Raw genomic sequence first — 102,566 nt, 5'->3', positions numbered from 1 at the left:
GGATCAGCCTGAGTTGCCTGATGATGATGATGAAGCTGTGAGCTTCAGCAGGTGAGGCGTTGGCTTCCTGGTTTCTGAGGATGATGAAGGTGTGAAACCAGCAGATCTTTACGTACATCAGAGCTCTTCGTCGCGTTTGCCCCGATCAGTTTACGATGAAAGATCGGCACGAGCAGATGGTGGCGCTGACCTCTGTGTGGACGCGAGGACGCCTCAGCCTGACTTTGGACCAGCTCGAGTCTGGGCTGCTAACGCTCTGAGCATGCTCAGACGACAGGCTTCAGACTGACTGATGAAGACGAAGTGAAGTTGCTCAGGTAAACTCTGCAGGTGCAGAAGCAGATTGTTGAAGATCATGAAAAATGGATGAAGAGCGCCCCCCAGAGGCAACTCCTGACTCTCAGGGCAGGTCAGGTGGTCAGAAAATCCGGTGTGTTCTCATGTTCACACTCAGCACAGGGTTGCTCTGACCTGCCAGCCAATCAGAGGGGAGCAGGTGCAGTTTGTCTTCCATCACCTTTAAAGCCAACCCTCTCATGATGTCATAGCGCACCTTACCTGCCTAAGGTGGATCTCAGAGCTGCAGATCACCACAAACTCCCCAAAACATGAGAGCATCGAAGAAGAAGAGCCGCATGAACGAGCTCATTCTCTCATGATTATGGAGGAAAAATTACCCCAGGTCAAAGGTCATCGGGCACTCCCTGAGCTGTGATCAGGTTTTCTTTAAGCTGCTTTCAAGCAGCAGCTCTGCTTTGCTCTGTTTCATTCTGGTGCTCCCCACCTGTCCGTCCCCACCTGTCAGTCCCCACCTGTCTGTCATCACCTGTCCGTCCCCACCTGTCTGTCATCAGCTGTCCGTCCCCGCCTGTCCGTCCCCGCCTGTCCGTCTCCGCCTGTCCGTCCCCACCTGTCAGTCCCCACCTGTCCGTCCCCACCTGTCCGTCATCAGCTGTCCGTCCCCACCTGTCCGTCCCCGCCTGTCCGTCCCCGCCTGTCCGTCTCCGCCTGTCCGTCCCCACCTGTCAGTCCCCACCTGTCTGTCATCATCTGTCTGTCATCACCTGTCCTCCTCCTGCTTTTAAGTTGGAACCTCCAAACATTTCACCTTTTTACATGAAACAGTGAGTGAAATTATGTTTCCTGTGTGAAACCGAAACACAGGAAATATTACCAGATATCATCAGTGGTCATCAGTTTTTTGTAATTGAAGTCTTTATTTGTTTTCAACATTTAACCAAACAAAAACAAAACAACAACAAAAACAACAACAACAACAAAAAGACAGCTTCCAATCCCATGGTTAAGTCACCTTTGCATTTTGGGTCTATTTTCAATAGTTACTATCGGTACACACACAAAAAAAGGGACAATAAAATCAAATTATTACGTTATTCCGTTACTGAGTGCCTAAACAAACATACAGCACAGCAAGATAATTGCCCTGACAAAATAAAATCCAACAATCTCAGCCAAAAACACGTCCCCATGATTTGTCAGAACCCTCCATCATCATTAATCCTACCCAAGAATTTTTCATACGACACCATTTTCAGCAGATTTTCTTCCCACCTATTATATTCTGGAGGAGATGGCTCCTTCCACACACTGAGAATAACTCGGGCCGCTGTGATCACCCCCACCTTTATAACCACAAAGTCATATTTTGAAACCCCAGGTAACACAGACCGATCCCCTAATAAGCGCAGTCTTGGTGACAAGGGTATTATCAAACCAATCCACCTTCTTATTCTGTCCAATACTTCTTGCCAAAAGGGACAAACCTTCCCACATTCCCAAATAGCATGCATGTCCCTGGATCTGAGCTACATTTCCAGCATATATTATTGGGACTGATTCCAATTCTATAAAGTTTAGAAGGAGTGAAATACCATCTGTGTATTAATTTGTACTGAGTAAATTTAGCCCTGGCCTCTCTTATATATTTATCAGAGAATGACAAAATTCTACACCAGTCTTCTTTAGAAAGTACACACCTCCAATCTCTCTGCCATATAATCCTCAAGTTTTCACAGATCTCTTTTTTAGGTTGTTAAACAGTTTGTAGAAAACAGCTGCTCTGTGTGCTGTACTGGACAATTCTAAAAACTCCACCGTATTTGTGCTTTGAGTAAATTTTCCTTTGGTAATGCAATCCCTTATTTGTAAATATTTCCAAAAATTATTTTCTCTTATCAAACCATATTTTTGGGTTATTTCAGCGAATGACATAAACACTCCCCCTGAGTAAAGAGCACTTATCCTGTGTTTGCCTTTGACAAGCCATTCCTTTCCCCCAATCTGTACAGCAGTGTTGTTCCATAGCGAGGCGTAAGGTTGTCTTAAATGAGATGCCATTTAAGATGCAATTTATCTTATAACCTGACAACCTTGCAAATGACTCAACGCATGTGAGTAGCGCTGGCAGAGACTGCATGGGATCCGTTAATACTGCTAAGATGTCGTCAGCATATAGAAATAACTTGTGCTCCGTACCCCCTGCATGAACACCTCTGATATCCCTGTTAGCTCGAATAGCTAAAGGCCAGTGGTTCCAGAAATATTGTGAAGAGCAGCGGGGACAAAGAACACCCCTGCCAGGTCCCGCGAGTGAGGTGGAAAAACTCTGACACCAATCCATTTGTCAAAACTGGACTTGAATATACAGTTTTGACCCAGTTACAAAATCCAGGCCCAAACCCGAACCTTGCAAGTTGTCATAAGGAAGCCTTCTCGGCATCAAGCAAGAAGGCCACAACCGGGGCTAGACTAGATTTGCTTTTGTGCATGAGATGAAGAAGTCTTCTAATGTTATCACCTGAAGACCTATTCTTAATAAAACCAACCTGATCACCACTGATGATATCTGGTAATATGTGATCTAAGCGGAAGGCCAAAACCTTTGTCAAAGTTTTGCGATCGACTCCTAAGAGGCTTACTGCCGGTAATTTGCCAGGTCATTAAATGTACTCGGTAAGGAGCCTATTTCTAGTGCCTCAAGATAAACTTTATGCAAGACTGGAGCTAAAATATCAATATATTTCTTATAATACTCAATCAGGAAGCCATCCAAGCCTGGCGATTTCCCATTTTTCATTGATGAGATCGCAGCTCTGACCTCTTCTTCAGTTATAGGCGCATCCAGTCTTGTTTTTTGTTCCTCAGGAAGAGTAGGTCATTGTAGACCTGAAGAAAATGTCCTCACCTCCTCCTCATTAAGTGCACCAGCAGAAGTATACAAATCTTGATAAAATGATTTGAAAATTGAATTTATTTCTTTTGATGAGTAACCACTTGGCTGTCTTTCTTAATCATAGATATATTATTTAAATTTTCTTGCTGCTTTGCCTTGCTAATAGTCTATCATTCTTTGTTTTAAGCCTAAATAAGGCATATTCCACCTTTTTGTTATAAATGTCATTCAGCTGGTGTTTATCATTTGAGTATTGTCTCACTAAATCCTTCTCCAGTTCGCGTATTTCTTTATCTAAAGTTTTTTCCCGTTCTAGATCACTTTTCAACTTTTGTCGCATAGCAATTATCTTTCCTCTTATATATGCTTTAGACGCTTCCCAAACTGTGGCTACTTTGTCTGCGGAGCCCATATTGATTTCAAAGAAACTCCTCACTAAAACCTTTGTTTTGCAACAACATCGTGTTAAGCCTCCAGCGACCCGTCTTTGTTCTATCTGTGTTTAAATCCATTTGCACCTCTACCGTGGCATGATCACTAATGGCAATGGCACCAATCTCACAGTCTACAACTGAATCTACCAAAGACTTTGATATTAAGGCGAAATCTATCCTTGAATACTTTTTATGACAATTGGAGTAAAATGTATATTCCCTTGAACTAAGATTAACTAACCTCCAAATGTCTACTAGGCAAAGATCCTCCGTCAGTAATTGAATAGCCTCTCTGTCCCTGGGTGTAGACCTACCCCTGGGTTTGTTCTTATTGATTATCCCATCCATCACCTGGTTGAAATCTCCGGCCAATATTACCTGCCCCTCACGATCACCTATCTTGTTAATTCTGTGAAAAAAATCTGGCTCTTCTTTATTAGGTGCATAGATATTACACAAACCCATTCAAACCCCACTGATTAAAGCTTCCAAGCATATAATGCTCCCTTCTTTATCATTATATTTTTTCAGCAACACGAAGCTTAATTTTGTATTAATAAGGATCAAAACACCATTTTGTTTACTTGAGTATGAACTATGAAAAACGGAAATATTCTGATGTTATTTTATTTTGAACATACTTTTGAATTTTTAGAGTATTATTATATAAGTATATTTATAAAGCCTTGAGATAGATATGTTTACCTGGTTAATCGGGCGGGGGGTGTCTCACAGGAAGAAGGTCCTGTCTGTGTCGAGTCTGCGTGGGTTCTCGCCCACGGGTGTGAAAGTGATGGGTTGTCTCTCTGTGTTAGCACCTGTCCAGGTGCTCTGTGGTAGCTTTAATATATAAAAACATTAAACCATATCAAATGTAACGATTGTGTTAATTAATATGAATTTTGTTGTTGTGGTTGAGGGCCATTTTAAATGATTTTATTTTGAAGGGGTTTACCGGAAGCTGTCGGCACTGTTGCCGCTGATTGGCTGCTCGCCTGCTGCGGCTCCTCGGAGCAGACGGACAAACATGGACGTCACATGTGAGAGAATGACCTGATCATGGTCCGTAGAGCCCGCCGCGGGAACAACCAGCACCGACACACAGGTACCGGGGGACCGAAGGGGCCGGGGAGACCGGGCCGTGTTTCACGCGCGACTCGGAGCGACCGCCGCGCTAGCTGCGGGTGGAACTAGCTTAACGGAACCGCGTTTAATGTCAACATCTGCTTCTTCAGCTGCCCGGTGTGCGAACCGGGAGGAACGGAACCGTGCTCCAGCGGGCCTCGGTGGGCTCGCCATGGTCCCGCTGTCCGCGAAAGCGGGTCGCGTTGCGGTAAACGCGCAGAACGGGACTCGAAAACGAGCGCACCCAGGCGGGCATTCTGCGTCCGATAATGGAACCCGTGTCCTGCTGGGGCCGCTCGGCGCTCCGGCGGCGGCCAGCGACGGTCCGCGGGCTCAGAGAAGGCCTAACCCGGAGCAGTGTGGTGGTTTCACCGTGGTTCGGTTTTCGGACGTTCTTCAGTCTCGAACCTGTCTATTGAACCGTGGAAATGACGCGTGCAGAGCCCTGTCCGATAATGGAACCCCGTTGGGGATGCTGTGGAGGAGGTTTTGGATGTCCCGCAGCTGATGCCCCCCCCCCCCCCCCCCAGCACCTGTCTGCACACCTGTCTGTCTCCTTGTTGCACCTGCGAGTCCAGCGGGGGACAAATTAAAGGAAAAGCCTGCATGAAGGAAGCTGCTGCTGCTTTCTCTCATCATTTCTCCAGCTCTGAGCTCCGGCTCTCCACCATCGTCCTCAAACTCCTGAAGGTAGACAGGGCCCTCTAACCTGCAGCCACACAGCCTGAGCTCAGGTGAAATCCACAGAGGCTCCTTCCTCCTCCTCAGTCAGAGCCAAGCTCACCTTCCCGGTTTTTTTCCTTTAATTTGTCCCTGTCTGTGTGTGTTGTAGGTTTGCTCTCATGGAGAACGAAATCATCAGATTATTAAAGTAAAAACTGACAAATCAGAAATCAGCACGGTGAGCTCGATCATCTGAAAACTGATCAATACCGATCGATCAGTTTGCTGCTGATACAAGCAGCAATCAATAGATTCATATTTTCATTGTACGGCATGTCGGCGATTAACAAAGGAGGAAAAGTGAACACATGAGCAGCAACAATCGAGGAAATAACAATAAATATATTTAAAAATAAATTCAATAATATTTAAAAAGTGCAAGAACTCAAAATAAATCAAACTGAAAATGAAATGTTAATAATTCTGATGTGAAACTAGCTTCATGCAGGTCACATGGCTTCCTTCCTGAGGCCTGGCTTGGATGTGATTGGTCCGTGTGACTAGAACAGGTAAACACAGCAAAGCTGAGCCTGCAGCTGGCGTTTGTGTTGGCAGACGCGGCGGCGAGGAAACCTGAGACGCCTGCGGGACGTGTCGCTTCTTGTAAAGAATTTGTAGCTGCAGAGCGACGCCGCGGTCATGTGGTGGATCACAAAGAACGCACCCAGGAGCGTGTCAGACGCTGATAACATACCTGCTGCACACCTGAAGGCTGAAAACAGCGCAGACTGTATGATGTCATCAGAGGGCGTGGCCTTGTAGCAGTTATTTAAATAAGGCTCCTGATTGGACGTCTGTGGTGTTGTGGTTTTTTTGGCGGGGTCGCTCCTGTTCAGACCTTTGATACGTGAAGGTGACCTTTAACCTTTAGTCTGACTGAGCTCAAACGGAGCTGGTTACATATGAGGAGGTTATTATTAATGTAACCATAAAGGGGGCGTGGTCACGTTTTCAAAACAGAGACTGAGACGCTCCACCTGAACCCAGAACTTCATAATCTGACCTCCGGTGTAACACCTGGATGACCTTTGACCTGTGATGGACTGAATCTGTGGGGCAGCAGGTAGTTGGTGGGTCAACTCTGAGACCGGGTCAGGAGCTGGTTTAGTTTTAGTGGTTTGTGGATGAGGACTGGTTCGTGCTGGTTTTAGCACTGGGTGGTTTTAGGGGTGCAGAATGTGGTGGAATGGGACCATTACGAGTCGACTGGAGTATAAACTGGAACGCCTCGTCTGCAGACTCGCGGCTCAGCATTCTTCCTGTGATGCGTTCACTGCCTCCGCACTGAACTGGGACGCATGAGCGACTCTGTTTCCAGGAGATTACGCAACGATTCAGCCTCCAACATTTGGACGGTTTCATGTCCCGAACGTTGCTGCGGGGCGTGAGCTGACAGTTATGTAACGGGACTGGTCGGGCTGACCTCTGACCTCTGTCTGCGGGTCCTCCTGTGATGGAAGTGTTTTTGAACGGTCGCCACACGTCCGCGTTTTTAAAAAGGCCTCGGAGGTTTCCTGGAGCTGAAATCTGCAGGGACTATTTTCAGCAGTGGATCGATCCACAGTCAGTGCAGGATGACTTCCTGTGACTGAAGCGGACTCAGAAGGAGGAAGCTGAACTTTGACCTCTGACCCGTTAGCTGTGCGTGGTGTCATGGATTCAGCGGTCTGAGCGTGCTCCGTGGCCGCAGCCATGTTGGCCGACGTCCAGAGAGTTTTTTCCTTCAGAATAACACGAGTGAACTTTAGATCCATTTAGTGTTTGTTGTTTGTTGGTTTGCTAAAACGTTTCCTAAACCTGACCTTGATCCCTGACCCCTGACCTTGATCCCTGACCTCTGACCTTGACACAGTGATTAAACAGTTAAATTTTACACTGAAACTGAGTTAAAGACAAAAGGTCAACATGGAATCCAAAGTAATGTGGAAACAAAATGCTCCGCAGACTGAGCGCGCTGTGTGACAGTGGGCGGAGCTAATCCTGGTGACTTTAAGCAGAGCGGGAAGTAAAATGTGACGACACTGTGATGATGATGATGAGGTTAAACGTCATCGGTTGAGGGAACAGCGTGAACCTGAGCCGGCGAAGGCCTGCTTAGTTTGGTTTTAGAGCAGAGTCTGAAAAAGGACCTCTGACCTCCTCGACCTCGGTGGGGAGGTGGGCATCAGCCATTTTGGAACAACAACATGCAGAAGACACAGCATGCGTGTTGTCGAGGAAAACGGCTGATTGTGTGTCGCTCTACACGGCGCAGTTCCTGCCCAACGCGCACACTGCACGCTCCCGTGGATGCATCACAGAGTAACTTGGGGTTAGTTTGCTGCCCTACTGAGCTACAGCCACACCAAACAGAGGTCAAAGGTCATTTTTAGTCTGTTGAACCATGCAGGAGTCGCTCAGTCAGGACGATCACACCGCACACTCGGTGTTTGCCTGCAGCTGTCGTGTTTTGAATCTGTGGTTTTATTTTGAAAGGGTAGCATATTTGTTTTGGGTTGGTATAACTTCCTGTTTTAGAGCAGACAGGAAGTCTGCTGCTGGAGGCTCCAAAGGAAGTGCAGGTTTGCTGCTTGGAGACGGTCAGCTGTTTGTCTCAGTGCTCTTCAGTTTTTATTCTAACGGCTCACCTGTGCACAGGTGCGTCAGCCGCTCTCCTGTTTGTCCTTCAGTTTATTGCTGAGCCTCCACACACACACACACACACACACACACACACACACACACACACAGGGATCCTGTTTCAGGATGTCCTCTGTAATCCATTCCTGCCTCCTGCTGCTCTCTCGTGTCCTCCAGTTCAGGTGCTCACCTGGACTCACTTGGACTCACCTGACATCAGTCAGGTTAATATGACACTAACAATAATAATAATAACATGATGACGGTTTGTAAGCAGCAGACACTGTGACGAATAGCGTTTTATTTCCTGTGCTGTCATTGGTTTTTCCTGATGTCATCACTGTGATGACATCATCGTCCTATATGGGAACAGGAGCTGTGAGGTGTGAATGAAGCAGACAGCTGAAGCTTCGTCCTGCTGCCTGTTTGTGTGTCTCGGTTGTTCTTCTTCGTCACGGTTGCTGCATCATCATCATGTGACTTAATTTTGGAAGCTGGCAGTGTGTTCTCGGAGCTCCGGCGCTCTGTGGACAGACTAAATTTAGACTCGTGTATCTGGATCTCCTTCCGTGCTGTCTGTGTGAGGAATATTCCGGCTGCCGGTCAGAGTTTAAGGAGCAGCCGGAGCGTTGCTGACCGCCCCGGGCCTTTGTGACGATGCTTTAAATAGCTCGGCTCGCTGGGGGATTCTAAGCTCCGAGGGCCGCAGCCGAGGACGGGCTGTGATACGAGAGCAGAGCTTCAGTCAGACGGACTGAAGGCGACTCGGGTATTCCTCGAAAAGGAATAATGCACTTCCAGACAGAGTTATGGGAAATTTCAGCTCCCTGCTGTCATCAGATTGAAGAATTCATTTAATTATGGACTAAATAACTTTGCTGCTGTGGATTCTGAGCTCAGGTGAGCACAGACCCGTCTCACCTGTAACTGGGTGACATCACATGTACATGTGTCACAGGTGACACACGCACCTGTCCAGGCAGACTCCGCCTCCTTCCTGTGCTTGGAGCTGGACTGATGAGCGCCTTCAGTGAGAGTTCACCTGTTCCCCTTTAATACACGTGAACGTGGTTAGCGACACTGCGCGGTTTCGTGAGGAGACTCGGTGACAAACTCATCGAGTCTCCGGCAGCTGCGCTGTGGGGCTCTGAAGGAGGTGAGAACTGCTGAGCTCAGCATGGCGGTCGTAATGAAGAGTTTTAGTGTTTGTTTTAAAGAGACCACAGAAGAAGAAGGCCGGTGCAGTTGGAGTGACAGGGACTCAGTGACATCACGATGATGATGATGCCGGTCTGCTTCACTGAGGTTGTTCTTCAGAAAGCTGCACGTTCCTAAAGCTCCAGAAGTCTGGAGCTTGTTTGCTGGAGCAGGATCAGAAGTGCGTCCTTCACTGTTTCCCCGTAAAACCACCTGATGACCCGATGACCTCACCTGTGCCTCAGCGAATCTCACGCACACATCAGAGGTTGTGGGTCGTTCTGAGGGTGGTTCCAGCAAGCTGCTCAGGCAGAGCGCGTGCTCGCTAACCTCTGATGCACACTCGGTGGTTTTGTTCTGGTCCCTTAGCGAGCTGCACGCCGCTGAGTAATCACCTGACGTTTTTCGAGGGTGCAGAAAGCATCCAAGTAAAACTTGAGTGGGTGTGGTTCAGGACTGAGAGGTGCACATCAGCCCAGCTGATCACCGACCGTCAGGGTTAAAGGTCGGGGTTTTATCCGGGTTAAATATGTGTTTACGGTGTGGAGGTGAACTACTGAGCATGCTCGTACGGTTCCCCCCGTCTGCTCGCTGCGCCGTTCAGTATGACTAACGTTAGGTAACAGGCGCCGCGGCCTCGGAGGGGCGGACGGGGGGAAGTTTAATGGTCTGACAGGAAATAAAAAATAAAATCTCAGACTGGGACTGGACGCTTCCTGATTGGACACAGGGTCACATGCTCGTCCTAACAGACCAATAACAATAGTGTTCTCATCACCAACGCTCACACAAACACACGACTCTTTCTGGGCTCACGCCCTTTTCCTGAGATCTGATTGGTCAGCAGGCGATGGTTTCTTACCTGTCGATCTCTAATCTCGAACGGTGAGGTGTGCGGCATTGGTTACCATGGTGATGTACCTGGTAAGAAGTGAAGCACCTTCGTAACACCCAGAGCCTGATGGTACCATCAGGCTGATGGGAAAATGTGAGCGAGTGACCGCAGCTGCAGGCAGTCATGTGACAGTGATGTCACTGAGGCTGCCGATGCCAGTGAGTGACTGCAGCGTGACGCCCCGGGAGACACAGAGGCGCTGTGATTCAACAAACCCCGCCCCCAGCGGCCAGTACCAGTTAACAGACACACACACACAACCCCGTTCAGCTATCTTAGTGAGGACCTTCATTGACATAATGCTTTCCCTAAACCTAACCATAACCTAATTGTAACCCTGACACTAAAACCACATTTTGAGCCTCAAAAATGCCTTTAAATGTCTTCAAACTTGTGAGGACCGGGTTGTGTGTCCTCACAAGTGACTGCTGGTTCTCACAAGTATAGTAGAATGCAGATTTCGGTCCTCACAAAGATAGCTAGACAGGAACACACAGACAAACACAGACACACACACACACACAGACACACACACACAGACAGACACACACAAACACAGACAGACACACACACACACAAACACAGACACACACACACACACACACAGACACACACACACAGACAGACACACACACACACACACAGACAAACACAGACACACCCACTTCCTGTTTGCTGTCACCTCTTCTTCAGGGGAAATAGAGCGCTGCTTTCACACCTTCCTGCCTCATCGCTCGCGCTCACACTGGAAATGAAAGCTCTATTTTTCTCCCTCGCTGCACCGCTCACTTCCTGTGGCAGCTGCTCGCTCTAACGTGCTGCAGCGAGCGAGGCGTGTGACTGACAGCTCGTCAGCCTGGACGCCCGGACCGATCCGCGATCACAGTAAGAGCCCGTTTGTGTTTGTTCGTGTGTTAGGCTTCGTCACGTTCGTGGTCAGTAAAACCTCGCCGTCTTCTTAGCTCGGCACCTCGGCATGGTCCCGCCGGAGCTGCCAGATTGGTCGGTTTGGTGATCGATGCGTCGCTCGGCAGGAAGTGAAGCGTGGAGTCTGTGAAAGTTAGAGACCCGACCAGAGCTCAGACACTCCTCTCACACACTCACGCTCACACACATGCAGTAAGGGTCCTGACTGTGTGAGCTGAAACCGTCCTCTGGGTCCTAACAGAACAGCAGGCACACCTGAGCCTCACCTGGGCTGAGTCAGGCACCTACAGCTCAGGTGTTTGGCCCAAACAACACACCTGACATGTGGCTCGCATCACCTGAGTCAGAGCCAGGTGTGATGTTTGGTTTGCACAGGTGCAGATGTCTGTGTGACACAGGAGGATGCTGGGATAGGAGCAGATGGAGGCAGATGATTGGCTGTACCTGTAGGTCAGATCTGATCTTCTTCAGGTGTGACCTCCTGCTCGTGGTTCCACACTTGTAGTACATAGTTTCATGTATTTTGGTGACCTCATTACACACCTGTGTTACTTTCCCTCACGTCGTATCATCGCAGCGTTGACCTCTAACCAGCGTCAGGGAGCACCAAGGCAGCGTGAGAAAACCAGGCGCTTCTTCAGGTATGCGAGAGAAGTCGCAGCGGAGGAGAGGTTCCGGTTTCAGCTGCGATTGGGATTATTATTAACCGTTTCACTTCCTCTTAGGTGCTTCACTTCCTGCTGCGCTCGAACAGTTTGTTGAAATGTTTGAGTGACTCTGTTTAAAGGGTCAGAGGTTAGACTGCTGCAGAGAGGGAGGGACACCGACATCCCTACTGTGTTTGTGCTGTTTGGAGCGTTTTAATGACGCCAGGTTAGGCGAGCTTACTGTCCAGAGAGGCGGAGCTCTGGTTTGATGAGAGGAGTTTGCTCCACCCTTTTGTCCAAACTGCTGGAGACAAAAAGCTAAAATGTAAAATCCAGACCTCAGAAGTGACTTAAACCAGCGGGTGATGTCTGTGTTCCGGAGGTCAGAGGTCAGTGTGGTTGTGCTGAAATGCCCCTCACGCTTGGCAACGGCGGGGTTTTAAAGGTTTGAGTGTTTGATGCTGGTCTGTGAGGAAATCTGCTGCGTCTCTGGGATTTCCAGTGTGTGTGTGTTTCCACTGTTGCATATTAAAAAGGGAACTGACTGATGAAAGCAGCTGTTTCAGCTGAAATTTCTGTGATAACTTCGCAGCTCAGCAAACACAGGCTGGTGCGTTTGATTTCAAGACCAGGGCGCCATCTGATGTCACATTTATTTAACCAGGTCAGACCCCTCAGGTGTGTTCAGACAGCAGGTGACACGCTGTGTTTACGTGAACACGAGCAGATTCTACTCTGTGAATCAGCTGCTGCTCGAGCTCCGCACCCGAGCCCGTGTTCACCTGGTTCAGACTGGGTTTAGGAGCTGGGATTAGGAGCTGGGATTAGGAGCTGGGATTAGGAGCTGGGTTCAGACTGGGTTTAGGAGCTGGGTTCAGACTGGGTTTACGAGCGTGGTTTATGAACTGGGTTCAGACTGGGTTTACGAGTGTGGTTTAGGAGCTGGGTTCAGACTGGGTTTACGACTGTGGTTTATGAACTGGGTTCAGACTGGGTTTATGAGCGTGGTTTATGAACTGGGTTCAGACTGGGTTTACGAGCGTGGTTTATGAACTGGGTTCAGACTGGGTTTACGAGCGTGGTTTATGAACTGGGTTCAGACTGGGTTTATGAGCGTGGTTTATGAACTGGGTTCAGACTGGGTTTACGAGCGTGGTTTATGAACTGGGTTCAGACTGGGTTTATGAGCTGGGTTCAGACTGGGTTTAGGAACTGGTTCAGACTGGGTTTATGAGCGTGGTTTATGAACTGGGTTCAGACTGGGTCAGTGTTGGTTTGGACTTTCAGCCCATGCGTGTTCCTGCGTCACGGACATGGATGGGTTTGTTTCTGGCTCATGTTTGACTTTAAACTCGTGTTTCAGGCTTCATAGCGTGGACCCGGTCTGGTTCTGGTCTTGGTCTAAAGGTGTCAGGTAACAGTGTTACCAGGGGTTTTCCTTTCCTAGTGAACGGTTATTTTGTCACCGGGGGAAGTTGTGTCGTATCTGCACAGGATGAAGTATTTTAGTGTTTACCAGAGCAGCTGACTGTGACTCACTACAGCTCAGTTTCTCCTTTTCTTATTCGAGGTGCTGCCCAGAGTCCCGTCCCTCCCCCGGCGTCCCGTAGTTTAGATATTTCATGTGTGGATGCGTGCTCGATCATACAGGTAAGATATATCATAGAAAGCTTCCACTGAAACATGAAGACCAACTTGGGGATTTTGTGTTTTCAGTCTCAGATGCTGAGCTTTATTCTGGTTTTAGATCAGCTCAGGTCAAACTGAGGCTTTTCTGACTCTTACACAGAACCTGGTGACAAATATGAATGAGAAGCTTTGCAGCATGTCAGGTTATGTTGAAAGGTTTTAACTGGGATTCTGCTCATGGAGACTGGTTTAGTTTTACTCTGGGCTCGTTTGGGGTCTGATTCATCTTGGACCTTGGTTTTGGACCAGTTTCAGGCCGGTTTAAACTGGTCTGGCAGAGCTCCTGTAGGTGGGTCCATCTCTTCAGGCGGCCCTGTGATGCTGGGATGGAAACTCCTCGGTGGGCGGTGTTGTGTGTGGATGTGCAAACTGCTGAGGGGGTGGAGGTGTGTTTGTGCTCGGTGACGATGGACAGCAGGTTTGTGTTAAAGAGATAACGCCGTGTTTTATCACCTCGCTCGTCACGCTGTGTGACGTCATCGATGAACAGGAAGCAGGTCGCCTGTCCGCTTCCTGTTTGCCAGCTAACCTCTGACCCTCCGATTGCTGCACTTCCTCCTCTCCTTCCTCTTCAACTGGTCCCTCTCACTTTCACCCTGCGATGACAGCGACGAGCGCGGCGCCGCCCTGCACGACTGAATATCTCCTCCTCGCAGAACAGGAAGGAAAGCAGCTGTTTGGACGCGTCTGCTGACATCAGCTGTAAAAGTTTAAATTTAGTTTGAGCTGAAGAAGCGACCGTGTCATTAATAAACCATAAAGATGAGTCGCTCTGATATTCTCAGGTGAAACAGACGCTGAGCGTTTATGCTGAGGTGGAGCCGCGTCTGAAAAATGCTCGTTTTAAACTTAAAGCTGTGATCGGAGTTTGTCCGAACGCCGTCGCTCAGGCTGAAGTTAGCCGGGTTTCCCCAACACAAGGCTCAGCTGGTCTGTAGTTCATGTTTAATGTTAATATTAAATGATTTTTTACCTGCGCACGGCTCTGTGTGGCGTGCTGTGGTCATGTGATCATGTGCTTTTTAAATCCATACTAACCAAACTCGGCACACGGCTGTGCCCGCTGATGGAGATGTCTTCATGTTGCCTAGCAACCAGCTAATCACAGAGCCCAGTGCTGTAACGTGAACATTAGTGACATCAGCAGAATCAGTAAAAAGTTTTTATTTCACGTTTTCATTTGTTTGTTTTTTCTTCTTTGCAGATTAATTTTCTGATTTTTGTTTATTTGGATTTGATGGTCCGTTCACTTCCTGTCCGTTCACTTCCTGTCCGTTCACTTCCTGTCCGTTCACTTCCTGTCTGATCTGAATGAGCAGTGATGTGTCGAGTTTTTAAATCGGGTTCTTCGCTGTGACGTCACGTGATGGCGTGAAAACGTCAGTGAGAGGCTCCACAGCCAATCAGAGAGGAGAGAGAGTTTACAGTTAGAGAAGAATGACTTTAAAACAAACACACACACACACACACACTCTTCAGTTTAATCACACGTTGTAGCAGAATTGGCGTCGGTGTTTACCGTCACGCTCCGTCAGGGCAGATCTGAATCCACACAGCAGCCTCTCTGCTGCTCTCTGATTGGTTGATTCGGGGCTGCGAGTCATTGTCCCGACCTCCAGCACGTCGTGTGTGTGTGTTTGTGTGTTGATAATATGTCAGATTTACGGTCCAGTAATAATCTCATCTAACTAATTTGAAAAAGTAATCTATTACCCTGGAGCGTATCAGATTACTGTCGAGTTGGTGTAAATAACGGCGTTGGGCCACGCCTGCTGGTGATGTCACGTTTGCAGTGTGACTGACTGTGTTTTCTGTTGATGTTCATCTGCAAGCTGCTTTGCAGCCCGCCTGCTGGCCCCGCTGTGGTGACCTGTGCTCTCTGTGTCCTGCAGTGGAGGATCGACAGGAGGCATGACAGAGGAGAAATGTCCCCAGCTGGTGGACTACTTTGTAGTGGCTGGCCTGGACCCCGCGGGGCCATGGAGGCCCCTGGACGAGGATGGGAAATCCGCCGCCGCCTCCTCGACGACGTCCTCGTCTTCGTCCTCGACGGGCCGGGCGGTGGAGCCCGTGACGGACCTGGTGGTGATCGCCCGAGGGCTCGGGGAGGACGTTCCCGAGGGCTTCACCTGCATCGAGAAGACGCTGGGCGGACACTCGGCCGAGCTGAGCGCCGGCCTCATCAACAACCCGCACCTGTACCTGTGTTACCGCCGAGGGCGGGACAAGCCGCCCATCCTGGACCTGGGGTGAGACGCACACACGTTTGTGGTTATGAGCTGTGATTGTGTTTAAATCCTCAGACTGGTGCCGGCACGATTTCCACCTGAGATCCGACTGATGGTAGATTTTATCCTGTTTGTTCGATTCAGAGTTGAAGCTGCATGAAAAAACGTTTCCTTCATTTTTGTGAGAATTTAACATTAAAAACATTCGACGTGTTTTATTTTGCATCAGCTGTTTATCAATAAGAATTGTCTTTATTCTTTACAGTGTGAAGATTTTCCTAAACACGAGACTTTTTTCATGCAGCGCTCGTTTCGTGTATCTGAGTGTCTGTAACAGCTGGAGCGTGCGAGGCTCTGATGCAGCTGCAGGGTTTTTGGCTCATGCGGTGCTTATTAAAGCCGAGGTTATGTCATCCACAGGATTATGTAATGCAGTGGGCAGGCAGTCGTGCTCTCTCATGTTCACCTCGTTAGTTTACACTCAGTGTTGGGAAATAACGAGCTTAGTCCTTTCAGATTATGTGTTTAATCTCTGACTTCACGGAGTGTATCAGCAGGTGGAGCTGCAGGTTTGCAGAGACCTCCAACCTCAGAGGGAACCCAACCTTGTCCGCTTCCTGTTAGCAGGATAGGTGACAGTGGGGAGGAAGAACTCTGTTTAAACAGGAAGGACAGTCGTCTGAGGGACTGGTTGGGGGTGAGGGAGGGAGAGGGTGAGAAAAGGTGTGAGCAGCGTTCCTCCCTGCGGCGGTTCAGGCTCTGTGGTTAGCGATCATCGCACTGATGGTGCGACCGATGGAGGCGCTCTGATGCTCTGCCCTCTCTGCAGGGTTCTGTACGAGGGGAAGGAGCAGCTGAAGCAGGGCTGGTACGTTATTGAAACCACGCCGTACAGCCGCTCAGCGAGCCTGAGCGCGGGCGGCGCCCCCACGGCTCATCGGGTCTTCCTGACGTACCGCCGGGCTCTGGACTCGCAGGGCCTCCACACGCTGGGCGTCACCGACATCGCCCTGCTGCTGCCCAGCAAGGGCGAGGTGGCGCCGCACACCTTCTGCAGAGTCGACAAGAACCTGAACACGGGCATGGTGAGTGCGGGGAGGCGGGGGTGTTTCAGGGGTTTGAGCCCCCCTGTGAGTGCTGCGTCACTGACCCTGTCGCTGTGCTGCTGTTTGTGTGTCTGCAGTGGGGTCCAGCACTGCACGTGTGCTACAAGAGAGCCGTGGCTACAGCCAACGCCCTGGTGTTCGAGGCCGGTGAGTACCCACGTGACCCCGTGTGTTTTCAGCCTCCTGCAGGAGGGCGAGAGTTAGAAAAGCTGCTGGTGCAGAGACACGGGGAGGTTTCCCCAGTCTGTGCAGCACAGCTGCCAGCTGCTCACATAGGTGATGGTTTTCATCATATGGAGCTCCCAGTACGCAGGGAGAACGTGTAAAACCAGAACAGAGGGTCAGGATCTGTGCTGGAGTAATCAGAGTATCGCTGCCCCGCAGATCTGATCAGCCGGTACCCGGAGGAGGACCTGGACTTGTTTCCTCTGCCCGAGTCGGTGCCGGTCTTCTGCCTGCCGATGGGCGTCACCGTGGAGAGCTGGCCTCAGAACACCAAGTACCAGCTGCCCGTCTTCTCCACCTTCGTCCTCACCTCCGCCTCCGGGGACAAGGTGGGTTAACTGTAGTTAACTGTTGTTTACTGTTTGTGATTGAAATGTTTGGCAGTTACAACTTTGATGCTTTAAAAACCATCAGATCAGATAAAAACCATTATTACAAAAAAGAGCAGCGAGGTCGTCTTTCAGTCCGACCTCTGAACCATAAACGGGCTCCTAACTCGAGCATGAACCGCTGTTACGTCTCCATCTTTGCTTCGTCCCTGCAGGTTTACGGCGCCGCCATCCAGTTTTACGAGTCGTTCTGCAGAGAGCTGCTGTCGGAGCGGCAGAGCATCCGCCTCGGTCTGCTGAGCGTCGTCGACCGGCGGCCCATCACCAACCGCAGCCTGCAGGTGAAGAAGAGCATCTGCGTCCTCTCTCACTGGCCCTTCTTCACCGTCTTCCAGAAGTTCCTCACCTTCGTCTACAGATACTCCATCTCCGGGCCCCACGTGCTGCCGATCGAGAAGTCCGTGAACCGTCTTGTCTCTCGGTCAGAGGCCTTCACACCGGCCTCTGACTGATAAACGTCTGCCAGCTGATTAAAAACACGTTATCACGCTATGATCTGTGCACAGAAGCGATGCGTACTGATGTCCGTTTCCTGTTTTTTTTTGTTCCCCTCCTGCAGACACATCTCCAGCTTCATGCACAACGTCCCGTTTCCTTCCCCTCAGCGTCCTCGAATCCTCGTTCAGGTAAGACCCAACGAACCGACCGTGCGAATGTTTCGTCTTCTGAAACGTTCACAGCGCAGTAATGTTGTTCCACACTGATAAAATAAACCTGACGCAGGTTTGTGTGAACTGGAACAGGAAGTGTTTGAGAACCTGTCCTCCAGGTCACAACTTCAGGATTTGCATTGGACTTCCTCCTGCAGAGCGCCGTGACGCAGCACGGTGGACAAATGTGTTATTTGTGTGACTGCTTCCTCTTAAAGGCAGCTCTTCCTTCCCACAGTTGCCAAGTTTTCCCTCTGATGGACGGTGTCAATAAAACCGAGATCAAACGTGACTGAAGTTGTGTAATTATCCTCATTTTGTAGATCGGATCGTGTTTTTCTGATGGAAAAACGCGTAGATGGACGAAAACGCTGTGACTTTATTCTTTCCTCCCTCCTGACAGGACGTAGGAGGCGATCTGTTTGCAGAACAAACCGGGTAACGGCGCCCACTCAGAGCCTCTCCATGAATCACTCTCATCCTGAAATCATGATTTTTAACAAGAAAAACAAACTGGGTGATGATCAGTGAGGGCTTCACGTGTGATTTTACTTGATTCGGATTAATCACGTCACAGTCGCTCGGTTTATTCCTGGACTTTACCAGAGCGGCTTTGCATGAGTCACAGTTCAGAATAATCCTTCTTTGTCTGGTACTCGGTTCAAAGATCCTTTCAGTTCTTGAGAAGATGGTGTGTGTGCGTGCTTGTGTGCGCGCGTGTGTGTACTGATGCCAGCTGTGTGTGTTCGCAGCTCTCACCGTACGACAACCTGCTGCTCTGCCAGCCTGTCTCCTCGCCGCTCCCGCTCAGGTGAGTGCCAGCTTTATCCAGATGAACCAAATTACCTTTACCGTCACGCCTGTGTTTGACCTTTGACCTCTGTGTGTTTACGATAGCGGCGCGAGCTTCCTGAAGCTGCTGCAGAACCTCGGCCCAGAAAACGCCTGCACGCTGCTGCTCGCCGTCCTCACCGAACACAAGCTGCTGCTGCACTCGCTCCGACCCGACGTCCTCACCTCCGTCAGCGAGGCCCTCGTCTCCGTAAGACGCGCACGCGCCCTCATTCCAAATGACAAAAGTCCCAATGCTTCTTTATTCTCGTGGGCCCCCGCTGGCCCCCGAGCCACAGTTTGAAAACACTGAATCCAAAGCAAATATGAAGTTTGTTCCAGGCGGGAGGATAAATCTTTCCTTGTGATCCCGTCAGCAGGTTCATGGTTTGCAGACAGATTGAAAGGCCTGAATCTGTCCTGGAAGTTTGTAACTCCCGTTTTTGTGTCCAGATGACGTTCCCGCTCCGCTGGCTCTGTCCCTACATCCCTCTGTGCCCGCTGCAGATGGCAGACGTGTTGCTGGCACCGATGCCCTTCATCGTGGGCGTCCACTCCAGCTACTTCGACCTGCACGACCCCCCCACCGATGTGGTGTGTGTCGACCTGGACGCCAACACCATCTTCCAGTGAGTCTGACACCACCTGTGCACCAAGCCCAGGATAGATGGTTAAAAAACAGATCTCTCTTTATTCGTATCTTCAGCAGTCTTCTTCCTGCATCTGCTCTGATAATCTGTGATTATCCACAGGAACCAAACAGTTTGTGTATCCGGCTGTGAACATGTTTATTTCTGCTGCAAAGTTTGAACATGGGAGTCTATGGGACTGACTCTCTGCTGCCTCTGCTGGACGTCAGAGGAACTGCAGCATTTGATGTTTCAACATTATCTTCATTGGACAAAACTTTCCTCCTCCTTTTCCTCGTTTCAGGTCAGATGACAAGAAGCCACTGTCATGGCGTTCGTTACCCAGGAAACACGGCAAGATGCTGTTCAACGTCCTCACCAACCTCCACAAGACGCTGGAGAAGAGTGAGCGACTGCTGAACACATAAACCAGTGTGTAAACAGGGTTGCGTCATTTAGTGACTCTCACTTCTTGTGGCTGCAGTTTGCACTCCCGGCCAGGAGGAGGCGACGCTGGAGTTCCTGCTGACCGACTACGACCAGATCTACAGGCGTCAGAAGCAGCTGGAGCTGGAGATCCAGGAGGCCTTCCTGCGCTTCATGAGCTGCCTGCTGCGAGGGTACAGAGCCTTCCTGCTGCCCATCACGCAGGCGCCGTCCGACACCACCACCGACTGCAGCTCCCTGTTCAATCTGCAGGGTGCGCCCTTCTTAACGCTGGTGGCTTTTGTGTGCAGAGCTGGTAATCGGGCGTGTGATGCACACGCAGCCCTGTGAGTGAAGCTGCTCCTCTTCCTCTTTGTGCCGCAGGTTTCCTGAAGTCTCGGGATCGAACGCAGCAGAAGTTTTACACCCAGCTGACCAAGACGCAGATGTTCACCCAGTTCATTGAGGAGTGCTCGTTCGTCAGCGACCGCCACGCCTGCCTCGAGTTCTTCGACGAGTGCGTGCAGAAGGTCAGAGCGGCGATGCTTTCTCGCGTTGCTTGGCTAGCACGAAGCAAAGGTTTTGATTGGTGTTCTCTGGCTGAGCAGGTGGACGTGGAGAAGCCAGAGGAGGTGAGGCTGATCGATCTGGACGAGACGCACAGCGGCGAGCACACCGTCTTCATCATGCCTCCCGAGGAACCGCAGGAACCTGATGGGTCTGAGTGCCCCGCCCTCTACAGGTACAGCTCCGCCCTCAGGGGCCGTGGAAATGGGTGGGGTGGCTTGTTTGCTGTGGAGGCGGGAGGATGGTCAGGATGTGTTCAGCTTTTCCTCAAAGCTAACCCAGGTGACCCGTTTACTTCTGTATGTTAGCCAATGAGCTTCCATCCTTCTACCATCATGGAGCGTCTCGATGTGAACATTCAACACTTTCATTAAACACGTTTTTATTTGCTGCGTGCAAACAGACTGAACGGCGTCCTCTCGGGGAGGAGGAGCCATGTTAGCCGTACCACCTGCTCACACTTGTTTCCCTCTCACCTGTCCAGTTATGAGACCTTCCCCACCCTCAAACTAGAGCTCTTCGACCAACCCCAGGACCAACTCCGCGTCCCAGCCAAGGGCAGCGCCCCCAGTAGCCCCGCCCCCCGCCGCACCAAACAGGTAAGACAAAGATGCTGAGCAGAAATGATCTGGTCCCGTGTTGTGTTAATTCGTGTGTACAGAGCACGCTCCGACGGGAGCAGCGATGCGTTCAGGAGAGCGCTGAGCTGTGACCCAGTTTCCCTCTGAGTGGAGGCGAGAGGAGGAGCTTTAGCAGGCGTCCATTCATCATTGTAATTTAATGAACTGGTATCAATATTTCAGCACTCATTAAACATGCAGAGGCCACAGACGGCGTGACTGAGAGCGGCACAGACGGTGTTTTCTGATCTGAGGAGCAGGAGGAGAGCATGCTGGGAGGATTTAATCATGTACACATCGCAGCAGTGCTGTTAAAGCTCCTCCTGGAGGAGACCTGCAGTTTCATCAGTGGGAGCGAATGATCTCGTTTCTACTGCTCGCTGAAAACCGTCACAGCCTGCAGTTCCTCCCATGTCCACTCGAGGCTCCACGCCTAGCCCCGCCCGCACTCTGCTGACCTCGAGCTAACTCACTGGACGCTCTGCAAACACAGACGATGGGCGTCCTGATCAAACTAATAGTTATAATATCAGAGCTGTGATTGGTTCCTGTGAGCGATGCTCCAGGAAGTGCTGAAACTCTGTGCGCAAAGAGCTGAATAAAAGCAGCGTGCCGCTGTGACGCCGGTCCGGCTGCAGCTCACCAGTCAGCTGTTAGACCACTAACATTCAATAATGAGTCCGATCCTCAGTTGGACTCTGAGTCCTGTGAGTTTAAAGTCTGAGTTTATGACTCAGGTCAAACTGTCACAGGTTTGTAGGCTGGCGTTGGTGCTGGCAGCAGAGGAAGGTAACACGACCTGATGATCCTGATTCTGCTGGTCGGAGACCTGTGTAGGCTTCCACTGTTTAAACCCCGTGACAGACTCGGGACCGTGTCCTGATCTGGAGCTCCACAGGGTTCTGTCTCGGGACCCCGTCCTGTTTTCTTTGCACGTGCTCTCTCCGGGTCGATCACCAACATTTACAGCTGTATTTAGCTTCCAGTCCTAGAAGTCGCTCTTAGATTAGACGGCTTGCTGCGTGCTGGGTGTAGAAACTTGGACCTTCCTCAGTTTTTTACAGCTAAACGATCCAAACTGGAGGTGACTCTGCGCTGTTCACTGAGAGGTTGAAGATGAGCTTTAGAGCCTTTCATTAAAACACAAGTTAAAAACTTTGCAATAATCTTGCCAGAATAATCTCAGGGCTAAATGTGTAAGCATGACTTTGTTTAGGCTGTAATGCAGCGTGCAGTCAGTGCTCAGTTTATCCTCTAAAGTGTGACTCAGACGTGATGCTGTGATATTCACATTTCTGTGTTTAACCTCCTAGGACCTGGCGTCCACATATGTGGACGTCACATTTTGGGTTATTTAGACCAAAATACTCAATTTTAAGATAAGATAAGATAAGATAACCTTTATTAGTCCCACACGTGGGAAATTTGTTTTGCTCTACAAGGGCCTGATATCCACTTACGAGGACATTATACTGCTACTGTTCTATCAAAATTTTTAACGAATATCCTCATATGTGGCTCTAATTTTTCTTAAAAACAAAAATAAGGTAAAAAAAAAAATCTGGTAATTCTTTGTTTTTACATTCATCGGGCCCTAATATGCCCAAATATCAAAGAGAAATTAAAAATACATGCCATGGAAGAGTTCGGGTCTTAGGAGGTTAAATCTAAAACGCTGATTTTAAAGTCATGATTCAGACACTGAACGCCTGCAGGATCTGCTCTGACCTCCCCCCTCCCCCCCCCTCCTCCTCCCCCCCCTCCTCCTCCTCCTCCTCCTCCCTCTAGGAGATCAAGTTGGCTCAGAAGCGGGCCCAGAAGTACTCAGCAGTGCCGGACATGTGGTCCAAGTGTCTGCTGGGTCACTGCTACGGCCTCTGGTTCATCTACCTGCCCACCTTCGTCCGTGCAGAGACCGCCAAGGTCCGCGCCCTGCACACAGCCTACGACGTCCTCAAACACATGGAGAACCGCAAGGTGGTGCTGCCGGACGAGGTGAGGCTCAGACGGGGTCAAAGGTCGCTGCTGTGAAATGTTTACTTGGCTTGTCGCCCTGAGACGTTTAGAGAAATCTGTCCGAGTGTCGTTGGAGCCCCGAGTGCTGACACGTAGGATGGACTCGAATATGATAATGTGAGCACCAGCTTATACTGAGTGTGTGTGTGTGTGTGTGTGCGTGTGTGTGTGCGTGTGCGTGTGTGTGTGCGTGTGCGTGCGTGTGTGCAGGTGTGTTACCGGATCCTGATGCAGCTGTGTGGTCAGTTTGGGCAGCCAGTCCTCGCCGTCCGAGTCCTGCTGGAGATGAAGAAGGCGGGAATCACACCGAACACCATCACCTACGGATACTACAACAAGGTCACACACACAGACACACACACAGACACACACACACACACACACGCACAGACACACGCACACACGCACAGACACACACACAGACACGCACAGACACACACGCACACACAAACACACACAGACACACACGCATAGACAGACACACGCACACACACGCACACACACACAGACACGCACAGACACACGCACACGCACAGACACACGCACACACGCACACGCACAGACACACACACAGACACGCACAGACACACACGCACACACAAACACACACAGACACACACGCATAGACAGACACACGCACACACACACAGACACGCACAGACACACACGCATAGACAGACACAGACGCACACACACACACAGACACAGACGCACACACACGCACAGACACGCACAGACACACGCACAGACACGCACACACACACACGCACACACACACACACACACGCACACACACACACGCACAGACACGCACACACACACGCACAGACACACACACACAGACACGCACAGACACACACACACACACGCACAGACACGCACAGACACACACACACACGCACAGACACGCACAGACACACGCACAGACACACACACGCACAGACACACACACAGACACACACACACGCACAGACACACACGCACAGACACACACGCACAGACACGCACACACGCACACAGACACGCACACACGCACACAGACACACACACGCACAGACACACATGCACAGACGCGCGCACACGCACGCACAGACGCACACACACGCACGCACAGACGCACACACGCACGCACAGACGCACACAGACACGCACAGACGCACACACACACACACAGACACACACACACACATGCACACACGCACACACACACACAGACACGCACACACACACACGCACAGACACACGCACACACACAAACACACACACACACACGCACAGACACACAGACAGGCACACGCACACACACAAACACACACACACACACGCACAGACACACACACACATGCAGACACACACACAGACACACACACACGCACAGACACACGCACAGACACACACACACATGCAGACACACGCACAGACACACACACACATGCAGACACACGCACAGACACACACACACACGCACAGACACACATACACACATGCACACACACACGCACAAACACACACAGACTCACACACAGACACACACACAGACACACACTGACTGCTCAGTGACGTGGCGAGGACGGTGCGCGTCACCTGCGTCACCTGTTCAGGTGTTGTCCTGATGTTACGGCGTGAACTCTGAACGTCCTCACTGACGCCGTTCTCTCTCCTCAGGCGGTGCTGGAGAGCAAGTGGCCGTCGACCAATCAGGGCGGGCGTCTCCGCTGGGCCAAGCTGAGGAACGTCCTGCTGGCTGTGGCCCAGTTCAGACAGCCAATCAAACGGCGGCAGAAGAGCGGCTCCGTGGGTTCGCGAGGAGGTCAGACATCTTTAAGTTTATGATTTTAATTTTCAGACGATGGGGAACGTTGATGGTTGACCCCACCATTACGCAGGAAGTAGCCCTGAACTTTCATTTATACGTTTGGTTACAGAAACGGCGGCGGAGTTTGACCGAAGGCCCCGCCCCCACTCCACTCTGATTCGTCAGTCTAGTTGGAGCGGTCTGAGTGAAAGCTCGAGTCACGAGTCTCTGACTGGCCCGCTGGTGAAGAGCAACAGTCTGAGCAGCATGAAGATGGCGAGCGACAGTAAGAGGCGGCCTGCTCGGCTTCACCGCGTCCTCCTCTTCCTCTGTGACATCATCGTCTCACTAACTCTCCTTTCTGCCCCACAGAGGTCAAACCGGGTAAGAAGTCCGTCCTCCGTGAGGCAGGGGCCAATGGCTGCGCAGACGCCGTCTCCCGTAAACCCCCGCTGGGACGGCGGGACACCTCCACGCCGCCTCCAGCGCCCTCTGGTGGAGTTCTGGTTCAGCGGAGTCAGGTCTGCCTCTCCAGCTTCTACAAAGAGTGCGTGGAGTTGGCCGACTCGGAGCTGGACTTCAGCTGCCAGCCCGCTGAGGCAGACAGACGGTCAGTTTCACCTTCACCTGTCTGACATCGATTCTGGCCTCTGATTGGACGTTTCTTCACCCGTGTGCGTGTTTGATCCTCAGACCTGCGGACGCGCAGGGCTCGGCCGGCAGGAGCAAAGCTGTAGATGAGAACTACAACAACGTCTCCTCCCCGAGCCGAGGACTGGCGGGCAAACTGCAGCAACTCCTCACGCCGACCAAACACCGAGTGTCCGTGCGACGAGCCGCCAGCGTGGGCGACCGGCGCCCGGGAGGAGGGGGAGGAGCGGGAGGAGGAGGAGGAGTGATTGGACGAAGAGTGTCGGACCAGAGGCCGTCTAGGAAAGGTCAAGTGGCCGAAAGTCTCCTGAAAGCAAAGGAGAAGCTGGTCAACGCCACATCAGAGGTAACGGCGTCGTCGTCACGTTTGAACGTGCGCTCCGACTCTTTATGGAGAAAATACTTTTTAGTGTCAGATGCTTGTTCTGAGGTGTGTAATGTGACCCTACAGCTGTTAGCTGTGTCGGGTGTTGGTTCGTGAGCATCGTCTGCATGCATTCCAATATTAAAGTGTGTGCCTTGTTTTTGCTCCTCGCAGGTGTTAACAGAGTCTCTCTGTCACTAATCTACTTCCTGTCTTCTCAGAGCTCGCTGTCTGTAGGAAGCGACCTCGACTTGATGGATGTGCCGAGTCCCGCGTATCCTCTACGCCGGTCCTGGGACGCCAATCAGGAGGGGGTGGGAATAGAGGTAAATGGAGTGTTTTTAGGAACGCTGCAGCAACTGCACTGGTCCTGTTGGTTAACCTGAGCCCCTCCCCCCCGTGTGTCCAGGTGTTGATGTCCAGCTGCTCGCTTTGTCGTAGCTGCAACTCGCTGGTTTACGACGAGGAGATCATGGCGGGCTGGACATCGGACGACTCCAACCTGAACTCCTCCTGTCCGTTCTGCGGCTCCTCCTTTGTTCCCTTCCTGAACGCCGAGATCTGTGACCTTGGACCCGTCAGCAGGTACAAGCCCAGTTGGGCAGGTTTAGCGTGTTGCTGTGGCCTAACGTAACCGGAGGTGTTCCTGCAGGACAGACGTTATCTGCTGGTGGTCAAACTCCAGAAACATAGATCGTTTATGCCGTATGTGACAGGTGTTTCTTTTCCAGAGCTGACTTTTCTTTGCCTTGTCAGTGCGGACCGCTGCAACTGGAACCTGGAGGACGAGGTGGAGAGTGCCGTGAGACCCCCCAGTGGTCACGAGGCGTCCCTGCGACCCCAGTGTAACGGGCTGAGCGAGGACTCCAGCTCCGAGACCAGCAGCTACTCCGAGACCAGCAGGACCACCACGGTAACGCTCCGCAAAGCCGTTTCTCTCACACATCGTCCTCACCGGACATCTCACTCACAGACTCCACCTCCTCCATCAGGGTTCGTCAGTGGGCGGAGTTCCCCAGGTGACCGTGGCCTACCTGAGCCCTCTGGTTCTGAGGAAGGAGCTGGAGAGTCTGCTGGAGAACGAAGGCGAGGCGGTCCTGGCCCAGCCTCAGTTCCTGGACAACCACTCCATCATCTTCTGGAACCTGGTGTGGTACTTCCAGCGCCTCGGCCTGCCCAACAACCTGCTGCAGCTGGTCCGAGCCTCACCGCTGGTCAGCCAGTTCACACAGGTAACACGCAGTTAGGTGAAGTTATGGCAGCCAGGTGGGCGTGTCCAAGAGGAGAGAAAAACAAAAAGGGCAAAATGGGAAAGAAACGAGGTCGACTTTGGTGAATGTGGGGTCGGCTCGGTGCTGTGGGAATGTGCCGGCTGGGGTTCCATGTTGAATTTGAAGCCTCCATCATGTCCGCCACCTGGGTGGCTTTTTTGTCTGCATCGACAGACTGTACAGGAGCTTCACAAAGACACCTGCTAATCAGTAACATCCCAATAAAACCTGAGCTCATGCCGCGGTGACCTCACAGCAGCCATGTTATCGGTTAGATTATGTCATTAAAAAGGCTCCAACAGCACAGCGAATCCTGGCTGACTCTTGTCGTTTGTGTTTCCCAGTCGGAGAACTCGGCAGTGAGAGTGAGACTCCTGTGGGACACCCTGACCCCCGACACAGACCAGTGGCCCCCCCTCTACGTCCTCTGGAGGATCCACAGTGAGATGAACACATGTTTATTGTTGAGTTGTTGACTTTTTAACATTTAAGCATTTAAGCCGTCATCCTTCTTTCCTTCCAACAGGTGGCGTCCTGATGAGAAGCTACAGCTGGCGGAGGCACAACCACCCGTTCACCCTGTCCTTCCTGGAGGAGGTGCTACGGTGGGTGGGCATGAACGAGGTGCACAAGGCCGTCACGCTCTTCCTGGACACGCTGGCCAAACAGCCGGGAACCCCCAGGATCCAGAGGTGAGCCGGCAGGCGCAGATGTTTGTGAAACGGAGGCAGGCAGCAGCGAGACGACCTGATAAACGTTCAGCTGAGGTTTTACTTTGATGCGGTGAGATATGTTGTTAATTTTGTGTTTTCTGTGTCTGACAGGAGTCTGTACAGAGAGTTCCTCTTCCTCACGCTGGCAGCTATGGGCAAAGATCACGTCGGTAAGACGCTCCATAAGAACACACCACAGGCTAGCAGCTAGCATTATTATTATTAGTATGTTCTGCATTCGTGTTTGTGGGCGTTTCCTGTGAAGCTGACACCTGTAAATAAATTACAGACATGGACCAAAGGAAGAAATGTTTAGATTTTGGAGGTCAAAGGTCGAGGCTGTCCGCCCGTCCATCCACCCAATCCATTCATCCATCCACCAATACATGCATCCATCCACCCATGCATCCACCCATCCTGTCATCCATCCATACATCTAATGTTCCATCCACCCATCCATCACTAAATTGATGGTGCTACCTCTTGGAGTCCACCATTTAATCTCCTAACACGTCATCAGGAGGTGTAGCCTGGTTTCAGATGATCTCCACACAATCAATTTAATTCAGTTTTATTTATACAGCGCCAAATCACAACAACAGTCGCCTCAAGGCGCTTTATATTGTACAGTAGATACAGAGAAAAACCCAACAAGAGTACAATAACCTCAGTTTGATCTGAATTAAGAAGCAGAAAGTTAGCGGCCATCCAGGTCTTTATGTCTTTAAGACATTCCTGGTACATAGCCGATTATTAGAGATAGGTTGATCATATTTAAGATTGAAGCATTAATTAATGGCAGGACTTCTTTGAGCAGTTTTGTAGGAATGGGGTCTAAAAGACACGTTGATGGTTTGGAGGAAGTAATTATTGAAGTTAACTCAGAAAGATCGATTGGAGAAAAAGAGTCTAAATGAATATCAATGGTACTGAAAGTAGCTGTAGATAATATTACATCTGTGGGATGATTATTGGTCATTTTTTCTCTAATGGTTAAAATTTTATTTGTGAAGAAGTTCATGAAGTCATTACTAGTTAACGTTAAAGGGATGGTTGGCTCAACAGAGCTCTGACTGTTTGTCAGCCTGGCTACAGTGCTGAAGAGAAACCTGGGGTTGTTCTTATTTTCTTCAATCAGTGACGAATAGTAAGATGTTCTGGCTTTGTGGAGGGCTTTCTTATAAAGCAACAAACTATTTCTCCAGGCTAAATGATGATCCTCTAAATATGTGACACGCCATTTCCTCTCCAGCTTACGAGTTATCTGCTTTAGGCTACGTGTTTGAGAATTATACCACGGAGTCAGGGACTTCTGATTTGAGGCCTTAGTTTTCACAGGAGCTACAGTATCCAGAGTCGTACGTAGTGAGGAGGTAAAATTATTAACCAGATGATCGACCTCTGTTGGAGTAGCGCTCAGATAGCTGCCCTGCTCTATGTTGGTACAGGGCATTGAAGATGATAACAGTGGGTGGATTATATTCTTAAACTTAGTTACAGCACTTTCAGAAAGACATCTACTGTGATAAAGTCTACTCTCCACTGCTGTGTAATCAATTATTGTAAATGTAAATGTTATCAGGAAATGATCAGACAGCAGAGGGTTTTCAGGAAACACTGTTAAATGTTCAGTTTCTATGCCATATGTTAAAACAAGATCTAGAGTGTGATTAAAGTGGTGGGTGGGTTCTTTTACATTTTGAGAGAAGCCAATTGAGTCTAATAACAGATTAAATGCCATGTTGAGGCTGTCATTTTTAGCATCTACATGGATGTTAAAATCACCCACAATAATTATTTTATCTGAGCTGAGCACTAAATCAGATAAAAAGTCTGAGAAATCAGAGAGAAACTCTGTGTAAGGCCCAGGTGGACGATAGATAATAACAAGTAAGACTGGTTTGTGAGTTTTACAGCTGGGGTGGACAAGGCTAAGCATCAGGCTTTCAAATGAATTAAAAGTCTGTCTGGGTCTTTGGTTAATTAATAGACTGGTGTGAAAAATTGCTGCCACACCGCCCCCTCGGCCTGTGCTTCCAGGTTTCTGGTAGTTAGAATGATTCGGGGGTGTTGATTCATTTAAACTAACATAATCATCCTGCTGCAACCAGGTTTCTGTAAGGCAGAGTAAATCGATTGATCAATTATTAAGTCATGTACTAACAGAGACTTGGAGGAGAGAGACCTAATATTTAATAATCCACATTTCACTGTTTTACTCTTTGGTTCAGATGTGGATTCTGTATTGTTCTTTCTTTGTGATTTTTTTATGTTTAAGTTGTTTGTTGGTGGTTTTTGGTTTGTTTTTTGTCTGTTTGGGAGCTGACACAGTCTCAATGGAGATGGGTTTTTGGGGGGGTAGCAGGAGGAGAGAAGCTGCAGAGAGGCGTGTAAGACTGCAACTCTGCTTCCTGGTCCCAACTCTGGATAGTCAGATTTTGGGGGGTTTAATAAATTGGTCCATATTTCTAGAAATGAGAGCTGCTCCATCCAAAGTGGGATGGATGCCGTCTCTCCTAACAAGACCAGGTTTCCTCCAGAAGGTTTGCCAATTATCTATGAAGCCCACATCGTTTCTGGGACACCACTCAGACAGCCAGCAATTTAAGGAGAACATGCGGCTAAACATGTCACTCCTGGTCTGATTGGGGAGGGGACCAGAGAAAACTACAGAGTCCGACATTGTTTTGGCAAAGTTACACACCGATTCAATATTGATTTTAGTGACCTCCGATTGGCGTAACCGGGTGTCATTACTGCCGACGTGAATTATGATCTTACTGTATTTACGTTTACCCTTAGCCAGCAGTTTTAAATTTCCTTCAATGTCGCCTGCTCTGGCCCCTGGAAGACAGTTGACTATGGGACACATGTGTTACACGTGTCCTGTGGAAGGTAAAGACAGGATATCAGGGAGTAAGAGCCAAACCGTGAGGCCCTGCAGGGCTTGAAGATCGCTCCTGCTCAGGTCCATCCTCCTGTCGTGTCGCTCTGCAGCACGACTGAGGCCGATTCTTAGGAGTTCCTCGAGGCACCGTCAGCAGACATGTTCATGCTGATGTGTGGAGACTGCTCCCAGTAGAACAGAGTAACTGGTTAAACAGTGTTAAATCAGAGGAAGCACACGACTTTGAGGGCTGGTCCTTTACATAGGTGTGGTCTGTAGTTCAATCACAGACTTGCAGATTTTAACCTTCGTCATCTCTGAGGCCAGCTGTTCGATGGTAACTCCTCCTCTCTCTCTCTCTCTCTCTCTCTCTCTCGTACAGCGGCGTTCGATAAGAAGTACAAGGCGGCGTACTCTCGACTCAGCGGTACTCTGGGTCGGGAGGAGCTGCGGAAGAAGCGAGCACAGCCTCCCAGCCCGAAGGCCATCGACTGCAGACGCAGCTTCCACCCGCCTCTCGAATGCTGAAACGGGTCCTGGTGACTTCCCGCTCGTTCATCCCTGTGAAGGGAAAACGGCGAGCCTTCGGATCCCCGCTGCCTTCACCTGCTCGTGTTCTTCACCTCTCTGCTGCCTCCAGGTGGAGGTCGGAGTGTCGCGCTCCTTCCTGTCCTGTCCTTCTTTTGCCTCATCGGTGTGAATCCAGACGCTCTACGGCTCCATCAACGATCCTGAAAGTAGATCCGGCAGCAGGAGACAAAAGGAACGCACTTCTCTCAGCAGCATTCTGAGCCGTGATTGGTGCAGCGTCGAAGGCGAGGGCTCGTTAGAAGCTCGGGCTGGGCTGCCTGATTTAAAGATGCACTGCATGGTCACGGGCGAGCCTCACGGTTTGTTTTTAAAGCGTGGTCGAGAAGGACGTTTTTTATTAGTGTTTTTGCACGACTCATGGTGCTGGGAGTCTTCCAGAAGATGGTCATCCCGTCACAATGAAGCTGCAGTTTGAGTCTTTCCATGTGACCACAGAGGCCAAAGTGAGGACACAGGAAATGGCAAAAAACCCCAAACCTCTCAGATCCTCCAGTCACCGCTGGATTCCCTCTGTAGCTTTGTGGTGCTGGTGCACATCAGCGAAGCCGACCCAGAGAAGTGCGACTGAAGCAGGTGACCTGACACGAGCTTCCACGGAGGCGGAGCGAAAGTCTCGGAGAGCGAGTTAGCAAACTAAGTACAACAGCGGTCACCTGTAAAACCCGACCAGCGACAAAGATCACCGATCATAAAGAGTAGAATAACCTCCCACACTCATCCACCGCCCGCTGCCTGACCTCCACGATGAAGCTTGAACTATTTCCTGTTAGAATCCAGATGGCAGTACAGGAAGTTCCCCTCATCATCTCTGTTTGGACCTGGAGACTCACCTGGAGGCCCGACGCACTCATTCGGGAAGTGCTGTGTGATGTGAAATCTGTATTATAACAAAGTGTAGATATTTATGGCTCTAATAAAGCAGAGGGTGTAATAAACAGGTTGTGTTTCAGCGGCAGAATGCAGAGCAGAGCTTTTTGATGGAGCTCAGCGACTCAGCATTAAGGCTGAAGAGGAAAGAGGAGGGATTTAATGCTCGAAAGCTTCGCTGGTTTCAGCTCAGAGCGTCTGGTTTGGGACGAGCGAGGTCAGAGTTAATAAACGATCCAATTTACAGACAAGTTCCCCTTGAAGGCGTCGCCTTCTCCTTCCTGTCTGCCCCGCGAGCACCAGCAGCTACCCTAGACAGGTCAGGCCTGACCGAGGAATCCGCAGATCCAGATGATTAGAATCCTGAATCGCTCCGTCACGTCTCTGATGGTCTTCAAGTTGTACCAGGAGCATTTAGCCTGCATGGGGTCTTTTATCTTGAAATGTGGCTTGTTTCTGACTTCCTGTTCTCCTTGTCTGCTCTGAGTAGCTTGGTGTGGTTTCTGTCAAAAATAGCACCCCTGCTTATTTTGAGCAGCAGGAGTCAGGAGTGTCGCATCACTGTGGCCACAGCGTTCTGAGTAAGACACCTGACCTGATCTGAGAGCTCATTGGTTGTTCAGATAAGCAGTGGGTGGAGCCTCTGCAGATCTTTTGTTTGGTTTTTTAAATATTAAAAACCAAAAAACTTCACATTTCCTTTTGAGGCCATGATCGCTGCACGGCTGATGTTTTTGTTGGGTTGTGTGTGATTGTCCTGAACCAGATGCTCAGCGGTGCAATGGAGCATGCTCAGTTTGTGACCTGATGCACATTCATGTCTGGTCTGTCAGCTGACCCACAAAGCTAACAGTTTGCTCTAGGGCGTCTCAGCAGCAGCAGGAATCAAACCGGCGACTTCTCGCCCTCTGTTGAAACCTGGTGGAGGTCATGTGGGACCTTCTGTTATTTCCAGCTTCATATTTTTAGTGTCATGGAGCGGCTTTGCATGATTCACAGTTCAAAATAATCCTCCTGTGTCAGGGCTCAGCCCCTCAATCACCCTCTGCTTTGGCTACTGTCTCTTAAGATGCCACCTTTCCTCTGATTGGACAGCTTGCAGAAGCACGCGGAGGGGCAGATGGCTGAATAAATGTGAGTTTCTGGTTTACGGGGGCGCACTGTAACGTGTTATGAGACTAAAGCACGCTCACGCTGACAACTGCTTCATCAGTGAAATTGTACCTGCTGCAGCCGAGCGCCCCGGAGCCAGGCGTGAACTTCAAACTGTGGTTAAACTCGTTTGACATGATGAGTCTTTAACCAGCCAGCTGACCGCCTGTGGTTAGAGCCGGCTCAGGCGGGCGTATTTAAACTGATATTGTGTTTGCTGTTGTAATTTATAAATGCTCGTGATTTCAGTTGTAAATGTTTTTTTAAGAAAACAAATAAAAGTGAGCAGAGTTTGCAAATACATTAAATTTATGGATTTATGTTTGATATTTCACAGCTGGACGCGGGCTGGACTTCGACCGTTGTGAAACTTCCACGTTAGCATTTTAGCGAATCTCTCTTTGAACTGGAGCTTCCGTAACCTCACAGCATGGTCACATGACGTTATTAAAAATAGTCAAAAGCTCAGACGTCCAATTCAGGTGAAGCTAGCAGGTGGAGCCGCTGCCTGTCAGTCAAACAGGCCACGCCCCAAATGAGAACTTTAAGCCTTAATACAATTTAAGAGTAGAACAGAATAGAATTTATTTTATTTTTATTGTCATTTTGCTCCACGCCAACTGTGCAGGAATAAATAACACACGAGAGAGAAAATAAAGGCACACAATGGAGGGCAAAGAGCAAATTAATGCAGTTCATTTAATCCGCAACGGAACTGTACCCTACAAAATAAAAGCATAGTTGGGTTTCGAAATTTCCAGTAAAGGACAAAACTTTTCAAACAAAGATAAATGTGTTTAAATTGCGTTACATGAAGCAGATATCCATTAAAAAGCCTCCAGTGTACGCTCGCTCTCTGTTCATTTCCCCTGACATGGTGCTGATATAACGGTTTCATTTCAAACGCTAGCATTTGTAGGGTTTATTTTGAAAGGTGTGACCGGATGTGTATGCTTGTGATTTTCTCGAACTCGACGGCGCTCGTGCTTTCTCAGCATGACAGTGTGAGCAGGTAAATCTTTGTGTTTGAACCCCCACCGCTGAGTCCAGTATGAGGCCCGCGGGGCTGACGGGGTCCGGCCGGGAGGAGCACTGAGGAGCCGAGAGGCCTGCTGGGAGGCCTGGAGCGCCGGCAGGAGTGAGGTGCGTTACATCCAGGTTAATAATAACCCGCGCGCCGTTTGCGGGTTCCATAATAAAAACCCGCAAACGGCGCGAGGACGGTGTAATCGGTAAACGGGCGAACACTGTGACGTCTGCTTTTGTCTCGGAGCGGTAAAATGTTAAAAACAGCGACATTTGACGGCAGGTGTTGGATTCTCATCGTAATCTGCGCTGTTAGCCTTCATCGTGCAGAACTACATTTAAAAATCCGCAAAATTATAGATTTTTATTCAGTAGATACAAATAAATCAGATGACTAACGTGAATTCAGTTTTCTTTCACTACGTGCAGCGATTCGGCTCGTTTATAAGTGGTGGTGCTTTTTTCCTGCCTCGTCCTGTTTATCAGGTTTCCCTCAAACTGCCTCACAGAGTTTGATTTTTTAGCGCAAGGTTTCGGGTTTACTGGCCTAAACCTATGCCGAATTAAAGAATGACTAATCTGGGTGCTTCAATTTTCATGAATAAAGCTTCATCTTTTATCAATATTTACTTATAAATAATGAAACATAAACTAGTAATTTTCTGAATGGTACCCTGAGGAGCGTGGAACAGCCAGAGCGGTGCCCGGGATGTGATTTTTGTGCTTTTAGCTCCTGATAAACAAGCCTGTGTTTGCTTCATGGGGAGATTTTTTTTAAATCAAATCAGGTTTTTTGGCCTCACGGGCCGAAGCTGCGTTTGTTTTCAGTGACAGCGTGGCGTCTTCGTGCTGCTGGGCGGGGCTCCAGGTGGCGCTGTCCACCGTGACGGTGCTGAAACCGTGCAGGGAGGACTACGTCACTGCTGACGGTTCGTTTTAAGGTGTGTGAGGAGCAGCGATGATTTTTAACCCGCTGTGATCGATCGTTTCAGGCTGAAGGACCAACCATGTGGGACAACATGCTTCTGCTACTGATCCACGCGGTGGAAGGTAAAACCATTTAGAAACCTGCAAATGTGGACGTGTTAAAAATGTCAGCATGGATTAAAACGTGTCATACCCAGGACTGTTTAACCAGTGTTGGGAAGGTTACTTTTAAAATGTATCCCACTACAGATTACAGATTACATGCCCCAAAAGGTATTTTGTAACGTATTCCGTGACGTTACTCAATGACAGTAACGTATTCTGAATACTTTGGATTACTTAATATATTATCATGCCTTTTACAACTACATGAATGTACTATTGCTGTGTGATTTATTACTATTACTGAAGGTTACTCTCCATACCAATACCAACCAGATGTTTAAATCTTAATATAAATGAGTAACAGTAGGTGGACATTAGGTAAGGCTGCACTTTTTGCAGCGATCTATTCCGCGCGTATATAAAACAGGTCCGCGGCTCCGAACCGTAGTAAAGGGACCTCTGGCTAATACGTCGGGTTCGTGTCGGGCTCGTAGCTGAAAACTAGCTTTACTTTGTTGTCTGGGTCAACTTTGCTAGCAGAGACAGAGAGAGGCGTTGAAAGGCTGCTCCAACAGAACTTATTGTTTCAGAGGAAAACACGAACACAGCGTACAGTCGAGTCTTAATAGCTTACTTACAACTGGGCTCGTCAGGCACTCTTCTTGGCTGCAGTGGTTATTATTATATTTACATGCTTCCAGCTCCCGTTTCTGCTCGGTGACAGCTCGTACTTTTCCTTTCTCTCCCTCCCTCGCTCACAGACACATAACGTGTATGGCAGTCCATTCTCCCTGCAGCACGGACTACACTGCCCATGAGGCTACATGCTTTAGGGCCATGCCTGTAACACTCTGCCTATTGCCTTCATATTAAATCATTTTTTTGAACAATCATTTTAAAAAATATTTCTTCCCGTCATTATGCGGCCGCATGTAGAGGTGACATGGGCCGTTAGATTGTGACACAGACATTAGAGCCTCTTAATGCGTGTTTGGTTTGGGTTTCCACCGGCGTGGAAACTAAAAATAGAGAGAGCATAGCCTAACATATGAAACAGGAAGATACCGCCGTGTAATCCATTTATTTCAACAAAGTAACTGTATTCTGAATACCACCTTTTTAAACGGTAACTGTAACAGAATACAGTTACTCATATTTGTATTTTAAATGCATAACGACGGCACATGTATTCCGTTACTCCCCAGCACTGTGTTTAACACACTTTAATTCATGTATTTAAACTAAAATTTTGAACTTGCCAGCCTGTAATCTTATTCTGGTGATGGGAGAAAACTAAAGGATCAATTATAAGTGTGCAGCAAAGACACAAAGAGAAGGACAGCAGGCTCCGTGGTGTTTCCCCTCAGACGATCAGACTTGTAAAAAGCTGACTTCATCTTAATCTGTGAGGGCGGAGCATCATTTATGGTAGGGTATGCAGTGCAGTGAAGCTGAGCTGCCTTTATACTGCCCCTTGCAGTATAAAGCTCAGACGTCTGCAGGCTGCAGGTGTGTCTGCAGGCTGCAGGTGTGTCTGCAGGCTGCAGGTGTGTCTGCAGGCTGCAGGTGTGTCTGCAGGCTGCAGGTGTGTCTGCAGGCTGCAGGTGTGTCTGCAGCGAGCGGACGCCCGCAGTTCATCAGGAAAAATGTAAAGCTGTCTCTCTTCGCATGCATCTTATTAAACCTGTTTCTCTTGCAGCTGCAGTGGCATCTCAGTGCTGGCAGGGGGCGACCTTCTCCGAGGCCGTGGTGTCTCCCGTGGTCGAGAGCAGCGGTATTCTGCGGGTGCCTGGCGTGTCGTCCCTGCCGCAGTGTGTGGCAGCGTGCTGCGACCTGCCCGGCTACGACCTGGCGTGGCTGTTCGAGGGCCGCTGCTACGTGCTGAGCTGCCAGCAGAGGGAGAACTGCCAGCCCCGGCAGACGCCTGGCGCTGACTCGTTCCTCGCCTTCCTGCGACGTCCATCCCCGCAGACGCTGGTGCTTCAGTCCCTGGTGAGGGGGGAGCCGTACGGCGGGCGCTGGAGGCCCCTCTCACGCTCGTCTGAGGCGCCCGGCGACTTGGAGGCCCTGAAAGATCTCTCCCTGTTCGACACACCACATCGAGGCTTCCCAGACCCCGGGATGCTGGATGTCGAGTACTCAGAGGACAGCCAGGAGGAGAGGGGCGGAGCCAGCCCAGAACAAGAGACCAATCAGCCGCCTTTGAAAGGGGGGGCCAGCTTCAATCAATCAGAAGCTGAGGATGGTCCAGAGAGGAGGCCGACAAAGAGCAGCGCGGCCCTGAACGTGAGCCGGGGAGAGGAGGGTGGGGCCAAGAGACCGACGGAGGTGACACCACAGGAATCGGTGAGTTCAGAGCGTGAGCTCATGTGATAACTGTCTCCATGGAGACCAGTATGCAGCCTGTCATTGTTCTCCCTACAGACGGAGAGCAGCTCCACCTCTCCACCCCTGAGACCCGAGACCAGCTTAGCTCCAGCCCACACCCCCAGCAGCACCACAGCAAACCCAGGTAAGCACCTCCGTCAGGTCAGGTCAGGTCAGGTCAGGTCACACCTCTGTCAGGTCGCAGGTTCACTCCAGTTCATTGTTTTAAAGATAAACTTTAGCAAACGTGTCTGAGGAGCGTCAGAGGTCCTGTCCCTCTGACCGGTGGAGCAGTAACTTGTCCTCCACATGCAGCTCCACCCCTGCTGGTGTCTCTTGGAAACCCCGTAGAAGCGACCACAGTGAAACCCGCCATTCCAGCTGCTCCTGAACCTACCAGCAGACCCACGTCAGGTGAGTTTATGACTAAAAAAATTTTGTTCAACATTTGATCTTTTTTTTGATATTTTTATTTAGTAATTTTTAAGGAAAAACATTTTATTGAGTTCATGTGAGCCAGAGGAGTCGCCCCCTGCTGGTCACTGTAGATAGTTCACGTTAAACCACAGACTGTCGCAGGGCTTCTGAGATGTAGGAGTGTAGTTACTGCTCAGGAGAAACTTTGTGGATGTGGTGGTTGGAGGTGACTCATTTTAATAAGTGGGTGGTGTTCACCTGAGACAGTGTGAAGGTCAAAGTTCAGTTTAAAGACAAACAGGTGACCTCAGAGAGACCAGGTGAGAAAGCAGGTAAATGAAAGGAAGAATTTAACCTTCAGTTTCTCGCACAGACGCTGTGAAGGTGCTTCAGTCTGCAGCCGGAACTCCACCTTCCACCACCCACCTGACTGTGACCTCTGACCTTACTACCTCAACCTTGTCAGCAGCCAGCTTTAACCCTACGACGGCAGCGACTGAGTCAGCAGGTAAACTCAACGGGTTTAATGCTTCTGTGGCTTCACACCGATTTCACACCGTCTCTTTAAACCTCCTCTCACTTTTCCAGCTTCAGCGTCGGTGTCACAGGTTGGAGGGTCAAACCGCGGTCCAGTGGCCGTCGTGGGCCCCGACAGGAGCCTGTCTCTCCCGGTGAGCAGCTTGCTGCTCAACGGCAGCGGCAGCAGTGACGACAGCGGCATCGTCAGCTACCGCTGGGAGGCGGTCAGGTAAGTCTGGAGGCTTTTTTCATGTTTCTGTGACTGAAAGATCAAATTTGTTCGGTCGGGTTTCGTGTTTTCCAGCGGGCCTTCCGGGCTGAGGCTGGACGACGCAGATCAGCCCGTCGCCACAGCCTCAGGGGTTCGGGCGGGGCGCTACACCTTCAGACTGACCGTCTCTGACCAGGAGGGGGCGACAGACAGCGCCTCGCTGACCGTCAAAGTCCCAGAAGGTGAGCAACTCGGTGTTATTCAGGGAAGGCGGAGCTCTTCCTGTCAGACTCGTTTAAATCACAAACGCGTTAATCTAAGGTCGTCTGCTTCCTCCTGCAGCCAGTAGTTTTCTTCCGGTCGCCCACGCCAGCGGTAGCCACTCACTCACTCTGCCCAACAACTCTCTGGTCCTCAGAGGCTCGGTCACCAACGCCGATCAGACCACGGTCCACTTCCTGTGGACCCGAGACAGCCAGAGTCCTGCTGCTGGGGTGAGTTCCGACCGGCGCTGTGGCGGTTTACGTAAGAATGAGTGTGACGCTTCAAATCAAACTTTATTAACGAGCGCAGGTGACCCGCGGGAAAAACATCTTAATCTAACTGCAGTGATTAAACTTTAGTTTAAATCAGTGACGGCTGATCGACCTCGCACTGGGGGAAACACTGTGTGTGTGTGACCTTTGACCTTTGCTGGTTCCAGGACGTCCTGTACGGCTCGGATACTCAGCCCTCGCTCTACCTCGCCAACCTGGTCGAAGGCACCTACCTGTTCCAGCTGAAGGTGACCAACGCGCAGGGGCGCTCCGGCTCCGCCACGGCCACCGTGGAGGTGCGACCAGGTGAGGCTGAAAGCTCGCCGTTCGTCCCGTTTTGTTTTACCCGGGTTTGTGCCGACGCAGGCGTGTTGTCCCACGTGTCCGCAGAGCCCGGCGGCGGCGAGCAGGTGGAGCTGGAGATGCTGGTGTCGGTGTCTCAGGTGAGCGTGGCTCAGAGAGACACGGTGGTCCGACAGCTCGCCGCTCTGATCCACGTCCTCGACAGCGACCTCCACGTGCGAGCGCTGCAGGGACACTCCCACATCAGGTACCCGCACGCGCCGCGGACTTGCCACTCCACGTGCCGGCTCGCCATAACCTGTGATGTTTTCTCTGCTTGCAGCACTGTGTTGCGGTTCTCCGTGCGCGGCGCCTCGGGGCCCCTCTCCGCCTCCCGATTGGTCGGCGTGCTGCGCAGCCAGCTGCTCTTCGAGAAGAGCGACTACCTGCTGTTCAGAGTCCTGAGGGTGGACACCGTCTGTGAGTCCAGCCGGGGCACGGCTCACCTGTAACACCTGTGCACTCAGAGAGGGGCAGGGCGTTTGTCTGGGTTTAACACGCTCGTTTTTCCCTCAGTGTGTCTGCTCAGCTGTTCGGGGCGTGGTCAGTGCGATCCAATCACCAAGCAGTGTGCCTGCGACCCCTTCTGGACCGAGAACCTGATTCGTCGTTACCTTGGCGACGGAGAGAGCAACTGCGGTAAAGTCTGATTTGTAGTCTTCACGTGGGCGGGTCTATCGTGCATTGTTTACAGCGGTGCTGAAACCCAGGACTGGGGCGTGACAGACCCGCCCAGGTGTTCGCACTTTTCACGACACTTCTTTATTGCGGCCGTCGACTTACACACGCAGCTGCAGCTTTGCAGCGGATGCGCATATTATTAATGTAACTGCAGCGAATTTCTTTGTTCCGCTGTGAAAGTGATTCTGATGTTAAACATGACTGTTCTGCCCGGTAACTGTGCGCCACACCCTGAGTTAGTGTCGTCACTCATTCATCATCATCATCACCTTTATTTATAAAACACTTTAAAACAACCACAGCTGACACAAAGTGCTGTACATTGGAACTATATAATAAAATTACATAAGATATAAATAAAAGCCAAATAAAAGAAAAAGTAAATTAATTAAATAACTAATTTACTTAGAAGAGAAACTAAATCTCACTGAGGTTAGAAGCCATTTCAGACTCAGTGTGAAAACTCTGATCGTTTATCAGCACATATCCATGTTTCATATCTATAAACCAAAGCTGACACTGTGAGCCTTCATCAGAGGTCTGAGCATCACAGCAGACGTCTTTGTGTCAAAGTCACTGAGGATAAAACATGAAGCAGCTTTTCCTGTTCTGGCTTTTTATAGCAGAGAACCTTCAAAATATTCTGCAGTCGATCAAAAACTGAAGCAAACCACGAATCAACACGTGAACCTGATGCTGCTGAAGTGAAGCAGAGCCACAGAGGTTTGATTACAGACACAGCTGAGCAATCATTGAAGTCTAAATGTCTTCAGTTTGAACAGCAGAGATGAGGCTTTGCTGTCAGAGGCCGACAGACCGAGCACAGCAGCAGAGCAGCAGAGAATAATGCAGAAGACAGAGATTTGATGGTAAACTGGTCTCTGAGTGCACTGAGGGAGAGAGCTCTTTTTATTCAAACTAAAATTGAGTTGAATTAAAGCTGGCCTCCAAACGAGCAGTGAAGCCTGTGCGCACACCTGTAAATGCACCTGTACGCGTCACACAGCACAGCAAACATTCAGGTGAAGTTCCACACGAGCCACTGACCCTGTTGGCTGTGCTCCTCTGACAGAGTGGAGGGTCCTGTACGTCATCCTGACCAGCTTCGTGCTCGTCGTCCTCATCCTGTCGCTCGGCTGGACGTTCATCTGCTGCTGTAAGAGGTGAGGACGCCGCTGCAGGTGATAGACTGATCCCAGGTGTGTTTCTGTGTGTGAACTGGTCTCTGCTGCTTTCAGGAGACGACAGACCAAAGCGAGGAAGAAAACCAAATACACCATCTTGGACAACATGGACGAGCAGGAGAGGGTGGAGCTCCGCCCCAAATTCAGTGAGTCACATTGCTACAGTCCGCCTGCGGAGGCTGTCCAGGTCGGCCTGCGGCGGCGTTCTTCTTGGTTCATGAAGTCGTTTCATCTTCGGTTCTCAAACCTGATTGCGACTCAGTCGTCACCTTGGAGGCGGTCCTGCGGGGTCGCTGATTCGCTCTGCAGCTGTCACGTGACCAGGGTGTGGTCCTTACCCAGGTGACCCATGCGTTCTCCTAAAGAATTCCCACCTTGGATCATGTGACTGAGTTCAGCTCAGCGACCCTCGGGACCTCAGGTAAGAGGAGAGTCGTCTTCATGAACCAAAACGAAGCCGCCTCCTTCTTTTAAAGCGCCTGACTGTTCCCACGTTCCTGGGAATGTCCGCTGTTCTTTAGAGCAGACGTTTCCCCGGAGCGGCGGGAGGTCGTCCTCCATCTTTATTCAATAATTGAGACTTAAACCGGTGACCCCCGCTGACCTTTCCCCTGTGCAGGTATCAAGCACCGCAGCACGGAGCACAACTCCAGCCTCATGATGTCTGAGTCGGAGCTGGACAGCGACCAGGACACCATCTTCAGCCGCGACCGGCCGGTCCGCAGCAGGAACCGCATCAGCGCCATGGCCGCCCGCAACGGCGACGCCTTCGGATGAGGGGACGGCCGACCTCTCGCAGACGCAGAATGGTGCATTCTGGGACGTGTATGAGAGACCACATTACCCAGAATTCCAGAGAATGCTAACATGTCCCATTTCAAAGGACGCGAGGAACTCGAGACCTGGAGGACGGACGCGTGTCTGCTCGGACAGATAAGAGGAAGAGCAAGAGGGCGGGACACATCAGGCATCGCATCACACCACCGCCAGATTCACAGCTGTGAGCTCGTTAGCTAACAGAGCGCTCACCAGGAAACACGGCAGAGTCAGCTGACGACGGCGATGGGAAAGAAAACTTGAGCCCGGGTCACAGACGCCGTCCGCCAGGTTAAACTTCATCAGCGTTTGTTGGCTAACGAGGAGCAGCGTGTGAATCAGACAGTTTTTAATGTGAAACTGTGACGAAGGACGTGAGCCGACACCTCCGACATAAAAACACCCACACAGCTCGAAGTAACACAGACTCGTCTTTAATGTAGTCCCACATACAAAATGTACACATGAACTTTGACCCCATCAGCTAAAGTTACAGAGACAAACATCCAGTTATTAAACTGCTACAGATTTCATTAAAATGTTACGAGAACGTTTCACACGAGTCGACAGGTTTGCACCCATTCATGTTCTCATGGCTCCATGCGGCGCCCGGCTGTCGCTCTGTCGGCTTCGTTTCCAAAGAATCAGGCGCGTCGCTCATCACGTACATCATTTCTTTAGGAATGAATCAAGTATTCTGATTCAGGAGCTTTATGGACACTCGCTGCGCCACGGGTGAAGCAGAAAATAATTTTTAAAAACAAGTTTCATCACATTTATTCATTAATTTTCAATGGTCCAATGTGGCGGTTTGTTAGCCCCTCCCCTTCAGGTTACAATCCCTTAACACTGATAGCAAAACCAGCCAATCACAGCAGACAGGGCAGATAAACGGACTGAGTAGCGCCTCCTACTGGTGTAAGTTTAGGTAGTTCAACCAGTCTGAGAGACGGGTTCAGATAGGTTTAAACACCCGTGTGGCGAGCGACTGACCAACCCGTTTCTGGTTCGTGTGCTGCAGGGAGGCCGGCGCTCTGACGGCGAGGCTGAAATACTTTGTAATGGTGAACTTTTGTGCTTTTCACGTAACTTTGTTTCGTGTTTAGTTTGGTGGGCGGGACCATCGTGTAATATGACAAGCATAAGCAGCCAATCAGAAAAGCTTTGCGCTGATGCCGATTGTGTGAGCATAGAAGCGAGGAGCGACAGCTGATTCAAAATGTGATTTACAAAGTCCTGGGTTGGACGTTTTTGATCCTGCATGAATTCAAACTTTATTGAAAGAGTTATCACGTGTTAATAAAAGAGTCCGACCACCTCCACTGAGTCACAGCTTTTGTACCGCCTCCTCTTCCTCCTCATGGTTTGAGGCCTCCAAAGCACACGTACTTCACTTCCAGGTACTCGTCGATGCCGTACTTGGAGCCCTCGCGGCCCAAACCGGATTCCTTCACCCCGCCAAACGCGGCCTCTGCCGTGGACAGCAGCCCCTCATTGACGCCGACCATCCCCACCTCCAGCGCCTCCGCCACCCGCCAGATCTGACTCACATCCTGTGAGTAAAAGTAACCTGAGAACAAAGGAGGAGGTTAGAGCTATGAGGCACCGCCACGTGAACCTTTCTTCTACAGGGTCAGACGTTAAAGTTAAAGTCGGCCAAGCTGGAATCCAGATGAGACGTCGCTAAACTAACCGCAAATATTCACGGTGAAATTGATTTCCTGTCACATTTCCTCATTTGTCCACACGGGGCGAGAAAAAAAACATAATGAGGCTAATTTACAGTTCTGAGTCCTGCTCTCAGAAACCGACACGTTTGTGACGATGCATGAACAGCCCGCGATCTGCAGTGTAGGAACCAATCGGCTGCATGCACGCAGGTGGACTCACCTGCCAGCCCGACGCTGGTCGCGTTAGCAACAGCCAGAGCCTCCTCCTCCGTGTTAAACCTGCAGATCAGACACAGGTGAGCTCAGACGGCTTCACAATAAACAAGAATCTGCGTCTAGCCGGGATTAAGCCCGTCTCGATCATCTGTCTGGACTCGCCTGATGACGGGCACGAGCGGCCCAAAGGTTTCCTCCTTCGTGCACAGCATGTTGGCGGTGACGTCGGCCAGCAGAGTCGGCTCCATGAAGGAGCCGTCGAGGCGCTTCCCGCCTTTTACCACCTTCGCTCCGCGGGACACGGCGTCCGAAATCTGATGTAGCACCTGGGGGGCAGAGACGGCGTTCAGCGGCGTGCTGGTGCGGTCTTTAAATAAACTTCAGTCATTTATCGTCGGCAGTAACGTGGAAACGGTGTTTACCTTCTCTGCGGCGCGGGCGTTGATGAGCGGCCCCTGCGTGGTGTCGGGCTCCGAGCCGTGACCCAGACGCAGCTCGGCATCCATCGCTTGCCCCAACTTTTCCACGAAGCGATCGTAGACGGCGCTCTGGACCAGAAACCGGTTCGAGCACACGCACGTCTGCAGGAAGAAGAAGCGTTAGCGTGCACAATGGTGGCGTTCACCTGCAGCAGGAGATACCCTCACCTGGCCCGAGTTCCTGAACTTGGATGCCATGGCTCCGCCCACCGCTTTGTCAAGGTCTGCGCTGTCAAACACAATGAAGGGGGCGTGGCCACCCAGTTCCATAGATACCTTCTTCACAGTGTCAGCGGCCATTTTCAGCAACACCTGAAACCGAAGTTTTATTTAAAGAACAGTTTCTGCTTTTTATGTGGATCTTACCCGCAGCCAGCAGGCGGCGCTGCGCTCTGACCTTCCCGGTCGCCGTGGATCCAGTGAAGGAGATTTTAGCCACCAGAGGGTCGGTGCAGAGGACCTGCCCGACCGAGGGCGTCGACTCTCTGGAGCACGGAACCACATTAAACACCCCTGCCGGGATCCCCGCCTGCTCTGCCAGCTGAGGGGGAAAAAAAAACAAAAAAAACACACCAAAACACAGGAAGTGACTCAACAATGTGTGTCCCACGAGGAAACAAAGTGCCGACCTTTATCCAGATGTTTGACGTACTCACCTCTGCCAAAGCGAGAGCCGACAGCGGCGTGTCCTCAGCTGGTTTAACCACCACCGTGCAGCCGGCAGCCAGTGCAGCGCCGACCTTCCTGGTGATCATGGCGCTGGGGAAGTTCCACTGGAAACGACCAAAAGCACCATTAAATTCTTTGCAGGACGTCATGTGATGTATTCATTAGGGGTGGGTTTTGATTATCGATTTATCGATTAAAATCAATTCTAGCTTGGATAACGCGATATCGATTCATTAACGAGCTGCTCACCGGTGTGATGATGGAGGCCACGCCCACCGGCTGCTTTAGGAGGAGGACCTTTCTGTCTTTGGCTGGAGACGGCACGATGTCACCGTAAACTCGCCGCGCCTCCTCAGAAAACCACTCGAGGAAGGAGGCGGAGTACGAGATCTCCCCGAGAGACTCGCGCATCGGTTTACCCTGCAGCACAAGCACGCAGACGCAGAGACACGCACGCAGAGACACACGCAGACGCAGAGACACACACGCAGAGACGCAGACGCAGAGACACACGCAGACGCAGAGACACACACGCAGAGACACACGCAGACCCAGAGACGCAGACCCAGAGACACACACGCAGAGACGCAGAGACACGCAGACGCAGAGACACGCACGCAGACGCAGAGACACGCACGCAGAGACACGCACGCAGACGCAGAGACACACACGCAGAGACGCAGAGACACGCAGACGCAGAGACACGCACGCAGACGCAGAGACACGCAGACGCAGAGACACGCACGCAGACGCAGAGACACGCACGCAGAGACACGCACGCAGACCCAGAGACACACACGCAGAGACGCAGAGACACGCAGACGCAGAGACACGCACGCAGACCCAGAGACGCGCACGCAGAGACACGCACGCAGACGCAGAGACACACGCAGACCCAGAGACACGCACGCAGAGACGCAGACGCAGAGACACGCACGCAGAGACACACGCAGACGCAGAGACACACACGCAGAGACGCAGACGCAGAGACACACGCAGACGCAGAGACACAAGCAGACCCAGAGACGCAGACGCAGAGACGCACGCAGCAGGATGAAGATGAGTGTTTGTTACAATAAACACTTTTACAAAAACTTCTTGAGGTTTTCTTATTTCGTAAAACAAACATTTTAAAGTAGTATTTATTTGAAAAGTACTACAGTACAAGTACTCACTCGTTGCTGACATGTACTGCATGTTCAGGTGTCCTACAGGTGAGTTCATGTTTCATACTCACACATTCAAACGTGATCAGCTGGGCGAGCTCATCTTTGTGCAGCGTCAGCAGCTCGAACCATTTCCTTAGCAGGACGCTCCTCTCCTGCAGGACGACCAATCAGAGCACAGCACGGGTCACCTGCACGCCTTCATCATCACATCTAACCGTTCACACCTGTCCCCCCACCAACATGCTTCATTCACATTGATGGAGACTCGAAGAGAGAACTTTAGTTTCATCAACAACACACAAACTATTCTCTCATTTACAAAACAATATATAAACTTTATCAGAGAAAATACTCTGAAAAAGTTTAAAGTGAAGGACCAGAGTGAGGACACATCCAGTCCTGAGTTTGCTCCTGTAGATTTCCGTCCCTGCTCGTTGGTTCATCCTTCAGCGGGTCACCTCCTGTGTTGGTGACTGTATGAAGGTGGAGCTCAGTCACCCTGCTGACCTTTAACAGCCGGACTTTGTGTCTGCACTGAGGGAAACATTAGCCTGTGAGGCTGCGAGCGTTTAAACATTTAACCCAGCTCAGCGGCATCCACACACTCACTGCTAACGTCTCTAAGAACAAGAACCTCACAGCAGATAACGGCATTAAACACCTGCTGTCCACCAAACTCCGTTCAAATATGTCGTAATTGTAGTGTGTGCTGTTAGCGGGGAAACTCTGCGTCTCCTTACTGCAGCCTTTGTGTTTTGTGACTGTTTAAGGGCCGCTGCTCCTCTCGGCTCACATGTCTGTCTCCTGTCTGCGAGTCATTCTTCACCTTTGATCACTTGGATCTGGTTTGTGCACATCCGCTCCGAGTGGCGCAGCAGCAGGAAGACACTTGTTAAAGTTTGGGTTTAGTGTAAAAACTGATTTCTGTGAATTATGAGTTAACCGAATAAACATTTCCAAACATTTAATGTTTACGAAAGCTGTTTGACACCACACTGAGTCAATATTTATAATTTAAGGTAAATTTATAGTTTTTTAGTGGAGTACGGAGGGCGGAGAAGGCCATAAAACAAAGTTTGGGATTTGTGTGAAAATCCCTAAATCAGGTGGTTTCTGTGTTAGCCGTATTAAAGTCTGACGTGTGTGTATAAAATGATTGAGGTAAACTCCGTCATTCAATATCAATCATTTGCTTAAGAGTTCCAGGCTTTGAGTTGAGTACGGAGGGCAGAGAGTCCAATTTAAACAGTGAAACCTGCACATATCGTAGTATCCGGTGAATTTTATGATATCCGAATAAATGTCTGGCTTCAGTCAGTCGGGAAGATGCCAGCGTTGGGTTGTTTCGTTTAATTTTCAGGGCGGAAATGCGACATTAATTTTAAATAGTCGGTTTTTAAAGTGGAGTTCTGTGAGAGCGCAGCCTACCTTGGCCGTGTACTGCTTCCAGGAGTGAAACGCTTTGTACGCAGCGTCCACCGCCTGCTTGGCCTCCGCGGGGCCGCAGTCCGACACCCGGGCTATCTCCTGTCCGGTAGCCGGGTCTAGGACGGGGAACACCGAGGCAGCGGAGATCCAGCGGCCATCCACGTAGCCCTGGGTCCGGAGGAGCGGAGCGGAGACATCCAGGCTGTAGCTTCGGTGCATGGCGGCGGGCAGGCCGGGGAGGAGCTGCCGGAGGAAGCAGCGGGTCTTCAGCACGCAGACAGCAGCGGACATACCGGGGGGTGTGCAGGCGGGGAGCCGGACTCTGTGCTGGATGTTTGATCCGTTCCTCCGCGCAGGTCTGCAGCTCGAGCCTCCTGCGGCTTTCCGTCGGTTTCAACCGGTGCCACAGTCACGTGACTCCGTTCAAACGCAGTGGGCCTTCCGCCCGGAGAGCCCTGTCTCCACCCGGGACAAGTTTGTTTTTAACACACATACCCACATCAGTACCATCATCATCATCATCGTCGTAACATGATCAGAAGAATAGAATAAAGGTGAAAAAGAGTGAAGCTCAGTGATGGTTACCAGCAGGTCTGAGGTTATGCTGCTGATATTCTCTCTTCAGCCTCCATCAGCATCTCCCACAGTGGTCTAATGAAGCCGAGCCACGGCCTAGTTCAGCTGGCACAGTCTGAGAGAGGAGTCTCATCCACACTCCGAACCCACGGTGAAGAAGGTGTGCAGGTGTGTCAGGGACCTTCCTGTAGGAGGACAGGATGGTCTTCTCCCAGTCCAGATACACCTGCGCCCTGCAGCATCCCGATGAAGGAACTGGGATGCTGATGTTTTTGATCATGTGATGTTGTAGGCCCTGGCCCTCTCTTTCCTCCCCCCTCCGCCTCCCAGTAACAGCAGCCTGCTGTCACCCAGTCGGGGTGCTCGGGGCATGACTGCCCCTCCCTCAGTGGCTCGGGCCCTAACCCAACACGTTTAAGCTGCCAGACACAGGTACTGGAACCCTCCAGTGTGATCACGTCTGTGGGTTCAGTGTTGGGATCATCACCATGACAGCCTTAGTCCAGGAGCAACATTGCAGCTTTTATTAGCATTAGCATCACTAGTAAACCAACACGACTTGCTTAAATTTGCCTGACAGCAAACCTAGATTGATAATATTAGGTATGTTATAAAGAAAACACTTCCCATTGGTTCCTGAAGAGTGTTTGATATAAACAAAGGTCCCGCCCCCCACATTGCAAAGGTATGACATCATAACAATGTGATTGATCCCTTGCATGATCATGGTGACGTAGGAACAACGCGGGCTCAGTGTGTTGTACCTTCTTACCGCTCGGTGCACACTGTAGCATCTGCAGCCACCTTATCCAGATTCACCAGAAACCATCACATAACTTTTCTTCTTACAGTTGTGACAGTGTCTGACATGTAGCGTGTGATTCTTAAAATCCATGTAACACCCTGATAAACACGAGGTACAGCTCCCATGTAACTACTTTTATTTCATGTTAATGACTCACTGACATTACTGTAAATTTCTGTACTGAATGTTTTCCCTATATTTCTGTAGAAGGACAGGAGGACGTTGTTTCGATGGCCACAGACACGTGAACACATATGATACTTCCGCTGTTGCAGGCTGACTTTGGTGGATCACCCAAATATCACCCAGCCTGCTGAGTCATATTTGGGTGCCCTCTAGAGGCCACAGTCCATATTACACAGACAGGCCTGCTGTGGATTTTACTTGTGCACGTGGAAAGAGTAAAAATGAGATTTGGAAGTCAGTTTTAATAAAAGTCAAAGTTTCCACTTGTTCTTCTGTTTGGTTGTTGTTTGCTTCACTGTCCTTAAAATAACAGCAAAAGGCACATCTGGATTATTACATAATCAAACACTGACAGGCTTTAATACAGAACAGTTACATGAAGCAATCACTGCAGCAAAGCAAACCTGTGATGAATCAGAGCGTTCTGATTGGATTATTGGACTTCAGTGAAGTGGGGGAGCAAACCGAGGGTTGGGGGTATAATTAAGGAAACAGGAGCTGGCTGTCACCGAACTGTTTCTTGTCTTTCACAAAGAGGTGTTCCAAACACCTGCGTGCTATAAAACATGGCCTAAAAAGGTAAAATGCAAAAAAACCAAGAGCAAGAAGCAAAACAGTGTCAAATATAAAAAGCCCCCCAGAACGGCGCCTTTGTATTTGACACTTTTGTTAAATATCAAACAGTGGTGCTGGAGTTTAAAAGTGTGACTCGGTCATCAGTGTTGGGTGTAACGCGTTACTGTAATTAAATTACTTTTCCACTGAAAAAGTAGAGTAACTAATTACTGTTCATTTTTAGGTATTTTAATTACAGTTACTTACAATGTACTTGCATTACATTGTAAAATAATTAAACTCGCTGAATATCATTATTTAATTTCATTAATTTATCTTCTAAACGTAGAAGTAAACTCTGCCGCTTTAACATCGCTGTAGTGCAGCTGCACGTCATTTCGCCCAGTTTGCTGCATAGTCGTATTCTAAAGCGGAAGCTGTCGGACTCGGCTGAAGCGAGTGGCTGTTTTATGAAGTGGACATATTCCCGTCTCTTCACTTTTCTGAAACAAGCAGACAAGAACATTACAGCAACATGTAAAAACTATCGGCCGCTGCTGCTAGCACGAGTAATCTACTGAAGCGGCTGACACGAGAGCATAGACCAGGGGTCGGCAACCTTTTTGATGACGAGCGCCATCTAAAATTTCCTCAGAAGTCAATGTGTCATATAATTGCATTAGCAATAAATTTAATAACGCTCTATATTAACAGTTGCTGCGCTGAGCGGACAGCTGCTGAAGCATTTGAAGTGTCGGAATGTGGAAATTTCAACATCGCTTGAAAAAACTGCCAGCTAGCAACGTCCCTCTCACCAGTAGGCTAAGTTATTTTTAGCCAATTACAAGTTGAATCTGGTAGTCGGGGTTATTAGCTAACATACCGTCATTAAGAAGCGGCACAACTAATGTGTCTATGCAAGCTAATTTGCGATGTGCACCGCTGGCCCGGCCATTTATTTATTTATTTATTTTTTTGAACTTTTATTGCCAAAAATAACAAGGCAATTCACATCAACAACATGACCTGAGACCAAATCTGCAGTATATAATGGTGAGGGTAATTCAAAAACTTTAAAAGGAAAAACATATATACACATATACATATACATATACATACATACATATCAATACCTACATACCTAAGCACAGATGTAACAAGGTTAAGGCTTGAGTGTCCTTTCAAGATATTTTATAATTAGTCTCCATTTTTTCTCAAAGGTTGGCACTTTTAATTGTAGTTGAGCTGTTATCCGTTCCATCATATAGACATGTCTAGTTTTCAGAAGCCACTGGGCAGCTGTGGGCGTTTCTGGTTTGAGCCAGAGGATTGTTATCAGTTTTCTTGCGATCATGAGGAGGAGATGTAGGAGAAAGCAATGCTCATAGGAAAAACCATCAGGAAAGATATCCAACAAAAAGATCAGAGGATCCATTGGGAGGTTGACTGACAATATGTTTTGTATAATGTTCTTAACATCCATCCAGTACTGTTGTATATAAACACAGTCCCAAAAGATATGCGTCTGGTCCCCCACAAACCCACACCCTCTCCAACATTTATCACAGACACTACTTTTGGATAGAAAGGTTTTCAGTGGAGTTCTAAAAAATCTTAATTTAACCTTCCAGTCGAATTCCTTCCACATTTGACTACCCACCCCTCTGTGGCAGCTACAGCAGACACTCTCCCATGTGACATCCTCCAAAATTATATTGAGTTCCATTTCCCATTGTTGTTTTATATGATAGGTATTATCAGACATGTCAACCAGCAGTGTCTGGTAAATTAAAGACACTTGGTTTTTCAATGTACCCGACTTTTCAAGCAGTTTTATAAAATGGTTTTCCAACCCGATTGGTTCTCTTCTAATATCTTTGTGCTTTGTAATGTAGTCCCTTAACTGTAAGTATCTATAATGGTCCCCTGGGGATAAAGCATATTTAGCCCTTAACTGGGCAAAACTTTTAAAAGTATTCTTTTCAAACAGCTGATTGACTGTAATCAAGCCTTTCTCCGCCCACCTCTCAAAACTCCGATCTGACAATGATGGAAGGAACTCAATATTTCCATTTATGGGAATCGCTCGAGACATGGTCAGATTCCCTTTTAACATTTTTAACACTTGGTTCCAAATCTTTACAGTGTGCTTGACCCATGGGTTAGTTATTTTAATTTTTTTCCATGATTGTGGGTTGAGAAATGGGAGACTCCGAAGGGAGATACCTGGTAATGAATACTCTTCCATAGATACCCACTGCATTTCTGGATCATGAATAATCCAGGCTGCCATTGATTTTAATTGAGCTGCCCAATAGTACATTCTGAAGTTAGGCAACTTGAGGCCCCCTTTTTCTTTTCCAGACATTAGCATTTTGAGTCTGACCCTTGGTCGTTTATTCTGCCAGATAAATTTAGATGTAATGCTTTCTAATAATTTAAATGCAGACTGTGGGATCAAAATGGGTAGGTTCTGAAATAGGAATAATAGGCGTGGAAGAATATTCATCCTTATACATTCAATCCTCCCCATAAAAGTGAGTGGGAGTAGATTCCATCTGTCCAAGTCCCCCTTAATCTCCCTGAACAACCGATCATAATTGAGTGCAAGTAACTGATTGGTTTTGGGAGTAATAATTACCCCCAAGTATCTGAAGCCCTGTTTGGAGTGTCTAAAAGACACAAGATGATCCAGCTGTGTGGGCCAGTTGCCAACAATCATTAACGCCTCAGATTTATTTGTATTTATTTTATAACCTGACACTGTACCATAATCTTCAAGGTTGCTCAGAAGGGCCGGGACAGAGGTGACCGGATTCTCTAAAAATAGCAGAATATCATCTGCGAAAAGTGACAGCTTATGTTGTGTATTGGTTTCATCTCTAATCCCTTGTATGAGAGGGTTAGATCTGATCAGTTCAGCTAACGGTTCAATACTAAGAGCAAATAAGGACGGCGATAGCACTTCACCCTGTCTAGTGCCACGGCCTAGAGAGAAAAAGTCAGAGCAGTGCCCATTAACCCTTACCCGAGACCTGGGATTTTTATATAGTGTTTGGACCCATGAGATAAAAGTCTCATTGAAGCCCATGTGCCTGAGAGTCTGTTGCAGGAAGTCCCAATCTACCCGGTCAAAGGCCTTTTCCGCATCCAGGCTCAGGAACATTGATGAGGTGTCCCTTTCCTGTGCCATAATCTGAAGATTGAGGGCCCTTCTAACATTATCTGAACCTTGCCTATGGGAAATAAAACCTGTTTGGTCCGGTTTCACTAGTTTTTTTATATGTTTTTGGATTCTATTTGCAATGATGGCTGTAAGAATTTTTAAATCAACACAAAGCAGGCTGATAGGGCGATAAGACATGCATAAAGTCGGGTCCTTGCTTTCTTTGTGGATGACACTAATAATAGCTTCAGACCATGACCGGGGGGGATCACCTTTAAATAATGCATAATTATAAACTTTGCATAACAATGGTGTTAGCTCTTTTTCAAAAAATTTGTAATACTCCCCTGGCAGGCCATCCACTCCGGGAGACTTGTTGTTTTTCAGTTTTCCAATACTGTTTTTTATTTCTTCACTGGTGATTGGATTTGTTATTAATTCAGCTTCTTCCTGAGACAGTTTACTAAGATTGATCGGGTTAAGAAATTGTTCAATCTTTTCAATTTTATTTGGGACATTTTCTTCTTTATATAATTCCTGATAATACAGAGAAAATGCTTTTGCAACTTCCTTAGGTTGGCACACAATTTTTCCGGAGTTTGGACATTTGATTCTATGAACAACCCTACTTGATTGCTCTTTACGCAGCTGAAATGCCAGCAGTCGGCTTGCCGTACTGGTAGTACTTTTGATTAGCAAAGCGTAGTTGTCCCTCCGCCTTATACATTAGTAAATCATCCAACTTTTGCCTCTGCTCTTTCAATGAGTTCAAAGTCCCAGTGTCCTTAGTTACCTGATAGACTTTTTCTAATTTCTTAATTTTGTTTTCTAGTTCTGTTTGTTCTGCTAGTCTCTCTTTTTTCAGTCTTGATGAAACTGCTATAATATTACCTCTCAAATAACTTTTGGCACTCTCCCACAAGATTGAAGGAGACACCTCATTATTATCATTGAATTGAATATATTCAGACAGACTCTTTTGAAGATCTTGTCGAGTTGTTTCATTATTCAAGATAGATACATTGGCTCTCCAATATTTAAAATGATTGTTTGGATTCATTCTTAATTTCAGACAAACTGGGGCGTGATCAGAGATAGTGATTGCTTCTATGCTACACTGTCTAGCCCTATAAAGGTCTGTCCTGGGCATTAAAAACATGTCTATCCTTGAGTGGCTGCGATGTACATGTGAATAAAAAGTAAAATCTTTTTCTTGGGGGTGCAACTGGCGCCACACATCCACTAGGCCCAGTTCCTTAATCATTGTATTTAAACTACAAGATTTTTTGGATTTGGGGCCCAGCCATTTATTTTTTAATGCACCTTCTCAGATTAATTCACTGCGTGTCGTGCCCAGGGCTGGACTGGGACAAAACATCAGCCCGGGCATTTTGACTAGAGACCGGCCCCCCAGGTATTAAAGCCATGAAGCCTTTGAATGAAAACAAATACTGTTGTGACAGTGATGTACAGTCTTGTTGGTATATGTATGATTTCTATACATTTTACATCAGATGAAAACTTTGGTTGTAAGATTCAGATAATTATTTAATAAAAGCGAGACATTTTAAATGAGAATAAGAAAGAAAAGTATTTCTTTGTGCCCCCCTCTCCCTGTTAATGCCCTACCTGCCCCCTGGCAAAGCTTTGCTAGACCCGCCCCTGCACAGTTACCAGCTGTCAGCTACCTAGAAAAGGATCCTGGTGTTATTTGTCTCTCAGAAACAGTTCATAACTTCCCTTCAACTCATTCATGTCACCTAAAAGGTAAACCTGTTTCTCCATCACCTGTTCAGCTCTGATGATTCAGTAAGGACATCTCCTGGTTTCATCTTCATGTTTCCCTCTCACCACATATCCAAACCGACATCATGACCAGCAGCTTTACAGCTGTGGCTCCAGCAAACATCAGCTGATACTAGAAATTAATATTAAATAAATTCTAACAACAGCTGATCAAGCTTAAACCTGCTGCTGTTGTTTAGCGCGACCTCCGCTGGTTTCCTCTTTCTGGCGCAAAGTGGGCGATAAACAAACAAGAAAGAAAAGCTGATCAGCTGATCATTGATCAGTTTCATGATTGAAGTAGCAACAGGAGAGGGAGGGGGAGAGAATGAGAGGAGAAGAGGCAGCTGCAGCGTAAAGACGCAGAATAACTCCAGCTTTGTGTCTTTTTCATTGTAGCTGAAGTCCGGGACAAACTGTGTTCCTTTTCAGCTCAATACGAAACGCGTAATATTTTTCTCTGAATTAGAGACGATTCCGTTTTTTACGGGACGGTTGGAAACTCTACTAACTAACCTTATAAATAAAATAAAGTTCAGTAACATCATAGCACCCACCCAGCTGTATAGAAACGCCGTCATGCTAGCTAGCACGCAGTACGAGTTATTGTAACTGACTGTAAAAAGTCAGCACAAGGAAAATAAACTAAACTTGGTTTATATCTGACCCAGATAGACTGCAGGTCATAACTTCTTACCTGAAGTTCACCTGACACTCGGACTGGGGGCCGCCTCGGGTCTCTGCTCCTCCTGCCTCCCCCTCCCTCATCCACCTGCTGGCCTTAGTGGAAGCTCCGCCACAGCCACCACCAAACAACTGAGTTATTTTTACACATCTGCCAGCATCTGGCCAATCCACCACCGTTTATTGTTTATACGGTTATAAAAAAAATTTAAAAAATCATCGACTCATAAAAACGAAAAATCACTATTTCTATTGTTTGTCCACTCAAGGTTTATAGGGATTTTAAGACGTATTTAGTTAAGTTACTTATTGAGTAAGTAAGTTACTTTTCAGACGCAGTAATTAGATAAGTATTTTAAATACAATATTGATTAAGTAATTAGTAATTAATTACTTTTTTAAAGTAACTTACCCAACACTGTCGGTCACGTTTTACTGCTGCGGAGTTTTCAGCCGCAGCTTTCACCACCAGGTGGCAGCATTTCACCAGAAGGTTTGAGCGTCGCTCACACAGTCACGTGAAATCTTCTGGCGTGTTTGAAATGATTCCGTGTATTTTCAAAGCTGCACACTTTGAACTCTTCTACAACAATCCACGGAGCGCGACAGCAGCGGGAAGTCTGTGCGCTGTTTGAACGTCTCACGCTGAACTCGAGGCTCCATGTTGGGGATCAAAGTGGTATTACAGGAAAGTCCAGCTCGGCCCGGTTCGGTTCATGTCTCTGCAGCACAGCACGCGGACCTCTCTGACATGACGTCACATCTGATGTCTCTTTGCTCTGGTTTCATGTTATGTTTTTAAACAAAGAAATAAAATGTGCTTCTAAACTCACTGTGCTGCTGAAAGCAAGTGACACTGATGATGATGATGATCTCCTCTCTGCGCTCGTGTTGATCATTAAACCGGTCAGCTAGCGCGTGCACGCTGCTGTCAGCTGTAATCAGCTGATGTGAGGAAAATGAAACTTAAGGAAACAGAGCGGAGGAGGCGCAGTTAGAGATCCGCGGCGCACTCACACCCAGGATGGGGGTTCAGGGTCTGGCCACCTTCTTAGACAACCACCGGAAGATTTACCGGGACGTCCTATTCGGCAGGAGCCGGCTGGTGATCGATGGATGCAACCTGAACTACCTGCTGTACTTTGAGTCAGGTGAGGAGCTCCGGTCTGAACTCCAGGAGTCTGTTCAAAGTTTGTGAGCTGCACCCTCAGTACTGACGTCATTATCATAACTGATACTGCTGTTAAGTAGTATTAGCACTATTACTATTAATACTGCTGTTAATACAAACAGAAGTGTGACCGGCAAAAAGTGTGTGTGTGTGTGTGTGTGTGTGTGTGTGTGTGTGTGTGTGTGTGTGTGTGTGTGTGCGCGCGCGCGCGTGTTTGTGTTATAGAAGCAAGAATTCGTTTTAAAATTCTTGTTTTAACATACAGCGCAATAAACGCCAGGCCCCAGATTATTATCCAAGCGTCTTATAAAATACACGTCTGAAGACAGCAGGGGGCGGAGCCTTTAAGTCTGTGGACCAGTCTGCCGCCACAACTGTGATTCTTTTAAAAAGCTGTTAAAAACGTTTTTGTTCAAACAAGCCTTTTGTTGATCTACGTATTTTATATTCTTCACATTTTTAATTTACATTTAAACCTTTTACATTGTGTAGAATGTCTATTGATTGTATTGTTTATTTTAATCTTTGTGTACAGCACTTTGTGACTGCCTGTCTGTGAAAAGCGCTTAATAAATAAACTTTACTTACTTATAGTGTGCGCGCGCACGTCTTCCCATGAGCGCGCACGCGCGTGTTGAATGAACAGATCAGATTCCAAACATACCTGAGTCATTAATCCACAGAATTATGAAACCCTGACTGCTGTTGTTGAGCTCTGCAGGTGTTGCTCTCGTGGATGATCTGCATGTTTGGCGACCTGAACTCATGAACTGTTTGGGTTTCAGCTGTTTTACACTCTCGACTTGGGCTCAGGCGACGTAACGTTCTTCTTTACATTAAAGAAGGGAAAATGTTTAATGATGAGTTATTATTTCATGGTGTGAGCGTCCTGCTTCAGCATGCAGACTCCTAACCAACCACAAAGTCACAGAGTGCAGAGTTTAGTGAGTTACTGACCCAGAATCAGCTGATGGTGCACTAAACTCAAACACCTTCAGACTGTAGACAGTCACGTTTGATTCAGTCAGACCTGAACCCACAGACTGAACTCGTCAGGAGAGATTACTGAGCTCAGAGATCATTTTCCCAACCTGAGGAGTCGCCCCCTGCTGGAGGCCTAAGTCCCTACAGCTTCACTGTTCAGAACCAGACTCTATAAAAGCCACATTACATATATATATGTAGTATTGAAGCCTTTAAGGTGCTGAGGGAAAATCACAGGATCAGTATCTGAAATACTGAAATACGTTCATCACTCAGACGTGGTGAACATTACGCATGTCCTGGATATGTAAAACTACTCTCAGTATTCTTTGACCTTCCTGACATCTTCTCGAGCTTCCTGATGTCACAGCATGGTGACAGCATTTGTTTCAGACAGTTTCTGCTTGATGTCAGTTCAGCATAGTTTGTCGCCACGTGCAAAGCTATGTACTGACTCTTGGAGTCTCTTTGTTGTGTTTCTTTTGGCTGATTCTTCAGGTCTGGACCAGAATCACGGCGGGGAGTATGCTGCCTATGAAAGCCTGATTGAGAGGTTCATCACAGCCCTCAGAACCTGCGAGGTCGATCCCTACGTGGTGCTGGACGGAGGCTCGGACCACACCGACAAGAAGCTCGAAACTGTGACAAAAAGGGCTGAGCAGCGGATTGAAAGAGCCCATCGAGCAGCAGAGGACGGGGGGAAGGAAAACATCCTGCCAATTATGACCAATTGGGTGTTCAGACAGACGCTGACCCGGCTGAAGGTCCCGGTCACCCAGTGCTTTGGCGAGGCCGACCGGGAGATAGCCGCCCTGGCTGATAAGTGGCAGTGCCCAGTGCTTTCCAACGACAGTGACTTCTACATCTTCAACCTCTCAGCGGGGTTGTTGCCCATCTCCTACTTCCAGTGGCAGGATGTAAAGGGGAATGGCTCAAAGAGCTACATCCCTTGTAAGAGGTACTATACCTCCAGCTTCTGCATCTACTTCGAAATCCAGCTCCAGCTCCTGCCTACCTTCGCTGCCCTGGCTGGGAATGACTACGTGAAGCTGCAGAAGTTTATCTGGAGTCAGTTTGCCCCAGACGCCAGTAAGCCTCAGAGCCGCCTGGAGGGCCTGCTGTGCTGGCTGAAGGACTTTGAGCAGCCAGAGGACATCTTGAAGGCAGCAGTGGAGCTGATGGGAGGGAAGAGCAAGAACAAGGAGAAGATGCTGCAGAGTTTGTCTGTGGGGATGGAGGAATACAAACTACCTCGCAGCTCGCTGATGGAGTTCTTCATCCATGGGGTTGTTCCTCCGTTCCTAGATGAGGTAATGATCCCAGGTACTTGTTCAAGGCAAAATGTCCTTTATTGAGGTCTGTCGTTCCACTGTGGAGACCAAATGTCTTCCAACTTGGAGTGCAGAAGGTCAGTTCTGTTTTCTCATAGAGGCAAAGCTGCTGCGACAGCAGTCATTGGTTTTTGAAGTCTTGCTTTGAAGCCTCAAGAAAAAAATTACACATTGCAATAATGTTTAATTTAGTAAAAACCTTAAACGAGTTACTGATCACATAAACTCATCTAGAAAGTGTTTACAGAGGTCAAGACAGGAAGCCACTTCCCGCTACAGCTATCGCCACCTGCTGGCTACTGAAAAGAATGCAGACGTGACGGAGCTCCTCATTGGCCTCACTTTTCAGACCTGGAAACTGTGTCCATCTTTCCTGATGTCTGTGGCTGTTCCCTGATGAAGAACAAGACTCTGTACCATCTGAATCTTTGACCCTTTGAAGTCAAACACTGTTTGTAAGAAGTTTTTAGGTTTATGTTGAGGACCTAGATCACATGTGAACTCAGGGGTGGTTCAGGTTGTGGACGGCTTTTCTTCCCGGACCCAAAGTCTAGAAAACAGGACTTTGAGTGATTTCTTCTTCTCAGAGACAGAGCTCCTCAGACGGTCTTTAAGTATAACCTGCTGGAAGGGTTCGGTGCTGCAGATGCAGGTGGAAGAGTCTGGAAATGGGAGCAGAACTCAGGACCATGGCTACAAGTTCAAGACTGGAAAAAGTCTAAATGGCCATCTGACCATCGTCAGGTCCAAGAAGTTAGTGTTACTGATGGAACTAAGGCAAGCTTCTGTAGGGATCGGGCAAACGAGCCTTCAGATTAGTTCATGACGATCAGTACATATGTTTTCTGACATATCCTAAACTCAAACACCATAAATATCAGAATGCTTTTTGTTCTACCAGCATCTGCACCGATCTTGATGCTTTATAACCAGAGCTGTCAATTTGCTTTCACCAATTGCTACGAAGATTTCAGATACGAGCAGCAGAAAGGATGTTCCTCTGAAGGGCGCCCAGGCTCATTCTCAGAGACAGGATGAGCAGTTCAGGCACTCAGGAGGAAAATAGAGCTGCTGGTCCTTTACATCTAAAGGACGTCTGGTTAGGATGTGTCCATGGAGAGGCCTGCTGTGCCTGTGAACTGGATGTGGATGTGCTGCAGAACATGGGTGGACCGGAGGATTCTCCCAACTACTGGCAATTACACTAGAAAAAAAAACACTTAAAAAACATCAAAATGTCTTTTTTCCCACCAAGATGACAGTTTTATTCTCCTGAACATAGGGTTAGGGAGTTGGGACATTTACACCTCAGAGGGTTTGTAAATGTAAATGTTACTTGAGGTAAATGTCTGGTAAAACCTTCGTGTCCTGGTCTCCAGGAGCTCATGGGTCGCATCCCAGATTGGATGCAGCTGCGTGTGATGCAGGCCCGGCTGCCCGGGGACACCCTGGACATACTGCTGCTGCACAGGCTGAGCCTCAGCACCCCCGTGGACCACAAAGACCTGCCCAGTGTTAACTTGACCTCCAGACCTCTCCGCCAGGTGATGTATGGGCTGCTGCTGGGTAAAGAGACGTCATATAAGGTGGAGGAGAGAGACAGAGAGGGCCTCCAGCTGAAATTCATCCGAATCAAACCAACCTTCAGTCGAGTGGCTCAGCGGCTCCAGCTGAACTCGCTGCATGAGGTGACAGTTTTAGTGGAAATGAACTGCGGTTTGTGTTTTTAATCCCCAGTGCAGCAAGCTAACTTAAATGTCTGTCACAATGTCGTTTTAACTCTTCGTCCGGCTATCTCTTGGCCCCAGGCGCAGCTCTCTGAACGTCTGGAGGTCTTACTCGAGGTTCTCGGGGTGAAAGAGGAACTTCTGAATTCGCTGCCGCCTCAGCTGCGCCTCCCAGTGGCTGTGACCTGTTACTGGTGGAACAGAGCTCGGCCTCGTCCGGACCTGAAGCTGCTGAAGTCGCTGCTGCTGGGAATGAACCTCAAAGACACACCGCGACTCAGCGCAGGTAGGAAACACAACCAGAGGAGACGTTAAAAAGTCTGCAGTTCCTCTGGTGTCCAGCAGAGGCAGCAGTGAGTCAGTCCCCATAGAGTCCCATGTTAAAACTACAGCAGAAATAAACATGTTTACAGCCTGATACACAAACTGTTCTGTTCTCGGACATTCTCTGGACGGTGCTCACCTGTTTAAACTGGATTAAGGCTAAAGGTTTGCATTATTCGGCCCTTGGACCGTATCATGGATATTATTACCTGTGAAATAATCTCCAGGCTCAGTTCAGTCCAGAAATATCAACCATGTTAGTCTGTTTTACATTACACGACAAAGAAAGGTTCAAATCTACGTTTCTGAAGATAAAATCAGTTTTTAAAACTTTGATTCTTCTGATCTTAGTTTTTATTATGTTTAGTTGAAGGTTTTTCTTCATTCAGCGCTGCAGAAATCTTGTTGGTTTAAAAATGTTTCTAAATAAGTCCCTCTGTGTGCGTGTGTGTGTGTGTGTGTCTGCTTTGCAGCTGTGCAGGCTCGCTGTCATCAGAAGCCTGATGTGGGCGTGGCTCACGCCTTCAGCCAGTGGCAGGTGTGCATGAAGGACAGCATGCACCTGAACCAGCTGCTGGGCCTCCCTCTGCCTGAACCAGACGTCGCACGGTGAGACGTTCTCTCAAAGCGCTTGTTCACGAGGTCGTTTGTAGGCGTGGAACAGGTCATTGTGCCAAAGGTGCACGTTAGGCTTGTTTTTAGTATGGCGTGCTGTAGAAACCGTTCCATGACTTCCTCTATGTGACGTTTGTGTTTGCGGAGGCTTTAATCGGTACAGTTATCGCTCTGCAGGATCAGTGACTCGCAGCTGTTTCACAGTATAAATGTGTGCGTGTGCAGGCAGACTCACACAGCTGTATGTTTGTATGGAAAAGCCTCATTTGGCTCCTGATCCATGGATGGATGGAGCCCCTCTCTCACAGTTTGATGAAAAAGTGGCAGCAAAGAGCGGGGACTGTGTTGTAGAGTTTCAGGAGCTTCTCACATGAGATCAGAGAGCTCTGGACTCGCCTGCTTAAACCAACATGTTTGTCTGGAAGCACAAAGAGAGCAGAGCTTAGTTAAAGGCCGGTTTGGACAAATAATCCAGCAGAGCAAACATTCTCCATCTTCTCTTTATGATCTCCAGGTTCTATCAGGGGACGCTGGTCCACCAGCTGGTCCACATGAGGAGGACAGGAAGCAGACTGAAGCGCATCCTGAAGACAGATCAGGCCAGTGTGCAGCAGTACCGCGACGTGCTGTCGGCCGTCCGCCGGCTCCGGCCCCGCCAGGCCTCCGAGTTCTCAGAGAGCGAGCAGACAGAGAGACGGGCTCTGAACGACCAGACCAACCTGAGGCCGTTCCAGCTGGACTACGACGAGGAGACCGAGGCTCGCAGCTCGGCCCGGGCGCAGGAAGAGCTGCGGCTGGATGATCGGCTGCAGCTGAAAACTCGGTACAAAACCAAGGAGAGAAGGAATCGCTGCAACAAAGTGGAACTGAGCCGGAAGGAGGAGCGCCGAGGCACGGACCTCCTCTGACGGTCGGACCGTCGCTGGAACCGCCGTCAGCATCCACTCTGTTCAGCCCACTTTCTCCTCCCTCTGTTGGCTCCTTCTGTGACTCTTTATGGGACAAATATCTTCTATTTTTTCACAATCTGGGTCATTTCAGAGGATTTTACAGCCTTTTATTTGTGATTTAACAGGAAACATGAATGTAAGTTTAATAAAAGGAACCTCATCAATAAAGATTTAAATGTTTCTGACCCCCAGTCTTTTTTTCCTGTCCTGTCTGAAGGATAAGAAAAATGCCCAACAGATTTATTTTACTGCTCCTGCTATACTGGTCCACTTGATTGTCATATTTATTCAGCCTTTATTATTATTATTGTTATTCATTTTGATTTTATTTGGAGTTATTACAGGACCGGGCGACGGGAAAGAGAAAGAAAGAGGGGAAGAGAGAGAGAGAAGACAGCAGGGAAACCATGGCAACAGCCAACCTCAGCATCAGCAACAGTCAACACTAAACATGGATGCTACTGAGCAGCACACATGACTGATCATGCACGAGATGTTTAGAGACAGCAGCCAACCCAGACAGAGTGTGTCTGTGTACACCTGTGTGTGAGAGCGCTTGTGGTCATCACCTTTCCACACGAATCCTAGAAAACAGCAGAAAAGACATAAAAACTGTACTGTATTGGAGTAAATGTACTCGTTTTCATTTTCATTTTCAGATGGCAGGTCTACATCTAGAATCAAAATGAGCACAAACATCAACAACCAAAGTGAAGCATTAAGACAAAACAGAGCAACATCAAACAGGATCCACACATTTGGGCCACAAAATAGATGTAAATCGACTAAAGTAAGACACAAATCAGACAAAAATAGATGCAGCATGATCACAAACAGACACATGTTGGCTACATGTTGATGCAAAATGACTAAAATCACACGTGCAACACTTTCTACATATTTGACAACAGAAGAAAAACACAAACAAAGTCGGAATGTATTTTTAATTTAGATTTTTTTATTTGATGCCAAATCAGATATTTAAAAAATCAAACGCCAAATCACAAAGTCTCCTCTCTTTTTGTACTGTAGGTGAAAACCCTACAGTACTACAGAGAACCCCAACAATCAAATGATCCCCCTCTGAGCAAGCACGAGGCGACTGTGGGGAAGAAAAACTCCCTTTAAGAGGAAGAAACTTCCAACGGAACCGGGCTCAGAAGGGGCGGCCATCCGCTGCGACCGGTTGGGGGGGATGGAAATCAAAAAGGAGACGAGATGGCGTGAACTACAGTTGTTAAAATTTGGATTTGGTGCTAAAATTCTGCTTCAAGATGTTAAAAGAAGCAGGGCGGCGGGGAAAAGCCAGGATGGTCATTTTAATCATCTCTGGCTTTAGTGAACCACCTAAAGGGTTTTCCCAGAGTTTTTCCCAACGCTGAAAAAAACCTGGAAATTTTGGACTTTTTGGGAGGACTGGGGATGACTCCGAGGAGCATTTTTAGATGCTTTATCAGAGCCTCATCAAAAGACGCATCCTTTGCCATCGCAGCCTTTAACACATTGTCTGGCGAGCCAAACTCCTTGATGAGGCATTTGGCTATTTTCTTGATGAACTTCTTCTTGTCCTTCATCAGACTTGTGGCCGACTCTGTGCTGCTGAGTTCAGGCTGCATCACATCTCTCAGACGCTTGAGGAGCGCGTCTATTTCTTTTGTAGTACATGAGATGCTGCGAAAAAACTGTTTAGTTTCAGGTTCTGATTTTCTGATGATTCTCATCAGGAGGATCAAAGCGAGGTCATCGGAAATTCTCTCAGCATCAGAAGATGACACTGATACAGACCTCATCTCTGACATGTCAGAGGAATCCTTGGGAGAGCCTGAAACACTGGCAGAGCGTTTTTGGGGAGAAATGCTCCCAGATTTTGGTGCCAGATCAGGTGACTGATCATGTTCCAGAGAGCATTTTTGGGGAGAAATGCTCCCAGATTTATGTGTCTGATCAGGTTCCAGAGAGCATTTTTCTGGGGTACTGCTCCCAGATTCTGGTGCCAGATCAGGTGTCTGATCAGGTGTCGGAGAGCATTTTGGGGGAGAAATGCTCCCAGATTTTGGTGCCAGATCAGGTTCCAGAGAGCATTTCTCTGGGGTAATGCTCCCAGATTTATGTGTCTGATCAGGTGTCTGATCAGGTGTCGGAGAGCATTTTGGGGGAGAAATGCTCCCAGATTGATGTGTCTGATCAGGTGTCTGATCAGGTGTCAGAGAGCATTTTGGGGGAGAAATGCTCCCAGATTTATGTGTCTGATCAGGTGTCTGATCAGGTGTCGGAGAGCATTTTGGGGGAGAAATGCTCCCAGATTGATGTGTCTGATCAGGTGTCTGATCAGGTGTCAGAGAGCATTTTGGGGGAGAAATGCTCCCAGATTGATGTGTCTGATCAGGTGTCTGATCAGGTGTCAGAGAGCATTTTGGGGGAGAAATGCTCCCAGATTCTGGTGCCAGATCAGGTGTCTGATCAGGTGTCGGAGAGCATTTTGGGGGAGAAATGCTCCCAGATTTTGGTGCCAGATCAGGTTCCAGAGAGCATTTCTCTGGGGTAATGCTCCCAGATTTATGTGTCTGATCAGGTGTCTGATCAGGTGTCGGAGAGCATTTTGGGGGAGAAATGCTCCCAGATTTATGTGTCTGATCAGGTGTCTGATCAGGTGTCGGAGAGCATTTTGGGGGAGAAATGCTCCCAGATTGATGTGTCTGATCAGGTGACCGATCAGGTGTCAGAGAGCGTTTTTGGGGAGAAATGCTCCCAGATTTATGTGTCTGATCAGGTGACCGATCAGGTGTCAGAGAGCGTTTTGGGGGAGAAATGCTCCCAGATTTTGGTGTCTGATCAGGTGACTGATCAGGTGACTGAGAGCATTTTTCTGGGGTACTGCTCCCAGATTTTGGTGTCTGATCAGGTGACTGATCAGGTGACTGAGAGCATTTTTCTGGGGTACTGCTCCCAGATTGTGGTGTCTGATCAGGTGACTGATCAGGTGACTGAGAGCATTTTTCTGGGGTAATGCTCCCAGATTTTGGTGTCTGATCAGGTGACTGATCAGGTGACTGAGAGCATTTTTCTGGGGTACAGCTCCCAGATTGTGGTGTCTGATCAGGTGTATGATCAGGTACCAGAGAGCATTTTTCTGGGGTACTGCTCCCAGATTTTGGTGTTACAGGTAATGGAACAGATTCTCTTCCACTGCCATCTGAATCTGTGCTTGTTCCCTTGGTTGTGGTCCTTGTTCTTTTAATAAAGTCCTGGATTTCTTCCACAGCCACAGAAACCTTGTCCTCAATCAGTTGGTCTTGGTCTTCGTTCTCCACCCAGAGTAAAAGCTTTTGTACAAACCTTTCTACTGCGTCTTCTACGAGCACATAGAGGACTTCAGGAGAAAAGGGACGCTTTGATCCATGTGCTGGTTGTGGAGTCCTGCAGATGACGGTGTCTGAGAGAGATCTACCCATTACAGGTTCGGGGATTTCATACAGCCGATCCGTCATGAGTAGATCAAACATTTTTGCCGTTAACTCCACAGTAAAATCTCTGGTTCCCCCACTAGTTCTAAAGTTTTCCACTGTTTTGTGGACGACGAAAAGTTTTTCTTTCGTCGTTAATTTCTCATATAACTGATTAACGTCTGCTCCAATGGCGTCAAAGTCGACGGGAGAGGAACGTATGTAACGGAGCAGTGTGTTTCGAGAAGGGGCTCGATGAGCCTCTGTACTCTGGGACCCTGGGAGACTGGAAACCATACCTTCATCTGAGGGCACGGTGTCACCTTTGGGGTACTTGCACATGTTTTTTAGACAAACAAAAAATTTTCTGTTTGCCTTTATTACTTTTCTCAGCTCTTTTTTCATTTTGTCAAATTGTTTTCTCGCAAACATGGAAAAGCGCTGTTTGCGTGCTTTGAGCCCGGAGTGAGAGGTGGATGGCAAACATCTGGAGAAGAAGTCTCTCAGCTTGTTGATAAGTAATCCTGCATTAAAGGCAGGTTTGGGTAAGCTGCACCTCTCACAGTGCTCTTCACTGCTTAAATCCATGTTGCCAAGTATCTCATTTACGATGTCAGCTGCAACCACTTCTACTGGGGTTGGAGCTCGGATACTTTGGCTTCCTGCAGCTGGTTTGATTTCGTCCTTTTCTGTTAGAGTTTCTTCCTCGTCCTCATTTTTATCTGTCATCTCTCCATCTGAGCTCCTTGATGACAGAATCACAGAAATCTCTGTGATTGCTGATTTCACGGACATCTTTGAATCCGTACTTTCTGTACCGGAATCAGAGCCGCTCGACGCGCACCGGCAGCGCAGCCTACGTGCTACATGCCTTTTAAGGCACGAGGCAGCGTGGCAAACCATGCGGTGCAGCTTTTTAATATTACTACACTTGCCGCTGACATAAACGGCGGGGTCTTGCGGGAGATCGGGGCTTTCTCTAATGAGTTGGACTGTTGAGCTGACCTTTTCGGAGATCTCTTCCTCAATCATCCGTGTCAGCTCGTCAGCGCTCTCATGTCGCTGCTCCGGGACGTTAAGAGCGCTTGCGATGGCGGCTGAGATCGAGTCTCCGAGGGACGGGCTTATTTTCCCCGCACCTAAAGGCTCTGGATCTGCCTTCGTCATGCGCTCCTGAATAACAGGAAGGGCATTTCTGATGATTCTAGTAGAGGTGATCTGAATGATTTCACAAATCATATCAGCGAGCACCGCTATGACGCCAGAGTCGTATGCGCCACTTTCTATCATGCTCCACTGAACTCCAGAGAGCCTTTCGAAGCACCTGTTGATAGGTGGCATAATCTGGTCTGGTGTGACCAGGACTGAATTTTCATTTTCGCTGCGTGTTGACATGTTTGTATCGCACATTAGATTTTCTGGGTTTGAGAGAACCGCGGGATAATTTCCTTGTTTTGGAGAACGCCGACTGTTGAACATTTGCAAACAGATGAGCAGTAATGCTTCTATTTAAGGCTTTTCCTGCCTGTGATGTGGCTGTGACGATCAAAGCAAAAGCTAATTCCTTTGATCTGCCAGTGACGTTACAAAGAACGCACGCGCACACGGATAGAAGCCGCGCGCTCACCATATCCCAGGATTCACTGCGAGTCAACGGATGAAGAAAAATGGTGGACGGCCGAAGTGAAGCTGTCCAGAAATAAAGTCTTCAAAGTAAGCGCTGCGCTTTTATCTCACTTCAAATATACCGCGGAACAAATGTTAGCGTAATGAAAAGTCTTAAAAAGTCACATTTAGCGAACCTTCGGCTAAGCTACGTGACGTTGGTGATATCGCCGTTTAACGCGGCTCTTTGGTCGGTTAGTTAGTTCAGGTTTCTGCCGACGCTGCGTCTGTTTGTCGGTGTGAAGCCAAACGTACTTAAACGGTTCAGGAAACACCGCGCAGACGGTTGAGCAAATATCTGGCCCGCGAACTGCGGTGAGGACGCAGACTCAAGCATGCTGTGCTGCAGTTTGTCCTTAAAGAGCTCTCATCCTGTATAAAGCACTAATAATGAGACAGACAGTAGATGGAGAAGTCCTCCTCCTGTTTTTGTCCGGCTTATATCAAACAACCTGAGTCTGTCACCTTTGTTATAAAGACCAACACTCTGCAGGATCCTGTCCTGTTTCTCCTTTCTCTGATTAAAATGCATAAAGTGTGTCTTTGTGATTCTAAGAGAAAACTGTGTTTTCATCCTGCAAGTTCACAGATATTTGATAAACTTCTGCTGCTTTAGTTGCTAACTGCCGTGGTTGATTTCCTTCTGCAAGTGTCCAGAGTCAGAAGAGCCTGAGAAGGTGAGAGGAGACGGAGGCTCTCCACCCCTGATGAGACACCAGGACAGATCCAGGACAATGTGTGAGGAAGAGGAGGAGGAAGAGGAGCCAGCAGCAGCTGAGAGATGCAGAGGAGAGCAGACAGCTCTCTGCAGTTGAGGGACTGCTAAAAACATTGAAAACACTTTCTCGATATTTGCTTCCTGTATCTGCAGAAGTATCTCCAACACAAACTGTAACAGCTGCACACAGGGAACCACTCACTGCTGTTTATCCTGCAGGACAGGATCTGACAGGGAAAGAAGGAAAAATAAGGGAACCACGGACAACTTTGATAATGCTTTGATTTATCCAGAATATATTTAGTTCAAATATTGTTTTCATCACAGTGGGATTGTGCTGGTTTCAGTGGGAAGAGTATGCAGCTCATTTAAATACAAAGTTGTCCCTTCATAAAGTGTGTCAGTATTTTAGAAAGATGTCATGTTTCTGTATCATCTCTCTCCTGTTAGAGCCTCTTACCCAAACATCAGCCTGTTTAATGCTCTCATATCTTCAACATCGTAAGTAAATTATACTGCACAGTTTTCTCATCACTAAAAGAATATTTACTGCATCAGTTTGTCTTCATTTCATCTGAAACACACAAGGATCAAATCTTTGACTTTATTTTTGGGATATTGTCCTTAAATATAACTAAAGCTTTCACACAGGAGTCATAAATGATATGAAATAGAAATAAATACCTTGAATTTTGACTGAAATGTCATATTTGATTCCACCACTGAGCTTTCTTTTTCCAAAATGGTGCATATATAGGAAAATATCAATGATGTCACTCCTGTTACATTTGTACCATCAAACTGAAATGAGACTAGTGTCAGCAGCTACACTAGCAAACTGTTTTACTAAACTTAGCATCATTGTTGTGTAAGGGGACTCAGCGCATGGCTGTAATGTTCTCCCATCACACGGAGCTGAAAGTCAAACAAATGACATCGAATAAAGATTTTCTCTATTTCTGTCCAACATGCCGTCCACTACTGCTGTAGCTGTTGATAAGTAGATAAGCTCCATAAGATCACAGAGTTGGGACATAGAGAGCTGGGCTCACTTTGTTGGGATGATGATGATGATGCAGAGGTTAGTACTGCTGCCATAGTAACAACGTGATTGGCTCTCCAACAGTGACTTCAGTTGGATGAGGATTTTAAAAGGATGGAGCCGTGACTAAAATGTATACTTATATTAAATGCCCCTGCAGCAGTGACCCCGCCTCTCGCCGTATGACAGCTGAGATGATTTTGTGTTTCCTTCTGTGCCTGCACGACTTCTTCAGTATTTCAGCTACATTTGCCATTGGTGGGAAAGTGCAAAAGTAAGCATAAATAAATAAAACTACAGCACGTTCAATACCAGGTAGGGGAACTGCACTTGTGGAGCATTAATGAGCAGCGTGTGGGCTCCACCGTCCTTCCAAAATGTCAGCATCATCTTCGAATGTTGAGAAAATGTCAGTGACCTCACCATCGTCCTCTTTATCCAGAGTCATCTGGCCTGGTTCCTGTCAACAGGGAGTTTTTCCTTCCCACTGTCACCAAAGTGATTGTTGGGTTTCTCTGTTGGGACAGCAGGGTGATAATCACAGGTTGGCAGACTGGAGCAGGTGAGGTACTGGAGCCTAGAACAGGAGGTCTGCCCACAGGACAGCGTGATAAGAGTTATTGAAATAATGGGTGACTAATCGATTAATCAAAGAAAAATTGGCTGATTTCTATCTACATATGTAACACATGTGGACCCATGATGTGACGGGGAAAAAGCCTGGAGTGTAAATTTTGATCTGCTAATTAAAACTAATTTCTAGAGCCACGCTACGAGCTTTACTAGAAGATTGAACGTGACAGCTGAGGCCCGGGCGGCTGCCGGGACAGGCCGCATGCTCCACAGCAAACCCGTGGGCTCTTTTCCCGTGTATGTGCCTCCATACCTGAAATCTGCTGATACTGCACTCGCTGGTTTTAGTTAAACATCTAAGTATTTGGTGGAATTTAAAGATAACGTAGAAAAAAGAATCAGGCTGGAGTAGATCTGCTGCACTATGTCAGACACAGGAAACCTTCAGCCGGACGACCTGAATGAGCTGCAGGTATCCAGGTCACCTGTCGTCACTTTGACTTGCACCAAAGGAGCTGGAATGGACTCACAGTGCTTCCTGCTGGTTATGCAAACGATCATGACTTTGATTATACCGACTGTGCCTGAATGTATAACTTTAAACCGCTTCTTGGGCATCTGTTCGTTGGTTTACTTAATTTTTCTTGTTTTTATAAGTGAAAAAGGAACACAGAGAGGCCCACCTGACACCACGGCTCTGTGCTCGCTGACCTTGTACAGTAACATGAAAACAAGCACAAAGCAGTAAAAGCATCTTTGGTTTCATTGACCTGTAGACCCTTGTGCTCTTTTATTGCCAACATGAATTGATGTGAACTTTTCTCACTTAGAAAAACAAAAGATTTAAAAGCGCTGAGTGAGCTATTAAAACTGTAATCGCATTTATAAAAGTAAATGTGATTACAGTGGTGTAGAATCCACATCTCTCAGTATCCTGCGAGGCTAATGAGCTACGTGACATTAGCCAAAGCTTTCACTGGAAGTCAGTCACTGGTGTCAGGCCAGCACCCACTTTTGCTTTTGTGTTACTTGTGCATATAAGTATACACAAAGAGACATTGAGAGATGAATTACAAATAAAAGCCACCTTTGAGCGAATGAATGTTCAAGATGAACAAACACTGTTTAATCCATAATAACAACTAATGACAAACAACATTTAACAGCTTCTACTGAGGGAGACGCTACATAATCAGCCCACTATCTCCTGGATTACTGAGCACCTGTCAGACCGGCCACAGCATGTGAGACTGGGCAGAGCTCGCTCTGATGATGTGCAGTGCAGGAGGATCTGTTAGATCACAGGAAAAAGAAACGTTTCAGCACTTAGATAAGCTCCATAAGATCACACAGTCTGAATATAGAGAGGACACAGCTGGGGTCGACCATGTTTGAACAGAGGGCGGGGCTTACCACAGCAACTGTCTGCCATGTATAATGCAGTTTTCAGATCTGTAGGGTAATTTTCAATGAACCAAGTTCACAAAAGGAGTCTATGGCTGACGCGTGTTCCTGGTTTCCAAAAGAAATGCTTCCAGTTGCATTATGACTTGAAGATTGTTTATTTCTTACAAACTGAAGACATAACAATGAACTCGTTCCTAAATAAGTTCCAAACAATGAGCATTTATCCAGAACTACCTGTGCACACGGTCAGAAAACCGTGAGACTCCTAACCCCTCTGTCCATGCTCCTCCCCCTCACACAGGGTTTCATGCTGCTATTGCACTTAAATACTTAAAGTGAGAGGTACCCCCTTTCTAGGTTCCAATCCCAAACAGTGACATATCATTGCTTTATGTAAACACAACACACATTTTCAAATGTATTAATCCTGAAAAGATGAATTATGCAACAAATCTATGAATTATAAAACAAATATGAACTCAATGGTAAAGAAAAATATAAAGCAGACGTCTGGTGCCTACAAGATCCTTCCCAGACGCTTTGATGCCCGCTCACATCCTGGGCCTTCTGACCTCAGGAAATCCCATGATAGGGTGGGGCTGGGTTTCCCAGTGGGTTCACCTGAAACCTTGGCTGACTGTGTTGTGTTGTGTAGTCAGTGGTAGGCAGTGAGAGGACTCCCATTGTCACCAGGCTGTTTCTTTCTATCAGCTGTGCCCCAGCTGTGTAGAGAGGCACGCTGAGCCTCTCTACTTTTTTCTGCTTTCAGGAGAAAATGTTGCCAGTGATGTCATCATCATCATCATCATCATCACTGTAACCCGTTAGTCATATACTGAGGGGGAGCTCAGCGCCTGTTTCTCAACAGTGTGCACACCGAGCATCACACCGATGCCTGAGTGCTGCAGTGTGCTGGGATGGTTTGTGCTCTTCTGCACGTGCTACAGTCAGCTGTCACAGACTTCACCGTCATGGGCAGTTTGTTCTGATGCATCTCTCCTCTGGATACATCTGCAGCTGAGTCCTCCCAAGCTTTTGCACAGTGCTCAGCAATTTCTATCAGAAGAGTCATTTGTTATCGCAACAGCAGATTCTCCTTCAGCCTCCCGTCGTCCATCTGAACGGCCTCGCTGTTTTCACAGGTGAACACTTGCCTGAGCTCGCACTGGATCTTGGAGGCACTAATTCATGTTGAATGTTGCTTTTACTGCACTGTTATTGCAGCGCATTATGAGGTCACCCTGTGGTTGCAGCATCACAAATATTTGCAGCAAATCTGTCCGACAGAATGAAAAATGAAATCCATCTTATTTCCTTCTGTTTTGCTGCTGTGATCCAGCGGTGTCGCTTTCTTTCTCCCGGTTTAGGATTTCTGTGGCTGCAGTAAAGTTGCCTCCATGCATCACTTGCTCCAGCAGAACTGTACTGAGGTACCCACGGATCCTGTAGCAAAGCACACTGATGATGAAGAAGCACGCATCAGTTCATCGGGATCACAATAGTGAGCGCACAGCGTTCTGCGTGCAGAGAAAACTCAACAGAAGGTAGTTGTTATTCCAGCAGTGTGATGCTGAACAGCTGCTGTAAACACTTCAGATTGAGAGCACAGAAACAGCTTCCTTTAGCAGAACAAACTGCAGGGCTCCATGCATGTGTTTGGACTGTGGGAGAAAGCCGGAGCACCTCGAGGTGATGAACCACCACCAACAAACAAGCTGCTCGAGTTCTTTGTTTTCTAACGTCTGTCTTGTGGAGAGCGCAGCCAGATTTGCATTAAACAGTAATCACAGCCTGGATCATTCACAGTGATGTTCCTGTGAAATTCATCTTTAACTTTGGTTGTTGTGTGTTTATTCAGACACACTTACACATTGTAATGAAATCATAGCAGCTTCCACGAGCTCATTTCGAATCATTTCAAACAACACGAGAAAGAAAATCTCTGCGCACAAGGTTTATGCTGGAAAAGCACGTCTGTTCCTACCACCTTATTTACAAGTCAGTATTCAGAATGACTGCTTAAGGAAGGAAAAGCCGCTGCATGCAGTTACCTTCACGTATTTTCACTTGTCGGACTCTTTAAAGAAGCTTTTTTAAGGACTCGTTTCAGACGATGTGACGGCAGGAGAGAGCAAACGCAGACAAACTCTTTGTCTTCACACTGTTGCTTCTGTTTGCTCTGAATTTCACACTCTTTGCTAAAATCGAATCGATTCTTCTTTAATGGAAACACGAGCAGAGCGTTCATGCACGCAGCTCAGCACGCTCAGATTAACGCGCACAGAGGCGAGGAGTACATTTACTCCACTGCAGTACAGTTTTTATGCCTTTTCTGCTGCTTTCTAGGATTCGTGTGGAAATTTTTGTTCTTTGTTCTGCAAACCGCTGATTTGAAAATGTTCATTTCTTTATATTTTATTAGATATAAAACTATCCAGCAGACTGCTGTTTCCAGCTGTGACACTAAAGTGATGATTAATGAATTAGGTAATGTCTGTTTAGGATTCTGCAGAATCAGTGTGTCTGCTTTATGGACTTTAAGTGTTTTTGAATACTAAACTTTTGTGCTGTGCCTAAAGTAGGATTATGGCTGTTATTAAAGGATTACGAGTACTTGACAGTACGAGAGCACCGAGCCAAACACGAACCTGAGAATCAAACCCACCGGACAGATCTTCTGATGTCCTGTGGGCGCCGCGTGCGTTTCGTAAAATACCTGAAACCTTCGCCATATTACTTCGGTCTGCTACCAAAATCCTGCAAACTGCCCGACGCACTTCCAACAAGGTGAAACACCCAGATGTGTTTTTCAGAAGCTGATTTATGATCTGCAGCTGTTTATTCTGATCACCTGCATGGGTCCAAACTTCATCGCCGCAGAGCGCCATCTGGTGTCCACATATTTAGTAACATGTCACAAATGTGATGTTCTAACAAAGTGAAATGAGGAGCGAGGTGAGACGTTCTGAAAAAGCAAGAATTGATCCAAGTGTGACGCAAATTTGTCCTTAAAATGAGAAGTCTCTGAAAATAGCAGCAGAGACAGCAGCTGCGCAGAAGAGCCACAGACGACGGCCCTGGATGGGAGTCGGTCCTCCTCTGGGGGGAGCTCCTCCATGCCTGCCTCATGACCTGTGGGGGCGGGGCCATGGCTCAGACGCTTACATGGAGAAACCTGATGAGCACACACACAGGTGTACACAGACACACTGTAAAACCCAATAAGTTAATTTAACTCAAAACTTTTGGTGAAACTGATTACATAAAATATTTTAAGTAACTAAAACTTAAAAATAAAAGTTAAATAAACACACTTTAATTATTAGCTTTAGATAAATATTTCTAAGTGCCATTGATAAATGTTTTTATGTTATATCCACATTTTTGGTTTAGTACTCTCTACTTGAGAGTTTGAATTTCAAGTACAAATCTAGCTCAAGTAACTTTTAGGTATTAATATTTAGTTTCAAAATGTTAACCATTTTAAGCTAGTACAACTCAAAAATTTAAAATACAAATGCTTGTAATGTCCAAATCTACTGTGTTTTCAATTTGATATAAAAAAATGTGCCCAAAATAATTACACTTGTAAAAACATAATACAGAAAATATAAATTCAAGTTACAAATTTATTGAGTTACTTTAACACATCTGACAAAAAGCCCAAAGACATAAATCCACCACATTTTATAGGGAATAATGTCAGACATGTCCAGTTTTGGCACAAGGTTACAATATTAAAAATAAAGAATTTCACAACATGTTTTAAGAGTATTCAGATTTGATTAACACATGAGTGTGGCCTTTTTATTAAAAAACAAACAAACAAAAGGAAAATAAAATCCTGCATTATTAGGTGGGAAAACTGAGTGAAAGTAATAGTATAGCATAGTGCAGCTAATACACTGAAATATAATTGGTAACCTTTTTAATATGCCAATGCTGTGGTTATGCAAAATGCACATTTGTAGAGTGCAATCACAGTCTCAACAACAGAGCAATAAAACTTTAAATAGAAAAATACTTCTTTAGAAACATAAAACAAAGTGTTATAAACCTCCTTAGCGCCTTATGTCAGTTATGAGTAGTTCAGGAGGAACGTTCCTTAAGTGACATTCAAGATCCCACCTAGAAGCCAGAAATGTAGTGAGATTGTCCTTCATTTTCTGTATGGATTTACAGTTATCTGACTAAAAACACAATCAAAATCAACTGAAACACAAGTGATGATGGGGAAATAAATAAAATCACCCCTTTTACTTTGGATGTGGCTTTTAGATAATGAAGTATGAAACAGAGTCTGCAAAGATTTCTTTATTCTATTCTCTCTTTTTTAAAAAAAAAAACTTTTCCAGACTTGGAAACATGATAAACTGAGTTACTTGCTTTAACAAGCACTTGAGGGCTGTGTAGGAATCCTGGACATTATTCTGCTGCCAAAAGATCATTTTTAAGACTCAGCACTTTGGGCTTCAACTTCCCACCCTCCAGACCCATCAAAACTTTCTGAATAAAGTCAAAAATGTTGGCCAAACATTTTGGGTAGCTTAGGTGCAGGGCGTAGGTCATTTAGTGGGGTAGGGATAGCTCAGTAGGTAGAGTGGTCGCCCCGTGATCGGAAAGTCGGGGGTTCGATTCCCCTGAACAGCTACCCTGAGGTACCCCTGAGCAAGGTACCGCCCCTATACACTGGCTGCCCACTGCTTCACTGAGTGAATGGGTTAAATGCAGAGAGGAATTTCCCCACGGGGCTCAATAAAGTACACTTTCTTTCAAATATTACTAGAAATGCATCAGCCAGGGTGGTGAAATCAATGATCATGTTACCCTCGACCAAAACTGAATGTTGCATCACTGGAATTGGCTCTGATCAGGAGGAGTCCAAGTGGCACTTCACTAATATCTGGTCTATCAGTATGCATCATCTACAGAAAACAAAATTACTACATGTTAGTGCATTCCTATTTCTCTTAGTTTCATCTGTACAAGTCACATTTCTGGATTATTACTAGCTCAGAAATCAATTGTCTGAACAACAAAAAAGCCACAACACACCAAAGATTTGAGAAAACAAACTGACAAAAATAGTACTTTTAGTAAAGCAAAGTCATACCTCTTCGTAGCAATAACAACAGAAAGTCAATAGGAGTTATATATTTTTTTCATTTGTACAGTGATGTATGGTTGGGCTAGGAACATTATAGAAGGTCTACACACATTAAAAACATGTAGTGTTTCCCATTATGTGACATGGACACTGTTGTAGACAGACCCAAAGCATGGAGATACTTCTCACACTGTCAAAGTGTCACAATGTTTTGTGAAATCTAAACAAGGATGCTACTAAGATATTGTTCACAACTTTGTCCAAAACTTACATCCCACGTTTTGATGAAGGTAGAGGCGTCTTTGTACAAATAGGCAGGGAGGGCATGAAGCACACCAGCACGTTGGGCATGGATATCAGCTTGTTCCTACATCACAAGAAAATCTTTAAATGATTGGCTTACCTAGTCAAGAATGGTAGTTAAAATTGAAAAATTGATCAAATTAAATAAAGCTCAAAAAACAAGACAAAAACCCACCAACCTGGAGATTCTAGCTTCTGAAAAGCTGAGACAGGACATCAGACACGTTCCCTGTGCAAACAGCTTTCTGTCCAAATAAGCTCTGGAGCCGGGGAGCATTTTGGTCCAACACAGCATAAAAGTGGTTCTTCAGGTGGAGGTTTGTAATCCTGTGGAATTCTGCACAGATCTGAACACACAGGATATATTTATGTTTACAAGTTTCAATTAGTCTATAAATCTTTGCCAAATACATCACAATCCTTACACTCCAAAGGCATAATTTGTTCAGACAGGCCAGATAACAGAAGTTGATATAAAATGCATCTTGTTAGATACATCTGTATACATTCTTACCTGGGACTGGGATTTCAGAGTAGGCCAGCGATTCAGGATCTGACCTACTGGTAGGTCATCATTGATGATCTCTTTGCATCGCAAGGCCAAAGTTGTGTGCATCAGCTTTGTAATCAGGACAGGATTCTTTTCACTTTTCTCGACTTCATCTACAATCTGTAGTCTTAGCTGGTCAAGGTGAACGGCATCTTCACCCCTGAAAATTTACTTCTGCCCTGGCATGGACATAACAGTAAAACACAGAAGACAAGACAGACTACACAGAGAACAGAAAAGACACATAACCAAGGAGACACAGATGAAACATAACTAGCCCAGAACTCAACTAAACCTTAACTAATAATAACAACAATACAAGAACTTCACCTCATTTCAATATAACATAAGAAAGCAAAAATACAAAATAAACTCAAAATGCTGGGTCACAGACCCAGCCCCTGACAGAAAAAAAAGTCTTTCACTAATGAACACTGGGCATCAGAATAAAATAAAACGAAAAAATAACTGTTTGGTAAATATATTATTGATGGATTCACCCTTAAGCTAACCTAAAATAGACCAGGCACAACAATTTTACAGTTCAGAAGCTTCTACATTTCAACTTAGTATACATAACTATTTGCAACGTAAACCAAGTTCTACCGCCTAATTATGTAATGATTAATCACTGCTTTTGTAAGTGTGTCCCGTGCCTACAATTTTGCTGCCCCAGTTTTAATATGTACAACTCCAGAGAACTAAACGTAAGTTTCAAGTTCCACCAGTTAGCAAATGGGTTAGCCAAAGTCAATATCCATGTATGCGCTAAGTGTGAAGCAGCGCAGCAGTGCATATTGATTCAACAATTTAACCACAAGGCAGTTTATAATCTGCAAATCCAGAAACGCCTTCTAAAGACTTCTTTTAAAATAGTAAGAGATTAGAAAAGTTATTAACACATTATTAGTCCCAGCAGAGGCTGGGACTAATAATGTGTTATACTAAATGTGAGCTTATTAGCATAATTCATGCAAAACACTTTGGGGCCAAGGCGACATGGATAAAACGACTCATGCATGAATCCAAGATGGTTGCCAGCACTTCATAAAGAAACAGGTGGCGCACGTACGTACGTACGTAGGCACGTAAGTGACGTCAGTGTTAAAATTCAAATTATTTGAGGGCAATGTCAGAAACTAATCAATATATTCAAGTACTGATAACTTGAAAAAACAAACTTGTTCAAACTACTCAAAAAATAAAGGTGTATGAACTTATAACAGGTTTTTAAGTAGTTGGAACTCATTTCATTTATCAAACTATTACTATTCGGTCTTACAGTGCACACTCTGTCTGGGTTGGCTGCTGTCTCTAAACATCTCGTGCATGATCAGTCATGTGTGCTGCTCAGTAGCATCCATGTTTAGTGTTGACTGTTGCTGATGCTGAGGTTGGCTGTTGCCATGGTTTCCCTGCTGTCTTCTCTCTCTCTCTTCCCCTCTTTCTTTCTCTTTCCCGTCGCCCGGTCCTGTAATAACTCCAAATAAAATCAAAATGAATAACAATAATAATAATAAAGGCTGAATAAATATGACAATCAAGTGGACCAGTATAGCAGGAGCAGTAAAATAAATCTGTTGGGCATTTTTCTTATCCTTCAGACAGGACAGGAAAAAAAGACTGGGGGTCAGAAACATTTAAATCTTTATTGATGAGGTTCCTTTTATTAAACTTACATTCATGTTTCCTGTTAAATCACAAATAAAAGGCTGTAAAATCCTCTGAAATGACCCAGATTGTGAAAAAATAGAAGATATTTGTCCCATAAAGAGTCACAGAAGGAGCCAACAGAGGGAGGAGAAAGTGGGCTGAAGCCAGACAGAGTGGATGCTGACGGCGGTTCCAGCGACGGTCCGACCGTCAGAGGAGGTCCGTGCCTCGGCGCTCCTCCTTCCGGCTCAGTTCCACTTTGTTGCAGCGATTCCTTCTCTCCTTGGTTTTGTACCGAGTTTTCAGCTGCAGCCGATCATCCAGCCGCAGCTCTTCCTGCGCCCGGGCCGAGCTGCGAGCCTCGGTCTCCTCGTCGTAGTCCAGCTGGAACGGCCTCAGGTTGGTCTGGTCGTTCAGAGCCCGTCTCTCTGTCTGCTCGCTCTCTGAGAACTCGGAGGCCTGGCGGGGCCGGAGCCGGCGGACGGCCGACAGCACGTCGCGGTACTGCTGCACACTGGCCTGATCTGTCTTCAGGATGCGCTTCAGTCTGCTTCCTGTCCTCCTCATGTGGACCAGCTGGTGGACCAGCGTCCCCTGATAGAACCTGGAGATCATAAAGAGAAGATGGAGAATGTTTGCTCTGCTGGATTATTTGTCCAAACCGGCCTTTAACTAAGCTCTGCTCTCTTTGTGCTTCCAGACAAACATGTTGGTTTAAGCAGGCGAGTCCAGAGCTCTCTGATCTCATGTGAGAAGCTCCTGAAACTCTACAACACAGTCCCCGCTCTTTGCTGCCACTTTTTCATCAAACTGTGAGAGAGGGGCTCCATCCATCCATGGATCAGGAGCCAAATGAGGCTTTTCCATACAAACATACAGCTGTGTGAGTCTGCCTGCACACGCACACATTTATGCTCCACGGAGCAAAAAGTATTGCGACTTTAGCTTTAAAAAGGGAAAAGCAATATCAAAAAAATATTTCTAAAAGCTTAGATTAATTGCTATTTCATTTACAATCATCATACCCACTTACAAAATCACTACGTTGAACTAAAATTGCTTTCTTTTCATTCACATAGATTACTTGTCCTCCATATTAGCAGAGAAGAGAAGAACACTTTAAAACAGTTATGATTAGCTATTAGCTACAACAATGCAAATAGTGATACAGACATTAACCCAGAAGACGATCATTTTCTCTTACCTGATTTATGGAATTCATTGCTATGATAAAAACAGTATGAAAAGAATCTGTGATTAAAATACTAATTTTGTGCAGACAGACAGACTAACCAAGCAGTAATAACATATGCTATTATGTTAAAAATGATGTTGGAATAAAGACCAAAAGGCAAAGATAAGTACTGCTATAGTTATAGGACCATTTAAATAATTCATGCATACCAGTGACATCGCATCACCCCGTTAATAAACACCTCAGTGGCTCAAGCGTAGGCTTAGCCTCGACAATTAAAGTCACAAACTCGTTTTTCTTTGGGTAAAGGTTTGTGACAACTGCGCCGTGGTGCTTTGGGGACTCGACGCAAATTGGACAATTAAAGTCTGAGTGATCGATCGCCATGGAGAGCTGAACGCCGTTTGGAAACATTAGGAGCGGACAGCTGGAATATCGGTCTGTCATCTGCTGACGTGGGATTAACCGGCGACTGTTCCGTGGTTGTTGGAGAGGAATCAGCACGGCACTCCACGCAAAGAATGAGTAGCACTACTAATAAATGGCCATTTATAAAAGGTGTGCACACTTACTTAAGAAGACGTAATTCCAATGCATTGGTGGTCAAACATAATGAATCTGATTAATAAACATAACATTCACATGTGCATATGAACCCTCAATACTTGGTAAATATTTGAGTTTTGGAACATTTGAACTATGGACACAAGCGAAGGTGTTGACAGGCCCGCTGAGCCTGCTGCAGAATCAGCAGTGCTGAGTAGCAACGCCGGTAAAGCTGGGGTGCATTCAGAAAAAGAAAAACGAGTGGTGAAATTGACTGCTAAGGCTCTTGAAGAGAAACTGGAACGTGATTGAAAAGCTAAATTAAATGAAGCTAATGATTTAAAAGAGAGTATAAGGGTCTCAATGGGAAATAATGAAACTTCTATGGTTCAGTCTCGCAAAGTTGATTCTGTTCGTCTGGACGTAGCGTTTTCAGTGAGAGAAACATTTCGTCACTCATCCTCAGCTGACTGCAGGTTTCCCCAATCTTATAAACATGACTGAAACCAGCCCACTGAAGGAACAATGGGCTGGGAGGTCAGTTCCTTAATCATAATTATGCAAATTCTCATGACCATTGATTGCAATCACTGACCAAAACCCACTGATCAAAGACCACTGATCAATGTCCATGAGTCCCATTCACAGAGAGTTGGGGAATGGCTGCAATCACAGCATTGTAAGATGGTGACAGATGTACCCTTAGGCCCCCTCCTCGATTCAGAGATGGTCTTTCCCTTTTCACGTAAATGGCCTCCTTGACTCCGCCCTCAAACCAGCGTTCCTCCCTGTCCAGGATGTGTACATCCTCATCCTTGAAAGAGTGTCCACTGGCCTGTAGGTGTAAATAGACTGCAGAGTCCTGGCCTGACGAGGTAGCTCTTCTGTGTTGTAGCCAGAGGTTGTTTGGTTTCCCCGATGTATAAATCCTGGCAATCCTCCTGCACTTAACAGCGTACACTATGTTACTCTGTTTGTGTCGGGGGACCCGATCCTTGGGGTGGACCAGTTTTTGGCGCAGCGTGTTTTGGGGTTTAAAAGCCACAGAGACCCGCTGTTTAGAAAAAATGCATCTCAACTGCGCCAATACTTCTGACACATATGGGATCACTACAGGTTTTCTCTTGGGCAGCGGTTGTCCTTCTCTCCTGGATCAGCTGGAGCTTTCTTTAGGTGTCTTTCCAGCTTTGACAAAAGTCCAGCTGGGATAACCACATTTACTCAGGGCCTTCTTGATGTTCTTCTGCCTCCCTGGCCGCTGTGTCAGTGGGGATGGTGTTCGCTCTGTGTTGTAGTGTCCTGATGACACCCAGTTTGTGCTCCAGTGGATGATGAGAGTCAAACCTTAGATACTGATCCGTATGTGTAGGTTTACGGTACACGTCAGCTTTTAGATGTCCCCCATTACTGATGGAAATCTCACAGTCTAAGAAGGCTAACCTGCCACTGTTCATATCCTCCCTGGTGAATTTGATGTGTCGGTCCACCGAGTTAATGTGATCCGTGAACTGTGGAACGTCCTGAGATTTGATTTTCACCCAGGTGTCATCCACATACCTGAACCAATGGCTTGGTGGTGTTCCAGGGTAGGATAGCAAAGCCCTCTTTTCCACTTCTTCCATGTACAAATTGGCCACGATGGGTGAAACTGGGGAGCCCATGGCACACCCATGTTTCTGCCTGTAGAACTGACCCTTGTATGTGAAACAGGTGGAATGAAGACACAGTCCAAACACACTTGGTCGATGCTGAGAGTGGTCCTGTTGCTGCGGTTGGGGACATCTTGTAATCTCTTACGAACTACCTCCAACGCTTCCGTGACTGGGATGCAAGTGAAGAGAGATGTAACGTCGTACGAGACCATGGTTTCATCTGTCTCCATCCGGGCTTTAAAGTCAATGTGAGGGTTCCCGATGGTCAGGGACAAATGCAATCGCATGGCAGGATGCTGTAAATGGACCAAATGTCAGTCAGGAGAACAACTGAGATAATCCATCCACAATATGAGGCTGGTCATTAATCTACTGCTGCATGGGCTGGGCTGTAGTTACATCGTAAGGATTTAAAAACTGAGCTTTAAAATGAACAGTAGTAATAAAAACCGAGAGAGGCCGACAGTGATCACTGACTGTTTTTAGGGGCTTGTTGAGATTAAATAGAACAAGATACAAAGCATTAAAACAAAACATTAAAACATGTTAAAAACACAGCCTTATTAAATGCAGACTACTTTGGGCCCGGAAGCAGGACTCATCACGTCATCACTTAAAGACCGGATAATGACATCTCTCATCTTCTCAACAAAATCCAGGGTGTTCTGGATGTGGTGTTCAGAGCTGCCCACCAGCGGGTTGAGGATCGAAGCCAGAAACTTGGAGATGTTATAGGTGACTGAGTTGATCATGCAGACAATCGGTCTTAAAGGTGCACCCTGTTTATGTATTTTCGGTAAACCATACAGACTTGGTGTAGACTCCCCTGGGTACAGCCTGTGGTATGAGGTCCGGTCAATAGCCTTGTATTGTTCTAACTGCTTCAGACAGTCTATCACCCTCTTCCTGTAGCCACTTCCTGGGTCTCGTTTCAGGGGCTCATAAGTATTTTCATCACTGAGTAGTGACAAAATCTTCTCATGATAGTCTTTCTGGTTTAGCAATACTGTGCACCGACCCTTGTCTGCTGGAAGGATGATAATGTTGTTGTCATCACTAAGTGATGTGAGTGCCTTCCTCTCCTCCATGGTGATGTTGGATGCTGGGGGCTTTGCATTGCTGAGACAGGCCGAAACTTTTGTCCGTAGTTGCTCTGCTTCCACTTCTGCAATGTTGTTGCTTCGAATTGCTGTTTCTGTGGCTGTGATCAGCTCCACTAGCGGGATTTGTCTCAGTGTGACAGCAAAATTCAACCCTTTAGCAAGAATGTTTTTCTCTGTTTGGCTGAGCTGTCTGTCAGACAAATTCTTCACCCACTTGTCCACATCCTCCGTGTGGCATCCTTCCCTCTTGAGGACACTCTCCGTATTTTGCGGTGGTTTCCGACGTACAACAAGTAAGTCAAACTTCCTTTGTTGCCTGTTCTTAGACTTCTTGTTCTGTGCTAGACAAGCCTTATTGGTGAATTCAAACACTTTTTTAAAAGTATTCTCATCTAGAAGCATGGTAAGTCTGTCGGATCTGCTCCTCTTTAGATTTTAGAACGTCGATGTTAAAATTTATTTGTCTCACTCGTTCATTAAGCAGCTGATGCTGTGCCTTCTGGAGGATTTTAGTTGCCCGGAAGCCTTTAACTGAAGAGCTCATTTGCAGACTTTTAGGAGTAATCCTGTTTTGTCGGCATCTGAGGCTGAATCTCAGGTGGTTCCTGTAGTTCGCCATCTTACGTGCTGTTTGCTCATACTGACGTACAAGCTCTAGGCCGTCCTTGCCAAAGTGAGTTAAAACGTCTTGATACTTACAGTCATCCAGGTAAGTAAATCTCCAAAAGTTGATTCTGTTCATCTGGACGTTTTCAGTGAAAATTATGCAAATTTGTATAATTATGATTAATGAACTGACCTCCCAGCCCATTGTTCCTTCAGTGGGCTGGTTTCAGTCATTATGCAAATGTACTGTTTATTAGATTGGGGAAACCTGCAGTCAGCTGAGACTGAAGAAGTCACTTGGATGATGACGAAACGTTTCTCCCACAAAACGCTACGTCCAGATGAACAGAATCAACTTTTGGAGATTTACTTTCCTGGATGATTGAGCATGCATCAACGTTCTATGGTTCAAGCATCATTCAATGATTTTGTTGGTTTGTGTAATGAAACAAAAACAGTTCATGGTTCATTGATGTGTTTGTTACCAGATTATGAAAAAGAAAAGCATGAAATAAAGCAAAAACAATGCATTATGATGAGTTTGCTTATGAAGTGAAAGAATGGTTATCTGGTTGCGAACATTTGCATTTAAAGGGTGATCATGGTGTTGATGGTGGTGTTAAGCCAGAGGACAGTGTTTCAAATGTAAGTACGACTCTGTGTTTGGCAACATGTTTTGTTTGTTTTTTCCTTTGCGCTCTCTCCTCTGCCGGGGCGGTGTTCATTACGGGCTCCCGCCCCTGGCCCACACACCTGTGCTCACCGTCACACCTGCAGCCGATCCCAGCTGATTTGGAGCACTATTTATGACGGTGGACCTGTGTCATCCTTCGCTGGATCATTGAGCCATCAGCGTCAGTCCCTCTGAACCTGAATCTGTATCTGAATCGGTATCTGTGAGTTTGAGACTATCCCTAACCTGGACTTCTTTCTCTGTGTGTATATAGATCTGCCCTGGACCCGAGCGAGTATGTGTGTGTTTGGAACCCACTGAGAGCCTTTATTGGATTAATCCCTGTCTCCCCCTGGACCCTGGAGCCCCGGACCCTTTCCCCTGCCACACTGTATTTATATTCTCACCTGGTGTCTCACTGTAAATAAACGCACTTTCTCTTTTGCCAAGGATACCTGGTCTGCGCGTGAGTCCGTTTCAAACATTGTGGCAGAACGATCCAGCCAACATGGACTCAGCAGGTCAGGATCCCGTGGCTCAGGCACTGGCTGCTCAGGAGGCGGCGTTAGCTCGTCACGAACAAATGCTGATGCAAGTGAGGAATGAGATCGCTGCATTAACTCAGGCTGTCGCCCGACTAACACCTCTGGAGGCTGACGTACAGTCAGGGAATCTCCCGTCTGCGAACGCGGCCCCTCAAGCCTCTCCGACTGCCGCTGCGGCAGCCAGTCCACCTCCGGGCGTTACACCTTCTCCGGAGGGACCCCTGTCTACGCTGAAGCCGTTCTCGGGTGAGTCAGACAAATGCTCGTTGATCTTCAGAGAGCAGCGACGTTTCCATAACAATGACGGAGCTAAAATAACATTTTTCGTTCAACTGCTGAGGGATCAAGCACTGAAATGGGCTCAGGTCGTATTGAATTCGGACCCTGGGATAACATATACGGATTTTCTATCTAAGTTTAAGACTGTGTTCTCCAGAGGCTCCGGCGCTGAAACAGCTGCGCTCCGCTTATTGAACTTCAAACAAGGTAAGCGGAGCATGTCTGACTATGCAATAGATTTTGGGATTCTGGCCGAAGAAACAGGCTGGGGTCAGGAAGCGCTGAGAAGCGCGCTTTTGAACAACATGCGGGAAGAATTAAAGGATGAATTAATCATGCGTGACCTGCCAACTTCTGTTAATGAATTAATGTCTTTATGCATTAAGGTGGATGAGCGGCTGCGGGCTCGCTGGACGCAGCGAAACTACATCTCCCATGAGGCACTGGGGCATCTGGGAGCGGGAGCCGCGCCCGAATCTGTTTTTTCCCGAGCACCTGGGACTGGGGGCAGTGAGGAAGAACCCATGCAGTTAGGCAGCTCTCATCTCTCTGCGGCCGAACGCGAATGCCGAATCTCAGCTGGTGAGTGCCTGTACTGCAGTCGCAAAGGACATGTTGTTGCCACCTGCCCGTCGCGAGCAAAAGGGCGCGCCCGCCAGTAACGGTAGGAGTACTGGTGGGCAGACACAGTCAAGATAAATCTCCTCCACGATTAATGCTCCCAGCTAAAGTTCTCGTCCGCTCAGCGTGTCATTCTCTGTCCGTTTTAATTGACTCAGGTGCTGAACAGAACTTTATTGACTCGGAATTAGCTCAACAGCTCTGTCTGAATCTGGACCCCTTGCCTCATGCCCTGTGTGTCACCGCTATGTCAGGACAACGTCTTCCCGACATCACGCATGTTTCCAAACCTGTAACACTCACCCTGTCAGGCAACCATTCGGAAGAGATTTGTGTTTTTTGTCTTCCGAGCCACTCAAACTCCGCTGGTTTTGGGGCGTCCCTGGCTTCAACAACACAACCCACATATCAATTGGCAGAAGGGATGTATCACTGGGTGGGGGGAGGAGTGCCACATGACTTGCCTAAAAGCTGCCTCGACTTCCAGCCGGGTGGCCTCTCCATCGGAGCCGCCCGTTTCTTCCGACTTAGCCAACGTTCCCTCGGTTAATCATGACCTTTCTGAGGTTTTTCGGAAAGACCGTGCACAGTCACTCCCTCCGCACCGTCCTTACGACTGTGCTCCGTTGCCAACTAGTCGTCTCTATAGTATTAACCCCGATTCTTTGATCCCCATGATAGAACAGAGAAAACCTGACTCATCGTGGTCAAAACATTTATATTTCTTTTATTCAATCATCTTCCGGAAGAGAGAGCCCTGCACAGCCCCAAAAGCCAGTTGCAGAAACTCTAACATTTGAAGCTCAAGATATGTCTCATATACGTGTTATTTTGGTACTTCAGACGTCACACACAGTTTCATTACAAACTCCTTCAACTCAGTTCCTTTTTTCTGTGTCTGATTTATTAATATGCCTGTGCACTAAAACTTCCTGTGCAGCTTGCAATAACTTCCCCTTTCTGAAGTCTGTTGCCAGGGCAACCTATCACCCTTTGACCTAGTCCTTCTGGTTTATAAAGGCCTACACATAAAGCAATATAATCAGCAAATAAGCACTAAGTATATATATTAAATACATGACAATAGCCTCTCCCTCTCTGAGCGAGATAATATGGAGAAATACATCTCTGAATCCCTTTCTGCCGGCATCATTCGCGCTTCCTCCTCTCCTGTCGCCGCTGGGTTTTTCTTTGTGGAAAAAAAAGACAAAACACTCCGACCGTGCATCGGTTACCGCGGGCTGAATAAAATCACCGTCAAGAACAAATACCCGCTGCCCCTTCTCACCTCCGCCTTCGAACTCCTTCGGGGAGTAACCATTTTTAGCAAGTTGGATTTGAGAAACGCTTACCATCTGGTCCGCATTCGCGAAGGTGATGAGTGAAAAACTGCCTTTAACACCCACCTGGGGCATTTCGAGTACTTGGTTATGCCCTTCGGCTTAACCAACGCCCCAGCAGTTTTTCAAGCATTAGTTAATGATGTGCTTCGGGACTTTATTAACCGCTTTGTTTTCGTCTACTTAGGCGACATTCTGATCTTTTCAAAATCCCAGTCAGAACACGAAAACCACGTCAGGCAGGTTCTACAACGCCTCCTTGAGAATCGACTGTTTGTCAAGGGAGAGAAATGTGAATTCCATGTCTCCACAGTCGCCTTTCTAGGTTACATAATCGACCGAGGGAACCTCCATCCGGACCCAGCCAAGGTAAAAGCTGTCGTGGAGTGGCCAAAGCCTCCGAATCGACTCCAGTTGCAGCGGTTAATTGGATTTGCAAATTTTTACAGGAGGTTTATTCGGGACTTCAGCCGAGTTGCCTTGCCTCTCACTCAACTAAGCTCTCCAAAAGTTCCTTTTCAGTGGACTGACGCTGCCCAGTCAGCTTTTCAAGAACTTAAAAACCTGTTCTCTTCAGCACCCGTCCTGGTCCAGCCTGACCTCACATTACCGTTCGTGGTCGAGGTCGACTTGCTTTGGAGGAGTGGCGGCACTGGTTGGAGGGCACGGCTCAACCCTTCGTCGTTTGGACCGACCACAAAAACCTGGCCTACCTGCAATCTGCCAAAAGACTCAACGCCCGACAAGCAAGGTGGGCCCTGTTTTTCACTCGTTTTCATTTTACTATCACCTACAGACCCGAATCCCAGAATATCAAAGCAGACGCCCTGTCCCGTCAATTCTTGGCCCTGGACGGAAGGACCGCTCCTGCCTCCATTCTTCCTGCTACCTGCACTGTGGGCGCCATTGCCTGGGAGGAAATCATTCGGGAGGCGCAGGAGACAGAACCTGACCCAGGAGGAGGGCCGCTCCATCGGCTGTTTGTTCCTCAGTCTGTGCGATCCCAGGTTCTGCATTGGGCTCATACAGCTTGCTTCACTTGCCACCCTGGAGTTCAGCGCACCATTAAGTTCCTCCAACGGTACTTTTGGTTGCCATCTCTAACCCGAGACGTGCAGGAGTACGTCTCCGCCTGTACTGTCTGCGCCCGAAATAAACCTTCTCATCAACCGCCTGCGGGACAGCTTCATCCTCTGCCCACCCCCTCTAGACCCTGGTCTCACATCGCCCTAGACTTCGTCACCGGACTGCCTCCTTCAGCAGGTAACACTGTTATACTCACCATTATTGACCGTTTTTCCAAGGCTGCTCACTTTGTTGCCCTACCCAAACTTCCCTCGGCCTTGGAAACCGCACGTCTGCTCACCCAGCACATTTTTCGCCTGCATGGAACCCCAGAGGACATAGTCTTGGATCGAGGGCCGCAATTCACTTCCCGAGTCTGGAGAGAGTTTTGCGCCTCCCTAGGGGCCAAGGTCAGTTTAACATCTGGTTATCATCCACAGAGTAACGGACAGGCGGAGCGAGCGAACCAGGAGCTGGAAGCCGCGCTGCGTTGTGTGGCATCCTCCAACCAAACCATCTGGAGCGAAGAGCTGCCTTGGATCGAGTATGCCCACAACAGCCTGACCTCCTCTGCCACCGGCAGATCCCCTTTTGAAGCCTGTCTGGGTTTTCAGCCACCACTGTTTCCCTCTTTGGAGGATGAGCACTCTGTGCCTTCAGTTCAGACCCATCTGCGCAGGTGTCGCCGGATGTGGCAGGCCACCCAGGCAGTGCTGCTCCGCACCCGGGACCAAAACAAACGGATCGCGGCTCGCCGCCGGACGCCAGCACCTGACTATGCCGTGGGGCAAAAGGTATGGCTTTCTACGTGCTTTGTACCTCTTCGGGTGGAATCTAAGAAGCTCTCCCCCAACTTTATCAATCCGTTTGAGGTCTCGGCTCTGGTCAATCCTGTTTGGATTACCACGCAATATGAAAATACATAACGTTTCATGTTTCTCAGATTAAACCTGTCCTATCCAGTCCTCTGTGCCCTCCTTCCAGGCCCCCGCCTCCCGCCCGGCTCGTGGATGGCTTGCCCACCTACTCGATCACCCGCATCATGGACTCATGTCGCCGGGGGCGTGGTGTTCAATACCTAGTGGATTGGGAGGGGTATGGCATGGAGGAGCATTCTTCAGAATCAGAATCAGAATCAGAATACTTTATTGATCCCTGGGGGAAATTATTTCTTTGTTACAGTGCTCCATTATACACCAACATTAACAAAACAGACAACACGCTAAGAATAGCACAATATATATATATCTATATATATATACATAAGTCACACAATAATAAATAGCAGGAAAGAAACATAAGTCACACAATAATAAATAGCTGGAAAAGAACCGTGTAGTTGTAGCAGTAACCAGTATGTTAAGCAGATGCATTATACAGGGAGATGGCCACAGGCAGGAATGATTTCCTGTGACGTTCAGTGGTGCTTTTCGGTACTCTCAGTCTCTCACTGAACGTGCTCCTGTGACTGACCAGCATGTCATGGAGTGGGTGGGAGGTGTTATCCAACATTGTCTTTATTTTGGACAGCATCCGCCTCTCCGACACCACCTTGAGGGAGTCCAGCTCCATCCCAACAACATTACTGGCCTTACGGATCAGTTTATCGAGTCTGTTGGCATCTGCGACCCTCAGCCTGCTCCCCCAGCATGCAACAGCATAGAGGATCGCACTGGCCACAACAGACTCGTAGAAAATCCTCAGCATTTTGTGGCAGATGTTGAAGGACCTCAGTCGCCTCAAAAAATAGAGACGACTCTGGCCCTTCCTGTAGAGTGCTTTAGTGTTTTTAGCCCAGTCCAGTTTATTGTCAATGTGTACTCCAAGGTATTTATAGTCCTCCACAATGTCAACACTGACCCCCTGGATTGAAACAGGGGTCAAGTGTTTCCTGGTCTTCCTGAAGTCCACGATCAGTTCTTTGGTCTTTGCCACGTTGAGCTGCAGATGATTCTGCTCACACCACATGACAAAGGAGTCGACCACAGCCCGGTACTCCGTCTCATCATCCCTGCTGATGCATCCAACCACTGCAGAGTCATCAGAAAACTTCTGAAGATGGCAGGTCTCTGTGCAGTGGCTGAAGTCTGTGGTGTAGAGGGTGAAGAGGAAGGGGGGAGGACAGTCCCCTGTGGTGCCCCTGTGTTGCTGATTACCTTGTCAGACACACACTGTGGAAGACGTACATATTGTGGTCTTCCTGTCAGGTAATCAACAATCCAGGTCACCAGAGAAGCATCTACCTGCATCGCTGCTAACTTATCACCCAGCAGGGTCGGCCTGATGGTGTTGAAAGCACTGGAAAAGTCAAAAAACATGACCCTCACAGTGCTCGCCGGCTGGTCCAGATGGGCGTAGACACGATCAAGCAGGTAGATGATGGCGTCCTCTGCTCCGAGACGAGGCTGATAGGCAAATTGAAGGGGATCCAGATGTGGTTTGACAATGGGTCGCAGCTGGTCCAGGATGAGCCTTTCAAGAGTCTTCATGATGTGGGAGGTCAGTGCCACGGGCCTGTAATCCTGGGGGCCACTGGGACGTGGCGTCTTTGGAATAGGGACGAGGCATGATGTCTTCCACAGCACTGGGACTCTCTGCAGACTCAGACTCAGCATAAACAGTTTATGAAAGACTCCACACAGCTGGGGGGCACAGGCCTTGAGGACGCGGGGACTCACTCCGTCTGGTCCAGCAGACTTGCCCGAGTGCAGTCTCCTCATTTGCATCTCCACCTGGTATTGAGTGAAGGTGATGGGTGGGGGAGGGGTCTCAGGAATCTCACAGGAGGCAACAGTGCTATGGGAAGAGAGAGGCAGGCACAGTGGTGTGGCTCTGGATTCCAGGCTGACTACAGGTGAGGTTGTGGGGGTGTGAGCAGACACTGTGGTGTCGAATCTATTGAAAAACAGATTTAACTCGTTAGCTCTATCCTCACCTCCCTCAGCTCCCCTGCTGTTGGTTGGCCTGAATCCAGTGATGGTCTTCATGCCCCTCCACACCTCTCTCATGCTGTTCTGCTGGAGTTTCCACTCCAGCTTCCTCCTATAATTGTCCTTAGCCTCTCTAATCTTGTCCTTTAGTAACACCTGGACCCTTCTCACCTCCTCTTTATTGCCCCCTCTGAAAGCCCTCTTCTTGTTGTTGAGGAGGGCTTGATGTCCTTAGTCACCCACGGCTTGTTATTTGGGTAACAATGAACAGTCTGAGCTGGAACAATGGAGTCGGTGCAGAAAGTTATGTAGTCTGTGATACACTCAGTTAGCCCATTGATGTCCTCAGCGTGAGGCTCACAGAGTGTTTCCCAGTCGGTCACCTCGAAACAGCCCTGTAGTTCCACTAAGGCCTCCTCTGACCACCTCCTAATGCTCCTCATGGTCACAGGTTCCCTCCTCACAACTGGCACATAGCGGGGGTGAGGTGAATCAGGTTATGGTCTGACCTACCAAGTGGGGGGAGGGAGGAGGAGCTGTATGCATCCTTTACATTAGCATACAGCAGATCTAGAATTTTCTCTCCCCTGGTGGGACAGTCCACATATTGTCTGAATGTTGGTAGTGTATTGTCCAGTGATACATGGTTGAAGTCACCCGAGATCACAATAAAGGCACTCGGGTGCTGAGTCTGTAACCGGGCTATGGCAGAGTGGATAGTGTCACATGCAGCTGTGGGGTTAGCAGAGGGAGGAACATAAACAGCCACCAAGATGACGTGAGAGAATTCCCTGGGTAAATAATACGGCCTGAGTCCAACAGCACACAGTTCAATGTCCGGGCAACAAATCCTTTCTTTGATTGTTATGTGGGCAGGGTTACACCACCGGTTGTTAACTAAAACAGCAAGCCCACCTCCTTTCCGCTTACCGCTAGCAATGCTGTCCCTGTCTGCTCGAACAGTGTGGAAGCCTTCAACTGAAGCATTCTCATCGGGAATATCCTGGTGCATCCATGATTCGGTGAAACACATCAGGCTACACTCTCGGTATTCCCTCTGACTCCGTGCCAGTGCTGCGAGCTCGTCGATTTTATTTGATAACGATCGCACATTTCCCATCACGATGGACGGCAGACACGGTTTATACCTCCTCCTCGCTTCGAGCCTCCGCTGTCTCACCGTCTCCTTCTTTTTTCTCTTCTGTCCTTGACCTCTGCATCCCCGATGTGTTTTCCTCCAAATTTCAGCTGGTACTTCTGCGGGCCTGGCCAGCGAGCCGGCCGGCATCAGGGCGATCAGCTGATCTCTGGAGTAAACAGTCCGTGCGTGTAGGAGATGTGCCGCGGTCCTGTTCCTTGATAAAAGTAGCAGTTCCACGGCCACCAGAAGAAGAAAAACTCTCTCAATCCACATGATTGAGTAAAATATAATAAACGGATGAAAATCCAAGTCAGGAAAAAAAGAATACGTAAGAAAAAGAGCTAAACTAAGAGAAAAGGCTGGAGCGACTGTAACAGGCTGCACGCTGGTTGGCGCATGCGCACTACCATTGGGTCCTGGATAAGCGCATGCTGCAGGAGTTCCACCGTTCGCATCCGGGTAAGCCTGGTGGGTCGCCGGGAGGCTCCCGTTGGGGGGGAGGGGGTACTGTCATGGTCCCCGTGCCTCGCCGGCTGACTCTGTGTTTGGCAACATGTTTTGTTTGGTTTTTTCCTTTGCGCTCTCTCCTCTGCCGGGGCGGTGTTCATTACGGGCTCCCGCCCCTGGCCCACACACCTGTGCTCACCGTCACACCTGCAGCCGATCCCAGCTGATTTGGAGCACTATTTATGACGGTGGACCTGTGTCATCCTTCGCTGGATCATTGAGTCATCAGTGTCAGTCCCTCTGAACCTGAATCTGTATCTGAATCGGTATCTGTGAGTTTGAGGGAAATCAGAAAAACAGCTGCTTCAGCCGCAGTCAAGCCCTGTACACCAGTCAATGAAGATAAGCCTGCAATGCAAATATTACAGACTGAAAGCAACATATCTGCAATGATCCTGCCAGAAACAGAAATGGAAAGTTAGCCACAAGCTCAAACAATCAACACAATGAAATTTCACAATTTGGATCCTCCACCGCCCAGGTCGATTCTTACAGCGGGAGAAAGACAGTCAGAGGACATTTGTACCATTTTACAAAGACAAAATGAAATAACTCCAGCCCTTGTTCAGCATCAGCATTCATCGTTGTGGTGGGGCGTGGTCTGCGGTGCCATGCGAACGCACCTGCATGGCATCTGCAATCACGCCCACCGAGTTAAAGACATGGGGATTCAGGGTTGTTGGTGTGTGGTGGCAAGGAGTATGTGCTGCCTGCAGCTGAGAGCTGTAGTCGCACTGTGTGAATAAAGTTGACTCTCAGATCTCACCTCTGGACACGTCATGCGTCATCCTTGCCACAATCGTCATTACCATGCAGGAAAATACCTGTATTTGATGGTGATCCTCTTCAGTACATCTCTTTCATCAATGCGTTTGAACATTGAGTGGAAGAAAAGGCCAATATGAGGGACTGCTTGTATTATTTGGAGCAGTTTAAAACAGGACAGCTGAGAGAGCTGGTATGCAGTTGTCAGCATATAGCTGCAGGACAAGGCTATATACAAGCAAAGTAACAGAGAAGAACACTTTCCAAAGTGTTATATTAATTTCCAAAGTGTTGGAAATTAATATAAAGTCACAACTGCTTATATGGAAAAGGCATTATCCTGGCCTGCAATTAAAAATGAAGATGTGAAATCGTTGCAAGCATATTCTCTTTTCTTACGTGGGAGTTGCAATGTCATGAAAACATTGCAATATATGCAGGAACTGGACATACAAAATGAGAGAGAAATGGAGAGTCTTTGGATATGATTTATTGGAAACTTCTAAACACAGAGCTCGGTTTCAAGATTTGGTTGGTTATTGAAAAGCAAGTGAAAATTCTTTCGGATCCTTTACTTGGGGACATTCAGAATGTAACGCTGACGATCCCTGTCTCAAAGTTCGACAACAGACTGAAGTCACAACCAATCAAACAAGTTAAAGGGAACAGCTTTGCTGCTACAGTCACACCCATGAACAGTGTTGGGAAGGTTACTTTTAAAATGTATTCCACTACAGATTACAGATTACATGCCCCAAAATGTATTCTGTAACGTATTCCGTTACGTTACTCAATGAGAGTAACGTATTCTGAATACTTTGGATTACTTAATATATTATCATGCTGTTTACAACTACGTGAATGTACTATTGCTGTGATTTATTACTGTTACTGAAGGTCCGCGGCTCTGAACCGTAGTAAAGGGATCTCTGGCTAATACGTCGGGTTCGTGTCGGGCTCGTAGCTGAAAACTAGCTTTACTTTGTTGTCTGGGTCACCTTTGCGCGTGTGAGAGACAGAGAGAGGCGTTGAAAGGCTGCTCCAACGGAACTTATTTTTTTCAGAGGAAAACAGGAACACAGTGTACAGTCGAGTCTTAATAGCTTACTTACAACTGGGCTCGTCAGGCACTCTTCTTGGCTGCAGTGGTTATTATTATATTTACATGCTTCCAGCTCCTGTTTCTGCTCCGTGACAGCTCGGACTTTTCCTTTCTCTCCCTCCCTCGCTCACAGACACATAACGGGTATGGCAGTCCATTCTCGCTGCAGCACGGACTACACTGCCCATGAGGCTACATTCTTTAGGGCCATGCCTGTAGCATTCTGCCTATTAGCTTAGCACAACAACAACAACAAAAAGGCGCTCTCTCACCCTGTAACCATGGCAACCGTAACGCTGCCGCCTGGAACAACAGAACATGTCAAACAAACCCAAACAGTCCTGACCCGCGACAATATGAAACAGGGAAGTACCGCAGTGTAATCCATTTATTTCAACAAAGTAACTGTATTCTAAATACCACCTTTTTAAACAGTAACTGTAACGGAATACAGTTACTCATATTTTGTATTTTAAATACGTAACGGCGGCACATGTATTCCGTTACTCCCCAACACTGCCCATGAACATGGATAAAACCTACAGCACGGAAAGGCTGATTACCACAACAAGCCATGACTTTACAGTAAAGCCATCTTGTGTCTGCTGTACTAAACGACACACACTGGAGGAGTGTCAACAGTTTCAGCGGAAGAAGCACAGAGACGAAATACTTTTTCTAAAGGAGAAGGGGCTGTGTTTTGGTTGCTTAGGTGCTGGACACATAAGTAAGGACTGTGCTAAGCATTTGACATGTAGGACATGTGGTAAAGGTCATCCCACTGTCCTCCATATTGATAACAATGGTTTAAGTCCAGAATCCTCTTCAAAGAATGTAACTCTTGTGAAAACTTGTGGTCATACAGGGGTCAGAAGAGACCGCGACTTGCTTTCCATTCTGCCAGTTCAAATAAAGTCTGTTAAAGTCATGTCATACAGACGTAGGCATGGGAATTGATAAACTTTTCACGATTAAGATTCCATTTTCGGTTTTGTTTAACGATTCGATTCTTCTCTTATGGATTCTTTTTAAAAAAGGAGAACACTAAGGTCGATTAGCTTAGAACTTTGTTTTATATCTTCTCTTTGAACAAGATAGAAATTTAGGAGTAACATGGCCTTACAAACCCAACAGTGAGATCTTAAGAGATCCACAGCCTACGGCTCTTCAATGGGGTGTCACAGGGTCCCCAGGAAAAAATTGTAAATGTAAAACAATAAAATAAATATTCTTCTGTAGCAATAACAAAGTATAACATAAATTATTCTGTAGCAATTACACAAGAATATCCAGTAATGCCCCTGCCTACAATTAAACACATTCACTTACCGAAAATCGGGGGCATCTGCTGTGGCAAATGGGTAGCAAGCCTTTGACCACAAACTTAGTCACTGCTCGGTGACATACTGGCCTGAAAGGAGACACTACCGGTAGACTGCAGCGAGAACTGCCAGCATCTGAGCCAGCCAGACTCTGTCTCTCTCATCATGGTCACCTAAATGCACAGTAATGGCAGGTTTTGTAATAAGGCAGATCGCACTAACATAATATGCACTGTTAGTTGATTATTTACCTGCCGCATTAACGGGAGAGGACGTGCAAACGTTACCGCTGCTGCTGGGTTGAGATTCACGAGTCCGGAGCGAAATTAAAAACACGACATTCATTTAAGGTCATCGCGTGTTTTGTGAGCAAATGCTTTTGCATATTCGCAGTGTTTCCTCCCTTTAATGAAATATCTACTTTGCAAGTATTGCAAGTTGCCCTGTTGTCATTCGTTCTCGTAAAGTATAACCAAACTTTTTAGCGTTTGAGCCGCCATGTTTCCTTCCAGGTAAATGACGCTCCGCAACGTGGTGACGTCATTCGGGGCGACTGGAATCGATAAGGGAATCGTTTGGAAAAATGGCAAACAATTCCAAGGAATTGAAACAGTGGGAACCGGTTCTCAACAAGAACCGGGTTTCGATACCCATCCCTATACAGACGTATGCTTTTTTAGATCCTGGCAGTTCAGGTAGCTTCTGTTCAGAGCACCTCATGCAAAAGCTAAATCTGGTGGGCAAAAGAACTCACTTTCTATTGCAAACGATGGGTCAAGCAAAGGTTGTCTCTGCCCACTCACTTACTGGTCTTGAAGTTTCTGGTTTGGGCAGCAATGCCTTCTATGAACTTCCTGTGAAAGACCTAACACGGGAAAAGATGCCTGTCACCACAGATAACCTTGTAAAGGAAGAAGATCTGGTCAGGTGGTCGTATCTGTCAAAGGTTCAAATTCCCCATATAATGGCTAATGCCTGTTGATTGGATGCAACGCTCCCAAGTTATTGGAACCATGGGAGGTCATTCATAGCCAGGGGTATGGCCCATATGCTATAAGAACGGCATTGGGTTGGGTCATAAATGGGCCCATGGAAGATGGTGAAAGCAACTTGGATAGCGAGCACCCACCAACAGTTGTAAAAAGGATATCTGTTTGTAAGCTGGAGGAAATGTTGAAAAGTCAATATAACTATGACTTTAATGAAAAGGTTACAGAGGAAAAGGGTTTGTCAAGAGAGGACCTTAAGTTCATGAAGATCATGGAAGAATCTGCAACAATGGAAGATGGACACTACTGTTTGAAGTTACCTTTAAAAAGGATAACATAAAGATGCCAAACAATTTCTCCAAAGTTAAACAAAGATTGCAAAGTCTAAAATGAAAACTTCGCAACAATGAACAGTTGCATAAAGAATATAAAAACTTCATGGACAAGATGATAAGTAACAGCTATGCAGAGCAAATACCTTCATGGCAGCTGGCTTGCGAAAATGGAAAGAAGTGGTACATTCCTCATCACGCTGTCTACCATCTCAGGAAAGGATCTATACGAATTGTATTTGATCATTCCAGGGGACATTATTAAACAAGCAGCTCTTACAAGGTCCTAATCTCACAAGCACATTGCTTGGGGTTTTGCTTAGATTTCGACAGGATCTGGTTGCATTTATGGGTGACATAAAGAAAATGTTTTATCAAGTTAAAGTTGTCAAAGAGGACAGTTTCGAATTCGGTTCTTTTATATTCTTTTACTGACCGAGAAAAGACCCGACTCAAAGTGGCGTTTGAGTTAGACATTCTGCGTTTTTTGTGGTGGCCAGATGGAGATCTGAGCAAGGACATAACTGAGTTTCACATGACTGTTCATCTGTTTGGTGCAGTATCTTCCCCGAGCTGTGCCAGTTTCGCTTTGAGAAAAACAACTGAGGACAATCAAACTGAATTCTTAGACAAGGTATGTGAAACGGTAAAAGAGAACTTCTATGTGGACGACTGTTTGAAGAGTGTGTCCTCCACTTCAGATGCTATGGATTTGGTCAAATATCTTTCAGCACTTTGTCAAAGGGGAGGATTTACACGGACCAAGTGGGTCGGTAACAATTGCACCCTGTTGCAAACTATCCCAGAGGAGCAAAGGGTTAAAGACTTAAAAGAATTAAATCTTGACAGAGACAAACTTCTTGTAGAAAGAGCTCTGGGCTTGCAGTGGTGTGTGGAGACTGATACATTCAACCTTAAAATGGATGGTCCTCAAAAATCCTGTACTAGACGTGGAATGTTGTCAACATCAGGCTCTATTTACGATCCATTGGGATTTCTTGCACCAGTCCTGCTGCCTGCCAAAAGAATGCAGCAGGAGCTTTCCAAAAGGAAACTGGGATGGGATGAACCAATACCCCAAAACATGTTGCAAAAGTGGAAAAGTTGGCTCAGTGATTTGCAAATGCTTTCTCATTTCAAGGTTAAAAGGTGTATACAACCAAGAGAGTTTGGACCTCTCACACATGCACAGTTACACCATTTTTCAGATGCTGGTGAATCTGGATATGGAACTGTGTCATATCTGCGCATGCAAGACAGTAAGAAATCCATCCATGTAGCATTCTTGATGGGCAAGGCAAGGTTAACACCTCTAAAACCTGTCACTATTCCACGTCTGGAACTTGCAGCTGCTGTAGTTGCCGTCCGAGTGGATCTCATGTTAAGGGCTCCGTTGAGAATGAAACTTGAGCAATCTGTATTTTGGACAGACAGTACATCTGTACTCAAATACATAATGAATGAGGATAAACAATTCCTTACTTTTGTGGCAAACAGAGTCTCATTCATTGCAACTGCAACTAAACGATCACAATGGAGATATGTAAGCGCAAAGGAAAATCCAGCAGATGATGCTACAAGAGGGCTCAAGGCTGGGAACATTGCTCATAGCAGCCGCTGGATCGAAGGACCAAGCTTTCTGCAGAAGTCAGAAAGTGATTGGCCGACCAATGTAGTGGAATGCTCCTTACAACCAGATGAACCTGAAGTCAAAAGTGAGGCCACAGTGAATGTTACTCAAGTAAAAGACTTGCTTGATGCTACGTGTCAATTGATAGCTTACTTCTCAGACTGGAGAAGGCTCAAGGTTGCTGTTGCTTGGTTCCTTAGACTGAAGGCAATCCTTCGTTCAATGAGAGATAAGAAAAGAAGACCGCAACCTAACTCAGATAACCCAATTTGTAAAGGTACTAGAAAGGAGAAAGTAAAGAAAACTCAACTATGGTCTATCCTCAAAAGATCTTCTGGAAGCTGAGCTTGCCATTATCAGATTTTGCCAGCAACAAAGATTTGGAGAGGAGATTGCTACGCTGTCAAGTGGGAAAGGTTCTGTGAGCAGGCACAGCCCAATTTACAGATTAGATCCTTATCTTGATGATGAAGGCCTCTTAAGAGTTGGGGGACGACTGACAAAGGGCTCCTTGCCAGAAGAAATGACGCATCCCTTTGTTCTTGCAAAAGATCAACATGTAGCAAGTCTCATCCTAAAGCACATTCATCAACAGCTTGGTCATAGTGGTCGTAACCACACCTTACCCACACTAAGGAGAAAATACTGGATCACAAAGGCCAACTCAGCTGTAAGGAAGGTTATCGCAGAATGTAATTTTTGCAGAAAATATCATGGAAAGGCTTTGGAGCAAAAGATGGCAGATCTACCCAAGGAAAGAATTCTGCCAGATGACCCACCATTCACCAACGTCGATTTGGTTATTTCAGACCTGTTGAAGTGAAAAGAGGACGAGGTACAGCTAAATGTTATGGAGTCATTTTCACCTGTTTCGCCAGCCGAGTGGTGCACAGTTGCCTGGATAATGCTTTGCGCTGTTTTGTGAGTTGCTCACATCCAATCGGATAATGGAACCATCTTTGTTGGAGCAGACAGAGAGTTAAGGGAGGCTCTTGAATTGCTGAAACATACCCAAATAAAAGATGCTTTTCAACACATTGGAATAAAATGGAGTTTTAATCCGCCTGGAGCATCACATCATGGTGGAACTTGGGAACGGATAATTCGTATGATCAGAAAGATTCTGAGATCCATTCTTCAGCAACAACAGTTGGATGATGATGGATTAAATACAGTTCTGTGTGAAATTAAAGCAATTTTAAATGACAGATGCATCACAAAGATTTTTGATGATCCAAAAACCCCAGAGCCACTTAAACCAAATCACATCCTCCTGATGAAAGGAAAACCATCTTTACCACCTGGAGTATTTGACCCTCAGGATATGTATCTGAAGAGAAGATGGAAACAGGCTCAGTACATCTCAGATCTTTGGAAACGATGGATACGCGAATACTTGCCTTTGTTACCGGAGAGACAAAGTGGAACCAAAAGAAGAAGAATCTAAAACCTGGAGATATAGTCATTATAATGGATTCTTCTGCACCACGTGGTTCCTGGTCATTTGGAAGAGTTCTGGAAACCATTCATGACAAAAATGGGCTTGTACGATCTGTACGTTTAAAAACAAAGACGAGGTCACCTTTTCAGTTTTCTGTATGGTAGGTTTATGTAAAGGTATTTAAGGTAGACACAGGTAATCAGCGTCAGGTGTGTTGTTAATCTTAAGACGGCAAACAGTTTGTGACCACTGCGCTGTTATGTTAAAGATGATGTTGGAATAAAGACCAAAAGGACAAGATAAGAACTGCTGGAGTTATTGGACTGTTTAATTAATTCATGCATACCACTGACATCGCGTCACGATGGCTTCAAGCGTAGGCTTAGCCTCAACAACAATGAGCTTGTTTTCAAAATGTGTTCCATTATTTCACAATATCATTCTCATATTACATATCTCTGTCTTATTTATTCACATAGTTATTTATTTCATCATGTCCTATTTATTTATTTAATTTCGAACACTTTGGAGTTCCATACCTCTAACATTAACACAGAGCAATGCATTAATAATGCTACTACAAAAGTTAACATTTCTCAGGGAAAACTAACGGCAACTTAAAAAAAAGAAGCATTTTTAGGCCTGTTAATAAAATTAATTAATTTCTGCTCTTAAATACCTAAAAAAATCAACTGGCATGGTGTCCAATCGTGTGCCAAAATTGGACATTTTTGTACAACGTCTGGATATTCATGTATAGACAGCGCTGTAATTTTTCACTGTTTCACTTTAGAAACATAAATCTTTGCACAGATGATGTTTATATGTTGGTTACTGAATTTCTGGAATGGAATTTGAACTGAGGCATATTTTTAAAAGGGTTATATGCTAAAATTAAAAAAAAAAACAAACAGGCGAGGATAAAATCTACTTACTTTTTCTGTGTTCCAGTCTCAGTAACTTTGACACAGTAATATCTGCTTCAATATTTACACCTCTGATTAAATTTCACAAGTGTTAGCTTTATTTTGATACCAAGAATGCAACAACAGAATTTTTAATTGCAGAGAAATAATCAATTACATTTGGGCATTACATTTTTGAGCAGAAAGCTCAGAAACACCCTTGGGGTTTAAGAGGTTAAAACCTTCTTTGGCATCTGCATCCCTTTCCCTGTCCTGGACCAGGATCTGGATGATGGTCTTGCACAGGGTTGTCTGCAGAGTTTCTTTCAGGGGTTTCAGCTTGATGAAACTGTCCACAGTAAAAACGA

The 102,566-nt window shown here is 47.3% G+C and overlaps 5 protein-coding genes across 9 annotated transcripts in view; 3 read left to right on the top strand and 2 right to left on the bottom strand.

Annotated features, from left to right (window-relative positions):
- The first annotated feature begins 4,598 nt into the window (after nucleotides 1–4,598).
- On the top strand, nucleotides 4,599–33,718 carry LOC134635693 (DENN domain-containing protein 4B-like). 2 transcript variants are annotated; one of them, XM_063485160.1, is made up of 29 exons: nucleotides 4,599–4,732; nucleotides 15,342–15,698; nucleotides 16,507–16,762; nucleotides 16,861–16,930; nucleotides 17,168–17,337; nucleotides 17,553–17,794; nucleotides 17,957–18,023; nucleotides 18,800–18,858; nucleotides 18,945–19,089; nucleotides 19,332–19,507; nucleotides 19,812–19,912; nucleotides 19,992–20,207; nucleotides 20,318–20,463; nucleotides 20,542–20,675; nucleotides 20,985–21,099; nucleotides 22,909–23,115; nucleotides 23,347–23,475; nucleotides 24,802–24,946; nucleotides 25,062–25,217; nucleotides 25,304–25,541; nucleotides 25,625–25,928; nucleotides 26,168–26,272; nucleotides 26,356–26,531; nucleotides 26,703–26,859; nucleotides 26,939–27,178; nucleotides 27,562–27,658; nucleotides 27,744–27,909; nucleotides 28,042–28,100; nucleotides 31,200–33,718. In XM_063485160.1, exons 2-29 carry the CDS (start codon nucleotides 15,361–15,363, stop codon nucleotides 31,343–31,345), a joined length of 4,560 nt encoding a protein of 1,519 aa, XP_063341230.1. In that variant the 5' UTR covers nucleotides 4,599–4,732; nucleotides 15,342–15,360; the 3' UTR covers nucleotides 31,346–33,718. The 2 variants fall into 2 exon arrangements, with proteins under 2 accessions (XP_063341230.1, XP_063341229.1); XM_063485159.1 differs by having other exon boundaries at nucleotides 20,318–20,675.
- Nucleotides 33,719–34,375: 657 nt separating this feature from the next.
- kiaa0319 (KIAA0319 ortholog) lies at nucleotides 34,376–43,880 on the top strand. The gene is made up of 16 exons (XM_063485161.1): nucleotides 34,376–34,570; nucleotides 35,446–35,503; nucleotides 37,185–37,831; nucleotides 37,910–37,997; nucleotides 38,168–38,266; nucleotides 38,643–38,777; nucleotides 38,858–39,017; nucleotides 39,093–39,241; nucleotides 39,342–39,493; nucleotides 39,703–39,841; nucleotides 39,926–40,085; nucleotides 40,161–40,297; nucleotides 40,394–40,516; nucleotides 41,631–41,721; nucleotides 41,797–41,888; nucleotides 42,362–43,880. Exons 2-16 carry the CDS (start codon nucleotides 35,461–35,463, stop codon nucleotides 42,517–42,519), a joined length of 2,373 nt encoding a protein of 790 aa, XP_063341231.1. The 5' UTR covers nucleotides 34,376–34,570; nucleotides 35,446–35,460; the 3' UTR covers nucleotides 42,520–43,880.
- On the bottom strand, nucleotides 42,977–49,967 carry aldh5a1 (aldehyde dehydrogenase 5 family, member A1 (succinate-semialdehyde dehydrogenase)). Of its 3 annotated transcripts, XM_063485163.1 has the most exons (10): nucleotides 48,190–49,347; nucleotides 46,830–46,913; nucleotides 45,842–46,012; nucleotides 45,580–45,696; nucleotides 45,321–45,464; nucleotides 45,092–45,235; nucleotides 44,867–45,025; nucleotides 44,607–44,770; nucleotides 44,449–44,507; nucleotides 42,977–44,128 (listed from the first exon to the last, which is right to left on the bottom strand). In XM_063485163.1, the coding sequence occupies exons 1-10, from the start codon at nucleotides 48,478–48,480 to the stop codon at nucleotides 43,917–43,919; spliced, it is 1,545 nt and encodes a 514-aa protein (XP_063341233.1). In that variant the 5' UTR covers nucleotides 48,481–49,347; the 3' UTR covers nucleotides 42,977–43,916. The 3 variants fall into 3 exon arrangements, with proteins under 3 accessions (XP_063341233.1, XP_063341235.1, XP_063341232.1); XM_063485165.1 differs by lacking the exon at nucleotides 45,842–46,012 and having other exon boundaries at nucleotides 48,190–49,967; XM_063485162.1 differs by lacking the exons at nucleotides 46,830–46,913; nucleotides 48,190–49,347 and having other exon boundaries at nucleotides 45,842–46,823.
- A 6,993-nt stretch (nucleotides 49,968–56,960) lies between these two features.
- Nucleotides 56,961–63,171, top strand: aste1a (asteroid homolog 1a). Of its 2 annotated transcripts, XM_063487615.1 has the most exons (6): nucleotides 56,961–57,097; nucleotides 58,600–59,411; nucleotides 60,812–61,120; nucleotides 61,241–61,445; nucleotides 61,957–62,092; nucleotides 62,613–63,171. In XM_063487615.1, the coding sequence occupies exons 1-6, from the start codon at nucleotides 56,971–56,973 to the stop codon at nucleotides 63,004–63,006; spliced, it is 1,983 nt and encodes a 660-aa protein (XP_063343685.1). In that variant the 5' UTR covers nucleotides 56,961–56,970; the 3' UTR covers nucleotides 63,007–63,171. The 2 variants fall into 2 exon arrangements, with proteins under 2 accessions (XP_063343685.1, XP_063343686.1); XM_063487616.1 differs by lacking the exon at nucleotides 60,812–61,120.
- Nucleotides 63,172–101,607: 38,436 nt separating this feature from the next.
- The window catches only part of LOC134636963 (collagen alpha-4(VI) chain-like), an 8,497-nt gene continuing 7,538 nt past the window's right edge, over nucleotides 101,608–102,566 (bottom strand). Inside the window, exon 5 of the mRNA XM_063487247.1 lies at nucleotides 101,608–102,566. This exon is cut by the window's right edge and continues 483 nt beyond it. Within this exon, the coding sequence (XP_063343317.1) occupies nucleotides 102,373–102,566 (194 nt within the window). The 3' untranslated portion in view covers nucleotides 101,608–102,372.

Source organism: Pelmatolapia mariae, linkage group LG10_11, assembly GCF_036321145.2.
Source record: "Pelmatolapia mariae isolate MD_Pm_ZW linkage group LG10_11, Pm_UMD_F_2, whole genome shotgun sequence".
NCBI classification, from domain to species: domain Eukaryota; kingdom Metazoa; phylum Chordata; class Actinopteri; order Cichliformes; family Cichlidae; genus Pelmatolapia; species Pelmatolapia mariae.
The sequence above is the reverse complement of the archived record's forward strand: the minus strand, read 5'-3'. Positions and strand labels throughout refer to the sequence as shown.

Excerpts from the sequence above, each read along its gene's own strand:
- LOC134635693 (XM_063485159.1), top strand. The coding sequence starts at position 15,361 with ATGACAGAGGAGAAATGTCCCCAGCTGGTGGACTACTTTGTAGTGGCT. Across the intron at positions 25,542-25,624 it reads CCCGCTGAGGCAGACAGACG|ACCTGCGGACGCGCAGGGCT; the intron begins GTCAGTTTCACC and ends TTTGATCCTCAG. Across the intron at positions 26,532-26,702 it reads GACCTTGGACCCGTCAGCAG|TGCGGACCGCTGCAACTGGA; the intron begins GTACAAGCCCAG and ends TTGCCTTGTCAG.
- kiaa0319 (XM_063485161.1), top strand. The coding sequence starts at position 35,461 with ATGTGGGACAACATGCTTCTGCTACTGATCCACGCGGTGGAAG. Across the intron at positions 38,267-38,642 it reads TACCAGCAGACCCACGTCAG|ACGCTGTGAAGGTGCTTCAG; the intron begins GTGAGTTTATGA and ends TTTCTCGCACAG. Across the intron at positions 39,242-39,341 it reads GACCGTCAAAGTCCCAGAAG|CCAGTAGTTTTCTTCCGGTC; the intron begins GTGAGCAACTCG and ends TTCCTCCTGCAG.
- aldh5a1 (XM_063485162.1), bottom strand. The coding sequence starts at position 46,816 with ATGAACTCACCTGTAGGACACCTGAACATGCAGTACATGTCAGCAACG. Across the intron at positions 45,465-45,579 it reads CGGCTCTCGCTTTGGCAGAG|CTGGCAGAGCAGGCGGGGAT; the intron begins GTGAGTACGTCA and ends TTTCCCCCTCAG. Across the intron at positions 45,026-45,091 it reads AGTTCAGGAACTCGGGCCAG|ACGTGCGTGTGCTCGAACCG; the intron begins GTGAGGGTATCT and ends TTCTTCCTGCAG.
- aste1a (XM_063487615.1), top strand. The coding sequence starts at position 56,971 with ATGGGGGTTCAGGGTCTGGCCACCTTCTTAGACAACCACCGGAAGATT. Across the intron at positions 57,098-58,599 it reads CCTGCTGTACTTTGAGTCAG|GTCTGGACCAGAATCACGGC; the intron begins GTGAGGAGCTCC and ends CTGATTCTTCAG. Across the intron at positions 61,121-61,240 it reads AGCTGAACTCGCTGCATGAG|GCGCAGCTCTCTGAACGTCT; the intron begins GTGACAGTTTTA and ends TCTTGGCCCCAG.